A 125,569-nucleotide genomic window follows, 5' to 3' on the forward strand; every position below is an offset into this window, starting at 1 on the left:
ACACTGTAGGGAATCTAATCTAATCTAATCTAATCATGACTGCTCTATTCTTAAACTCCAACCTCCAAGCAATAAAGGCCAAAATTCCACTTACCTTCTTAAATACTTGCTGAGACAGCAAAGGGCTAGAGATATCTGAACTTCATGCAAATTCTTTGTTGCCAAAGACTTAGGAAGTTTAGGAATAATAAAAAATATATTTAGCATAATTTGTTCACTTGGAGATATGTAAATGACACCAGAACAGCAGTGTTTTTCCAACACATTATTCAGATTGATCTGCAGAATTGAAGACACAAGGTCACATTTTAATTCTTTTGGTAGTCTTTGTTGTATGACTGAAGCAATTCTTCTCAAATTTAAAGATTATTTCCATAAGACCATAAGACTTGGAGTGGAAGTAAGGCCATTCGGCCCATCGAGTCCACTCCGCCATTCAATCATGGCTGATGCGCATTTCAGCTCCACTTACCAGCGTTCTCCCCGTAGCCCTTAATTCCTCTAGACAACAAGAATCTATCAATCTCGGCCTTGAAGACATTTCGCGTCCCGGCCTCCACTGCACTCTGCGACAATGAATTCCACAGGCCCACCACTCTCTGGCTGAAGAAAAGTCTCCGCATTTCTGTTCTGAAATGACCCCCTTTAATTCTAAGGCTGTGTCCACGGGTCCTAGACTCCTCGTCTAACGGAAACAATTTCCTAGCATCCACCTTTTCCAAGCCATGTATTATTTTGTACGTCTCTATTAAGTCTCCCCTAATATCTTCTAAACTCCAACGAATACAATCCCAGTATCCTCAGCCGTTCCTCATATGTTAGACCTGTCATTCCAGGGATCATCCGTGTGAATCTCCGCTGGACACGTTCCAGTGCCAGTATGTCCTTCCTGAGGTGTGGGGACAAAAACTGGACACAGTACTCCAAATGGGGCCTAACCAGAGCTTTATAAAGTCTTAGTAGTACATCTCTGCTTTTATATTCCAACCCTCTTGAGATAAGAGACAACATTGCATTCGCTTTCTTAATCACGGACTCAACCTGCATGTTTACCTTTAGAGAATCCTCGACTAGCACTCCCAGATCCCTTTGTGCTTTGGCTTTATTAATTTTCTCACCATTTAGAAAGTAGTCTATGCTTTTATTCTTTTTGCCAAAGTGCAAGACCTCGCACTTGCTCACGTTAAATTCCATCAGCCATTTCCTGGACCACTCTCCCAACCTGTCTAGATCCTTCTGTAGCCTCCCCACTTCCTCAGTACTACCTGCTGTCCACCTAACTTCGTATCATCGGCAAACTTCGCTAGAATGCCCCTGGTTCCCTCATCCAAATCATTAATATATAATGCGAACAGCTGTGGCCCCAGCACCGAACCCTGCGGGACACCGCTCGTCACCGGCTGCCATTCTGAAAAAGAACCTTTTATCCCAACTCTCTGCCTTCTGTTAGGCAGCCAATCCTCAATCCATCCCAGCAGCTCACCTCAAACACCATGGGCCCTCACCTTGCTCAGCAGCCTCCCGTGTGGCACCTTATCAAAGGCCTTTTGAAAGTCTAGATAGACCACATCCACTGGGTTTCCCTGGTCTAACCTACTTGTTACCTCTTCAAAAAATTCCAACAGGTTTGTCAGGCATGACCTCCCTTTACTAAATCCATGTTGACTTGTTCTAATCAGACTCTGCTCTTCCAAGAATTTAGAAACCTCATCCTTAATGATGGATTCTAGAATTTTACCAACAACCGAGGTTAAGCTGATTGGCCTATAATTTTCCATCTTTTGCCTTGATCCTTTCTTGAACAAGGGGGTTACAACAGCCATCTTCCAATCATCCGGGACCTTTCCTGACTCTAGTGACTCTTGAAAGATCTCAACCAATGCCTCTGCTATTTCCTCAGCCACCTCTCTCAGAACTCTAGGGTGTATCCCATCGGGGCCAGGAGATTTATCAATTTTAAGACTTTTTAAACTTTTCTAGCACTATCTCTTTTGTAATGGCAACCATACTCAACTCAGCCCAGTGACACCCTTTAATTTTTGGGATATTGCTCATGTCTTCCACTGTGAAAACTGACGCAAAGTACTTGTTAAGTTCTCCTGCTATTTCCTTATCTCCCATCACTAGGCTTCCTGCATCAGTTTGAAGTGGCCCAATGTCTACTTTTGCCCGTCGTTTGTTTCTTATGTACTGAAAGAAACTTTTACTATTATTTCTAATATTACTGGCTAGCCTACCTTCATATTTGATCCTCTCATTTCTTATTACACTCTTTGTTATCCTCTGTTTGCTTTTGTATCCTTCCCAATCTTCTGATTTCCCACTGTTCTTAGCCACTTTATAGGATCTCTCTTTTTCTTTAATACATTTCCTGACTTCCTTTGTCAGCCAAGGTTGTCTAATCCCTCCCCGGTTAATCTTTCTTTTCTTGGGAATGAACCTCTGTACAGTGTCCTCAATTATACCTACAAACTCCTGCCATTTTTGCTCTGCTGTCTTCCCGGTTAGCCTCTGCTTCCAGTCTATTTTAGTCAGTTCCTCTCTCATGCCCTCATAATTACCTTTATTCAACTGTAACACCATTACATCCGATTTTGCCTTCTCCCTTTCAAACTCCAGACTGAACTCTACCATATTATGGTCGCTACTTCCTAAGGGTTCCCTTACTTTAAGATCTTTTATAGAGTCTGGTTCATTGCAAAGCACTAGGTCCAGAATAGCCTGCTCTTTTGTGGGCTCCATGACAAGCTGTTCCAAAAAGCCATCCTGTAAGCATTCCATGAATTCCCTTTCTTTAGATCCACTAGCAACATTATTTACCCAGTCCACCTGCATATTGAAGTCTCCCATGATCAATGTAACCTTACCTTTCTGACATGCCTTCTCTATTTCCCGGTACATGTTGCGTCCCTGGTCCTGACCACTGTTAGGTCTATACACAACTTCAATTATTTTTTTTTGCCTTTGTGGTTCCTCAATTGCACCCACACAGACTCCACATCATCCGACGCTATGTCATTCAATACCATAGATTTAATTTTGTTCTTAACTAACAAGGCAACCCCACCCCCTCTGCCCACCTCTCTGTCTTTTCGATAAGTTGAAAAACCATGGAGGTTTAACTGCCAGTCCTGACCCCCCTGTAACCAAGTCTCTGTGATGCCTACTACATCATAATCATTCACTATTATCTGTGCCATTAGTTCATCGGCTTTGTTATGAATGCTACGAGCATTCAGGTAAAGTGCCTTAATGCTAACTTCCTTATCATTAGAGATGTTGGAAGTCATATATCCTAAATTATCCTTGCTTTTTACTGTATTCTCAGTCTGCCTCAATTTTAAATCCTCCTGGAAACATGCTATCCTGCTGCTCATCTTGCCATTTACCTCCATACTCCCTGTCGCTTTCACTTTCCCTTCCCCCCAACTCAGAAGTTTAAAGTCCTACTGACCACCCTATTTATCCTCTTCGCTAGAACATTGGTACCTGATCGGTTCAGGTGGAGACCGTCCCAACGGTACAGATCCCCCCTGTTCCAAAACTGATGCCAATGCCCCATGAAGTGGAATCCCTCTTTCCCACACCAATCCCTTAGCCACGTGTTTACTTGCCTAATTTTCTTGTCCCTATGCCAATTGGCACGTGGCTCGGGCAGTAATCCGGAGATTATGACCCTTGAGGACCTGTGCTTCAATTTCCTGCCTAGTCCTTCGTAATGCCCAAACAGGTCCTCCACCCTAGTCTTGCCTATGTTGTTGGTACCAACGTGGACCACAACAACTGGATCCTCCCGCTCCCGCTCCAATATCCTTTCAAGCCGGTCGGAGATGTCTCGCACCCTGGCACCGGGCAGGCAACACACCATGCCTTCCCTGGCCTTCCCCATCCCCAAAATTTCCCAATGGAACTGGTTTATACTGAATTTCTGAGACCCTTGAAATCAAATCTGATCCAGTTGACTACAACTCCACCCCAGACCAGAGCTTCTTCCAATGATTTTAAATTCATCTTTGTTAAGCTCCGTAATTTCTCCACGGTAGATTTCAGCAACATTTGAAATGAAACGAAGAGAACATTAAATAGTGACCCAAAATATAACTTTCAGACATGAGAATTTAGAATCAAAAGTTATCATCCAGACTACATTAACTTGTAAAAAAAAAAAAAATTCAACTCCATTGACACTTACAAGTAACAAGTTCCCTTTGATAAATACCAATTCAGTTGTTTCTTGATCATTGACACAATGCAGTCACATCAGAAAGAAATTCACATTAGCTTTTCACTGTGGACATCTTATTTCTTCATTGGATGTTGGCTGCCAACATTAATTGCCCATCCCTAACAGCTCAGAGGCCATTTAAGAGTCAACCACATTGCTGTGGGTCTGGAGTCACATGTAGGCCAGATTTCATTGCCTGAAGGCCATTATGAACCAACTTGAATTTTACAACTTGGTTATCGAGTCATACATCACAGAAACAGATCCTTCAGTCCAACCTGTCCATGCCGACCACATTTCCAAACTAAACTAGCCCTGCCTGTCTATGCTTGGCCCGTATCCCTTTAAACCTTGCCCTATTCAGGAACTTACCTTGATGCCTTTTAAACCTTGTAACTGAACCTGCATCCACCACTTTCTCTGGCAGTTCATTCCACACACGAACCACCAAAAAGTTCCCCCTCAAGTCCTTTTTAAATCTTTCTCCTTAAAAAATGTTCCCCTTTCTTTTGAACTTCCCCACCCTCGGGAAAAGACCTGCCATTCACCTCAAGATTTTATAAACCTCTATGATGACCCAACCTCCTACAATCCAGTGGAAAAAGTACCAGCCTATTTTCATATCCCAAATCCTCCATTCCCAGCAAAATCCTGGTAAATCTTTTCTGCACCCTCTCTAGCTTAATATCCTTCTTATAACAGTTTAACACACAGTGCTCCAGAAAAGGCCTCACCAATGTCCTGTACAACCTGACCATGACTGCCCAACTCCCTTAATCCAATTGAATTCATATCCCACTATCTGGCATGATGGGATTTGAATTCCTGAACATTAGCCAGTGTTTCTGGATTACTACACCAATCATTGTAGTCTATTGTGATTGGTGAATATAGAGTGCAATATCTAAACAAGGAAAGAATACTGCTATCAATTCATATCAACTGCATACAATGCTTCAAACAGGGCAATAATTCTTTGAAAAGACATCTTTAAAAGGTGCTGGCTTACTTGGCAAGGCCACGTTTAGTGCCCATCCACAATGGCGGTGGGTAGTTTCATGAATATTACCAGTCTATACTGTGGAGGGCCATCAATAGGATACTCCAGGATTGCAATCCAGTAGTGAATGATATATACTCACGGTGGTATGACACATAACGTGGAGGAACTTGGAGATGCTGATACACAGGTACACTTTTTCAATGCTGGTTGAACAAGGATCACACTAAACCTCCCCTATTCAGAAACCAGTTGAAAACCATAAAGCAGCTAACTGGTTTTTGTTGTCTTTTGCAGAATCGCAAAATTTATACTAAAAGCAGCAAGTTCAATGGACACCGTTTGAAATAAAAGACATTACTTTTTTCCATAACTATTGGTATCATTCTGTGGTATGCATATATTTTTAAGGTATCTTCCATGGGATGTGGGCACCACTGGTGAGGCCAGTATTTATTGCCCATCCCTAACTGCCCTGGGAGGTGGTAGTAGCGAGTTGCCTTGATCCAGTGCATTCCTGGGGTGCAGGAACATCCATGCTGCTGTTAGAGAGGGAGTCCCAGGATTCTCACCTCATAGCAATGAAGGAACAATATCAGGATGTAATCAAATCTTAATCAGTTTAGCCCTTTCCATCAACTGGAAGGTGCTCTTTACAAAGGAACCATTTTCTCCCACAGCTTTTTCTGAACCAAGCAATCTAGTTAATCATTGCTTTCAAATCAACTCTTACTAAAATTTTACCAAGTTCAGTTGGACTCCTTTCTCATTGCCCAAAGCTGAGTAGTCTACTCCATCTGTGCCAAGGGGTTACTTTTCAGGTGAGAACACCAACATTGCAAAAGATAAGCAGCAGTTAATTTCTAACACTTTCCAAGGTTTAAACCGAAGTACAAAATTAGGACAAGACTAAGATGAGTTCAATTTATTAAATCAGTTTATTTAACAAGAAAGGCTACCAGGATCACATCAGTATTATAATAGATTTATTTTTTCTGTGTTTCACATTGTTTAATAAAATGGATTCTTCACCCCCAAATAAATACCACAATATACTAAAATCATTGCCCCCGCTTCCTTTGAATTAAAGTTATGATATACACCATGAGGAACAGCTCAAAATGCTGCTAATCTCTTCCCTGTGATGAATTTACAAACTCTTACACAAGTATGCCATATACAGAATTGCTTGCACCTTGCATTGCAAGGCTATACATAGTTTTTTTGTCTTTATTTCTTTTTTCCTATTTACACAGTATGGCAACTCAGAACAGAACTGCATTCCAGAACACAATCACACAAAACACTAGGTTTCCTCTGTATGCATCATCCCACTCATTGGAGGTGAAAGAAAGCCTACGAACCCCAGTAAGGTGAAAGGGGACTTGCTTCCACCTCTATGGAGTAGCACAAAATTTGTAGAGTAAGACCACATCAGCTATTCTGACTGTTGTGTTCCATGAAAATTTTAAAAGATTGGGAAATCAAAACAAATCTGGCAAAATTCACAAAGTGTAGCATTTGGAATTGTGACCAAGGGAAAGCTTATTCAAACACCATTAAACCAGACATGTCAAGGGAGTGAATGAAATCTGTCGCACGGTCACATTTTTCAAACTGGGGAATGCACACTACTTGGGGATCAGCAAAACAGCCTGCAGAAATCATAACTTTTCAAATAAAGGCAGAGCTGTCAGATAATTTTCAGGTTGAACCCAAGTAACTCAGCAGCTCAACGCCTAATGAAATACTTCTGAAAATGTTGGAAGGAGAGAACGTCCAGGGTGGAGTCAAAGACAGAATACGTTAGGACTCGGAAACAAAGGATTTGATCACATGACTTGGTAATCTGTAGGCCTTTAATTCACAAAACAGAACAACAGTTGCACGGAAAATCGCAGGCTTATGTGAGAACTATAAAGTGGCAATAATGGGGAATTTAAATTACTGAAACATTGAATGAAATCAGCCACATATAGAAGTGACAGGATCTGGAATGTGCAAATCACCCTTAAACACTGAAGAGGATAATGACAAAATGTCAACAGCAGTCGATGAAAGGGTAAGGGATGGGATGAAAATAAATATGCAGGATTAATTGAAAAGGCTGGCTCTTGCCTAGAATGGATACGTTTTATGTCCAGAAGGCTTGTGCCCCAGATTGCAAAAGGGAAGCATATGGGGAAATAGTGAAAGGGATTGTCACTATCTCCACAATCCAGCAATACAGGAAACATTAAACTTGCTCAAAATGTGAGCTGCAAGAACAGTAGGAAAGCAAAGAAAGGGAATGAGATTATGCTGGCAAATAAAAGCAAGGAAAATTCCAAAAGTTAGTAACACGAAGAGAAAGAGGGAAACTAAGGAAACAGGTACTTGTTCAAGACCAAGGAAGTAACGTGTATGCTGAGGTGAGAGACGTGAACAAAGAATGCTTTGCTTTTGTTGTCACAAAGGGTTCACAGCAGACTTCAGAAATAAAGGAGGAGGAGGCTGAAGTAGTACTTGGGATAAACATTGAAAGAGAAGATTAAGGACATTTATCGTGCTGGAAAGTGAATAAATCACCTGCCCGATATAAGATAGATCTCAGATCACTGAGGGACATAATAGTGGAGGCTCTGACAATCCTTACTGGGTAAGGATGCAGAAAACGTGGGACATGGAGAATCTGCTCACAAACAAAGCCATTTGAATGTCAAAAGAACTGAAGGATGGAGCCAATCTTTGCAATCTTTACTTTTAAAATAATTTATTTACATCATTATATATTATACATATACACCACCTAATTCACAAGCCAGTTACAGTCCACATCCACAGGGTACATGAACATCCAGTTAGTGGCACCACTTATATACAATGATACACAATTCATGTACAATTAACAGATGCACCATGTTTTCTTGCAGATGGGAAGACTATGAGGTTTACCTGTATGTAGGTAGGTCAACAGGCACACTTTTACATTCTGATAACGTACAGGTCAACTTCACACCCTCTCAATCAGTCTACATTCAGGTAACCATGACAACTTCACATTCTGACCACGTACAGGTAAACATAACATTTTCACTTTGACCATGTACAGGTAAACATGACGCCTTTACAATCTGTCCACATGCAGGCGTAGCACGCCTTCACATTCTGACCATATACAGGTAAGCTCAATAGCTTCACAATCTGTCCAGTTACAAGCAAAGGTAACCATGGCACATCTTCACAACCTGACCATGCACCAGGTAACTATAGCATTTCTTCACAACCTGACCATGCACCAGGTAACCATGGCACATCTTCACAACCTGACCATGCACCAGGTAACTATGGCACATCTTCACAACCTGACCATGCACCAGGTAACTATGGCACATCCTCACAATCTGACCATACGCAGGTAAACTCAACACCTTTGCAACTTGTCCAGGTAAATTTGACACCTTCACATTACTTCCCCCCCACCATGTACAGGTAACCACAGCACACTTTAAATCTGACTACAAAGGTAACCATGGTCCATCTTCACATTCTGCCCATTTGTAGGTAAAGACATACCTTCACAATCTTCCCATGTCCAGAGAAACTGGCACATATTTATGAATGGGGCTGGAGATAATCAAATAGCCTGATTTTCCAAATTCCGATACAGGTAGTGACAGAAGATTGTCGAGTGGCAAATGTTAACACTCTTGATCAAGGAAGGGTACGAGGACACAGCTAGTAATGGCGTGATATGTTTCACTGATGGGTACGGTTTTTGAAACAATAACCACAGAAAAATGTAATAGGCACTTTGAGATGTTTAAATTAACAAAGGAGAGCAGTATAAGTCACAAAGTAGCTTAACCTCAATGAGAGTATTACGTCCGAATCTGGGCGGCATATTTTGGGAAGAATCTGAAGCTCTGAAAGAGGATGCATCAAGGATTAGAGAATGGATTTAATAATATTGATTCATTGGTTGAAGGACTTCACCTTATAAAACAGGAAGTTACCAGGGTGTGTTCAAAATTACAAAAAAGGTACAGAAGAGATTCTCAAAATCGCTTATAGATTTTTTTTGGTCTGAGGAAACATTGGATAGGTCGGGTTTCCTTTCTTTTGAACAAACGAAGATAGATTTAATTGAAGTGTCTAAAACAGAGGTGCCTAAACAGGGACAGTTTGTCTTTTCCCAATGCTTTAAAAAGAACGATAGGCAGGTATCATGGAATTAAACCTTTAAATCAATTGGTGGCAGGATTAGAGGGAAGTCAAGAAATTCTTTCACGTGTAGGCTGCAGGAATCCAGAAATAATTGCTTGAAGAGTGGTACAAACACAACTCATCACTGCATTTTAAGAAACTCAAGTATGCACTCAAGGTGCTATAACTTAAAAGGGCTATAGACCAAAAGGGAGCAACTACTTAAACTGATCGTACTGAATGGCCCCTCTGTGCTGTTAATATCAAATCACCATGTAATTCTATAGTTTTGGACTACAAAACCTCTCTCGCAATCTAAGACACCATTTGCATCGCATTGCAGTTTCTGGTACATTTACGAGTCTGCACCGCCTGAAAAGAAGAGTGAGGGGAAATGGCAGGACAGCTTCCTTGAAGGGATCAACTCTTGCTGGGGTAATGTTTCAACAGGTACTGACAGCCCTCACAATCTTCCCAGATTGTCTTATTCTTCACATAAAAGCCCAGGAGAACAACAACAAAAGTCAACAGGACCTCAGGGCCAAGCCAGTTCCTTCGGTTTACATGGTTGAACATTATATGCATGGCTCTGCCTTTAAACGCTAGGCTATTTTCAGAGTTCTGTAATTGCATTTCAAAACTCAAAGGCTTTTTTTAAAAACAGCTTAAATAAACATTTTTGTTTTTTTAACACATGATATATAAAATGTGGGAAGAGTTTCTACAAGTATAAATTATTTTCACAATTCATTTTGGAGCAGAAATGTACTAAGTTGCCATACAGCTTTAAAGCAAGTGAGTAATCTACAAAAGCAGTCAAGTCAAATGGTTACTGATTGGGACAATCCTATCATTGTCATTTGAAAATAATAACCCATATCTTTGGGAAGGGAAAGGAGATGAATTTACCAGAGTAGGATTTTAAAAATCCATAATATAAATGATTATGTTTGTAAACTGTTTCAAAGCAGCTGTTAAAGGAACTATTTAGAATTATGGTAATCGTATTGATGAGGCATCATTAGAGGTCATGCTAGATTAACACTGGTATTTGGTACAACCATGGCTTCTCTAGTCTTAAGAGTCCCTTGTGGTGTACCAATGTTGCACATCGACTCACTTAACTGCTGAAAGCTGTAACTAAGTAACTTTTTACAACACTCTCCCATCCCCCAAAGAAATATCGCATTCCCTGTGCTTGACTGGATTAGATCTCTAGACAACCTCAATCTTCATTACCCTATTTTCAGCCAGTCTGTAGAAGAGTGGAACACAGTTGATAAAGGTCAGGGTCGAGCTTGGTAGAGCCTGTGGGTTTTGGATTTCTTCGGTAAGTTCTATGATCTTTTTTGTAGTGTAGTCCTCAGAGGGTAAGCCTGCTTTTGCGACAAAGCCTCTGCCGGAAGAGCGGGAATCGGGTGAAGAGCTTGCAGACTCAGCGTCATCCACCAAAGGGATATCTTCAAGATCTGGGGAGGAGGAAGAACGTAAAAACATCACTGTTGAGTTTCTCAGGCCGCGGATGAAGTGCTCTGGGCTCAGCGTGAAGCTCAAACTCAGTTTGAGGAACAATGGTTTGACATAACCCATTTCTCAGTTTGAGAAAATCCATCATTTTGCCACTCAAAGTGCTACATTCTGTAGAGAAAAAATACATTTCTTTATTCTAGAGACTTCTAATAGACCAAAACAGTGTATGCGAATGAGTTTAGATTGCGTCAACATTCCCCCCCTCCTCACTATTGAGTCAAGACTGTGCGGCTTAAAGCTGTGTTTTTTTGCATTTTACCCCAAGTCATCCCTAGCCAAGAGCTCGGGCAGCCCCTAGTGGCTGGAAAAATAAAACTGTAACTGACCAAGGAACAGGTTAGCTACGTGCCTTCTCTCTCCCTCTAAACTAGAGCCAATTCAGAACATGCAAACTGGGGACATCACATTTTTTGCTTCTCACCACATTAAAGGGCAATGAGGTGGGCCAAACCTATCTTCTAGATTCCATGAGCAAACTGGGGTTTCATGCCTCAGGCAGCATTTATTTCACACCTTGAGCGGTCCTCAAGGAGCTAACGATGAGCTGCCTTGTTCGAGTGTACATTGTTAAAGTGGAATTACCATTGGAAAGGATTTATTGGCTGGATGTTTTCACAGTGATCAGCCCAGTGTTTGGGGCAAATAAGCATCACTGAACCTGTGAAGGCAGCAGTGATGATTCTGCTAGAAGCAGAAATACACATTCATTCTCCCAGACAAAACCGACAGTGGCACAGAGTGATTCAGGAAACCCAAAGTAGTGGAGCCAAACGTTGCAGGGAAACTCCAAAACCTCACTATAAAATACTTATTTTTAAGGTCTTAATGCTTTTTTTTTAAAAAAGTAAAACACCTGGCAATTTTCCTGCTCCAATATTGTAAATGCTCTTCCTAAGACTTACTGCAATAGACCTTGCCATGTATTTGGTGCAGGTGCCGATACCTCCAGGTATTTGCCCTTCCAGATCTCGACATACCTCCAGCCGTAGAACGCTTTATGATGTCTCTGCGCTCCCCCAACTCCAGTCTCACCTCAAGTGCAGAGCCTGTTTTACCTGCTTTCCCAATAGTGGCTGCCTTGAAATGCTGCATCTGGAGCTCTGCAATTCATGTTAACTTCTTCATCTCTCTCCCTCTGCTCCTTTAATTAGATCTCAAGTTGATTTAATGTCGGAGCAGGTTTTGGCCAAGCGCACTACCACCTCAGGTGGCTTCGTGTGAAATGCAATGAAGCACTGAGAACATTTTATGTTAAAGGAACAATATGAATGAGCAATATGAATAGCTGGCTGTCCCCCAACTCCTTTCATCAGCTTGCCCAAGTCATGTGTGTTCAGTTGCCTTTGTTTCAATGTGGGCTAATTGAGGGCATCAGTACACCAGGAAATTTCCAATAGATCCAGGGAGAACAGTGTGGGATTTTCAACCTGCTACAGGTAGAGGAGCAGCTCAAACTAAAAAAGCATTCCACAGGCTATCAGCTCAGATCAAGCACATTATTGCTGGGGCATAGCTTGAATCCACTGACACCAGCCACGTGGTTGCTACCAAAAAAAGCTAAGCTGATAAATATACAGTAAAAGAAAGCCCTGGTGCATCATTGGTCAAACAGTGTACCTTGGGTGATGAAAACAAATGTGAGAAGAGGAGGAGGAGGAGGAGGAGCGACCTTGCTGCAGGGAACCTTTGTTGAAGTGATACTAACCTTCAATGCTCGAAACCAGATCTTCTTCCAGTACATCTTGTCGCATTTCAGGTGTTAATGGGATCTTCGACTGTTTGATGAAACGAACATATCTATCATACCACTTCTTTCTCTCAGCTGCCAATTCCAACGAAAGCTCCTGCAATTCTCCTAACTTTTTCTGCAAAGGTAATAACGGATCAACTTTAAAACATTATAAACTACTAGACACTCTTTTCTGTTTGCTTTTTGAAAATTCGGACGACAATAAATGCAGTGTCGGAAGGAAAACCACTCTAAGTGCTTTCTCCACGGACTGAAGGGTTTGTTTTCTTTATAAATGTAACTATTCTCAATCTAACAGATACAATACCAACTCATTCTGAATTTGCTACAGAGTTAAAACTCAGTACTCAATGTTAATGCTGGTTTCTACAATTTGGGCTACCTTAACTATCACTTGGGCTAGCTGTGAAAGTTCTGCACAGAAAACTATGGCACCTGAACTTTCTCGCACTCTTTCGAGTTGTCCTGCACCACACCTGAATTGCAACAGCAACTTTGCAATTTTTGAGTCTTCCTGGAAGCCACTGTCAATAAACAAAATGGGCAGAACACCAGAAAAGCTGCCCGAAATACTTTCAAACCGTTTTATAAAGTACAAAAGGCCATGATCCAATTACAGAGGAACCTCGATTGTCCAAACAACACGGGCAGGGAGTATTTTGTTCAGATAATCGAATGCTCGGATAACAAAGTTTAGCCAAGCATCAGGACCTTGAGATCTTGTCTGGATAATCGAGGTTCGGATAATCGAGGTTCCCCTGTACATTGTGGTTCTGGTCATTCGTGCCTGTACATTTCTTAAATAATGAGCCTGGAGATCCAACTTTCTCCCTCACTGCTCTGGCTCAGTTGATTTTAAAGCCATTACTGAAACAATCCACTAAATGCTCGAGGGTTCAAGTTATGTGGTGCACAAATAACTGGAGCGATCTTAAACCAGTGACTCTCGACACATTCAGCCTCAAGTCTCAGCTACGAGCGACAGCAACTAGAGGCATTGACAGCTCTCAGCAGCAGCTCTGCGTGTACCTAACCCACTGAATCAGAGCATAAACCCTGTCGCCAGCTGATCAGCCTGTATCACAGCTGGTGAACCATTTAATGCTGGGGGGGGAATAGCATGTAGGAAATCATTTTTCGACTCAATCTAAAAGCTGTTTAAACTTCCATGATACGGGTGCAGTGAGGAAGAGTTTTTTCCCCCACAGTGAGTAATGTGTGTATGGAATGCAATGTCTGGAAATGTGGAGGAGCTACGTTCAATTCAGACATTCAAAAGAGCACTGGATGATTATTTGAATAAAAATAAGAAGCAAGGGTATGGAGTAAAAGCGGGAGATTGGCATTAATAATGCTCTTTTAAATGAGTCTGTACATCCACAACAGGCTGAATTGCCTCTTTATGCACCATAACACTGCTGTGATTCTGTGAACATACAGCTGGCCAAACATGTAGCAATCAAACAGATGGCACCTTGAGCAATATTGATTTGTCAAAACTGACCATGGGGAGTACAGCAACAGGTCAAATACATCAACTTGGAACTACCCTGTTTTGAGTCAGGTATCAATATAAAAGACACCATCTCAGTTATAGAGGACAATTGGAGGGGAGCTGAATTAATGTGACCTCATTGCTGAAACAACTTTCCACAACCATCAGACGTCCACTGATACTAATTCAGAATCTTCACAAAATTGGGCTTAGCAATTCCTTCTGTTTATGATACTAGAGCATATTGCTGGAAAACCTCAGCAGGTGAAGTGGTTCAGGGCTAAAGCAGTTCTCAACCAAGCCTGCTGGATCCCGAAACATTAATTGCTACACTTTTGAGTTTTCTTTTGAGCAATTTTTGCTTTCCAGCATCCACAGCTGTTTGGCTTTCTGGTCTAGCGATCATGCTGTCCCCACAACAGATTCTGAAGCAGCATGGAGGGGTTTTACAACATTGCAGCAGGTTTTCAGCACTGAAGGCACCAAACTCACCCTTAACTTCTCCTTATCCTGAGCCAGCTTGCAGATATACTCCTCTTTCGCCATGTGCCTGTGTTTGAGGATCGCTCTCTGCTTTTGATAAAGTGCAATGTATTCACCTAGAGGGCAAAAAGGAAAATGAGAAACAGAAATAATAGTGTTTACAGGAAAGAGTCCTAGAGTCATAGAGATGTACAGCACGGACACAGACCCTTCGGTCTAATTCGTCCATGCTGACCAGAGATCCCAACCCAAACTAGTCCCAATTGCCAGCACTTTCCCTGTATCCTTCCAATTCTGTTACAACTGCAATCCTTTACGGAGTAGAACTTAGATTGTTTGATGAAACAAACACATCTAATCGGACCACTTCCTTTCTCAGCTGCAAAAAAAGGGGGGATGGAAAGTACGATAAGTAGAAAATATCTGAAGGACTGTGAGGGGTAAATGAATCAAAATGGATTGCTCTTCGAGGGCTGACACAGGAATAAAAGACTCAATGCTTTTTCTGTACTATACCTTTTTAATGATGTCAAAATGACAGCTGTATTATATGAACTAAAAATCTAAGCCACAGAATGTTTTAAAAGGTCAGTGAACTCTAACAGGGCTGCAGTTAAGTTCCAGGAGTTGTATTGGATTCACAACATTAACTCTATTTCTCTCTCCACAGATGCTGCCCAATCTGCTGAATTTCTTCCGCACCGTGAATTTTGGTTTCAGCACCTTCATCACCACCTTGGCCCATAGCCCAGTGATTTGCCACATGTTAAATGTTGTAGCTAATCACTTGCAAAATCACCTCTCTACAAGAGGAAAGGAAGAGACACTAACCATTCTTCGTAAATTCAACAGGTTTGCTATTTTATAACTTCCAATCTATTTCTAATTCTGTTCTGTGCAACCTGTTACCAGCATTCAATTAGTACTGGGCTGAAAAGGAACCAGAGCACTGAAAACCAGAAAGCCACTGTTTTGTGCTAAATATTGGAGTTTTCATCTACTTGATGCATTTTGGCAAAAGGAACTCGATGCTTCTCCAATGACTTAAAGCATTTGCATTCATATGTAAACTTTAGGGATTACGTGTGGCAGACTTTACAATGCAAACTTAGAAACACATTAAAGAGTAAACCCCTCAATGATAGAGTCAGTCAGTCTTTTTTTAATTCACGGGAGGAGGGTAGCACTGACTGGGCCAACATCCCTAATTGCCCAGGGGGCATTGAGAGCCATAGAGATGTACAGCATGGAAACAGACCCTTCGGTCCAACCAGTCCACGCCGACCAGATATCCCAACCTAATCTCGTCCCACATCCCTCCAAACCCTTCCGATTCATATACCCATCCAAATGCCTCTTAAATGTTGCAATTGTACCAGCCTCCACCATATCCTCTGGTAGCTCAGTCAACCACATTACTGTGGGTCTGGAGTCACATGCTGGCCAGACCAGGTAAAGTGAACCAGATGGGTTTTTCCAACAATCAATGGATTCACGGTCGTCATTGGATTCGTAATTCCAGAATTTTTATGAGATTTGAACCTGGTTCCTCAGAACATTACCTCCATCTAGCGATAATACCACTAGGCCATCGCCTCCTCTCGCTGGATGTAGCAGTGCGAGAGGGACGCAGAGAAAAGTCATCTAGAATTTCAATTCAGTTGCTACAGAGCAATTGCTGTTTTAGAAAAGAGAAGGTGCAGGCAATGGTCGGGGATCAAAAATGAATAAAGACATTCTTTTCCTTAAAACTGATAAACAAAAGTTGAAAAAGTGAACAGAATTACTCAAACGTTTAGAGCTTTAAGAGCAATCTCAGTGGTTGGGGTTAGAAAATGTAACTTGTTGTCGTCAGGAATACAATTCTTTCTAATAAGATCACATACCTATTGTATCTGTCTCTCCAGATAGCTGTGTACAGTAATGCTCCAGTTGCTCCAATTTCTTCTTAAGATCAACCTTCTCCTCTAAGAGGTTTGCTAATTGAACCTTTGTGACAGAAAATGAAGTGGCGTTAAATGTTGTGGTGTGACAAAACCAAAGTGACCAAAAGACCATTACCCGGTTGTTATTTCTTTTGATAGTTTCAAAATCCATTATCTGTCACTGTCCAAATCCTGCCATGGTTCTGTTCCAACTCTACAAACCAAGACCTAGAATAGTCAAAGGTCTTCTGGCTCCAGCCACTGCACGTGGTTGGTTTCTTTCATTCCTCCATTGACAGCTAAACCTTCAGCGCTTTAAACACTAAGCTCCCTCTCTAAAGCTCACTGCCTCTTTACTTCTCCCCTCCTGCACTAAATCCAGTGCGGAGTACTATGGAGGAAGCAGGAATGCCAGGATACACTAGCTGGGACTTATACCCAACTTCTGTGCTGTAAACTCTCTGCAAGTTATTTCTTTAAGCAGATATCTTTCACCAAGTTTTAGGTCACCGGCCTATTATATATCCACACGGCTCATTGTCGCGTTTTGTCTGATAATACTTCTGTGAGATGCCTTGACACGTTCACAACCTCGGTGTCACATTTGATCCTGAGGTAGCTTCTTATCTCAAATTCAGACTCACCTCTAACACCACTTGACTTCATCCCAATCTCAACTCTTCTATTACTGAAACTCTTGTGTCCCTTCATTACCTCCAAATTGGACTGAACTGCACCCTGGCTGGTCTCCCATATCCTACCCAATCTCCCATATCCTACCAAGCATAAATTGGAAGTTACTCAAACGCTGTTGTCAGTGTCTGATCCTACAGTGAATGCTATTCCCTCATCATCTTTGTTCTCAACGTTTGAGTCATGCAAGGTCTTAACTGTAAAACTCTCAGGCTGATTAAAAATACTTAAAGTACATTTTATGACATCAAAATTTTCTGATCCCTTTACACTTCAAAAAGGTATTTGATTAGCTGTTTTCGTTGTTATAGGAAATAAATAAGCTAATGAGTGCACAGATTCCACTTTATTATATCTACGACCACAATGTCTTTGTGATGTTAAGGGGTGAGTACTGACCAGAGTGCCAGAGGAAAAAAACTTGTCTATTACTCAAATATTTAATAAATAGGGTAAATTCACCAGTCCTACCCTCTCAAGTGGGAGTAAAACTCGAATGATATGCTCACGAGAGACAGAGGTTTACAACACTTGTCGTGCTGTTTCCACCTTGTATTACTTTCAAACAGGAATGAATTCATTATAATAGGATTATAGAAATGTTTTTGCAATTAGCCAAAGCAAAACATGAACAAGCGACCAAAGGTGACCATTTAATGCAGGACCGACAAGCTTCCAGCAGAATAAACTACCAGGTTCCATCTGTGTAATGCAGCAGCCTTGGGACCCTGCCTTAGCTGGACTGGAGATTTTGTCACACTGCTGGAGGCCATGTGAAAGCATCAACATGGGAGCTTTTAAATGTGATTTGGAACATGAAATGAAAATAAGTTATTCCAGAGAATTGCAATGATTCCTTTACCACCTAATACAATTCCAACTACTTTGTCAGTGTTACAGCTGATAAACTCTCTGAATTATGCCTGTACTGCAGATGCTAGATGGATTAGGGAGGATACTGCCTGGCCCCTTCATTACAACGTAGTCTTTAAAAATGCACAAATATAATACACTACATAGTTGAAGGTAAACATTCCTTTTAGAGTAAGCCTGTAAAAGGTTGGCCCAAAGGAAAATAAAATCTGCATTTACGAACCTGCAGTTTGTCCGTCGTAGTTTTTAAAGCTTCGTACAGATTTGTTGGTACTGTGTCTGCATCGCCTGAGAAGACGAAAATAAGGTCAGGAAAATCTTAGAAGGTAGCACTATTTGACTGCTAACTCCAAAACAATAAAGTTACATGAAAACTAAATATCAGAAGATGAGCATGATCATTTTATGCAGGAGTAACAAATGATTAATTACAGCAAACCAGAATCTGACTAGTGAATAATTGTATTCCAGAGGGGAAAGGATGAGGAGAAGGATGCCAGGGAATTGAAATGTTGATGACAGAATTCTGAGTGAAAATACAGGACTGAATGTTCCATAGGATGCTACGAATTTAGGTACCTCCCAATTCTTCTTGTTTGTCCTGCAGAGCTGACATTTCAGATAGTAGCAGCTCATGTTGCTGATATGCTTCCAAGCTTTGCAGTGTTAGCTGATCTTGATTTGGTGTTAAATTCTGTTAATAAACCAGAACAAAGAAAGGAAGAAACTTTCAGACAAAGGACATACAGGGCACTGCATCGATGATGACAAACATCTAATCAGTCAGTATCAGACAGTTCTTTTTAAACTATATACAAAATCAAAAGGATGTAGAACTCATTTTAATTACTGGCACAACACAAAATAGTAAAGGAATGTAAGATGGTATTTCACAGTCACTGGACACATCACTTTATCCAGATGGTTACTGCCCATATGACAGTTTAAGAGAATATTCGCTATTCAGGATGGTGTTTTGATCCATTTTTCCGGGTTAGAGCATCAACAGGAGCTACTTTGGGGTCAAAGAATACAGTAACTCCCCAATCTCAAACTATCCATCCTGAACTCACGAGGAATGACTGGTCATAGCTTTAGGATAAGAGTCACTGAATCAAATCGGAAATGAGGAGAAATTACTTTGCTTAAAGGCTGATGATTCTGTGGATTCACTACCCAGAATGAAGTGGATGTTGGGAGTAAATTTGAAGAGACAGACAGATCTTTAATGAGGTAATGGATAGCAGACAGGAAAGTGGTGTTAAGACAGAAGTGACATCAGCCACGATCGTATTAAATGGTGAAGCTGACTCAAGGGGCTGAATTGTCTACTCCTGCTCAGAGTTCTCATGTCCTTTTGTTGCAATGAGAATTCAAGCAGTATAACTGAAGAGTGTGAAGTTCAAATGCCCCAAAAGGATTCCATTTCCATTTTGCATTGGCCCATAGCTACTTAGACCGTCTGCTAATACTGAAAACTGAGGCTTCTAAACTGATCACTGACAAATTTCAATTCACTTTAATTTGCTTAAATTTTATGTCCACCCACTGATCAAAACAACTTTGTTGCTAGACTACTCCAATTACTTCACTTATTTGGGTTATTTTGAACCAAAAAGAGGCCTGCAGTAAATTGCAGGGTTGTAAATTCAAATCATTCTGAGCGCCCTGGGCGGGGGCTCAAGAATTGTTAACTTAAATTCTACCCGTGAATGTGCAAATCGCAACTTCACGGCTTGCTAGTGATGCCACTCAAACAATAAAATAGATAGCTTTAACTGTTACAGGTCATTAAAACTAAGCAGTAAGCTGTGATATAGACAGCTGCTGTTCCATTGCTTTCTGGTAATGCAGCACTGCAACACCACATTTCTGCATGGTCACTGCACCACCTAATGGTAGTGATGATTAATGCAACCAATTTACCTAGTTGAAAATTTGTGCCTCAGTAGAGAATCTAGACATGGTACAAACTAGAGTCTTTTAAATATTTTAACAATTCCCCTAGATCTAATAATGCAGCCTTCTGTTGAAAAAAAAAGTTACTATACAAATATTTTCTTTTTAAGTGCTCATCCACTTGTTGTGCATTTCCCTGTTCCATTCAATTAGTCAAGTCCTGTCACTAAAAGGCTCGGGAGATTTTATCGGGTTGCTCAGAGATAACTTATTCAGTGAAATCGTTTGGAACTCCTTCAGTATTAAGTCTCTTGAATCTTTGCTGGTCTGAGCTCACGTCCCACAACCTCAGCCAATGGACAGCAGGAGGCATTTTTTAAAAATCCCATGAGATAACTTACCTACCTGCGCCCCCCCCCCCCTCCTCAAAAAACATTTCTCCCCATTCAGTGTGGCTGATGACAACAGGAGAAAGTGAGGACTGCAGATGGTGGAGATCAGAATCGAAAAGTGTGGCGCTGGAAAAGCATAGCAGGTCAACATCCTGCTCTTTGGGGACTGCCTGACTTACTGTGCCTTTCTGGTACCACACTTCTCAACTCTGACAACACAACAGCATAGGAGAGAAACTGAACCAGCAACTTTTATTCCAAGTTATCTCCAGCTGATGCTCAAAGCGGATATCTCAAGATGCTCTTGAATTACCCCAAAGACATGCTCACCAGTTCCTCTTGACTTTCCAGATCTATTGGCGTTGTAACATGATGGGTCTCCTGATTTCCATGTATGGGAACAAGCTGACCTTCCAACTCATCATCTGCTGGCACAAGGTTTAATATTAGTCATCCTCATCAGGAACCTATCACAGCCCAGGAATTACAAAACCACCTAAACAACAAATCCATAACAGTAGCCACTCCTTATATTTGAAAAATTGCTTTTAAAATTTAAAGGAACAACGCATGATCAAAATAATTTAATGTGAAATAAAATCATGGAATAATAAATCAAAAATGATTTTTTGTTTCTTTCCTTGTACTGAGCGGCAGAGAACAGGTCATGTTCTGGTCTGGAAATGTGAGGTTTGAGCACAAAACAAATACACGCTATTGGCCCCATTATCCTATGGAATTGAACTGCAGGGTGCAACTTGACTGGAGTCGCCAAGCCTTGGGTGAATGTACCTCTTAGAATTACAAAAGGATCTGGGGACCAAGTTCATGAGACAGCAACTAAAAGGAGACTGAAAAATGGAAGCTCAGGTTCCCGCACCTTCTCCAAGCTGCGAACTGATCTTGCTCAGATCTGCGGACAGTCTGCTGATCATAGACTTCAAACTTTTGTTTTCATCATTCAACCGCTCCAGCTGCTCCTGTGGACAGACACATCTTGTCATCAAGAGTTAACAGCAGATACCAGTCTGAGTCTCCTATCTGCTTTCTATCTACAAATTTACAAGTATAAAATGGCAGAGATGTGCGATCAATTCCATTCTTCAATGAGTCAATGTCATTCATCGAATGTGGCAATGTTTTGTTTAAAATCGGTTGCATCAATTATGAAATGGAGCTTGGAAGACACGAGAGGCTAAGTGGACTATTCCTTGCTGCCTTGGCATATTCTTGACTATTTCCCTTTTCTTGCTTTTAAATCTCAAGCATTTGCTCATTTTACCATGATTTATTCTTTTTCGGTTTCCTGATAAAATGCCATTAAGTACTGAATGCAGCAGAATTGGTATTACAGGATCAATACAGCTAAATTGCAAGACTAAATCATGCTCTCAATGTTATGTACATGCAGGTGAGGCTTCCTGCCAGCAGTTACACATTCAGATAATTACATCTGCATTAAGATTCACCTAAGACCCCGAGACTCGCTAAGTATTTAGCCTCACCTTTGTCACCAGGTGATCCTGTGGTTCCAAATCATTTCGCACTCCGTCCTGTACCTCCTCGTGCTGCAACCTGTTTACGAATTGCGCCTGTTGTATCTGTTTGTGAAACTCCTCTCGCTCAGCCACCAGCTGCTGGTAACCCGCGATGTACTGCTGTAGGTGAGTACAGACCTCATTCCTCTCTCCCTGTAGGGCCTGAGCTTCCTGTGACTTTATCTCAAGCTGCAAACACACAAGTGGCATTAGGACCATCTGAAGAAACAATAAAACTGCTGTGTTTTAACAGTTTGTGTACCACTTTGCATGTTTCCAACAGATGAAAACAATGACTTCATCTCGATTACCCCTCCCAGCTAGAACTTTATATTTGGAGTCAGTTGAACAGAAACCAATCCTTTGGTCCAACTTGCCCATGCCAACCAGATATCCTACATTAATCTAGTTCCATTTGCCAGCACTTGGCCCATATCCCTCTAAACCTTTCCGATTCACATAACCAACCAGGTGCCTTTTAAATGTTGTAATTGTAGCAGCCTCCACCACTTCCTCTGGCAGCTCATTTCATACACTCATCACCCTCTGCCTGAAAAAGTTGCCCCTTAGGTCTCTTTTATATCTTTGTCCTCTCACCCTAAACCTATGCCCACTAGTTTTGGGCTCCCCCCACCCCATCCCTGGGAAAAGACCTTGGCTATTCACACTGTCCATGTCCCTCCTGATTTTATAAATCTCTACGAACAGCCTCCAACAATCTAGGGAAAACAGCCCAGCCTATTCAGCCTCTCCCTTTCGCTCTAACCCTCCACACCTGGCAACATCCTTCTAAATCATTTCTGAACCTTTTCAAGTTTTACAACATCTTTCCAATAGCAGGGAGACCAGAGTTGCGTACGGGGTATTCCAAAAGAGATCTAACCAATGACCTGTACAATTGCTACATACATCTCCTCTCCTAAAATCAATGCGCTGACAAAGGCAAGCGTACTAAACGTCTTCTTCACTACCCTGTCTACCTGTAACTCCACTTAAACGAACTACAAACCTGTACCCCAAGGTCTCTTGGCTTGGCAACACTCACCAGGACCCAACCATTTCTTTGTTAACAATACAGAAACGTTACTATTAAACTTGCGCCTCGGGAGATAATCACAATTTCTTATAACGGACTATTTCCCATCCCCCGCCCTGATCTGCTGGACTCAAAACCTCAGTCACATCGACTTGAGAAATAATTTGTTCTGTTGCATTATGCATGCTGGACTACTATAGCAGGAAATGTACAAGTTTCCACAAAGGGCGTGCTTCAGTTCCACCCAAAGGCAAGATGTAAATGCAAACTAAGCATACCCAAACACATACAAATACACGTGAGTAAAACCTGTATTGAAGCAGACTGTGATGTTAATGTAAGCTACCTGTAAAGCAGAGCTTTGGTATGATAACATTTCAAAAGAAACAGCAATTGGTTCAGGATGCACAGAAAAAAAAAAGTGTAAAATATTTTACACTTGCCCATTAAGAGGAATTTATACCTTTTCTTTCAAATCCGCCACGTCCTCATGCATTCGTCCTACTTTCTTAGCCAACTCCTTCTTTACATACTGTTCCGACTGCAATGCATTGGTGAGTTCCATGTTCTCGTTGGTCTGTGGAAAATTAATGCAGATTGCACACACGTTTAAAAAACAGCAAAATGCTTTTCCCCACCCCCCACCGGAACAATTTGTTGTAATCTCCACACCACATGGCAGAAGTATTGTGCAACTTTGTTTCATGATTTGTTAAAATGGTCAAATCATTGTGCCAAACAAAGGTTCAAAAAACTTAACATTTTGATTTAAAAGTGTCACTTAGAAGTACAAAACTTGAATATTGCTGAAAAGCAAAAAACATACTGAATACAACAATTTACACCACTGCAGAAAAAAGATACTGATTGGCAATTCAAATCCAATTGGCCAAGGCAATTTAGGAGGGAAATGGTGAGTAGTATCATGTCACTGGACTAGCAGGTTCAAATCCACGCTGCAGTACTTGGCAGAGTTTAAATTCAACTATAAAAAGGTCTCAACTATAGTTACCATGGTAACCATTTTCAATTAACATAAACACCCATCGGGTTCAATGAAGTCTTTTAGGGAAGGAAATCCTCTGTCCTTTCCTGGTCTGTCCTACAGGTGACTCCAGACCCACAGCAATGTGGATCGGGAGTCTTGACCGCCTGTGACATGGTCTGGCAAGCCAACTAGGAATGGGTGACAAATGCTGACCCTGACAGTGATGCACAGATCCCACAAAAGAATAAATAAATAATAGATGGAGGGGCGACAGCAATGGAAGCTAGGCAACAGTGCAGGCACAACTAGAGGCTAAAATATTTAAAATTGTTCATGGTCATGATTGCTCAGGTTGGAAGCCAGTTTGAAAATAGTGAAATCCAGTCTCAAGGGGAAGGTGAAGAGGAATAGGTATTGACGGAATGCGAGAAAGTAGGAGCAGAGGCAGAAGAACATGCTGCTGTTAACAGAGCTCTGGATTAAACAGTTTCAAAGCTTCTAATAGTCTGGGCAGAGAACACAGCTGATTCTGAGCCAGAAACACAAGTTCAGCAGCAGACAAGGAGGTAGCCTTTAGTTTTGCTGAGGATGTTTCGTGAAAGTTTTTAAACTAACTCTAATGTCAGATATCTAATTGAGGTGCGCAGCAATAAAACTGGAATTGATGGAGAAATCATGACAAGGTACTAAGTACCATACTATCAACATGTAAGGAATCAGATCTCTCACATTTTCAAAACTCACACCAAGGGATTGCAAGTGGATGGTTAAGTTGTGACTGGGGCAGATTCTTCAGGCAGGCCAGAGGGAACCATGCAGACAGGAAAAAGGATAAAAGGAGACATGGAGGTGCAGATGAATCCTTAACTGTAGAAAAAGTGGGAAGTCCACAGGGACCCAGATGCCCTCGTTCATGAGTCACTGACAGTTGTCACAGACTTAACAAACGATTATGATGATAAATGGTATGTTGGCCTTAATCGCAACAGGATTTCAGTGTAGGAGTAAAGAGGCCTTGCCTTAATGGTATAGAATCATAGTGAGACTACATCTGGAATACTGTGTGCAATTATGGTTCCTCAAGGAAGGATATACTTACCATTGAGGAAATGCAGCACAGGTTCACCAAATTAATTCAGGTTTGTCGGACTGTCCTATCAAGGAGTTGGACCTGCATTCGAGAGCTTAAAATAATGTGGGTGATCCCACTGACACTTCAAAAACTCTTCAAAGAGGTAGTTAGGTGCATGCAGAGAGGTTTGTCCTTTGCTGGAGTTGGGGGGGGGGGGGGGGGGAAAGAGAGGAGAGAGAGAGAAGATGGGGGGAGAATCTAGAGTCAGGTGACAGAGCAGAATAAGAGGTAAGGCATTTAGGATTGAGGGGAAAAAGTATGTCTTTGCTTAGACAGTAATGAATCTGTGCAATTCTCGACAGGAGGAAGCTGTGGAAGCTAACTCATGATGTTCAAGATGAAGTCAGATAGATTTCTTGATAGGAGTGAGATATGGGGATACTGCATGAAGATGGCATCGAGACAGATGAATGAGAAGAGTAGGCTTTAGGGGCTGGATGGCCTTCTCCTGCTCATTTAATCAACTCTCTGCCTGTTTCCCTACCTATCCTGGTTTCTCATTGCCCTTAAGATGTATTGATTTAAATCTTAATAAACTCACAACTAGCACAGATATTAAATTAACCATTCTCTAAATATTCAGATTAACTATGTCACCCTTTTTGAAGCTAGGCATTACATACCCACTGAATTCACAAGTTGAAAACACTACGCTGATTAAAAACAAAGTCTAAATACAATCAATCAAAACGCAAGATGGAACTTCAGCATTTTGAAAACAAGGGCATTTTAAGAGGATTCAGTTTGTCAACATCAGCAAGAATAGACGTAACAGCACATTTATGGCAAAAACAGTGTGTTTTGGGAAGAGGTGATAGTAACATACGCACAAGTTTAACAAATGCATTTTGAAGCTCTGCCAGCTGTTCCTTCAGCTCACGGTTCTGAGTCAGAGCCCTGCTTATTGTAGCCTTGTCACTCTGCATGTTTTCCAGTAGTTGCTTTCGATCTACAGAATTGTCATTGTAACGTTCCACTGTCCTCTCCAGTTCCTGCAGTCTCTCTTCCAACTCCAGGTTCAAATGACTCAGCTGCTCATTGTCATGAACCTGAAGAGTGATCATAAATGATTAAACATGAACCTTCTTGAAAAAGTCCGATATGGCTAGACAGAGATCACATTTGTCCCATGGTACTGTAAAAGGCCCATGCCATTCGGTCAACACCATTTGGAGATGTAACCATCGCAAAGCAAAATATTGAGGATATTGTAAACCTGAAAAAATAAATACAAAATGATAGAAATACTCAGCAGGTCTGGCAGCATTTGTGAAAAGAAAAACAAAATGAACATGTGGGAGGCACAGCATGACTTTTCATCACTACCTGAAACATTAATTGCCTCTAGAGCTGCTGCAAGACCTGTTGCATATCTCCAACATTGTATGTTTCACGCAGATTTCTCTCATCCAGGCATTTTGAGAGAGAATATCAAAGCTGGGGTTCAAATCCACACTTTGCCATTTGGTAGCACCATGTAGCCTTGCATTAATCACACAGGAATTTATTTTTAATTTTTCATTCTCTCCCCTCTGGTTATTGACTACTCACTGGAGCTGGCTGCTCTCTTGGACATTGTTCTTATGCAAGCTTGGAGATCCATTGTCAACGTGCTGTGTAACTATGGAGCACATCACAGGGCTGAGCTGAATCCTAACATGCTCAACATCCAAGCCCGTGCCCTTAACAGCAAGTTACAGAATGGGAATCCTGGCTAAGATGTTACCATTCTTAAATTGAGACAATGGGGCTGATTGGGGCACCCCAGCTCAGCACCAATCTGGGCAAATCTAACTTTGGCTTTGCAAGTTTCTAGGGGTCCATGTCCCCCTCCCCCCATCTGCGTGCCTTAAGCCTTTCAGGGAAGTGAAAGGATTTTGACCCTGCTCCAGGACTCACTTTGTCCACTACCATTTTTTGTTTCAGAGAACATTTTTGCCCAGAGTCCCAAGAGGATAGGAATATGAACAGTAGCTGCTGTAAATACTCAATACAGTTTGGTGCAGTTACAACTCCTAAGACTTTGGCCTGCTGAGAAAGCCATTTCTTGTGCACCTGAAATGAAAATGAAGCCCTGCTTACCTGTGCCTGGTACTGAGAATACAATTTCTCCTTCTCCTGTTGCAGGGATTGAATGCTCTCCTTTAGTAACCGCTCTTGCTCAGTGGGGCCTTCGGGCTCGGGAGTGGTGCGGATTTCACTGACCTCACTCTGTTGTGCTGTACAACACAGGGTATTACAAACTCAGTCTTCAGAATATATAATCACCACCCATACATTTAATTAAATTGATTTGACCTTTCTTTTAATGTAAAGTTCCCCTTGAGTTACAAAATATTATATTTCTTTAAAAGCAGACATCCTTACAAATCTATATATCAGAAATCCATTCCTCCAGTAAATCAACATCAGCTTTTAGGAATATCCAACGAAACCCACTTACACAGATTTTACAAAATATTAAGTGACTTCCCTTGTAAAACCATTTTGGATTTTATTTCCACAACTATTTCCAAAGGAAGAGCAGAGAGTGTTCCAACAGTCCTGTGCAATTCAAAATGCATTTCTAAGCTTTCCCTTGTTTATTGAATGCCTTAAGTTCATGGAAAAAAGTGAGGACTGCAGATGCTGGAGATCAGAGCTGAAAATGTGTTGTTGGAAAAGCGCAGCAGGTCAGGCAGCATCCAAGGAGCTGGAGAATCGACATTTCGGGCATGAGCCCTTCTTCAGGCTCATGCCCGAAACGTCGATTCTCCTGCTCCTTGGATGCTGCCTGACCTGCTGCGCTTTTCCAGCAACACATTTTCAGCTCTGCCTTAAGTTCATGGCCTCTATATGACTAAGAAAAAAAGAGCGGAATTAAGCTACTTAGTCAATGAGTCTGCTCCACCATTCAATCATGGCTGATAAGTTTCTCAATCCCATTCTCCTACATTTTCTCCGTACCCTTGATCTCCTTATTAATCATGAACATCTCTCTCTCTCTCTCTGGTCTTAAATACACACAAAGACTTGGCCTCTTCAGCCTCCTCCAACAATAAGTTCCACAGGTTCTCCACCCTTTGGCTGAAGAGGCTCCTCCACATCTCAGATCTAAAGGGTTGTCCCTTCACTCTGAGGCTGTCCCCTCAGGTCCTACTCTCTTCTCTGACAAAAATATCATCTCCACATTCACCATCCAGGGTTTTCAGTATTGTGTAAATTTCAAAGAGATCACACTTCATCCTTCTTAACTCCATACAGTACTGACCCAGAGTCTTCAACCGCTCCTCATACGACAAATTCTTCATCTCTGGTAAATTCTTGTAAAGCTCCTCTGAACCCCCTCCAACCCCAGCACATCCTCCTTTCTTAGATACGGGGCCCAAAACTGCGCACAATAATTCAATCACAGTCGGACCAGAGCCTGGGAGAACCTCAGCAGTACATCTGCGTTTGTATTCTAGCCCTCTTGAAACGAATGCTAATATTGCACTTTCCTTCCGAAATGCCAAATTAATCTACACGTTAACCTTGAGAGAGTCCTGGACTATAATTCCCAAGTCCCTTTGCACTTCAGATTTCCAAAACAATTCCCCATTTAGAAAATGGTCTATGCCTCGACTCCTCTACCAAAGTTCCTACAAAATCTCTCACTTCCCCATATTGTATTCCATCTTCCACTAGTCACTGGCCGCCATTCTGAAAACCCCTTTATCTCTGTCAATATCGCTTGCTCCAAACACCCCTGCTCTTATCTTACACAGCAAACTCCTTGTCAAAAGCCTTCTGGAAATCCAAGTAGATCATATCCACTGACTCTGTGTCTAACTTGTTCATTACCTACTCAAAGAATTCTAACAGATTTGTCAGGCATGACTGCTCCTTGACAAAGCTGTGCTGACTCAGCCCTATTTTACCAAGCACTCTGCAATCTCATCCTTAATAACAGACTCTAAAATCTTACCAATGACCAAAGTCAGGTTATTTAGCCTATAATTTCCTGCCTTCTGCATCCCTCCCTTCTGGTGTTACATGCCCTCCCTGATTCAAGTGATTACTGAAAGATCACCAATGTCTCGACAATCTCCTTCACTAACTCCTTCAGAACTCAGGGGTGTAGTCCATCTGGTCCGGGTGATTTATACACCTTCAGACATGCCAGTTTCCCCGAGTAGCTTCTCCTTAATGATGGCCAATAAGCTCACCTCTGCTCCTGACTCTAACCTCTGGTATGCTGCTGGCATTGCCCACCATGAAGACTGATGTAAAGTACCTATTCAGTTCCTCCACCATTTCATTGTTCCCTGTTGCTACTTCTCCAGCCTCATCTTTTGGCAGTCCAATGTCCACTCTTGCCTCTTTTACCTTATAGATATATTGAAGAAAACTCTTGCAATCTTACATATAGTTTACTCTCATATTTCATCCTTGTTCCCCCCACCCCCAACCTTTGATTTTCCCCTGCTGGCTTTTGAAGGCTTCCCAATCTTCTGGATTCTCATTAATCTTTATCACATTGTATGCTTCTTTGTTTAAGCTGAACCGGACTTCCCTTGTCAGCCATGGTTGCCTCATCCACCCCTTAATAAGTTTCTTCTTCCTCGGGATGAATTTCTGCAATGCCTCTCAAATTACTCAAAATCCTGCCATTGCTGCTTCACTGTCATCTGTGCTAAGCTCCCCAACAGTCAAAGCTCTATGATCTGTGTGTCTTTGTATTTTATGATTGCCTGTACTGCTCACAAAACCTTTCACTGTACTTATGCACATGTGACAACAATAAATCAAATCAAAACTTTGGTCAGTTCCTCCCTCATGTCCTTGTAGTACCATGACATCTGATTCCAGCTTCTCCCTCTCAAGCTGCAGGGTGAAGTCTATCGTATTGTGGTCATTCCTCCCTAGGGGTTCCTATACATTAAGCTCCCTAATCAAGTCTGCCTCATTACACATTAGCTAACCCAGAAATGCCTATTCCGTAGTGGGCTCCCAGTCCCACCAGCATATTGAAGCCCCCCAATGATTTTTGCAATAGTGCCTTTCTTCCATACCATTTCTATTCCCAACTTATTTTCTTCCCACATCCTCATGACTACTAGAACGTCTGTACATAACTCTCATCAGGCTCTTTTCTCCTTTGTAATTCCTCAAATCTACCCACAGAGTCAGAAGGCATAGAATTTATCACTTATTTTTGAAGTAATTTCATTTCTTAAGGCAACTTCATCCCTTCTGCCCATCCGCCCATTAGGACACATATCCTTGGATCTTTAGCTGCCAGCCCTGATCCCCTTGCTACCACATTTGTGACACACCGTGTGCCTGCCGATTTCAATCTGCACTACAAGATCATTTACCTAGTTTTGTGTAGCTGCCAAACTTTAGGAATGCATTCTGTAAAATCTGTAAACCCAAGAGCTTGACTATTGAGAAAAATCTAATCACATCTATATGCTAGGAGATTTGTAAAGTTTCAATACTGATCAATAACACAAGTTCTTAAGATTTCTAAGTGCAAATCTTAACTGTCACATCTTGACATGTAGACTCCAACAATTTATATCACTTGACATGAACTTAACTTTGAAAACTAACAACAGACCTTCAAGTCCACAGTTCTGATTGTTTTCTTATTATGGTTTGTGGGATCTTACTGTGCAATAGTAATTTTTGGGTTACTTACATTACAACAAAAGTTTGGTGTAAAACACTTTAGGATTTTCACATGTTATGCAAGGTACTACACAAAACCATATCTTGCTTCATTACATACTTGGAACAAAGTCACTTGTTGTTATCTCGATTTCACCATACTTTGCCACCACAACATGTACTTCTACAGCCGACTATTACAAGTTCCTGAGTCACTGTTCAGAATTCTCTCACTACCAATGCTCCCTGCTAAACATTCGAGTTACAACCTCTTAATGTTGTTGTGCCAGTAATTAGACGGGAATACTGGGAAAAGGCCATAATTGAGGCCGCGATAATGGGAAGTGGAATTTACAGCAGAACCTCGATTATCTGAACAAGATGGGATGGCACTATTTCATTCAGATAATTGATTCAATGCGTTTCCTCTGGGACTTGGGATTTTTCAATTAAGTCTGCGCCCCGTTCAAGAGACAAGGCAGCAGGACAGCACGTATGAGCCCCTGCCCACCCCCCAAACCCCGTCCACCACCGCGCCCCCCGCCAAACCCCGTCCAACACCGCCCCCTCTCCAGCAGCCAGACTGGACACCAACAAGACTGCTACTGCCGCTAGTGCCTTTTGGGGTGCAAGTCTTCAAATAGCGCGCGTTCACACACGCGCACACACACCTTTTTACTATAACATTTTGACAGGTTCCGCCTCTGCCCTGTACAGGACCATGGTAGATTATCTGGGGAAGGGGGCATTTAGGGTACATGCCTGTGTACGCCAGGGAAAAAGTGAGGGAATTAGTGTTATTTAGAGACGGTGCCTGTGCACCCATCAGTCCAGGACTGTTCTCATCAGCATTGAGTTCATTTTTAATCACTGTAAACAAAAGACACAATCAGTGTTCGACAGACGTCTTTGTAATGTTTCTGTCGGGACCTTGAGATCTCCTTCGGATAATCCGATTTTTGGATAATTGGTATTCGGATAATAGAGGTTCCTCTGTAGTACCAAGTTATTTCAGGCATCTCACAGCAGCAAACACTCCGAGACAGTTATAGACTGAAGTTCACACTCCAGGGAATCAGACCCAACTACAAAAGAGCACCAATCATTCTAGCAAGGTCAACTGAATTTCAGTTTCGGATGAGAAATTAAACAAAACCTCTTTAAATGAGTCCAACAGATCCTATCACACTATTTCTGAGAAGGAGCAACGCAGTTCTCCCAAGTGTCCACACCAAAATTTCATCTTCAGCCATAATTCCAGACTAGATTATCTGGTCATTGGCACAGTGCAGTTTGAGAGAGCTTGCTTCTGATTTACAAAACTGACTTTACTTCCAACAAAATATAGCCCTGGCAGCAAACATTTCAGCATATCCTGCATTTGAGGCTCTCAATGTAAATTTTCTTTTCTCTTCATTATCACAATTAACAAAATTGGAAGAATTTCAAGATTGATGTACCAGATTATGACTGCACGGAACAGGTAGAGGGGCTTGGATCTGCAACTCCATCTCACAGGAGAGAAAATAAATCGCCATTACGCCACCTTCTGTTGCAATCTACTGCTTGATTAGAATACACAAGCCGACCTTCAGAAATTACCAAATCAAACCATGAGAGGGAGCAAAATATCAAGACAATTTTGTAATCATTGATAATACAGAGGCTAAAGTTATGCAAATACTTCACAGTTAATAAAGATGCTTTTAACCAGTGGCAACTGCTTCATCATACAAATCTTTCCATCAACATATTCCTTTAACAGCATCTTTGAAAACTCTGAGCTCTACAAGAATACATGGGGACATCACCTCCAGTGCCACGCTTCAAGCCACACATCACTCTGGTGAGGAAATATACTGCCATTGCTTCACAGTCACTGGGTCAAAATCCTAGAATTTCTTTTCCAGATAGTACTATGGGTGCCCATAAACTCTCAAATTTTTGTGGTTCAAGAAGGCAACTCAGTACTACATTCTCAAATAAAAAAAATGAGAATTTTCAGAGAACAAGAGCTTCTTCTGTGTTATCTTCTTCCGTTATTCTTTTGTTCCTCCAATTTGAAGTTTTATTTTTAAAAAACACATGGACGGGATGAGGGCATCTCTGGTTAGGCCAGCATTTATTGCCCATTCCTAATTGCCCAGAAGACAGTTAACAGTCAATCACATTGCTGTGGCTCTGGAGTCATAAGGGCATAAGATACAGGAGCAGAATTAGGCCATTCGGCCAATCGAGTCTTCTCTAACGTTTGATCATGCTCCTCACCCCCATTTTTCTGCCTTCTCACCATATTCCTTCAACCCATTACCAATTTAAAAATCTGTCTAACTCCTCCTCACAATTTACTCACCGTCCCAGCATCCACCACACTTTAGGATAGCGAATTCCACAGATTCACAACCCTCTGGGAGACTAGTTTCTCCTCAACAGTTTTAAATTTGCTAACCCTTATCAGAAGACAGTGACTTTTCTTCCTGGAACAAATCCTCTCCATATCTATTTTATCCACATCATTTATCATCTTGAATACCGCAATTTGATCTTCCCTCATTCTAAAGAGTACAGGCTTAAACTGTTCAATCTCCTTATATGACAAACCTCTCCTCTCTGGGATCAATCTAGTGAATCTCCTCTGAACTGCTTCCAATGCCACTACATCGTTCCTCAAATAAGGGATGAAAACCACACACAGTACTCCAGGTGCAGTCTCACCAATGCCTTCGATCATTGCAACAATACTTCCTTACCTTTATATTCTATCCCTTTAGCAATAAAAGCCAACATTCCATTTGCTTTCTTTATTATCTGCTGTACCCATGTGCTCGTTTTCTGGGACTCATGAATAAATAGAGATCCCTCTGCACCAGAGCACCCCGAAGTCTCTCCCCATTAAGGTAATAGATGGCTTTCCCATTTTTCCAGCTCAAATGCACAACCTCACAACTTATCACTAAGGTTATTTCCTCATTGCAATTTAGTGTCCCACCTATTTTTAGTGCTTTCCGCAAATCTAGCCATAGAGCCTTCTATCCCTGTATCCAAGTCAAATGTAGATTGAAAATAGCTGGGTCCAAGGAACAAGCCCTGCGGCTCCCCACGAGTTACATCTTGCCATCTAGCCAAAACCCATTTATCCTGACCTTGTCGTCTGTCCATCAACTAGTCGTCTATCCAGGCTAATAAATTACTCCTAACCCCATATGATCCAACCTTGTGAAATAGCCTTTTGTGCGGCACATTATCAAACACCTTCTGGAAGTCCAGATAAATGACATCTGCAGCATTCCCATTATCCACTTTGCTTGTTACTTCCTCAAAGAATTCTAGCAAATTAGTCAAGCATGATCTGCCCTTCACAAAACCATGCTGATTCTGATGGATAGCGTTTTGACTTTCCAACTGGTAATTGATTCTAACACTTTCCCAACAACGGATGTTAATAAAACTGATCTGTAATTTCACACATTTTGCCTCCCTCCATTTTTTGAATAAGGGCGTTATATTAACCATTTTCCAATCCACTGGAACCTTTCCCATGTCTACAGAATTTTGGAATATTGTAACCAACAGATCTACTATTTATGCTGCCACTTCCTTTAATACTCTAAGATGTAGGCAATGAGGTCCAAGGAACTTGTCTACCCTCAATCCTGATAGTTTGCTTAGTATCTTTTCGCTGTCGTTGACCTTATCTAACAGGAATGGTACTGTGAAAACTGACGCAAAGTATTGATTCGGCCATCTCAGCATTCCCCACAATTAACTCTCTGGTTTTATCTTCCAAAGGGACCAACATTCATATGAGTGACTCTCTTCCCTTTTATATACCTGTAGATGCTTTTGTTATCCTTTTTGATATTTTGTACTCGTTTTCTTTTGTAATTTACCTTAGCTCTTTTTATTAATTTTTTAGCATCCCTTTGTTTATGCTTGAAGGTTTCCCAATCTTCCATTCTGCCACTGGCCTTTGCAATATGGTATACCTTAGTTTTTGGCTATACGTGGTCCATGACTTCCTTGTTTAGCCAAGCATGTTTTTTACCCATCCACTCCACCCCCTTACCATCTCTCTTTCTCACTGGGATATATTTTACATAGAACATAGAATAGTACAGCCCTTTGGCCCTCAATGTTGTGCCGACCTTTTATCCTACTCTAAGATCAGACTAATCTACATACCCTACATTTTAGTACCATCCATGTGCCTATCCAATGTTCCTGATGTATCTGACTCTACCACTGCTGGCAGTGCATTGCACACACCCATTATTATGTAACATTACCGCTGAACCTTCCTCCAATCACCTGAAATTATGCCTCCTTATGATTACCATTTCTGCCCTGGGAAACAGTCTCTGACTATTCACTATCTATGCCTTTCATCATCTTGTACAGCTTAGCTCTAATAAAGTTTAGTTGTGAGGCATCAAGTAGCTCCTTAAACATCTACCACTGCTCATCCTCTGTCTTACAATTTAGCCTTCCTGGCCAATCCACTCAGACCAAGTCTGTTCTTGTGCCGATGTAATTTCCTTTGTTTAATTCCAGAACACTACTGCTGGACTTCACTTTCTTAACCCCAAACTGAACTTTGAGATCGGTCATACTATGGTCACTATTATAATGTCATCAATTAATCTCTCCTCATTACAAAATACCAAAGGGTAGCCTGTTTCCTGGTTGGTTCCACAACATACTGCTCCAAGAAACAAACAAACAATCTCGCGTACATTCAATGAACTCTGCCTCCAGGCTACTCTTGCCAATTTAATTTTTCCCCAAGTTAATGTGCATGATCATTCACCATGACCAAAGTGTAGGCTAGACCAGGTAAGGATGTCAGTTTCCTTCCCTAAAGGCAGTAGTGAATCAATGTGTTTTTCGAAAAATTGAGAAAGGTTTCATGGTCATTAGACTCTTAATTCCAGATTTTTATTGAATTCAAATTCCATCATCTGCCATGGCAGGATTTGAATCTGGGTCCCAGAATTGTACTTGGGTTTCTGGATTAACAGTTCTGTAATAATACCATAGGCCATTGCCTCCCCATAAATTAATGGGTAGAACTCTTAAAAACATCCAACTGCAATGCTGTGGTTTAAGAATTTTAAGGAAATTACACATCAAGAACAAGTTCTATTGGATGGAGTATGAGAGACAATAAGCAGCCATTTAAGGGAGATAAACATATTGGAAAAAGGAAGAAATAAGAACAGACATGCTCGATGCGCCCCCTCATGTTTAGCTCATCCTCCACCAACAATGGGTATTCCTGTCAAAGGGCAGTATGGTGGCTCAAAGGTTAGCATTGCTGCCTCACTGCGTCGGGGACATGGGTTTGGGTGCACCCTCGGGCAACTGTCTATGTGGAGTTTGCAAATTTCTGTGACTGAACAGGTTTCCTCCAGACACTCCGGTTTCCTCCCTCAGTCCAAAGACATGTAGGCTAGGTGGATTAGCCATGGGAAATACAAAATTACTGACATAGATTAGGGGAGTTGGGTCTGGGTGGGATGCTCAGCAGAGGGTCGGTACGGACTCAGTGGTTCGATTGGCCTGCTTCCATACTGTAGTAACCCTATGATTTGTGAAATTAATTGAGGCTGGTGGATGTGGAAAATTGTCAATGATTTCAAAAGGAGATTGCAGCAGCACTTCTGGGAAATAAACTTGTCGCTCCTTCAATCATAGATAGTGTCTCTCCCCGCCCATTGTTCCAGCTGGTCCAGCCAGCAATTCTGTCTCTTCCATCCTAGTTGCTCCTCCAAAGACAGAGGATCTGTGGTTTATAAGCTGAGGGAGTTACTCTGGCAGATCCAGCACCATCACACAGTGGACAATTCAGAGAGAGATGCATACCATCAAAGTGGGCAGTGGAAGGAAAGAACAGAGAATAGCATCAGCTAGGCAGCCTGAGAAAACATCAGGGTTGAAGCTTTGACCTAACAAGTGGTGGTGAAACAGAATCCCCCCACTCAATGTCAGTTAGCTGGGAGAAAAGAGGGGCTAATTATAAACTCTGTATTTAACAATGCAGCATCTGATTTTTAAATGATCAAGCAGTAGACACCTTGGGCATGGCTTTGATACACATCCAGGCCTTGCATGTCTCACGTATTTTAAAGGACGCTGAGCTCAATTGTAGCTTTACCAAAGAAATCAAACTCCCTCCAAAGAATGGCTGTACAGTAGGAGACAAGGATATTGATGGTCACATTGTCAAATCAAAATACGCTGGCACTACACACAGGCTCAAACTAAAAGCTGACAAACTGCTCCAAAAAGGCACATAATATTGAACCATAGAGAACTGACCACATAACCATCTTAGATCAAGCAGTTCAAGAAAGAAAAATATTGGTGACCCCAAACTAAAGGGGCTTTTGATTATTCTGACAATTTTGATGACGTTATTGCAAAAGATCAGCTAACCATTCTGGAATGAGAAGTGGTCACTGTGTATGGCGAAAGAAGGGATTTATTGTGGTGGGTATATAATTTGGGAGCAAAGTGGGGGGGATGCTGGTTACAATGTGGGTGTGTGTATATTACACACACAATTTTTGCTATTGCACTGTTGTATTTTCCTACAGAAAACTAAAAAAAAATCAATACAAATACAGAAGGTAATACAACTCTTGACTGCATCATAAAAATTAAAGGAATTAATGAGAATAAAGTATATGAAAAAGTCATCATCCAAGCGAATTGGCCCTTGAACTCCAATCAGAGGTTCCCCTTCTTCCTGTCCTTGCTGCTCCCCATTGAGAGGTTCTCTCTCTGAGGGAGCAGCAAGAGTGGAAGGGAGGGAACTGGTCATTGGAGTTTTTGCTGCTTTTAACCTGCACTTTCCCCATTTATGCCATAGATGAACAGGGCTGTGAGAACATCCTTGAAATATTCACCCTTGGCTTTGTTTTTTTTTGCAAATGTACTTGTGAAGTTGAGTGGAATTTATCTGCTGGCCCTGCTCACTCTAAGCCCTGCTTGAGGGCCACTGGGAGACAGCAGGGCAACAGGACTTGGTAGATCTCACTAAGAATGGAGGTCCTATCAGTTTTGCTCATCAATTGACTTAAATGAATAAAAAACAAATTAAATGCACAAGGTGGTACAACATTTGGATGAACGGTTGATGCAGTATAAATTCCTTGGATCACAGATACCATATTTCCATAGTTCCACTGGAGGAAATCAATTCCGAGTGATAAGTGTTCAGAAATAAGGAAATAAAGCCAGGATTCCTTAGCGAGATTCGCTAATATGAACTAATTTCAATTCCTATTGCAAGCAGACAACTTCCAGCCATTGGTGCAAGAACCATAGAATTACCTGATCTGTTCTGAAGATCAGTCAACGAGGCCTCTAGTTCCTGAACATGGCAGAGATTTTGCTCCCTCTCCTCTGAAAGTGCATTTACCTGCAAAGACAAAACGATAAATGACTAACAGAGAGATCAAAGTTAATTTCCCCAGTGTGCTCCCAAAGCGAAGCTACATTAGTTAAAAGTGCACTTAGGTAAATTGTCCAAGTGCTTCCCAAGATTATCTACCCAATTAAATTCCTGAGTAAGGTAACTCAGCACTGCATGCAAGCCAACAATTAAAAATCAAATATGCATTACAAAAATGTGTACAGCAGGATGTTTGAAAGTGCTATTTTGTACTTGTACAAACTTGGTGCCTTTTTTCAAAATAAAAGAGTGGGATTTTGTATATTGTTTAATTTTAAACTACTGCAAATACAGTTGTTGCTACAAAGGGCCATCGCAGGTATAATGGATCGTATGGTCTTCTGTCTGTATGATTCCAAGAAATTTTGCAGTTACACTGTCTTCTGATCTGCCCTGGGTGATGCTGATCATGAAAATTGATCCATCAGTCTCCAGCTTCAGGTCAGTCATTGGCCTTTTGCCAATGTTAATCTGTACTGCCCTTCCACAAATATCAAAATGTCACAAACAGTATCACAATAAGAATCACAGAGCCAACATTCAAAAAAATGTGTAAAATAACCTTCAAAATAGTTGGGTGCAGGACAGTGGATGAGAGAGAAAAAAAGATAATCATCCACACCCCTACACACAGCAAACTATGGCAAATCCCTGAAAAATAAAAAGGGAAAACTTAATTTGTTTTCGAATACAAAAGTGGACATATAATTTAAAATGAAATACTCATCAGGCTTCAAGGAAGGCAGTCTTCTTTGAAACAATCCAAAGGGAAGATGCTCTCCCACAGTTCTGTGTGATTATATCCAACCTATGGTGCAGGCTTCTTTAAAACTTTATACTTCAACTTGAAAACTGAACACATGACCTATGTGGATTTTGTCTTTGAAACTGCAAAATTGGAATATATGATTGAGCAGGGATTGGAACAGCATTTTCAATGACAGACCCAATTCCTCACGTAGTCACTTACTTGTTCTGCCAGCTGCTGAACTTTCTGCTGCCAAACACTGCCCTCCTCCATCAGCTTGTGAGCATACTGATCTCGCTCAACAAGTAGCAGCTGCTGTGATTTTGATAGCTGCAAACAGAATGGCACTATATTGAAGATTCTGAGAACACTGATAGTTTTCAGCCCTCTGTCGAATTCACTTTCTATTTTTTATTGGGACAGACAACATTGAATTTGATTTAAACTTCGTTTTCTTTCCTCCCCAGTTTGATTCTCTTACTAATATAGCAATGAAAGAACATTGATTTTTAAATGTATTACACCATAAAGTCAGAAAAAAAAAAGGATCTTGAGAGTTAAAATATTTTGAATATTCAGCCATCCTTTAAGCAAGGTAACAAGTTATTGTCTTTTCAGCAAAATTTTGAGGCTCCATCTCTGGAGTACTGTGTGTAATTTAGGTCTTCTTACCCGAGAGAGAAATTTGCGACGGTTAACTAAGTTCATACCAGAGATGGCAGGTCTACTGTACGTGGGGAAATTAGTCCAACAGGGGCTGTATTCATGAGAGTTTAGAAGGAAGAGAGGGGACCCAATTGGAATTCTAACAGGACTAGATTAGAGTGGTGCTGGAAAAGCACAGCAGGTCAGGCAGCATCCCAGGAGCAGGAAAATCGCCGTTTCGGGCAAAAGTCCTTCATCCCAAAACGTCGATTTTCCTGCTTCTCGGATGCTGCCTGACCTGCTGTGTTTCCTAGCACCACTCTAATCTAGACTCTGGTTTCCAGCATCTGCAGTCCTCACTTTTGCCGAGTTGATTCTAACAGGACTAGACAGACTAGATACAGGGAGGAGTTTCCCTGGCTAGAACCAAGGTCAATGTCTCACAATACAGGATAAGTCATTTAGGAATGAAATGAGGAATCATTTCTTTACTCATAATTTGGAGATGCTGGTGTTGGATTGGATGCACAACGTTTAAAATCGCACAACACAAGGTTATAGTCCACCTGGTTTATTTGGAAGCACTAGCTTTCAGAGTACTGCTCCTTCATCCAGTGATTGTGAACACAACTACGTGATGATGGAGCAGCACTCCGAAAGCTAGTGCTTCCAAGTAAACCTCTTGGACTATAACCTGGTGTTGTGCGATTTTTAAACTTTCTTTACTCAGAGGGTGGTCAACCTGCACAATTCATTAACGTAGAAGGCTGTGGAAAGCAAGTAATTGAATATGTCTAAGAGAGAGATTGATGGATTTATAGATAATAAAGGCACCAGGGATATAGAGTCATAGAGATGTACAGCATGGAAATGGACCCTTCGGTCCAACTTGTCCATGCCGACCAGATATCCCAACCCAATCTAGTCCAGCGCCCGGTCCATATCCCTCCAAACCCTTCCTATTCGTATACCCATCCAAATGCCTCTTAAATGTTGCAATTGTACCAGCCTCCACCACTTCCTCTGGCAGCTCATTCCATACACGTACCACCCTCTGCTTGAATAAGTTGCCCCTTAGGGTTATTTTATATCTTTCCCCTCTCACCCTAAACCTATGCCCTCCCTAACCCCAGGGAAAAGACTTTGCCTATTTATCCTATCCGTGCCCCTCATAATTTTGTAAACCTCTATCAGGTCACCCCTCAGCCTCCGATGCTCCAGGGAAAACAGCCCCAGTCTGTTCAGCCTCTCCCTGTAGCTCAAATCCTCCAGCCCTGACAACAGCCTTGTAAATCTTTTCTGAACCCTTTCAAGTTTCACAACATCCTTCCAATTGGAAGATTAGCTATGATCACACTGAATGTTGCAACAAGCTCAATAAGCTGAATGGCCTACTCCTGCTCCTAGTTTCTAAGGTTCTACATTTTATCCAATTCTATGCAGACAATGGAATGTTTGGGCACTGAAGTAGTGAGCTTGACCAATTGTACACCAAGTACTGGGTGACTAAAATGAGCATTCCAAAATCTATGCAGAGTGTAACATCGTCCAACAAATTCCCTCACTTCAGGTTTTGGCCCTGGGCTGTATTTCATTTCACTTCACCTCTGGCAACATCCAGTGGCTCCCTTCCCTTACTTCTGTGTTAACAAACAGGGTTCCATACAAACCGGTTTCACTTGGCTGTTCTGGGATGAAGGGGTTATCGGATTAGGAAAGCTTGGACAGTTTGGGCGTGTATTCACTGGAGTTCAGTAGAACAAAAGATGACCTTATTGAAACAAAGAATATCCTGCGGGGAATACTAAATTAAAAACCAAAAGAAAGAACGAGGGATGCTGTAAATCAGAAGTTGCTGGAAAAGTTGAGCAGGTCTGGCAGCATCTGTGAAGAGGAATCAGAGTTAACGTTTCGGGTACTGAGGAAGGGTCACCGGATCCGAAATGTTAACTGATTTCTCTTCACGGATGCTGCCAGACCTGCTGAGCTTTTCCAGCAATTTCTGTTTTTGTTTTTAATATCCTGACAGGATTGGGAAGAGCGAATATCAAAAGTTTCCTCTTGTGGGAGTGGCTAGAACTAGAGGAGACACAGTTTAAGGATAAGAAGTTTCTCTAAAGGTGGAAGTTAGATTTTGTTTTGTAGCTAGTTGAATTCTCTCCCAGACAGCAGCGGAGGGCTAGGTCACTGAATATTTTTAAAGTGGAGTTAGATCGTGCTTGATTGACGAGGGAGTCAAAGGGTATGGCAGAAAATACAGGAAATTATTTGAGGTACATATGTCCCTCCTAAACCACTTCCAATTGCAAAACTACTTATTACAGGTGGAATCAATCTATCTGCAAGACATTTTCCTATAATTCTATGCTGTTGGTTACCACGGCACACAGGAAATTGACTGAACACACAAAAATGTGCACACAGATTGAAGTCAAGCTCAGCAATTTTTCAGCCAAATAATCCTTACTTCATTCATCTGTGCCATTAAATGAGCTTTTTCTTCAAGAACCAGTTGCAGCTGCTGATTAGCATCTGGAAGCTCCGATTGATTTGAGAACTGGAGAAAATGATAGAAGATAAAACATGAAATAAAGAAATGTTAAACATTGATCCACATATAACACACGCTGTGCAACATTTAACTTAAACAACAATAAACATCAATCTCTCTTTCCTCACACTCCAACCCAAAAACAGATCCTTCCCACTCAATATTCTTTCGAAGTCTTATCCTCGACAACTCCACTGAATATTCTCACTCTGGATATAGGTTTGCTCACCGAGCTGGAAGGTTTGTTTCAGATGTTTCGTCACCATACTAGGTAACATCTCCAGTGAGCCTCTAAATGAAACACCAGTGGTGTAGCCCACTTTCTATTTATATGTTTTAAGTTTTCTTTAGTTGGTGACACCATTTCCTTTGGTGACATCATTTCATATGGTGATGTCATTTCCTGTTCTTTTTCTCAAGGGGTGGTAAATGGGATCCAAGTCAATGTGTTTGTTGATAGAGTTCTGGTTGGAATGCCATGCTTCTAGGAATTCTTGTGCGTGTCACTGTTTGGCTTGTCCTAGGATGATGTGTTGTCCCAGTCGAAGTGGTGTCCTTACTCATCAGAGTGGGTCATGTTGTTTTATGGCTAGATGATGTTCATTTATCCTGCTGGCTAGTTTTCTGCCTGTTCGTCCAATGTAGTGTTTGCAAGTTCTTGCAAGGTATTTTGTAAATGACATTAGGACAAACAGGCAGAAAACTAGCCACTGGGATACATTCCTTAATTCTGCTTATTTATATTATGCATTTCTAAGTGCTCTGCTATTAGATTTTCCTCTTGATAGATGTTATGCTAAATACTCTAAAATGGTTTGTTTTTTGTCTTCTTTTACAATTCTCTGGGACTTTCTCAAGAATGAATCATTCTTGAAAGACTACTATGAATGCATTCACCACCTTGGTACCTACTTCCTTGAATATCCTCGCATGCAACCCATCAGGTCCAGGGGATCGAATGGCTTTTAGCCCCACTGAATTCATTCATCTCTCTCCTCTGGTGATAACTGTTGTACTTATTCTTTCCCACCTTTATGTTCCTTGATTATTTGGTATATTAATAGTGTCTTCAACCATGAAGACTGATGCAAAGTATTTATTCGTTTCCTCTATTTCCAGGTTCCCCATTATGTCCCAGTTGTCTTAGGGTCCATGTTCACTTTAGCCTCTCTTTTCCTTTTTATATATTGAAAGAGGTGCTTATAGTTTGCTTGATCTTACTTGTTTACACTCAGTTTATTTTCTTCTTTGTTACTATTTTTGGTTATCTTACCATGTGACAAAGATTAGTGGTAATTTGTTTTTGTCAATTTGATACTATCCTTAACTTGTTAACCATGGTTAGTTTATCTCCTCTTCCTTACCAGGATATAACTTTTGTTGCAAGTAATGAACATTTTTGAAAAATGTCTGCCATTGTTCATCAACTGCTTTTCCAGTTAAACTCTTTCCCTGTCCACTCCAACCAATTTTACCCCCACGCCTCTGTAACAGGGTTACTGTTACACTGGGGATCTTTTACTGTCTAGTCATTTATTAAATCTGCTTCATTACACATTACCAGATACTGTTCCATTAAAAACTATCCCAAGTTCATTACGAAGAATTCCTCATTGTGGGCTACTGCTAGCCAATTGATTTTTCAAATCAACATGAAGATTAGAGTTACCATGATCGATACACTGTCTTTGTTACACAACCTAATCACTTCATAATTATTCTGTCCCACTATATTGCTACTGTTAGGAGCCTATAGACAATTTCCAACAGTTGACTTCTTCTTCTTGTTATTTGTTACTTTGACCCATATGGATTCTACTACATCTTCCAATTCATGACCATTTGTTATTGTACTTATTCGATCTCATACTAACTAGCTCCCCCATCACCCTTCCCTTGCTGGCTGTCTTTTCAACAAGTCACACAGGGTTGGGTATTTAGTTTCCAGGTGTTTTTTAAATTTGCTCGTGGGACATGGGTGTCGCTAGCTGGTCTGCAATTGTCCGTCCGTAGTTGACCTTCCTTAAAACAATGTCTCCATAATGGTTGTAAGATCATATCCATTAACCTCTAAAATGTACTAATTCATTTATTTTGTTCCAAATGTAATATGCATTGAAGAAGAAAAGCTATAAATTTAGCCTTTTTACCATTTTTTTGTCCCTACTTGCTGCTTTTAAAAGACATTTATACACAGCCCCTTTCCTGGCCCAGTCTGGGTATTACCCAATTAGCTACCTCGCAATATTACCATTACATTTTGAACTAAGCCTAAATAAATCCTCTCCAAAAGAGGAAGGTGGTGTGGACGTGGAATTGAGGAGTAGAAGGTTAATGGAATTGCAATCACAGAAGTGCTAACATCCTCTATGGCTGTCAGATGGATCACTTTAACCAGGCCAAGCAAACAAAAAGTTGTTCTACCTGCTGAATTGTCAATTCTGCCATTTCCAGTCTCTTCTGAAGTTCTTGAATGTTCCTCCTCACCAAGTCATTTTCTGATACCTTGGAGCTCAACTGTTCCGAGAGCTCAGAGTTCTGTTGCCTCATCTCGTCACTCATCTTACTGTAAATTTAAAAAAGCCTGGTTTATCCCTCAGCTCAGCTTTTCTTCAGGAATACATTAATGACTTAAAAATGACATTACAAATTACTTTTTTTCCCCTCACTCACTTTAGTTTCTCCACCTCTTGTTTGAGATTCTCTCTCTCCTTTTCAAGTTCTTTGTAATTCTGTGAACAGAAGATGCTTTCAAAATATAACAGCAAAATTTTATTTCTATAACTAATTTGACTCTTGCAACAAAAAGAGATTTAGCCATTTACTTTATCAGACTGCTTCTGTTGGAATGAAATGCTGGATAGAGTTTGCTCCAGTTCTGCCACTCTCTGAGTGGAAGCACTCAGCTTGCTATGGAGTTCTCCTGTTTCATCTGGAGAAAGAGACAGAGGCAAAAATAAAAATTAGACCAGAACATCTTTCTTCAGACATGTTACGAAGTCGAAAGCATTTAAAATAGAGAACGTTTTCTGAATTTGGAAGTAAACTTAAAGTGCAGGCTCAGCTGCCCGAATAGAAAGACTGGGAGACGGGCTATTCCCAAATAGATACAAGTAACAACTGGCTGTTAGAAGGACACCCGAGTTTTGGTTGCTGTTTTGACAATTCGAATTTAACCAATTAATTTAAATTATGCCCAAGTTACTAAAACCCAATAGAGTTTGAATTTATTGTTTTGACAACATCGGACCAATTACAGGGAACGATGGGGGGTATAAAACCAGGGCACTTGCAAAATTTGGTCAGCGAGCAATTGCCACTGAACAGCACAGCAACTGCCATAGAGTTGGAGAGCCAACTGCCCATCTAATATCTTGCTCTCAAAGAAATTAGAAGGCACTCTGTATCAAAAGGTACTCTTTCTCGTAAAACATACAGTAAGAAGGAAGACAACCCAGGGAGATCAGCAGATGCAAGGCTGAGGACAGCGAAGACAGAGACTATGTGGATTTGAGATTAAGTTAACGTAAAGTTTAATAAGTGTGTTATTGGAACAGCATGTTAATAGGATTGTGTTCAGTTTATGTGCAGTTTGTTACTAGTTTTGTTTAGCTTTCTGTTAGGAAAATTGTCATTTTTCTTTAAATGATGGAAATTAAGAACTCTTTCATTCCCTCAAGAGTTTTAACAGATTACGAGGAGAGGTGTGCTTTTCTGGGTGTTTGGTTTTAATTAACAAAGAGGTTCGACCTCCATGTTGTAACATATACCTCAAAACTGCCACAGTGCAGGATGGCTGCTCTTTGACCCATTGGCTTTGCAATGGCAATGGCAAACTGTAACCACTTAGTGCTTGAACAAGTTTCTCACTTTGCTTTTGCAAAATAATTTAAAAACTGTGAACCCAGGTCCTTACCCACTTGAGTGGGAACCGTTTCTTCCCATCTCCATTCATGATTTTCATTTTAAAAATTCTCGAGTATCTCTCTTCACCGTCTCCAAAGAAAACAGTCCTAACTTTTCTAAGCTTTCCTCATAACTGACTCGCTGAAACCATTCTTGTAAACCTCTTCTGCACTTCCACCAATATATTGATACCATTCCTAGTGTAGCAGCTAGAATGATACACAATATTCCAGATGAGGTCTAATCTGTGTTTTATACAAGTTCATCATAACCTCCCTCCTCTTGAACGCTGCACCTTCATTTATGAAGCCTAAAATACTGTATCCTCAATTAATCTCTCTCATTATCAGCCCTGCCACTTCAATGAACACCCAGGTCTTTGCTTCTGCACACTTTAGAATAGTACCTTTTATTTTACTAAATTTTATCTGCCATCTGCCCTCCCCACCAATGTGTTAATGCCCTTCTGAAGTTCCATGCTGTTCTCCTCCCAGCTTACAATACTCTCAAAGTTGTGTATCTAAGGAGAAAGGGGTCTTTGGAAGCAAGCATCTGGGGGAAAAAAAAGGGCAAATTTAAAATTTAAAAATTAACTTGCTTATACAATATTTTTCATGTCTCATTTTATGCTCAAATATTTAACAGTACAACAATATATCATTATACAGCAATCAGAATTTGTACATAACCTTATTGCTGTTACTGAGTTAATTGTCAATTAACCCATGCTTAAGTCCAGGAAGACTATTGATCAGGATCCTGGCAGCACAAGCTGTTCACCCCAAAATACATACCTGGAGTATTTTACACCACCTGCCTGAATGATAGCACTTTCAACAATGAAACATTCCCTCAGTGTTGCAATCAAGTACAATTACCGTCAAATTCACAACACGCTATACAGTAATAAGCGGAATGCCAAGACAGCTCGGTTTTACTTGGTCATTTTTATTGTTACAATCCACATTGGAGAACTGTAAATCAAAGTACCAAACTTTACTGAATGCACCTTATACCTGAATGATGATAACCACAAGATTCTGCTTTTGCATCTTTTATGTCAACACAAATAAGAACAAATGCAAACTTAACATGAACAAACACGCAAGTGATACTTTCAATAAAAAGTCTGAATTAATTTTAAAGTAATTAATAGAGATTAATCTTACAATCAAACACACACATCATACTCTGTAGTTTATTGGCACCACATGCAGTTCCCAAGTTCTCTCATTCAGCTCTGGGGCATGGAATGGCTCACTTTTTTTTTAAAACTCAATTTGTCCCTCTAGTAACATTCACTGGCAGCTGGATTACATCTGTGGTCCACACAGACCGACACGCCAATTATCCAAAGAGTACATTCCTGTACAGTATCCCTGGCTTAGGTTCACAACAGCCTTGGGGCACAGATGCCCAAAAGACTCCTACACCTAACCCCTTCAACAAGCCTTGTTCAACAATCTGGTCACTCTCGCAAAACTGAAACAGCCATTACATTATCTGACTCACCAGTCTCTGTCCTTGGTGACTGCATTACACACACAGCTCCTTATACATGTGCCTCTTCTCTGTTCTTCCCCTGCTTCAGCTCTCCTTTGGGCCTGGCCATATGGCTTTTGATCTCAACTTTCTTCCTCGTGATACTGCTTCTAGGTCAAGGACTGCCAGGGTCAAGCGAACTGGTACTAATTATTATTCCAGAAAATTGTAAATTGATCCCTTGACAATTGATACAATTTTTAACAAAATTTTGCCCATGTTTTGAAGAAATTAGAAATGTTCCTCATTAGACTGCAGGAATTGTAACAGCCGATTTGTGTAAGATGTGTTTCCACAGGCAATGTGACACTGACCAGACCACTTCTTTTCATGAGACTGATTGAAGGTTAAACATTCCTTTTCAGAGATAATTTACTTCACAGTGCTTTCTCAAGTAGCTCCTCCTCCATCATCTGCTATTAGATAGTCACAAAAGGCAGCACAGTCAGTTCGAGACCAGAAATATCTCGAGCTACTTCAATGCCACTAACAACAGATTTCATGGAGGTGAATATTAGATTTCTAGAAGCACCAGAGAACAATGTCAAACTATGGCAATGTGAAAAATACACACTAATTAATTTGCAGAGTGAGAGATATACTGCATTTTGAGAAGGATAGGGAGACATAATGCTTAAATATTAATAGCTGACACAGAAGAGATACAGATATCTAAATCATGACAATAGTCCCCCAGTCTAATAAAGCCATTCAAGAAGTAAAAAGGCTCATTTCGAGAGGAATTCAACTGATTGGTGAAAACTGATAGAAAATTGCAAGGAACATTGTGCACAGTTCTCAAAAGTATATTGTGGCCAGTTTGGTGCCCATTTTATAAATAGCACAAACACATTGAAGAGAAAGATTGATAAGGACTGGAGGAAAGGGCAGAAGGGATTTGGAGGATAATGGTGGGAGGAGGTCGAGGAAGGCATTAACATGAGACACTAGACCATCTGTGTGCTACAAATCCTGTACAAATATAGGAGGATAGGAACATATTGCATGTCCGATGGCAGATAGCCATTAACGTGCATTAGTGAGTGCAGTGACATTATGTGAACGGTTTTGGACATCCAAATCCATCCATTCAAGGAAATGCAGCAGAAATCGAGCCACCATTTGTTTAGCATCGTCATGCACATTTTCTCTTTCTTTGGGAAATAGCAAGGAAGTGTTGGAAGGATTTACAAGCTGTTTATCGACTTGTCAATGAGCACCATGAACATTCCACCTCGGCCCAAAAGGTCTTGAGGCTGGATTGTCATGCATTCTTTGCAGGACAGAATATAATCGGGCAGGTGCCCAACACACCATGGTTTGCCACCCATTAAAGAGGCTCAATCATACAACTGAATCGTGTCAGAATTTTGCAGTACAGGAGGAGGTAATTCGACCCATCATGTCTGTATCAACTCCAAAAGAATTATGTAGCTAGTTCCACTTCTGGATTAGAGTGGTGCTGGAAAAGCACAGCAGGTCAGACATCATCCAAAGAGCAGGAAAATTGACGTTTCGGGCAAAAGCCCTTCATCAGGAATAGAGGCAGGGAGCCTGCAGGGTGGAGAGATAAAAGAGGGGGGTGGGGTTGGAGGTGGGGAGAAAGTAGCATAGAGTACAAGAGGTGAATGGGGGTGGGGATGGAGATGATAGGTCAGAGAGGACATCAAGTTACCATTTTCTGTTCTTTTTATCAGGGGGTGATAAATGGGGTCCCATTTACCACCCGCTGAGAAAAAGAACAGAAAATGACATCACCATGGGACATGACATCACCAACCCAAGAAAACCCAAACACATAAATAGAAAACAGGAAACACCAGCAGTGCTTCATCCAGAAGCTCACTGACGATATTACCTAGTATGGTGATGAAATGTCTGAAAATGAACCTTCCAGCTCAACGAGCAAACCTACATCCAAAACCAGCCCTCTTTTGAAACCTAAGGAATCCACTTCCACCTCTCTCCCAGACAGCACATTCCAAGTCCAAACAGCTCTCTGAATAAAGTAGTCTCTCCTCATCTCACTCCTAGCTCACTTGCTGACAATCTTGAATTTGTGACCCCCTAGTTACTGACATACTAGCTAGTGGGAAATAAAATATCCTTCTTTACCCGGTCAGAACTGCTCATAATTTTGAACACCTGAATAAGGTCACCGCTTAATCTTCTTTGCTCCAGGAGGACAAGCCCAATCTATTTTATCTTTCGTGGTGGCAAAAATCCTTCATTACTGGTATCATTAGATTAAATCCCCCCCGAACCCTCTCCAGATTTTTAACATCTGTCCTTAAATAAGGTGCCTAAAATTGAACACAATATTCCAAATGTGGTCTGACCAGTGATTTGTAAAGGAGAAAGTGAGGACTGCAGGTGCTGAAGATCAGAGTCGAGAGTGCATTGCTGGAAAAGCACAGATCAGGCAGCATCTGAGGAGGAGAATCGATGTTTCAGGCTGGAGCCCTTCAGTAGAATTGGGTGACGCGGGGTTCCTGAAAAATGTGGTTGGAAGCTGTGGGTGGGAGATCCCCTGAGGTGATGAGGTTCTGTATGGTCTGGGGGAGATGATGGTTTGGTGATGGGGGGGGGGGGGGGGGGTTAGGTCATGGTTGAGGTGGTAGTAAGAGGAGGTGTCTTCGAGTTGGCGTCTGGCTTCCATAGTGTAGAGGTCAGTGCACCAAATTACCACTGCAACCCCTTTGTCCGCTGGTTTGATGGTGAGGTTGGAATTGGAGTGGAGAGAATGGAGGGTTGCACGTTGTGAGGGTGAGAGGTTGGAGTGGGTGACAAGGTTGGACAGGTCGAGGCAGTCGATGTCATGGCGGCAGTTTGAAATGAAGAAGTCAAGGGCGGGTAGTAGGCCAGCACGGGGTGTCCAAGTGGATGGGGTGTGTTGGAGGCAGGAGAAGGGGTCCTCAGTGGGTGGGCGGGTGTCTTGGTTGTAAAAGTAGGCACAGAGGCAGAGGTGGCAGAAGTTCAAGGTCACAGCATGTGTCAAATTCATTAATCTGGGATTGTTGAGGGATAAAGGTGAGGCCTTTACTGAGGACTAAACGTTCATTCTCAGTGAGGGGGGAGGTCTGGGGGAAGGGTAAAGACACGGCTGGGATGGGAGCTGGGACCTGGAGTGGGACTGGAGACAACGGGTGAGTGGGCTTGGTTATGGGGTCAGTAATGACGTCCCGGAAGGAGGTGACGCTTACAAAGGGGGCAGAAGTGGTGCTGATGGTAGAGCTAGCGTGGTCGGAAGTGACGTCACAGACAGGAAGGGCAACGTGATTGTTGGGTACTCGGCTGCTGACATCAGTGGTGGCGGAAGTGACGTCACCGATGGGTCCTACCAGCGGGACAGAAGTGACTGTCGCGGCAGCAGCTATGGGGGTGGAAGCGATGTTCAAGGTAGGTACCACGTCTGTGACTGTAAATCCAGTGGCTCCGGTGTATCCTGCAGTGGTAGTCTTCTCTGCAGTCGTGGAAATAGTTGGGTGGACACTGATCTTGGAGGTGGTATAGTTGGCAACGGCTGCAAACCACGCAGTGGCATCACGGGCAGAAGTGATGTCACTAAATGCCCTGGCAGTCGTGAAAGGAATGGCCGCATGGCTAATGGTGTCTGGATGGTTCCAAAGACCAGGAGAAGGTTTGAGGAAACCCATGTATGGAGGGAAGTACATGAAAGTTTGTTTAGCTAATGTTCTTTTATGTCCGATGCAGTAGATAAATACTGTTTGTTGAGAGAATGTATCCTCCTGAGGATGTCGAAATACAGAGATCCGCTGCAGGTCTAGGAAAGTGAGGCACTGAGCTGGGGCAGGACTGACTGTAGGTAGAGCAGATGGCGACGCATGGCTGATAGTGTGGAGCAGAGGATCGGGAAAGTGAATAGTTGTTGAAGGTTTCAGATTTGTAGTGTGTACTGCGTATCCTGTTCAGGTCCAAACCGTGTTGGTCTGAATGTGGTCCAGAGTCTATGTGAGATCAGACAGTTCCGTAGACAGGCACTGAGGAAGGAGATGTGGCTGTGGCAGTGGGTCTGCTTGAGGATGTGACTGAAGAGCTTCAGGGCAGAGGAGAGGACTTGGGGAGTACGGTGACATAGGGACTCGTTGAGATCTTTGCAGAGAGAGGAGGAAAACTTCTTCAAGGTAGGCATCCTTGGAAAAGGCTTCGCAGTCAGGTTGAAATCAACTAGGAGACAGTGAGGACTGCAGATGCTAGAGATCAGAATCGAGTGTGTTGCTGGAAAAACACAGATCAGGCGGCATCCGAGCAGGAGAATCGACATTTCAGGCCAGAGGCCATCAAGGGCTCCTGCCCGAAACATCAATTCTCCTGCTCCTCAGATGCTGCCTGACCTGCTGTGTTTGTCCAGCAACACACTCTCGACATTGATTTGTAAAGGTGTAATATCACCTCCTTGCTTTTATACACTGTGTCTAGGATCCTACAAGCCTTCTTAACAATGGTTTCAACTTACCCGGCCACTTTCAATGTACATGAAACCCGAGGTCCCTCTGCTCCTGTACTCCTCAGTGTTGTATTATTGAGCCTGAACGGTCTGTCCACGTTTCTTCTACCAAAATGCATTATCTCCAATTTCCACCTACCAGGTGCCTGCCCATTTGCCTAACTTGTCAACGTCCTCTGAAGTCACTAGGCATTCTCTTGATATTTCATTATTCTCCATAGCATCACCTACCAATTTAAACTTTTTACCCTCAACACCCACCTCCAAATCATTTATATAAATCAGAAAAAGGGTCCCAACACCGATAAGAACATAACTAGGAGCAGGAGTAGGCCATCTGGCCCTGAAGAAGGGCTTATGCCCGAAACGTCGATTCTCCTGCTCCTTGGATGCTGCCTGACTTGCTGCGCTTTTCCAGCAACACATTTTTCAGCTCTGATCTCCAGCATCTGCAGTCCTCACTTTCTCCCATCCGGCCCTTCAAGCCCACTCCACCATTCAGTAGATCATGGCTGATCTTTTCGTAGACTTGGATCCACTTACCTGCCCTCTCACCGTATCTCTTCATTTCTTAAATTGTTCAAAAAATCTACCTTAGCTTTAAAAACATTTACTGAAGTAGTGTCAACTCCTTCACTGGGCAGGGAATTCCATAGACTTACAACCCTCTGGGTGAAGAAGTTCTTTCTCAACTCAGTCCTAAAACTGCTCCCTCTAATCTTGAGGCTATGCAGTCTTGTCCTAGCTTAACCTTTCTACTTCTATCTTATCTCTTCCTTTCAAGATTCCCCCCTCATTCTTCTGAATTCTAATGAATATAATCCCAGTCTACTCAGTCTCTCCTCATTAGCCAACACCAGAATCAACCCAGTGAATCTCCCTCTGCATCCCCCCCCTCTAGTGCCACTACATCCTTTCTCAAATAAGGCGACCAAAACTGCACACAGGCCTCACCAGCACCTTGTACTGCTGTAACATAACCTCTCTGCTTTTAAATGCAAACCCTTTCAGCAATGAAGGACAATATTCCATTTGCTTTCCTAATTAACTGTTGTACCTGCAGACCAACCTTCTGTGATTCATGCACAAGGACACCCAGGTCCCTCTGCATAGCAGCATGCTGCACTTTCCTTGGGGAACACCACTTTCAACTCATCACCAATCTGAGAAATGCCCATCTACACCTTCCCTTTGTTCCCAATCCTTTAGCCAACTTCTAATCCATGCTGCCAAGCACCCATCAAACCCAAACAATTCTAATTTGTTAGAGGCACAAAGTGTGGTGCTGATAAAGCACAGGTGGTCAGGCAGCATCTGAGGAGGTGTGTCGATGTTTCGGGCATAAGCCTTTCATCATGGACGTAACACTCCTGATAAAGGGCTTATGCCTGAAACGCTGACTCTCCTGCTGCTCGGATGCTGCCTGACTTGCTGTGCTTTTTCAGCACCACACTTTTTGACTCTGATCTCCAGCATCTGCAGTCCTCACTTTCTCCTAATTCTAACCAACGTGCCATGTTGCACCATATCAAACGTTTTCTGGAAGTCCAAATATACAACATCCATTACCCTCATATTTACTGCCTGTGTCACCTCGTCAAAGAACTTAATTGTCAGACATGACCTGCCGTTGACAAATGCCGTTCACTGTTAAGTATTCATTTATTTTTCTCTAAGTGTACGTCTACCTTATCCTGTACTACGGCCTCCATTAGATTTCCCACTACTGACATCAAGGTGACAGGTCTGTAGCTTCTTGGGTAATCCTTCATCTCCTTCTTAAAAGACAGGAGGAAACAGTAGGAAAATGGTATGAAACTTGCTTGATACCATGTGACCCTGCCCACGGCATAACAGAACATAGAACATTACAGTGCAGTATAGGCCTCGATGCTGCGCCCACCTGTGGAACCAATCTGCAGCCCATTTAACCAACACTATTGCATTTTCATCCATATGTCTATAATGCGGCTGGCTTAGGCAGCCATTTCTTTTAGAAAGTCTTTAAAAGAATGACAGGAAAGAGGATACTGGGTTTGGAGAGCTCCCACTGCGTACTGGATGCTTGCAAAATGTGATAATACATCCCTTTTTTGTCTCCTTGCAGAGACTTTTTTTTTAAAAAAAAAGCCAGCTTCCCAACTATTTATTACCTTATCTACAGTTGCTAAATGCTCCTGGAAAAGCACAGGTCAGGCAGCAGAGGAGCAGGAAAATCAACGTTTCGGGCAGGAGCCCTTCATCATTCCTGATTTTCGATTTTCCTGCTCCTTGACCTGCTGTGCTTTTCCAGAACCACTCTGATCTCCAGCATCTGCAGTACACACTTTCGCTTTGCTAAATTCTCTGCCTGCCCAATTCTCCTTACTTCCTTGTGTCTGGGGTACACTGGGCCCTTTCTTCCTGGGAGTGTTGACAATCTCGCTTACTTTGCTTACCATGAGGCAGTCATCGTCAGGACTGCTGGCTGTACCAGCAACTCCAGAGGGGAAGGGTCTCCCAGTGAGCACATGTCCTGCCCTGCACCATGTTATCCCATCTGCAGTGCTCTGTAGCTGCGAAGCAAGCTTTTCAAATTTTCTTTCCTTCTAGTAGGTGACAGGGTTTTCTTTTGGGTGAGGTGGTGGTGGCAGAACATAGAACTTCTGGATCAAAGTCATTTACTGAGCCACAAGATGTTTCAATGCCACAGATTCCCAATTTTAAATCCACAGGCCAACAAGCTCTGGAATCCTCGGTGCAATTTTGTTCAATCCCACGTACTGGAAACTAATCTATATCCCATTTACAAACAGACAATATGGATCCTAACTAATTTTTATCGGTGTATTACAACAAGACACACCCTGGTTTCAGGTTGCCATGCATATCGGGACCTTAAAAAACCTGTTCTGCCAGAATTGTTCATTCCGGCACTGCCCTACATGAATCTACAGTTCAGAGAATCATTCTCCGTGCTAACAAAAACCCACAGCAAATAGAGTCACAGATGTATAGCATGGAAGCAAACCCTTCGGACCACCCGTCCATGCCGACCAGATAGCCCAACTCAATCTAGTCCCACCTGCCAGCACCCGGCCCATATTCATTTCCCATCCAGATACCTTTTAAATGCTGTAATTGTACCAGCCTCCACCACTTCCTCTGGCAGCTCATTCCATACACGTACCACCCTCTGCATGAAAAAGTTGCCCCTTAGATCCCTTCTATATCTTTCCCCTCTCACCCTAAACCTATGCCCTCTAGTTCTAGACTCCCCCACCCCAAGGAAAAGACCTTGTCTGTTTACCCTACCCATGCCCCTCATGATTTTTATAAACTTCTATAAGGTCACCCCTCAGCCTCCAGCACTCCAGGGAAAACAGCCCTCACCTACTCAACCTCTCCCTATAGCTCAAATCCTCCAACCTTGGCAACAGCCTTGTAAATGAAGCAAAACATTACAATACTTGCAAATTTGGGTCTTCCGTTTTGAAGGAAACATGCTGAGGCCTCCATGTTACCCAGATTTCAGAAGGCATTGATTTTGTGGGTGGGGAAAGGGACAGAAAAAGGACGAAAAGCATTAATTTGAACGTTGCAGTTAAATCTTTCCTTTGTTCAAAGTCTGTGCCTAAAGCAGTTAGCAACAGGGATCACTTGCATGTGGATCAATTGATATTTAACTTAAGAAGCTTTACCTGTTTTACTCCGCAATATTTGTTTAGCATGAGCCAGCGCTGACTGCAGCTCCGATTTCTCAGAAACCAAAATCTCAATGGTGTCTACGTGAAGCTGCAAATCAAAATTATTCAGACCGCTGAAGAATCAACATGATATAATCATTGACTCAGTAACTATTACAATGAACAACTATTCAACATTTTTGACTGGAAGTCATGACTAACGTGCAAGTTACTCCTCACTTCTCTAAAAACAATGCAGTTGTACTGTACGTCTGGCTAATAGTAAACATTTTAGAAAACAGATAGGATTAAGACACAATGGCTAACACTGCTGCCTCTCAGCGGCAGGGTCCCAGGTTCGTTTCCAGCCTCGGGAGACTGTCTGTGAGGAGTTTGCACATTCTCCCCGTGTCTGTGGGGGTTTCCTCCCACGGTCCAAATAGGTGTAGGTCAGGTGAATTGGTCATGTTAAATTGCTGATAGTATTAGGTGCATTAGTCAGAGGGAAATGGGTCTGGGTAGGTTACTCTTCAGAGAGTCGGTGTGGACTGGTTGGGCCGATGGGCCTGTTTCCACACGGTAGGGAATCTAATCTAATCTAAAGACAAATAGGCTGTCTGATATTAGTAGTTTTGACAAAACAGAACATTACAGGGCAGTACAGGCTCTTCGGCCCTTGATATTGCGCCAACTGTGAAACCAATCTGAAACCCATGTAACCTATACTATTCCATGTGTTTATCCAATGAAGTTCGTTAAATAGCAGAATGCATCGAGTGTGAATCAAAGTGATGTTAGAGATGCATCTAATTATGTGCTGCCCTTTTGGTTAAAACATCTAACACAAGCACACTAGTCAGGAATTAAAAGCGAACTTTTGATATCCATGGATTACCATTTAATAAGAATTTCCTTTTAAAATTAAATTCTGGTTGAAATTCCCTCTTTTTCAGTCTGAATTTTGCCAATCAGAAATCCTGCCAATCTGTAGCTGAATTAACAGCTCTCTACTTGGATGGCAAGAAGGTCCTACAATTGGCACGGCACTGCTCGAGCTTTTGGAAGGAGAGTCAAGAGAAAGGAAAGGAATCTTCTATTCATGGGTCTTGATGGGAGTGGAAAGGAAGAAAGAAAACAATGAACAAACTCGGTGTTACAAAATACACTAAAGCGAAGGCGGTACTGGTTTGTGCACAGCATGGCCCCAGACTCCGTGATGATCAGAAATCTGCTTTATATTGATTAAAAAATAAATATTGGTGAGAATAGCATTCCCTTGCTATTAAGTGGACAGTGCCATGGGATCTTTTACAAGCATGCTATAAGACCAGGTGAGGCCCCAGTTTAACATCTCACCTGAAAGACGGCAATACTAGGGTATTCTGTTCAAACCTCTGGAGCAGGAATTGAATTCACAACCTCCTGACTTGCTTTGGACTCTAACCCCAAGGCAAAATCAACACGAGTACTAAAGAACACCCACAGAGAACTAGCTTAGCAAGAAATAGGTGTGCCTTTAAAGGTCTTTACAAGAGGATATGGGAAGTAGAGAGAAAAATCGTGGAGTATCAATTTCCCAACCAGTTCGACTTACTTTAAGCTGCTCTTTCATGGACTCACACTTTTGGTTGGACTTCTGGTCAAAAGCTTGCTTTTCCTGTGTAGAAAGAGAGATGCAGAACAAATCATTTCACCAACAGCACAAATCATGACTAAATTTTAAATGTAACTAATTTAACATTTTATTGTTTTATTTTAACATATTATTGAAGGCTGGATGATACTCTTACGACAGTTCAGCATAGTCACACTCAACCAAGTAGTTCACGAATTAAACAAGTGAAACAAGCATCTAAAATATTTTCAAAAGTATAACATATCACGCTCATCTAGGGAAGGGTCTCATTTAGGGAAGGAGACAGAGCCAGAGTCTTTACAGACCACAGCACAGCTCTTTCATTGGAGAGAGATAACTGGTGGTGGTTTAACCAGAGGGTCACCACACCTCAGGTGAGGGGAGAGATGGAGAAGGTGAGACCTTCATGGCAAACTCAGCTGGTGTGGGAATTAATCCCACGATGCTGGCATCACTCTGCATTACAAACCAGCCATCCAGCCAACTGAGCTAACCGCCCTTACATAAACATTCCAGACATCAGGATTGGATGGTATTCAGGAGCTTTAAAACTGGCTCACAGATACCCAGACGAAGTGAAATGACCCAGGTTGCCCAGTAAACCAACACTAACACCACCCCCGCAACAATTTCCCACCCCCTCTTTCACAAGTCAGTAGAGTGGCATGCCTTTCACAATTCCCCAAAACAATTCAACTCATTTGTTATCTGCCCAAAATTTGAGGGCTGATCAGTATGCTGTCAATGCTGGAGGGAATTTGTGGAGGAGGCCTAAGTTCAAGTCCCACCTGCTCCAGGGATATGTAGTAACATCTCTGAACAGGTTGGTTAAGAATATCGAAAATGCTTAGAAGTTCAAGCCTTAGCGCTGTGTGTTGTTCCATTACACTTCAGTGAAATTGCTTAAATCGGCTTTTGAAAGAATGCTCACTTCATGAGAATTGCTTCTGTGGGGGAATTATCATATTTAAAAATAAAATTGATGCCAGGATAATGTAAGAGGCTTCATCAAAATGCAAAAAGTGGCACTTTACAAGTGGGGTGGGGGGGGGGCACAGAGAAGAGGGGAATTGACCCAAAACCCCAATTTTAAAAGGGAATTGGGAGGAGGCAGGTAGAGAGTGTTATCTTACTAACTGGAGATAAGCTAACTACCAACAGAATCTGGCAAAACAGACAGCAGTGTGAACAGAAAAGTTGTTTTTTAATTTTTGTTTTACCTTCTCCAGCTGATTTTTAAGCTCTTGAATGTGTTTGTCCTGAGGGGTAAATAAAGACTAGAGGTGAAGGCTACTGTAAAATATCAAAACTAACTTATTGACAATTTACTCCTGTATTCCAATAAAACCGTGAAGCAGCAACTACCAGTGGATATAAAAATTCATTTCTAACAACAGACAAAATCAACAAAGTCACTGATGCTGTCAGTGTTGAAATTTTGAATGGAGACAGACAGAGAGAGAGACACACCAGACACAGACAGAGAGAGACACACCAGACACAGACAGAGAGAGACACAGACAGAGAGAGACACAGACAGAGAGAGACACAGACAGAGAGAGACACAGACAGAGAGACACACAGACAGAGAGAGACACACAGACAGAGAGAGACACACAGACAGAGAGAGACACACAGACAGAGAGAGACACACAGACAGAGACACACAGACAGAGACACACAGACAGAGACACACAGACAGAGACACACAGACAGAGACACACAGACAGAGACACACAGATGTATAGCCCGTCCATGCTGACTAGATATCCTAACCCAATCTCGTCCCACCTGCCAGCACTTGGCCCATATCCCTCCAAACCCTTCCTATTCATATACCCACCCAGATGCCTCTTAAATGTTGCAATTGTACCAGCCTCCACCACATCCTCTGGCAGCTCATTCCATACACCCACCACTCTGAGAAAACGTTGCCCCTTAGGTCTCTTTTATATCTTTCCCCTCTCACCCTAAACCTATGCCCCCTAGTTCTGGACTCCCCCACCACAGGGAAAAGACTTTGCCTATTTACCCTATCCATGCCCCTCATAATTTTGTAAACCTCTATAAGGTCACCTCTCAGCCTCCGACGCTCCAGGGTAAACAGCCCCAGCCTGTTCAGCCTCTGTCTATAGCTCAAATCCTCTAACCCTGGCAACATCCTTGTAAATCTTTTCTGAACCCTTTCAAGTTTCATAACATCTTTGATAGGAAGGAGACCAGAATTGCAAGCAATATTCCAACAGTGGCCTAACCAATGTCCTGTACAGCCGCAACATGACCTCAACTACTGTATTCAATACTCTGACCGATAAAGGAAAGCATACCAAACGCCTTCTTCATTATCCTATCTACCTGCGACTCCACGTACAAGGAGCTATGAACCTGCACTCCAAGGTCTCTTTGTTCAGCATCACTCCCTAGGACCTTACCATAAAGTGTATAAGTCCTGCTAAGATTTGCTTTCCCAAAATGCAGCGCCTCACATTTATCTGAATTAAACTCCATCTGCTACTTCTCAGCCCATTGGCCCATGTGGTCAACATCCTGTTGTAATCTGAGGTAACCTTCCTCACTGTCCACTACACCTCCAATTTTGGTGTCAACTGCAAACTTACTAACTGTACTTCTTATGCTTGCATCCAAATCATTTACGTAAATGACAAAACGTAGAGGACCTAGCACCGATCCTGGTGGCACTCCACTGGTCACAGATCTCCAGTCCGTAAAAACAACCCTCCACCACCACCCTCTATCTTCTACCTTTGAGCCAGTTCTGCATCTAAATGGCTAGTTCTCCCTGTATTCCGTGAGATCTAACCTTGCTAATCAGTCTCCCATGTCGAACGCCTTACTGAAGTCCATATAGATCACATCTACCGCTCTGCCCTCATCAATCCTCTTTGTTACTTCCTCAAAAATATTCAGAAAAGATTGCTACTTTTCAATGCAAAGTAAGTTTCAAGGCTGCTTTCTATGCACATTCAACAAGGGAGTCCTCAACAATTTAAGAATGTGCTTGAGAAAATTTCGTTTCCATCATCAACCTGACGCAACATTACAGTTTCAAAGTTTGGGGTGCAAGGGAAAACACAGCCATATACTTCCACAAACTGGCAGATCTCCTGTTATCGCTCACTGCAAGAGATGGAAAATGCTGTTGTCCAACAGCAATGGTGTTCTAAGCTTTGTACCCAGAAGCATGAGTACTATCTCCCATCCAGCAATCCTTCAGTGCAACACAATTTCCTTTCCCTCAAATCAGAATGCACAACTGACCAAATGCCTCATAGTCAGGTTTAGACTGACCTCACCAAAATTGTATTTTGCTCTCTTCAGCCATATCCAGACCACCTCAGAGTTAAAAAAAAACCAACTGCTCTTTTGCAGCGATCAACCACTTCCTCCAACCTTTCTTTCTCATCCCCTCCAGACGAAACACCAAGCGCCCAAATCACCATCAAGATAAAGATCATCAATGCAACAGTCATCTCGAACATGCCCATGCTTCGCTTACTCCCAATCTCATCCCAAATCACTATTTACCTACAGTTTCTTCACCAATGTATCAGACTATACAAGACCAGAAGCAATAGGGACAGGAGTAGGCCATTTGGTCCGGCAGCCTGCTCCAGCCACAATCCTATTGAATAGCGATCTGACATCACTCACATCCACTTTCCAGTCCTTTCCCCATAACCCTCGATTCCCCGACTTATCAAGAATCTTTCTCAGCCTTAACTATACACAAAAACCCTGCCCCCACAGTCCTCTTTGCAGCGAGTTCCAAAGAGTCTCTCAAGCCACAGAAGTAATTCCTCCACGTCTCGGTCTTAAATTGGCACTCCTTTAATTATGAGACTATGCCCGCTGGTCCCAGACTCTCCCAATGAGGAGAAACATCTTCTCAGCTCTTACCCTGTCAAGCCCCTTAAGAATCCCATGTGTCTCAATGAGATCACCTCTTGTTCTAAATTCCAATGAGTAAAAACCCAACCTGTTTAACCTCTCCTCAGTGTCTCTCGCTCTACCAGGGATCATCCTAGTGAACCTTCTCTGAACTGCCTCCAATGAAATTTTTTTTAAGTAAAGGATCCATTTTCATATAGAATATGGTATGCATTCCAGGTGAAAAACTGAAAAGTGCAGCCAGTTTACAGATCATAGTAAGGAATTAGTTTACAGGTGGAACAGTCATGCAGTGTATAACAGGCATGCACATAAGATAATAAAAACATGACATTACATGCAGCTTTTTCGTGGTCTGAAAATTCAAAGACAACAAGAAGTTGATCAGTTAATATCACAAACCAAAAAATAGGGCTCCATTTTCTAAAAGGTAGTTTTGATTCCAGACCTGCCATTGATATGAAATAAAGATCACAGGCTTCAACAGAGATGCTAACAAAAACAAAGTACCAACTTGGCCATGCAGTTTAACGATGCAGAAGAAAGACGGAGGGTCATCAAGATCTAAAACTACAAGACACAATCTTGTCCTGTTTCCTAGTAATGTAACTGCACATTACCAATAGTGCATTGCAAGAAATTTTATTCACTTGTTGTCTTAATTGATTGATGTTAGTTTGGAAAGTTCAGTTAGAAGAGCCTGAGATACTGCTGTGAACCTTGTAGATGGTACACGTTACTGCCACCTTCCATTTGAGCAAGAAAAATCCAGGCCAACATCAGGATTTTAAGGGTGGAAAGTCGATCAGATGAACGTAAGGAGAGGGTGGAATGAAAAGAATGGAGGTATAAACTGTCTCGGATTTGAGTAACTCGAGCGACAATTTGAGTTTGGTGCATGTGCAGCATACACTCATGCACTGGATTTCCCCAACTTCAGTCTCTGTAGGATCCCTGCCTCACAGTCAAGTCAGAGTGCTCCTTGCCTTTTCACTGAGTTGACTACTTTAAACTGACCATCCAGTGCAGTGCTGTGGGAGAGCTACACTGCTTGAGAGACAGACGTTCAGGTGAGACACTAAACTGAGGTCTATCTGACCTTGCAGGGAGGGGACTGTAAAAGCTCATTGATCCCAATTCCACAGGCAGTTGGAGAGTAATCCTCAATTATATTTTTCACTCAGTCAACATCAATTAAAATAGATCTTGATCACCACTTCACTGTGTGGAAATTGCATGTGTAAATTGGTTACTGTGTTTTCCACAATGCTGGACCCGCAGCGGATTATTACACACGCACAGTGTAACAGTCTAGCTTTTATTTTTAAAATTTGCTCATAGGATGTGCATGTTGCTGGTCAGGCCAGCATTTATTGCCCATCCCTAATTACCCTGATGGTAGTGGCGAGTGCTTTCTTGAACCGCGACTGCCCAGGTAGTGCAGAGACAGCCACAGCATTATGAGGAAAGGAGCTCCAGGACTTGGACTCGGTGACAATGAAGGAAACACAACATAACTCCAAGGAGACTGAAGGGGAATTACCAGATGGTCTTCCAAGCATCTGCTGCACTTGACCTTCTAGAGGTAAAAACTGCCGTTGGGATGATTTTGTCAAGGAGTCTTGGTGAGTAACTGCAGTGCATCTTCTAGATGGTACACTGCTGCCACTGCCCAGTGCTGAAAGGAACAAATGTTGAAGGTGGAGAATGGAGTGCTAATCAACTGGTCTGGCGTAAAGCATTTTGTGTTGTTTGGATGCGTGCAGCTCCGACACAGTAGAGAGCAATATTCCATCACATTTCTGACTTGTGCCTTGTAGGTGGTGAGTTACTCCCTGCTGAATTCCGAGCCTCTGACCATATGTGGCAGCCTCAGTATTTATACAGCTGCAAGGTTTATGTTTTTCTGCAACTTAATGATATACATCTGGATCGAGGAGGTAGGGTTGAAATTGATATTAAAATGTCATGCTGCTTGACAAGGTTTTACGGAATCAAGGAAAACAGGCAACTCAGGGCTTCCCAAAAAGGGGGTCATGACCTAAATGAAGTAGGCGGAGCCAAAACTATTCAAAATCGGGAGGCTTGGCTTTTGTGACACTGTAGCTTTACGTGCTTTGAAGAAAATGTGAAACCTCCTCTGTTCTTTTCGTTCCACACTCTCCTCACATCCATCTGGTTTACATTCGAGGCTTGAAATAGGCTGTCAGTTTTCTTTTTTTTGGGGGTGGGGGAAAGAGGTGGTGTTGGGAAATCCCACAACATTAGCCTGCTCAGACTGCAGGTTTTCTCTTCAAAAAAAATTCGGAACAGCACAGTTTGTCCCAGCACATGGAGAAAAAGCGGGATGTTCAGAAACTTGCACTCAGATAATTACCTACTGAACACTGCAACATTCAGGCAAGGGCCTAGTACTCTTCATAGATTCCCCACAGTATGGAAGCAGGCCATTCAGCTCATCCAGACCACAATGACCCTCTGAAGAGCATCCCTCCGAGACCCACCTCCCACTCCCCATTCCTGCATTTCCCATTGGCTAATCCACCTAACCTGTACATCCCTGGACAACTGAGCATTGCTAATTCACCTGGATTGTGGGAGAAAACCAAAGCAGCCAGAGGAATCCCACACAGACAAGGAAAGCATGTGCAAACTCCACACAGATAGTCGCCCGAGGGTTGAATTGAACTCGGGTACCTGGCACTGTGCGGTTATCGCTGGACTGTTAATCCAGAGATCCAGGAAATGTTCTGGGAATCCAGGTTCAAATCCTGGATAATGGAATTTGAATTCAATATCTGGAACTAAGAGTCCAACGATGGCTGTGGATCCATTGTCGATTGTTGGAAAAACTAATGTTCACTGATATCTTTTAGGGAAGGAAACCTGGTCTGGCCTACATGTGACACCAGACCCAAAGCAATGTGTTGACTTGTAAATGCCCTTAGGCAATTAGGGATGGGTAATAAATGTTGACCTTGCCAGCAATGCCCCCCTATCCCATGAATGAATAACAAAATTCAGTTATAGTGCACTTCACGTGGGATTTTCTAAAATACATTAAAAATCCTCTGCTGATTTTTATTTTCCAAGGCTTTATTAAGTCAACCTCCAGAGTATCATTGATTCACATCCACAGAGAGAGCCAGGAACCTGCAATTGTGTTAGCTGTCTCTCTCATTAGGGAAAAAAAAACACCATACTGACTGGAAGTGAAGGAACAACAGAAAGACAACATGGCCAATAAAACAGGGCTATTTCCCAATAGGACATTTAGTAAATCAGCTAATTGCAGAACATCCACTGGCAAACTTACTCATGCTACATTTCATCTTTGAGAATACAACTGTTCAAGAGGATATATCAAGCATATCAGACACACATGCCTCATTTACACCCCTTTTTCAATACCATTTGGAACCTGTGGTATTCGTAATACCAACCAAGCCTCGGCATATTTGAAGTGGTAATAACTGATCAACATCTTTTTTTCAGGCTGCCTAATATACAGTGATGATATGGTACACTGCTACATGAAACTCTACATTCCCTTACCAATTCTTCTATCTTTGCACTCTGTTCTCTATTTGTCAAATTGCTGGAGTCAAGTGCTACAGTCAACTCTTGGTTTCGCGCCTTTGTGCACATGTACAGAGTGAAGTAGAGGAACAAAAATGAAAGAGAACGTAAATTAATAAAAAGGTGAAATATGGTTGATTTTTAAATCAATGCATGCTTAAAAAGTAAATGAAATTGCACCCATCCTTCCATGGAATCTTTGGCTTTACGTTGCACTCCAATCTTTACTTCTGAATCACTATCCTAAAAAGTTTATTTACTTCATCAAAAGGGTTATGCTTTTCCTGTTTTGTTTAATTTATAGTCTCTGCTCCACTTAATCCAAAACAGCTTTTGAACATCTTTGACCTGAAAAATCCTTTGAATTAACCACAGGGTCAAATTAAACAGAAGTTTAAGACAAGTTTACGAATTATTTTAGGTTGCAGAATTCAAAAATGTTTAACCTAAATTGAGAAATCTCTGCTAAGAATTGATGGCAGTGCTGAGCCCAAGATTTCCACATGTTATTTATCTGCTTCCCAGTTCCCCGAGATTGAACATTACACTGGTGCAAGGCTTTAATCGCAACACAACATTGTGAAGGGCACTTGACAGGGTAGGTATTGATATTTCCACTAGTTTTTTTCTTTGGGGGGCGGGGGGTAGAATCTCCAGCTGGGGACATTGTCGCCTTATTCCATAACTTTAATTTAAAACTGAGATGTAAAGCTTTTTTTTCCCCCCTAAAAAAGATAAGTGTCTGGAATCTTTATCCTGGACAGTTGTAAAAGTTCATCCAGGCTCTTGCTCAGTGCTATTGGTTTAACGTTCATTTTTCTTGTTTTAGCAGCGCGCTGCTATCGGAAGCTTCACAATAAAGGTCAATGAAGTCAGTGGAAAGAATTTAAAAAAAAAGTCATGGTGTGTCAATCAGCTCCTCTTCATTCAAATTCAGAATAAATTTAGTTGGTGGACACAACCATTTATCTTCTGGTAGCAATGCATTATAATCAACATCTGGACAGATCTGTGGAGTGGCATTAATCAACCAGTAAAATAAAGATATTCCAGTAATTCATCACCAGGACAGCACTTGACTTTCATTAAGTTTTAAAGATTTCATATCAACAGAAGAGATCTGACAAAACTTTGCACGTCAGGGCTTAATCCTGAACAGACACCTAACGCAGCTGCTGTCTACATGTGCTGCATTAGTGAAGACAGGTGTAGAGGCCAGAAATAGCCAACCATTTGGTTCAGGGATATCTCGGCACTCCCAACAAATAATCACTTCTGGCATTTTTGATGTAACAAGAGGACTAATGGTGAACGTTATTAACACTGTTTGGCAACCAACTGCATTCTACACAATAAAAGTTGCTTTATACTAGATTGTAAAAGACGAACATATGAAATAAAAATTGACTTGTCTGAATATCCAGTGGGTTTGTCTACTTTTATACAAGTTTTGTCAGGATTGTACATCTAAGTGGCAAAAACAAATGCACTGCCTTAAAAATAAGAATTTAAGATTTTATCTTTTAGATTAAATCTTTACATCAGTCAACAAAAATTCTTTGAACTCAAACTGCCATCCGTTGAAATTTCTTTGCACTCTGGTGACATATGACAGGTAGAACCAAATTTAAAGAAATCGAAAAGTATGTTGCTGGAAAAGCACATCAGGTCAGGCAGCATCCGAGGAGCAGGAGTGTCGACATTTCGGGCATAAGCCCTTCATCAGGAATGTGGGCTGCTACAGCCAGAGTAGATGCTCTATCACCCTGTCCACCGAGCATTCCTGAAGAAGGGCTTATGCCTGAAATGTCCATTATCCTGCTCCTCAGATGTTGCCTGACCTACTGTGCTTTTCCAGCACCACACTGACTCTCCAGCATCTGCAGTCTGCACTTTTTCCAAATTTAAAGACGACTGGTTACAAACGGTGAAAGTATTTACAAACTTGCAGTAGATACAACTATCAAATATCATTTAACAGTCATTAGGACTATCTGGATTGATGCCCAATAGGAAAGCAGAACTTCTCCATTTCACTTGGCATGGGAGGAAATTTTTGAGCAGGGTTTATTTTGGTGGGGTGGGTGGGGTGGGGGGTGCAGAGCTAAGGTCTGAACTGGCATTGAAGTTCATGGTTATTAACTTCGAATGTAAATTAGCATGAGGGCATACACTACTCTACAGATGAAGTAATTAATCTAAAAACTTTTTAGATCTTAGATGTACAATAAGATACTAGTGAATGACCAAATGTGTTCAGCAACACATGACATTATCCAATAAAAACATACATGGAAGCACAAGCATTTAGACAATGTCAATAATGGCAGAAGCCAGGAGTGCACGTTTTAATGTTAACACACAAGATACAGTTTCATTTACCTTTTATTTAGATACAAGCCACACTCATGGGTCACATCAGTCACATGTAATCACAGACTAAAAATAATTTATCTAACGGATGCAGAGATGCTACAAAGTTAGAATTCATTTTCCCTCCCCAGCAAATATGGTCAATTAGCATTGCAGCAACTTCAAGAACAAAAATAGCAACAACTTGTTGAGTGCTACAATTCAGACCCAGAGAAATATTTTAATTTCAGCACCTGAGCCTCTTTCTAATAGCTTGCAACTTGGCTCAAATCAACTGGAAACAAAAAAATGGTTATGCCCACGTGCACAACCACTGAGCAAGTATCACAGACTGAAACACAAAATACTGCACAGTTGGTCTGCCAGCATATGGAGAGAGAAATTGAATTACCGTTCAGTCTGACATGAATGGAAGTTAGAAGAGCATTCTCCAGTGGAGTTATACTGGATTCAAAATGTTAAAACTGTTTCTCTCCATGATATTGCCAGACCTCGGAGTTTCTCCAGCACTTTTTTTTGTTATTATAATCTCTCAGACCGACTTCCCTTTTAAACTGAGTGACACAAACATAGATTCTGGAGGGTTTTTTTGGGTTCAAACTCAATTGGTTGAGTTGGTTGTTTGAGGGGGACAAGTAGCAGGTTCCTTGACACCATTAACCAACTGTTGTGGGTGTTGTACACGGACACCTCTTCAAAACAAAATCTCACTAATAATGGGGACAAACAGAACACCAGTTAAGAATGAAGGGCTTCAAGAACAGCAGCAAAAAAAAAAAAAATTATGCCAGGCTGGTGAGGGAGTTTAAGGAAAACAAAAATACATAAAACATTTGTCAGGCTCAAAGTGATTTATACTCATTGATAAGGCCACATTACTCAAGGCTGCAAGGATCTTACAAAACCAAAGAACTGCATAATTCTACCGTCAGGTTGCCTCTACGCAAGGAGATTGGTACTACTGATGAAAGCAAATTTGTAAAATGGATGATCAGTTTTACAGGAGTCTAACCTGGAGCAAAGCTAAGCTATTTTTCACCTCAATAATCACATTCTACACATGAGCAGAGTATTAAAAATGTACTTGGATTCAGAGAACCTTGACAAATATACAAAGATGCGAGAAAAGACCATGTTAAAAGTGCCACCCAATACAGGTAAAATGCAATAAGTTATTTAAAATAAACTGCAGTGTAACTTTTATTTCTTGCAGTAAAATCATTCTTGACACATTCTTCACCTGTCACCTTACCTCCAGTTCACTTGGACTTATGGTACAGGCTGCACTTTCACCATTCATGTAAGCGGTCTAAGTAAGGAAATTAGAAACAAAAAAATTTAACTGATGAGTCAATTGATACGTTACAGCAGCTTGCATTAATACAGCACTATAAAGATAGATAAACATCAAGGTGACAGCCACGATTTGGAGGTACCGGTGTTAGAGTAGGGTGGACAAAGTCAGAAGTCACACAACGCCAGGTGATGAAGCACTTAGAAAATTTGTGATTTCTAATAGGCCTGTTGGACTATAACTTGGTGTTTTGTGACTTCTGACAATCTTAAGGTGATTCGCAGTTTCATAGAACAAAATTTGACAGAGCCAAGTGCTCAAAATCTTGATCAAAGAAGTAAGCTCTGAAGAACATCTTAACAGGAGAAGAAGGAAGTTGAGGAAGAGAACTTTGATGAACAGAGGGTAATTTAAATACCTGAAATGCATCAGAGAAATTCTTTTGGTTGAACAGTACTCCCAATGACTGCATAATCTTCGGTTCATTTATTTAAAACTGGGATACATAAAGAATCATGGAGAGGAAAGAGTGGATTGCAATGTGAAAATCTAATTTAGAAGTTCAGGTGCCATATCAAATTGCAGGTCAAGTAGTCAGTCACTCAAAACCCACAAATTGATTACTGTCCATTGTTTTCCATGCTGGAAAACCAAAATGAAAACAGAACAATCTACAAACTGTTAAATCAAGAGTATAACTTGAAAACATCAAACTTTCTTTTACAAATGTTAATTGATAAAATTCTGCAGGTCCAATATTTTGTTGCATCTTATGTGGACAGGAACTTTGTTTTTTTTGAGATGAGATATGATTTACATTGCAGGGATGTTTATGTTATTGTATCATTCAATACAAGATTTCCACAATGTACAAATACCAACAGTGCGGAGGGGTTAACTCTGCTGAGGTTACATAAACTGCGTTTCTATGCAGCACGGCATTTTCATAGTTTTACAGATGTTGGAAAGACAAAAATAGAAAAAACAAAGCCATATGCCCAGACTTCAAAATAGTGAGGTTAAAGCAGTGAAGTGAGATCAATGAGAAGGACAGTGAGAAGAAACTCACAAGAAAATTCACGGACCAACAGTGGTTTAGGTGGCAGTGGGTGGTGAGTACAGACAGGCAGACTGCTCACCACAGAATCTCAAAAATATCATTGGAGGGGAAGACTGAAGTAGGAAAGAGCAATACACGAACAAGTCCTCGTGCATCTTTGTGGATGAACAGCTGGTTTGTGACGCAGAGTGATGCCAACAGCATGGGTTCAATTCCCACACCTGCTGAACTTTACCACAAAGGGTTTGCCTTCTCAACCTCTTCCCGGAGACACAGTGACCCTCAGGTTAAACCAACTGTTTAATGAGACAGCGGTGCTATGGTCGTCTGGGGACTATGGCGACTTTACCTGACCTTTAGTAGGTCCAGGAATCCAAAGGAAAATGAAACTCGAGATTTGACTGTTTTCATTCTGCCTTTATTCTTGATTTTAGCCACACCACTGTGGGTAAAGGGGTCAAAAGATCATACCAACTGAACTGAGAGTAGCATATTCAGACGAGTCCTCTGCATACTTAGTGTAGTACGTACGGTGCTCAACACCTTTGCAAAAGGTTAAATTAAGTGAAGCAAAGCCTGCTTTCACATTTTAGACATGCATTCTAACCGCTTTAGCGAACAGCCTTACCTGAGTCACCAGGCCATTTAACTGAGTGGACAATTGTCGAAGACTTTCTGTGGAGGAGACACCTCTGTAGAACAAAGCAAAATAAAACCATCTTCAATGGTTTAGCAATGTATTTTTTCAAGATTTTAACTATACTGGCCCCAGACTGAATGCCTGTTAGCTGGTCTAAAGCTATTATCTTTCTGGACACAAAGGAAGCCAGGACAAGAAAAATCAGATTAAATTCTTAATCCCAAGAGAAAATTTACACGTGTAAAGAGAACAGGAGTGGACTTGAATGAATTGGTTCTTGCTGACAATCGCAAGCCAAGTTACAGTGCACCTCTAAACAGTAGTAAGCAACAAGCAGAAGAGAGAGACAAGAAGGTTTCTTCTGAACTGCTTTTATATGAAGGTCAATTTTAAGTCTTCAAACAGCCAAAAACCCAGACAGTCAATGGATTAAACTAGCAAATCAGTTCTGATCATGTGACATGCATGCTACCCTGCTGTATTATATCTATCACAATCCATTAATTATAAATTGCCCCTCACCCCTTTCCTGTCTCAAATCCTCTCAGCAGACAAAACAAATTTGAAAAGGCCAAAACCCACAGCCTCATTGCTTAGTCCATTACACTTCACTGAAAGACTAGTGAACAAGAACATAGTCACTGTACAGTTGAGTACAATTGGATTTCATGCCCAGCATCAAACATAGAAGAGATACCCACTAATGGAACCCCAGGTGTTCTCCTACCTGTTTTCTTCGGGTTGATTTTCCTCTGTGGCCAGGATTATCTACAGAGGCAAAGTAGTTTTAAAAATTTAGGTTAAATGAAGTTAAGTTCTCCCTCAACATTAGCTTGCTCGAAGTTTTGAAATCTAGACTGCTGAATCAAGCTACACAACATCATTTAAAGCGTCAAGAGAAAACAAAAAGTGCTGAAGAGAAAAATCATTCCATTCAGAATTGCTCAAAGATGCAGTGAATGCAATGACCATGCCAAGGTTGCAGTTGTCTTCTGCATCTCCCAAACTAAAATCTTATTTGGAGGAGAAAACAAAGTGAGGACTGCAGATGCTGGAGATCGAGAGTCAAAAGGTGTGGCAATGCAAAAGTACAGGTCAGGCAGCTGAGAAGCAGAAGAATCGATGTTTCAGGCATAAGCCCTTCATCAAGAATGTGGGGAGGCTGAGAGATAAATGGGAGGGGTGGGAACTAGGTGGAAATGGGTAAGATGGCTCAGAAGAGCATAGGGAGATGAAGGGGGGGGGTGATAGTGATAGGTCAGAACAGAGGGTGGAGCGGATAGGTGGGAAAGATGATGGACAGGAAGGACAGTTCAAGCGGGTGGTGCCGAGTTGGAGGGCTGGATCTGGGACAAGGTGGGCAGAGGGGAGATGAGGAAACTGGTGAAACTGACATTGATGCCATGCAGTTGAAGGGTCCCAAGGTGGAAGAGGAGGTGTCCTTCCTCCAGGCATCAGATGGCTTGTATTTGGCAGTGGAGGTGGCCCAGGACTTGCATGTCATTGATGGAGTGGGCAAGTGAGTTAAAGTAGTTGGCCACAGTCCCACTTTCAGGTTGTGGAAAGGGTAAATCTTATTTGCGTTAAGCATACCAAAAAAAATGATCTAACTAGCACTCCAGCTTAGCATTATCTCTGAAGCAACAAGCAAAGTTGCCCAGACCCATAATATGATGGGATCTCAAATAACATCATATCTGAATGGAGGATAGGATCAAACCTCACTGCTTTTGTAACAGCAGACTGCTCAGAGGTTAGCCATTAATAAACACCTCTCTTAAAAATGTAGACCGAATTTGAATTCTTAGAAACACATGGACTGAAAAATGAAATCACCAACACCAAGTGAAATACTTTTTTAAAATAAAACTCTGAAACCACAGAGCAGCAAACTGCAAACAAAATGAGCACACTGATATCGTTACAAACGCTTAGAGCAGAGACCTGGGAGGAAGCTTCATTCTGTACTGTCAGATCAATGTGCTGTGTTACAGTCACAGTATTTGGCAAGCTGCTGTTGGAGATGTTGAAATGAGCAGACGTGGCATCATCAAGCCTCTGTCCTCTACCAAGATTGTCAACATCATTTTCTAGGGAAGCCTGCCAAAAAAAACAACACTGGAAGTCAGTAATTTGCTGGATTTGAAACAGCCGGAACACCAAAGATCTCACTACTCCTCGCAAAGTTATTTTACATTTCAATACAATGAATACCCTTGTAACCTAGTACAGGTTTGTCTATGTCCCTGATAATTCAAGAAACTACCTTCATGGAGGCATTGCTGAAATCAGCTGGCTGAACATAGGGGTTTTCATTTTGACTGTGGTCCGGTTGGCCCACTTTCAGGCTATGGAAGGGGTAAAAGAAAACCATTCTGGTAGAATTTAACAAAAGAGAAAAAGGTATCCATTACACCATATTATACACCAAGTACAGCATATGACTGTGGCTTTAAATGCAAGCCAAGCAGTATGATTGGGGCCTTTCAGCTTTACAATGAAGTCAGGTCAGTTTTCACACTTGTAACTTGAACTATTAATCAGATGCTACAAATTAAAGATTGCAGCAGTTAAACAAAAGCAATTGAATGCATCTAAAGTGGAAAAATAGGCCAATTCTGGCTGGGAAAATTTTGAGACACCAAGTAGCAATATCATTCATTGAGTCTTCTTCCTAACAATCCTTAAAAATGACCTGTTCCCTCACAACCTTTGAAACCACACATCCTCCTGACTAGATTAGACACAGTTGTACAATCAGCAAGGAACATTTATTGAACTAATGTGAAAAGATTCACATGGGTGGAAAGAATTTCAATGTGATAGGAACTTAGTTTTTTTTTAATTCACTCACTGCAGGCGTCGCTGACTGGACCAGCAATTATTGCTTGTCCCTAGCTGCTCTGGTGGCGAGTTGCCTTCTTGAACTGCTGGAATTCATGTGATGTAGATCGACCCACCATGCCATTTTGTGTGCGCGTGTTGTGGGAGGGGTGGTTTGCTAGAAAGACCAGGATTTTGACCAAACACCACACGAAAGAACGATGATACATTTCCAAGTAATGATGGTGAGTGGCTTGGAGAGCAACTTACACGGAGTGGTGCACCCATGGAACTGCTGACCTTGTTCTTCTAAGTGGAAGTGGTTGTGGGTTTGGAAGGTGCTATGTAACAATCTGGTGAATTTCAGCACTGCATTTTGTAAATAGTACACACTGCTGCTATTAAGCATTGGTGATGGAGGGGGTGGATATGATGCTGTGTTCTGGATGGTGACAGACTTGAGAGTTGTTGGAGCTGCACTTATTCAGGCAGATGGAGAGTGTTCCATCACGCTCCTAACTTGTGCCTTGGAGATAATACAAACGAGGCAGGTGGTGTGTTATTCATTGCAGGATTCATAGCCCCTGACCTTCTGTTGCAGCTGCTACATTTATACAGAGAGTCCAGTTGAGTGTCTGGTCAGTGGTAACCCCAAGGATGTCGATAGTGGGGAATTCAAGGATGGTAACACCATAGAATGTGAAAGGGCAGTGGTTAGATTGTCTCTTATTGGTGATGATCATAGCCTGGCATTTGTGGGCATCAATGTTACTTACCACTTAATAGACCAAGCCTGGATTCTATTGCATTTGAACATGGACCGCTTCAGTATCTTGGGGAGTTGCAAATGGTACAATCATTGGCAAACATTCGAACTTCTGACCTTTTAACAAAGGGAAGGTCATTGATGAAGCCATAGAAGATGGTTGGGTACAGGACAGTATAGAGGAACTTCTGTGGAGATGTCCTGGACCAGAGGTGACTGACTTCCAACAACCACAACCATCTTTCTATATGTCAGGTCGGATTCCAGCTGGTGGATAGTCTGTCCCCTGATTCCCACTGACACCAGTTTTGCTAAGACTCCTTGATGCCACACTCTGCTGAATGCAGCCTCGTCATGAAAGGCTATCACTCTCACTTCATCTCTGGAATTCAGTTCTTTTGTTTATGTCTGAACCAAGACTGTAATGAGATCAGGAAAGCTGAGTGGCTCTGGCAGAATCCAAACTGGGTGACAGTAAGCAAGTTACTATTCAGCTGGTGCTGCTTGACGGCAAGATTGACAATATCTTCCATCACTTTACTGATGATTGAGAACAGATTAATGTGGTGGGAATTGGCCGGTTTGGATTGTCCTGTGCGTACAGGAGGCATCCCGGGGCATTGCCAGGTAGATGCTGGTGTTATAACTGAACTGGAAGAGCTTGGCTAATTCTGGAGCACAAGTACTATTGTCAGGACCCCTAACCCTTGCACTACCCCGTGCCTCCAATCGTTTTTTGATATCACGTTATGTCAGGGAGTGAAGCAAATTGTCTGATGACTGGCAGTGATCTGGGGACCATAGAAGAGGCCGAAATGGATCACTCACTTGGCACTGCCACCTGAAACCTGCTGTGAAAACTTCAGCCTTATCTTTTGCATTGATGTATTGGGTTTTTCTATCATTGACTTTGGGGATATTTGTGAATCCTCCTCCTCCAATGAGCTGTTTAGTTGTCCACCACCATTCAACTGGATGTGGCAGGTCCGCAGAGCTTAGATCTGATTTGTTCATTGTGGGATCACATAGCTCTGTCTATCACCTGCTACTTATGCCGTTTAGCACTCAAGTAGTCCTGTGTGATAGTTTCATCAGGTTAACACCTCATGTTTAGATATGCCTGGTTCTGCTCCTGGCACATCCTCCAGCACTGTAAACAAGGATTGCTCTCTTGGTTTGATAGTACTGGTTGAGTGGGGGGATATGGCGATGTATGAGGTTGCAGATCGTGGAGTACAATTCTGCTGTTAATATTTAAAAAGCACTTCATGGGTGCCCAGTCCCAAGTTGCTCAAACTGTTCAAAGTTTGTATAATTTAACAGTATCCTCAGTATGGCTGCAGAATTTTTCTGCATCAGTATTAATATGCTAAGAATAAAAAAAGCACCACTGATAGCATTCCTAAGGATTTCATTACCTATCAGCTTTACACCCACACAGTCAAATATTGTAGACGCCAACATCCCAAATATGACACAACATTTGGTTTCTTGTTTGGTGTCATTTTCTAACCACATACACAAAGAAAACAGTTCTTAGTCATACAGTCATAGAGATGTACAGCACGGAAGCAGAACATTTTGGTCAAACTTGTCCTTATCAACCAGAGAGCCTAAATTAATCTAATCCCACTTGCCAGCACTTGGCCCAGATCCCTCTTAAACCCTTCCTATTCAAATACCCATCCCGATGCCTGTTAAATGTTGCAATTGTATCAGCCTCCACCACTTCCTCTGGCAGCTCATTCCACATACACACACACCACCGTCTGCATGAAAAAGTTGCCCCTTAGGTCCCTTTTATATCTTTCCCTTCTCACCCTAAACCTATGCCCTTTAGTTCAGGACTCCCCCCAACCCAGGGAAAAGACCTTCTCTATTTACTCTATCTTTATAAACATCTAAAAGGTCACCCCTCAGCCTCAGACGCTGCAGGGATAACAGTCCCAGTCGATTCAGCTCTTGATGACAGTCAGGACCAGGATTGGTTCAACAGTTTACAAAGCAAGTTCAAAGTAAAAGGGATTTGCTGGGTTAAGAAGTGTTAAGACCCAGTAGGGCAATGTTATTGCCTGATAGAGTGATGAAAGCAAAGTTAAAAATCAACTTTCAGTAATATGCAAGGCAATGGCGAAGAGGGGAAAGTAGGATAATTGAATCCCCCTCACCCCCTCAGACAGCAGGAAGCAGTAAAACAAATCAATGACACCCTTTTAAACTAAATTCCTTCCAAAATGCATGCATAATAGCTATTTGGCTTAGTCACTCCATGCCAGTTTATCATCTGCTCTCAGCGTGCACGATGCACACGAAATTAAAACTTGGTGCAGGAACAAAGGATCAGTGGTGGGCAGTTTGCAGCATGTTCCAATAGCATTCACACCACAGCACCAACCACTTGGGTTCTAATAACTGCCACCTCAAGAACAGTTCAATTATCTCAAAGTACAATAACTCGGTTGTGAAATTCTGTAGAGAAGTAAAGACAGTGATGAAACAAGAGCACGTCCTGAACTAGACTAAGGAAGGGTTGGGAATGTGGTATTTAAAGTAGCAGCTTTTTTTATACTTTGAAATGAACAGGTTTCTCTGGTGAAACGATTCTGATGCATTAGTGCTGTTGCATTGTTAAAATTTAGAATCTTTGATGGCTGCACTGGTCACAGAAAAATCAATTAAACCAATTTATAGAGTTTTCCTGGCTCATGCACCATATGCACTTCAAAAGGGCACTCTGGGTTATTTTGATGGCCCCAACACTTCAGCTAAACAATAAACAAAACCCTCTACATTCTTCTCCTACACCACCCCCCCATAACGTACACCATTCTAGACCTCAGGCAAGCTCATTTGGTGCTCTGAAAGAACAATGCACTGTTTCCTTGGCCCTAACATGATTTTCTATTCCAAATATTTTTTCAAAACCTACACAGATTCTGGTGCAACAATGCTTATACTAAGTAGCATCAACATGATGCATTGAAAGAGATATTTTGTAATGTCAATTCACTCTTTTCGCTGGCCTCAAGCTAATTAAGAACTGAATAACAAAAACTCAATCAGCCAAAGTAATGTTTACATTTCGTTAACACAACAAAATCTCAACCATTTTGAATGCTTCTACCAGATCTGATCATAATAGTCTCTGCACCAATGAAAATATGGGCATTTTTTTTTCCTCTAAACCTCCTTCAAAACTTAGTAATTAAATATCATCCTTGAGGCTCAGTATCACTTTGATTATGCTTTGTGCTAGGTTGGGATTTTTTGTGGTCACAAGTCTGCTTTATACTGTGGAGGTATGTGGGCAGCAGTGTAGTCTCAGCCTGTGTTTTCCATTCCTAACCGCTCTCAAATGGAGTGGCTTCCTCTACCATTTCAGAGGGCAGTTAAGAATCAACCATGGTGTCGATCTGCAATCACAGGCCGGCCAGACCAGGTCAGAACAGCTGATTTCCTTTCCTAAAATGGACTTTAGTGTACCAGGCGAATTTTTGCAACAGTTGATGACAGCTTGTTCGCTGTTACAGAGACTAGTTTCCAACTGCGGACTTAAATCATTGAATTTAAATTTCACCAGATGCCATTGCAGATTTGAGCCCTTGTTCGCAAAGGATTAGCCTGGGCCTTGACTTACTAATCCAAGATAGAGAACAAAGAACATAACAGCACAGTACGGGCCCTTCGGCCCTCGATGTTGTGCCGATCCGTGGAACCAATCTGACCTACACTATTCCATTATCATCCAAATGTTTACCCAATGACCATTTAAATGCCCTTAAAGTGGGCAAGTCTACTACTGTTGCAGGCAGGGTGTTCCATGCCCTTACTATGGAGTAAAGAACCCACCTCTGACATCTATCCAAAATCTAACACCCTACACTTTTATACTAAGCCCCCTTGTGCTGACATTACCACTAAACCACTATCTCCCCTACTTTGTTCCAATGTTTTAGGAGTTATTAAACTCATGGATCATGATGATGAAATTTGCTAACCTTTAAAATAGCTGAAAATGTGTTGCTAGAAAAGCACAGCAGGTCAGGCAGCATCCAAGAGCAGGAGAATCGACGTTTCGGGCATGAGCCCTTCTTCAGGAATGAGGAGAGTGTGCCAAGCAGGATAAGATAAAAGGTAGGGAGGAGGGACTTGGTGGAGGGGCGTTGGAAATGCGATAGGTGGAAGGAGGTCAAGGTGAGGGTGATAGGCCGGAGTGGGGGTGGGGGGGGGGGGGGGGAAAGAGTTCAGGAAGACGACTGCAGGTTAGGAAGGTGGTGCTGAGTTCGAGGGTTGGGACTGAGACAAGGTGGGGGGAGGGGAAATGAGGAAACTGGAGAAATCTGAATTCATCCCTTGTGGTTGGAGGATTCCGAGGCGGAAGATGAGGCGCTCTTCCTCCAGCCGTCGTGTTGCTGTGATCTGGCAATGGAGGAGTCCAAGGACCTGCATGTCCTTGGTGGAGTGGGAGGGGGAAGTTGAAGTGTTGGGCTACGGGGTGGTTGGGTTGGTTGGTCCGGGTATCCCAGAGGTGTTCTCTGAAACGTTCTGCAAGTAGACCGCCTGTCTCCCCAATATAGAGGCGTCCACATCGGGTGCAGCGGATGCAGTAAATGATGTGTGTGAAGGTGCAGGTGAATTTGTGGCGGATATGGAAGAATCCCTTGGCGGGAGGTGTGGGCAGGAGGTGTGGGCGCAAGTTTTGCATTTCTTGTGGTTGCAGGGGAAGGTGTTGGGAGTGGAGGTTGGGTTGGTGGGGGGGGGGGGGGGGGGGGGGTGTGTGTGGACCTGACAAGGGAGTCACGGACAGAGTGGTCTTTCCAGAACGCAGATAGGGGAGGGGAGGGGAGGGAAATATATCCCTGGTGGTGGGGCCCATTTGGTGGTGGCGGAAATGACGACGGATGATATGATGTATATGGAGGTTGGTAGGTGAGGACCAGTGGGGTTCTGTCCTGGTGGCGATTGGAGGGGCGGGTCGGGGCTCAAGGGCAGAGGAGCGGGAAGTGGAGGAGATGCAGTGGAGAGCATCGTCGATCACATCTGGGGGGAAATTGTGGTCTTTGAAGGAGGAGGCCATCTGGGTTGTTTGGTATTGGAACTGGTCCTCCTGGGAGCAGATGCGGCTGAGACGAAGGAATTGGGAATGTGGGATGGCGTTTTTACACGGGGCAGGGTGGGAGGAGGTGTAGTCTAGGTAGCTGTGGGAGTCGGTCGGTTTACAGTAAATGTCCGTGTTGATTCGGTCGCCCGAGATGGAAATGGAGAGGTCTAGGAAGGGGAGGGAGGAGTCTGAGATGGTCCAGGTAAATTTGAGGTCGGGGTGGAAGGTGTTGGTGAAGTGGATAAACTGTTCAACCTCCTCATGGGAGCACGAGGCAGCGCCGATACAGTCATCGATGTAGCAGAGGAAAAGGTGGGGGGTGGTGCCAGTGTAGCTGCGGAAGATGGACTGTTCCACTGACACCCTTACCTGACACCCTCCTTCGACTGATTGAACTGGCCCTCACTCTAAACAATTTCTCTTTCCAATCCTCCCACTTCCTCCAAACCAAAGGAGTAGCCATGGGCACCCGCATGGGCCCCAGCTATGCCTGCCTCTTCGTAGGATTTGTGGAACAGTCCATCTTCCGCAGTTACACTGGCACTCCCCCCACCTTTTCCTCTGCTACATCGATGACTGTATCGGCGCTGCCCCGTGCTCCCACGAGGAGGTTGAACAGTTTATCCACTTCACCAACACCTTCCACCCCGACCTCAAATTTACCTGGATCATCTCAGACTCCTCCCTCCCCTTCCTAGACCTCTCCATTTCTATCTCGGGCGACCGAATCAACACGGACATTTACTATAAACCGACCGACTCCCACAGCTACCTAGACTACACCTCCTCCCACCCTGCCCCGTGTAAAAACGACATCCCACATTCCCAATTCCTTCGTCTCAGCCGCATCTGCTCCCAGGAGGACCAGTTCCAATACCAAACAACCCAGATGGCCTCCTTCTTCAAAGACCGCAATATCCCCCCAGACGTGATCGACGATGCCCTCCACCGCATCTCCTCCACTTCCCGCTCCTCCGCCCGAGCCCCGCCCCTTCAATCGCCACCAGGACAGAACCCCACTGGTCCTCACCTACCACCACACCAACCTCCATATACATCATATCATACGTCGTCATTTCCGCCACCTCCAAACGGACCCCACCACCAGGGATATATTTCCCTCCCCTCCCCTATCAGCGTTCCGGAAAGACCACTCTGTCCGTGACTCCCTTGTCAGGTCCACACCCCCCCACCACCAACCCAACCTCCACTCCCGGCACCTTCCCCTGCAACTGCAAGAAATGCAAAACTTGCGCCCACACCTCCACCCTCACTTCCCTCCAAGGTCCCACGGGATCCTTCCATATCCGCCACAAATTCACCTGCACCTTCACACACATCATTTACTGCATCCGCTGCACCCGATGTGGACGCCTCTATATTGGGGAGACAGGCCGTCTACTTGCAGAACGTTTCAGAGAACGCTCTGGGATACCCGGACCAACCAACCCAACCACCCCGTAGCCCAACACTTCAACTTCCCCCTCCCACTCCACCAAGGACATGCAGGTCCTTGGACTCCTCCATTGCCAGATCACAGCAACACGACGGCTGGAGGAAGAGCGCCTCATCTTCCGCCTCGGAATCCTCCAACCACAAGGGATGAATTCAGATTTCTCCAGTTTCCTCATTTCCCCTCCCCCCACCTTGTCTCAGTCCCAACCCTCGAACTCAGCACCACCTTCCTAACCTGCAATCTTCTTCCTGACCTCTCTGGCCTATCACCCTCACCTTAACCTCCTTCCACCTATCGCATTCCCAACGCCCCTCCCCCAAGTCCCTCCCCCCTACCTTTTATCTTAGCCTGCTTGGCACACTCTTCATTCCTGAAGCAGGGCTCATGCCCGAAACGTCGATTCTCCTGCTCCTTGGATGCTGCCTGACCTGCTGCACTTTTCCAGCAACACATTTTCAGCTCTGATCTCCAGCATCTGCAGTCCTCACTTTCTCCTAACCTTTAAAATACGCAGTTAAACAGATGACAGAGTTTCAGGTAAAGAAAAATTATTTAAGTACAGTTAACAAACTGGGTTTGATTATTCCAAAAGGCAGAGATGCGCCAAATAGCCAAAAATATCTGGAGACAACAGGATCCAGTTCCTCAAACACTGACATATCCGCTCATTCCATTTTCAGTTCATTTGAAATGCATAGAAGCATTAATGACAACATTAAAGTGGCTACAGTTCTTTTTTTTAAAGAAAACTATTTTAAAAACACTGCCCACTTCCCAAACTGATAACTGTTGCTGAACAGAACTTCTAATCCGAACAGGTGAAAACAAATAGTATGGAAAGTCATATCGGACAGTTACATTGCAAAGAATGGGATGAATCCCAGTTATTATGCCTCAGTCTCCAAGTGCCAGGTAATGCAGAGATAATAAAAGATGTACAAAGAAAGAGGAAATTCCCAACAAATCCATGCAATTGCTTTTCTCAAGAAGCCAGCACAGCATGATGGGCTAAGTGGCCTCTTTCTGTACGGAGATTCCATAATTCATCAGTACCATTACCTTATTCCACCGTACATGACAAGCATCTACAGACAATTTGAACAAATGCCAGTCAAGCAAAATAGATGGTTCACAGGCAGAAGCAACATCAGCTCCTGAGCAAAGTTACAGTCACAACAACAGGATGTAAAGCCTTGCTTACAAAGTATGAAGAAAAGCAAGCAGGTGGAAGCAACAGCAAAACTTGCAAGATAAGCAGACTGTACCCATCTCCTGACTCTCCACTCAAATAGAACAGATACATGCAATGATAATAAGCCAGCCAAACAAATAGGTTACATCCATAGCTACCTCACCTTCAGCCTGTCCAATGAAGGCAGTTTTACCCCATTGGATTTACTGCGGTCTGCCACCAACACCTTCAGAATGTTCTGCAGAGGCATCTGAACGGTAGTAAAGAGACAGTGGTAACTCAGAGAAAGAGGATGAAACTGTGGAGTCCAGCAAACATACCGAAACCAAGATTAAACAGAAAAGGCATACTCTACAGTCTTACTTTCTTACAAGAAGAGCCAATTTTTACCACATTAAAAAAGATGTCAGATGGTAGTTTTTGTAAATCTGATTTTATAAAAAGGAGAGAAAGAATAGTAGCCACTTAATTCCCCATTTTCCAGCAAAACATAGAAGTCTTGTCACAAATTTACCAAACGTGTTAAAACCCTGAAGAATACCCCACTTCTTTAAATTAAGGAATTTCAACCATTCACAGTAACCATATAAATGAGATAGGGATATAGTACAGTTTAAAGTATTGAGAGGCACTTCTGTTCAAAATAAAAATGTTACGCCCTCTCCTTCCGCTTTGGATAAACATTTGACAATCTGGATGAGTTTTCAATTTTGATGGCCTTAACCTAGTGCAGGTGGTGTTTGCTCTCACAACAAAGTCATTTTAAAACAATCCAATTCAACTTCAAAACTCTTTACAGCTGCAATGTTTCACTTGGGCAAACACAGGAGAGAAAAAAACCGTCCTGAACAAGTGAAGCCCACTCTTGTTCATTAAGTACAGTACTGAAAGCAGTTATAACTTCCAAAGGGCAGAACTTCTGGCAGTTTTCAGCAAAAATAAGCTGTCATTTGGGTCACTGTCAAATTCTTCAGCTCCTTCACACTGTAGACTTTACAAGGTTCAATTAACTGAGCAAACTGTGCCAAAAATCAATTACATATTCCTTCCTTGTTTTAAGTCACTGTAGCTGCTTCGGCACTTAGCTTCACTCTACACAGAGCAAGAACCCTCAATACTTATTTACTGCCCATGTAAATTGAAAATACTTATAAATAAGCCGAAGAGCTAACTTCATTAACATTTCAGGCAAAATAATCATAATTATAATAATTATATTTAAATAAACACTCCCACAATAATTTCTTTTCACATTTCTGCAGGGCGGTTCCTTCCGACTGCATTCACTGAACAGAAGAGCAGGTCTCTTTTTAAACTGATCTCAAAATCTGACTGGGCTAAGATCTTTGTTTTGGTCAACTGAATGTCACTAATGTTGGTTGAGTCAGTCTTAAATAATGCCTGCAAGAAAATGAGATCTAAAGATGATATCAGATTCTGGATAGTAATTTTAAAGACATCATTGCCCCATCATCTGCACAACACACAACAATTTCAAAAAAAGGATGTCGGTTTGTTTGCTGAGCTGGAAGGTTCATTTTCAGACATTTCGTCACCACACTAGGTAACATCTTCAGTGAGCCTCTAGACGAAGCATTGTTGATGATTCCTGCTTTCTATTTATTTCTTTGGGTTTTATTGGGTTGGTGAAGTCATTTCCTGTGGTGATGTCATTTTCTGTTTTTTTTTCCTCTGAGGGTGGTAAATCGGGTCTAACTCAATGTGTTTGTTGATAAAGTTCCAGTTGGAATGCCATGCTTCTAGGAATTCTCATGCGTGTCTCTGTTTGGCTTGTCCTAGGATGGATCTGTTGTCCCAGTCGAAGAGGTGTCCTTCCTCATCTGTATGTAAGGATACTAGTGAGAGAGGGTCATGTCGTTTTGCGGCTAGTTGATATTCATGTATCCTGCTGGCTAGTTTTCTGTCTTTGGTCCAATGTAGTGTTTGTTACAGTCTTTGCATGGTATTTTGTAAATGACATTACAGACAAGCAAAACTAATGAAAAAGAACAGTAAGTGACATCACCAACCCAAAGAAACCCAAAACATAAATAGAAAGCAGGAATCATCAGCAGTGCTTTGTCCAGAGGTTCACTGAAGATGTTACCTAGCATGGTGATGAAACGTCTGAAAATGAACCTTCCAGCTCAGCGAGCAAACCTACACCCAGAACCGCAACCTGAAGTACAAATTTCTGCTAATTAAAAAAAAAGTGCAGTCACCAGCATGGCAGTATATATTTCACTCGGATTACATATGAAGTCTGAGCTAAAATAATTCTGAAAAATTAATTGTATCTCATACCAAACTAAAGCTTCAGAGGCACCATGCATATAGCCGTTTTCATAGGGTTTCTCCCCTGTGGAAATTAAATTTAAAAGACCAGAAGCTATGAATTCTACAGATTAGTACTGAGGGATGTTTCTTCCTAGACTTAGCATCAAGAGTTCATGGAGTTTGAGCAGTGAATAACTATGCTGAAGCAATTCACGCTTTCAAATCAGTAATCTTGCTTTGCCAGATGTCAACCACAGGATGATGCTCAGGTTTTAATGGGCAGGGAAGTTAGCCAGGCCTCCTGTAATAAAACCCAAAAGTCGAGAAACTCAGCAGGTCTGGCAACATCTGTGGAGAGAGAAAAAGAAAGAGTTAACATTTCAAGTCCAGTCATCTTCAGAAACGATTCGGTTTCAGGACTCCTATATGCATCGTATTTTTTGTTTTAGGTTTAACCAGGTCTCCTCCACCTTCAGACTATCCAGTTGTAACAAGCAGGTGAGAGTAGAATCAGGTTTGGCGACCACCCATTTCTCTCACATTCCCCCATCCACAGTCAAATAAGATGCCCCGAGTGACCATCAAGGTTCACAAATTGAAATGGAAAACGTCTTTAAACAAAATACCAGAGGCCAAATTGCACCTCAGCGAAATAAGACTAAGATAGAGAAGAAGTAGGATATTCAGTAGCCTATTAAGTCTGTTCTCCCATTCATTGAGATTATAAGCGATCTGATAATCCTCTACTCCAATTTCCTGCCTTTTCCGCAAACGTTGACTCCTTTACAGATTAAAAATATTTCTAACTTCAATATACCTAAATGATCCAACCTCAACAACCTTCTGCTGTTGAAGGTATCAACACATTCAGGCAGGTAGGGAAGAAATGCAGAAGTTAATAACAATTAAAAAGAGAGTGCTTCAGACCTGTAGATCTCAAATTTCTACAGAAGCAAGTTACTTTAGTTTATGCACAATGACTTAACTATGTCCAGGATCAATACTAATCAAGGATGGTATTACAGCTTTAACTCAAAACATATATGTAAGAGGAACCACATACACTTCGACTACAATCTACTTGTAACACTCTTGCCCTCGAGAGCTGTTCAGTAGTAAAGACAGATTTGTACATATTCAATATTGAAAAATCTCATTCCATTGTTACGACAGGGGGGTAAGCCCTCCTGCTTAATCTAAACCAGCAACACAAACGATTTATCCCGTGCAGTCAGCTGTGAAAATTAGAGGGCTCAAGGACTACTTAAAGTAAAAATTAACAATTTTATTTCTTAGAGTATAACAGAGAACAATTAACTAATAACTATTTACAAATCCTTCCCCTAACCTAATCTTTTCCTTTCCCTTCTACAACACAAGCCCGATAAAACCCCCGTTTAAGATTTACCAAAAATTAAAATTTTTAACAGAATTACCATTCTCAATAAAGGTGCAACAGCATTTAGTTATTAAATTAATGCACAGCAAACTCCAAAGTGTTTTACATTTTATGCAGATTCCCACAATTGCATTGAACTCAAGTGAGCTAAGAGGTTTCAGGCTTCAACATACTGTGTTCTGAATCAGGCAGTGGAAATATAATAAAGATAGCAGATTTACACAACAATAAACCAAATGGCACCAGCAACATGACTCAGAGCAGATTACAGCATCCAGTGCATAAATGATTCATTTTACAAAAAAAAACATTTTCTTAATGCATGCTTAATCAATCATTCATGAACCGATCCCACAATTGATTCTACCGGTCAGAAGTGTAACACAACTGAACCACACAGGGAAGTGGTTCCAGAGTCAAACACCACTCTGCACTGATTAAGCTGGCCATGGCTGCGCTGCTTTTTTTTTGGGGGGCGGGGGCGGGAAATGTCTCAATCCTACTTCCACCATTTTTCCACCTTGTCCAACCCAAAATGATGAGGATTATAATAATACCATACTTGAACAAAGATGTGTGCAGGACAACAGGTAGGCCAAAATTCTACAAAGGCAGGCAAACAACTCAAATTATTATAACAGGGCACATGTCCAAAACTAACTAAACCATACCACTGAGAAAAAAAGTTATGCCGTGGAACACCTGCCACCATTACAAGCATTTGTATTAAAAAAAAAGTGTTTTAAGAAACAGAAACTTCTTCACAAAACGAGAAAATAAACTCAAAACAGATTTCCCAAATCGCTTTCATTTTTAAATTAATGAAGATGTTGTTAATGAATGTGAAAACAAAGTTAAAGATTGAGATTTGTATTTTGTGAAATTAATTTGGGCTGAAACATGGAAGTTAATGTCGCTGTGTAGCATTTTTGAGGGAAAAATTGAATACTGTACAGGTATAACACTACAATATTATGAATCCACCAAAATTTACCTCACAAATTTCATCATTATTCCCTATTGGAGTTGTCGCTGTTTCAGATCGGTCATCTGCTATCTTCTTTTTGGTTCCTGAAGAGGCAGGTGGAGCCACCTTCTTCTGCTGGTATTCCTTCAACTTTTGAAAGGAGAAACATCATTAAGCATCATGAAGGTTTCATGAGACTCACTTGAGATAAACACAGTGAATTTTAAATATGTTAAAATAAACTACAAACTTAAATAATAAGTTTCATGTAGATTGGAAAAACTATTCTAAGATTTAAGTCCATAACTCAGCCACATTAGGGAGATTTAGCACATGGATGATTTTGGGATAGTGTAGGGGGATGAGCTAAGAATAGTTCACAGGTTGGCGCAACATCGAGGGCCGAAGTATTGTTGTATTGTTCCATGTTCTATTCCACCACAAGTTGTTTCAAGAATGCGTTCATTACAAGAAAAAAAGACTCAAATCTGGGTACAACGAATGGATCAAATTTTAAACCATCATGCTAAGAGTAGTTTAGATACATGTGCAATTTTGATATTCTGATACTTGTAACAGCTGCCATCACAGGATTATAAATCAATCTTCCATTGGCACAATGGCTACTCGTCCATTACAAAATGTAACCAGCTGCTGGAAATCTCATCTGCAGATCATCTCACCCTCTAGAAGAGCAGGCCACAGTATCTCTCAAAGGATACGTTAAAGTTATAATGAGTAATTATAATTGAAAATTTCAATTCCATGGCACATGACACAAAAATATCAGCACTTTACCATATTGACACTCACTCTTATGCTACTTCTAGCAAGCTGATGACTTTTGATAAATTGAACTTCTGAATCATGAATGGAGGCAACATTACCTTACTGATCAATTATTTGTTTAACTGACAAGCCCAAAACAAGCTTAACTTCCTACTTAAACAGACAATACACATATCAGCCTTCCAAAAGTAACTTATTAAGATCTGAAACATGGAAAGAAATGACAGTATTCCAACATGTCTGCACCAGCTATCATGAAAACAGATTATTTCAATATCAGCTTTGTCATCCAATCTGTCAGGAATTTATAATGCGCTAGTCGATAAAGATACTATTGTAGTGACCCAAATGTAAAGGCCAGAGGATAAAAGGAATGAATTAAAGAGGAGATGCGCTAACATTCAAGAAATCGGAAAGATTTTCTCTACAAAAGTTACTGGATTTCCTCATATCAGCAACTTAATTAATACGGACAGCATTGGTCTGACCATATGTACAGAAGCTAGAGGAAACCAGTCTTGACTGAGATACTTCGGATGACAAAAAAAAAGCAGTAACACACAGAAAAAAAACACTTTCTATAAAATGAACATACGTTTATATAGCATCCAACAAATCCTCAAAGTCTTCAACCCATAGAAAATGAAATCAGTTTGTCATCACCACATACATCCTGATCATGGGAACTTGTATGTAAAAGCGCCTGCCACATTTCCTACATCACAGTGACCACATTTCAGACATATTTCAGTGGCTGGAAAGCAACTTGAGACATTGAGGTCATGAAAAGTGCTACACAAATGCAAATATTTTAAGGAATTCTGAGGTGGATTTCTTTGTTATTTTACACATGAACCTACAGCCAACAATGTTACAAAAAAAAAGCGATAAGCAAAATGAATTTCCTTTTGATAATGTTTACTTAACATTGCGTATAACTAATCCATAACCTCAGTGGATTGCACATGCCAGATGTGCAGACACAACTCATAGAAGTATCCAAAATCAATCCGCATAGTTAATCATGTCTCTTGTATGGAACATACCACGGCCATAAAACATTGTCATAGATTGGTAACAGCCAGTTAAGAACAGAGCTACCCCTAGTGTTTAATTAAAACCAACAGCTTAATTGCCAAAAGCATGAGAAACATTCCCACGACCTGTCAGCATAGCAGCACTGACTTGAATGGTTATACAGTTAATAAGGGGACACCACCTCCACCAAGAGAACCAGGCTGGCGAATTTAATCAACAGCAACCAGAAAGGAATGCACATTGGCCTGGCTCGGAACTATACTACAGGAAGTGAACTTCATCACTGACTCCCCTTATTAGGTGGGTAATCTTTGAGCCAATTTGATCCACAGACACCCACACCTCCCAGGAGAACAGTCACTGGGATATCTATAGAACGTTGAGCAGAGGTTTTTGATCATGTTTGGAGCATCATTCTTCCATCTGATCTCAAATTGGTGACTTACACAAAGGGAAACTCGGTGACATGTACAGGACGGTCAGGAGAATAGGACGCAGGCAAGACTCCCTTCAGACTGACATTATGCCCAGAGATTAGGGGAATGCAAATTGGATCCCTCCCCCTCCAGTCTGGCAGAGTACGCTGGGATGATAAGGCAGGATGCCAACCAGGCTGGCATTGTGTCACTGGGGTGTGGGAAAGACGGTTAGGAAGGGGATAGAATTTCACCTCTCCTCCCCCAAAGAGCCTGGGGGTGCAAGGACAATAAGCTGGCATTGCATCCAATTCAGAAACAGGGTAAAGATTATCTCAAATAAGCTGGCACTGCATCCAGAGTGGGAGACAGGGTAGGGATCACACTCCGGGGGTGGGGGGGGGGGGGTACACAGTTGATGGGGGTGGGGAAGGAGATGGGGGTGGGGTTGGCAGGTGGAGGTGGGTGTGAAGGAGCAGGGGACAGGGAGAGGGAGTGGAGCAGGGGACGGGGCTGTCCTTTCTCTGTCTGCTCCCCTCTCCGGCGGGGCGGACAAAGCGGCGGCTGCAGGCCCGGGCAGCGGGTCACTCCTTTCGGGGTGGATAGGCCGTGGGACCCCGGACTCGCGTAAAGCCGCTTCGCCCCGCGGACAGGCGGCGGAACAGCCACCACCCCGAGTGGAGAGAGAGACAGTCGGTTACGGAGCTTTGGCTTCCACTCCCCTGGCCTCCCGCACTCCGCCGTGACCCCTCACTCTCTCCCTGTCCCTCACCTTCTTCTTGGCAGCCGCCAGCTTGGCCCGTCTGCTCCCGTCGGCCATGGTATTCAAGCCCGCACACGTCACCAAGCCACTGGCAGACTCCTCCAATATCCCGACCTGCACCGGGCCCCAGCGCCGGGGAACGGAAATACGTAACGACGGTGTTTGTGACGTGTGCACGCAATGCGTGGGTGGAGTGTGTGACATTAACGCTACTGATACGAGTCGCCATGGCAACCGATAAACAATGGGAAGCCACCAATCACAGTCAGAAGTAAATGCAGGGGCAGTCAGTCAGTAATAAAGGAATTAATAAACTCAGGGGCATCGATTATTGTCAGTAATATAGTCATTAATAAACTCAGGGGCATCGATTATTGTCAGTAATAAAGTCATTAATAAACTCAGGGGCATCGATTATTGTCAGTAATATAGTCATTAATAAACTCAGGGGCATCGATTATTGTCAGTAATATAGTCATTAATAAACTCAGGGGCATCGGTTATTGTCAGTAATATAGTAATTAATAAACTCAGGGGCATCGGTTATTGTCAGTAATATAGTAATTAATAAACTCAGGGGCATCAGTTATTGTCAGTAATATAGTAATTAATAAACTCAGGGGCATCGGTTATTGTCAGTAATATAGTAATTAATAAACTCAGGGGCATCGGTTATTGTCAGTAATATAGTCATTAATAAACTCAGGGGCATCGATTATTGTCAGTAATATAGTCATTAATAAACTCAGGGGCATCGGTTATTGTCAGTAATATAGTCATTAATAAACTCAGGGGCATCGATTATTGTCAGTAATATAGTCATTAATAAACTCAGGGGCATCGGTTATTGTCAGTAATATAGTCATTAATAAACTCAGGGGCATCGGTTATTGTCAGTAATATAGTCATTAATAAACTCAGGGGCATCGATTATTGTCAGTAATATAGTCATTAATAAACTCAGGGGCATCGGTTATTGTCAGTAATATAGTCATTAATAAACTCAGGGGCATCGGTTATTGTCAGTAATATAGTCATTAATAAACTCAGGGGCATCGATTATTGTCAGTAATATAGTAATTAATAAACTCAGGGGCATCGGTTATTGTCAGTAATATAGTCATTAATAAACTCAGGGGCATCGATTATTGTCAGTAATATAGTCATTAATAAACTCAGGGGCATCGATTATTGTCAGTAATATAGTAATTAATAAACTCAGGGGCATCGGTTATTGTCAGTAATATAGTCATTAATAAACTCAGGGGCATCGATTATTGTCAGTAATATAGTAATTAATAAACTCAGGGGCATCGGTTATTGTCAGTAATATAGTCATTAATAAACTCAGGGGCATCGGTTATTGTCAGTAATATAGTCATTAATAAACTCAGGGGCATCGATTATTGTCAGTAATATAGTCATTAATAAACTCAGGGGCATCGATTATTGTCAGTAATATAGTCATTAATAAACTCAGGGGCATCGATTATTGTCAGTAATATAGTCATTAATAAACTCAGGGGCATCGGTTATTGTCAGTAATATAGTCATTAATAAACTCAGGGGCATCGATTATTGTCAGTAATATAGTCATTAATAAACTCAGGGGCATCGGTTATTGTCAGTAATATAGTAATTAATAAACTCAGGGGCATCGGTTATTGTCAGTAATATAGTCATTAATAAACTCAGGGGCATCGGTTATTGTCAGTAATATAGTCATTAATAAACTCAGGGGCATCGATTATTGTCAGTAATATAGTAATTAATAAACTCAGGGGCATCGGTTATTGTCAGTAATATAGTAATTAATAAACTCAGGGGCATCGGTTATTGTCAGTAATATAGTCATTAATAAACTCAGGGGCATCGGTTATTGTCAGTAATATAGTCATTAATAAACTCAGGGGCATCGGTTATTGTCAGTAATATAGTCATTAATAAACTCAGGGGCATCGATTATTGTCAGTAATATAGTCATTAATAAACTCAGGGGCATCGGTTATTGTCAGTAATATAGTCATTAATAAACTCAGGGGCATCGGTTATTGTCAGTAATATAGTCATTAATAAACTCAGGGGCATCGATTATTGTCAGTAATATAGTCATTAATAAACTCAGGGGCATCGGTTATTGTCAGTAATATAGTAATTAATAAACTCAGGGGCATCGGTTATTGTCAGTAATATAGTCATTAATAAACTCAGGGGCATCGGTTATTGTCAGTAATATAGTCATTAATAAACTCAGGGGCATCGGTTATTGTCAGTAATATAGTCATTAATAAACTCAGGGGCATCGATTATTGTCAGTAATATAGTCATTAATAAACTCAGGGGCATCGGTTATTGTCAGTAATATAGTAATTAATAAACTCAGGGGCATCGGTTATTGTCAGTAATATAGTCATTAATAAACTCAGGGGCATCGATTATTGTCAGTAATATAGTAATTAATAAACTCAGGGGCATCGGTTATTGTCAGTAATATAGTAATTAATAAACTCAGGGGCATCGATTATTGTCAGTAATATAGTCATTAATAAACTCAGGGGCATCGGTTATTGTCAGTAATATAGTAATTAATAAACTCAGGGGCATCGATTATTGTCAGTAATATAGTCATTAATAAACTCAGGGGCATCGATTATTGTCAGTAATATAGTAATTAATAAACTCAGGGGCATCGGTTATTGTCAGTAATATAGTCATTAATAAACTCAGGGGCATCGATTATTGTCAGTAATATAGTAATTAATAAACTCAGGGGCATCGGTTATTGTCAGTAATATAGTAATTAATAAACTCAGGGGCATCGATTATTGTCAGTAATATAGTCATTAATAAACTCAGGGGCATCGGTTATTGTCAGTAATATAGTAATTAATAAACTCAGGGGCATCGATTATTGTCAGTAATATAGTCATTAATAAACTCAGGGGCATCGATTATTGTCAGTAATATAGTCATTAATAAACTCAGGGGCATCGGTTATTGTCAGTAATATAGTCATTAATAAACTCAGGGGCATCGATTATTGTCAGTAATATAGTCATTAATAAACTCAGGGGCATCGGTTATTGTCAGTAATATAGTCATTAATAAACTCAGGGGCATCGATTATTGTCAGTAATATAGTCATTAATAAACTCAGGGGCATCGGTTATTGTCAGTAATATAGTCATTAATAAACTCAGGGGCATCGATTATTGTCAGTAATATAGTCATTAATAAACTCAGGGGCATCGATTATTGTCAGTAATATAGTCATTAATAAACTCAGGGGCATCGATTATTGTCAGTAATATAGTCATTAATAAACTCAGGGGCATCGGTTATTGTCAGTAATATAGTAATTAATAAACTCAGGGGCATCGGTTATTGTCAGTAATATAGTAATTAATAAACTCAGGGGCATCGGTTATTGTCAGTAATATAGTCATTAATAAACTCAGGGGCATCGATTATTGTCAGTAATATAGTAATTAATAAACTCAGGGGCATCGATTATTGTCAGTAATATAGTCATTAATAAACTCAGGGGCATCGATTATTGTCAGTAATATAGTCATTAATAAACTCAGGGGCATCGATTATTGTCAGTAATATAGTCATTAATAAACTCGGGCATCGATTATTGTCAGTAATATAGTCATTAATAAACTCAGGGGCATCGATTATTGTCAGTAATATAGTCATTAATAAACTCAGGGGCATCGATTATTGTCAGTAATATAGTCATTAATAAACTCAGGGGCATCGATTATTGTCAGTAATATAGTCATTAATAAACTCAGGGGCATCGATTATTGTCAGTAATATAGTCATTAATAAACTCACGGGCATCGGTTATTGTCAGTAATATAGTCATTAATAAACTCAGGGGCATCGATTATTGTCAGTAATATAGTCATTAATAAACTCAGGGGCATCGGTTATTGTCAGTAATATAGTCATTAATAAACTCAGGGGCATCGATTATTGTCAGTAATATAGTCATTAAGAAACTCAGGGGCATCGATTATTGTCAGTAATATAGTCATTAAGAAACTCAGGGGCATCGATTATTGTCAGTAATATAGTCATTAATAAACTCAGGGGCATCGATTATTGTCAGTAATATAGTCATTAAGAAACTCAGGGGCATCGATTATTGTCAGTAATATAGTCATTAAGAAACTCAGGGGCATCGGTTATTGTCAGTAATATAGTCATTAATAAACTCAGGGGCATCGATTATTGTCAGTAATATAGTCATTAATAAACTCAGGGGCATCGGTTATTGTCAGTAATATAGTCATTAATAAACTCAGGGGCATCGATTATTGTCAGTAATATAGTCATTAATAAACTCAGGGGCATCGATTATTTTCAGTAATATAGTCATTAATAAACTCAAGGGCATCGGTTATTGTCAGTAATATAGTAATTAATAAATTCAGGGGCATCGGTTATTGTCAGTAATATAGTCATTACTAAACCCAGGGGCATCGATTATTGTCAGGAATATAGGCATTAATAAACTCAGGGGCACCGGTTACTGTCAGTAATATAGTAATTAATAAAATCAGGGGCATCGATTATTGTCAGTAATATAGTCATTAATAAACTCAGGGGCATCGGTTATTGTCAGTAATATAGTAATTAATAAACTCAGGGGCATCGATTATTGTCAGTAATATAGTCATTAATAAACTCAGGAGCATCGGTTATTGTCAGTAATATAGTCATTAATAAACTCAGGGGCATCGGTTATTGTCAGTAATATAGTAATTAATAAACTCAGGGGCATCGATTATTGTCAGTAATATAGTCATTAATAAACTCAGGGGCATCGATTATTGTCAGTAATATAGTCATTAATAAACTCAGGGGCATCGGTTATTGTCAGTAATATAGTAATTAATAAACTCAGGGGCATCGATTATTGTCAGTAATATAGTCATTAATAAACTCAGGGGCATCGGTTATTGTCAGTAATATAGTCATTAATAAACTCAGGGGCATCGGTTATTGTCAGTAATATAGTAATTAATAAACTCAGGGGCATCGATTATTGTCAGTAATATAGTCATTAATAAACTCAGGGGCATCGATTATTGTCAGTAATATAGTCATTAATAAACTCAGGGGCATCGGTTATTGTCAGTAATATAGTCATTAATAAACTCAGGGGCATCGATTATTGTCAGTAATATAGTCATTAATAAACTCAGGGGCATCGATTATTCAGTCAGTCAGTAATATAGTAATTAATAAACTCAGGGGCATCGATTATTGTCAGTAATATAGTCATTAATAAACTCAGGGGCATCGGTTATTGTCAGTAATATAGTAATTAATAAACTCAGGGGCATCGATTATTCAGTCAGTCAGTAATATAGTAATTAATAAACTCAGGGGCATCGATTATTCAGTCAGTCAGTAATAAAGGAATTAATAAACTCAGGGGCATCGATTATTCAGTCAGTCAGTAATATAGTAATTAATAAGCTCAGGGGCATCAATCAGTCAGTAATAAAGTGATTAATTAACATGAGGATTCAGCCATTTAGTAACAAAGTAATTAATATACTCGGGCATCAATCATTCAGTAAAGCAATAATATAGTAATTCAGTCAAACATTCAGTAAGAAAGTAATTAATAAACACAGGTGGATTAATCAATCAGTCAGGCAGTAATAAAGTGATTAATCAACGCAGCGGAATCACTCAGTCAGGCAGTAATAAATTCTGGATTAGTGGTGCTGGAAGAGCACAGCGGGTAAGGCAGCATCTGGGGAGCAGTAAAATCGACGTTTCGGGCAAAAGCCCTTCATCAGGACCAGTCAGTGATAAAATAATAAATAAACCTGGAGATCAATGAGTAATTCTGCAATAAAGTAATTAATAAACTCAGGGAATCAGTAAGGCAGCAATAAAGTAAATAATAAACTTAGGGGATCAGTCAGTCAGTCAGTCAGTATTAAAGTAATTCATAAACTCGGGGAGATCAATGAGTCAGTCAGTAATAAAGTAATTAATAAACTTGGGGAATCAGTCAGGCAGTAATAAAGTAATTAATAGACACGGGGCATCGATCAGTCAGTAATTAATTAATTAACTTGAGAAATCTGTCAGTCAATAATAAAGTAATGAGTAAACACAGGGATCAGTCAGTCAGTAATAAAGTGTTTAATAAACTCAGGGATCAGTCTGGCAGTAATAAAGAAATTATTGCTTTCAGGGGCATCAATCAGTCAGTAAGTAATAACATCATTAATAAACTCGGGTATAGATCAGTCAGTCAATAATAAAGTAATTAATAAATTCAAGGGGATCAATCAATCAATAACAAAGTGATTAATAAACTCGGGCATCAATCAGTCAGTCAGTAATAATGTAATTAATAAGCTCAGGATAAATCAGACAGTCAGTAATAAAGTAATTAATAAACTCAAGGTGATCAATCTGTCAGTCAGTAATAAAGTGGTTAATAAACTTGGGATTGGTGGGGTCAATCAGTCATTCAGTAATAAAGTAAGTAATAAACACAGGGGGATCAATCAATCAGTCAATCATTAATAAAATGATTAATCATGCAGCAGGATCAGTCAGTCAGTTAGTAATAAATTAATTAATAAACTTGGGGATCAATCAATCAGTCAGCAAAAAAGTAATTAGTGAACTCAGGATCAGTCAGTCAGTATTAAAGTAATTAATAAACTCAGGAGCGTTGATCAGTCAAGGAGGATCAGGAGGATCAATTGGTCCATCAGTAATAAAGTAATCAATAAACTCTGAGGAACCAAACAGTCAGCCAGTAATAAAGTAATGAATAAACTCAGGTGGATCGATCAGTCAGCAATAAAGTAATTAATACACTCCGGGGGACCAGTCAGCCAGTAATACAGTAATTAATAAACATGGGGATCAATCAGACATTCAATAATGAAGTGATTAATCAACACAGTGGGATCAGTTAGTCAGTAATTAAGTGATTTATACATTGAGGGGGACAATCAGTCAGTCAGTATTAAAGTAATTAATTAACTCGGGTGGGGGCTCAATCAGTCATTCAGTAAGAAAGTAATTAATAAATGCAGATGGATCAATCAACCAGTCAGTAATAAAGTAATTAATAAACTCAGGGGCAATGATCAGTCAGTCAGTAATAAAGTAATTAATAAACTCGGGGATTAATCAGTCATAGAGATGTACAGCATGGAAACAGACCCTTCGGTCCAACCTATCCATGCCGACCAGACATCCCAACCTAACCTAGTCCCACCTGACAGCACCCGGCCCATATCCCTCCAAACCTTTCCTATTCATATACCCATCCAAATGCCTCTTAAATGTTGCAATTGTACCAGACTCCACCACTTCCTCTGGCAGCTCATTCCATACACATACCACCCTCTGTGTGAAAAGTTGCCCCAAAGGTCTCTTTTATATCTTTCCCCTCTCACCCTAAACCTATGCCCTCTAGTTCTGGACTCCCCGACCCCAGGGAAAATACTTTGCCTATTTACCCTAGCCATGCCCCTCATAATTTTGTCTACCTCTAAAAGGTCACCCCTCAGCCTCTGACGCTCCAGGGAACACAGCCCCAGCCTATTCAGCCTCTCCCGAGAGCTCAAATCCTCCAACCCAGGCAACATCTTTGTAAATTTTTTCTGAACCCTTTCAAGTTTCACAACATCTTTCCGATAGGAAGGAGACCAGAATTGCACGGAATATTCCAACAGTGATCTAATCAATGTCCTGTACAGCCGCAACATGACCTCCCAACTCCTGTACTCAATACTCTGACCAATAAAAGAAAGCATATCAAACACCTTCTTCACTATCCTATCTACCTGTGACTCCACTTTCAAGGAGCTGTTAATCTGCATTCCAAGGTCTCTTTGTTCAACAACACTCCCTAGGACCTTACCATTAAGTGTAAAAGTCATGTTAAGATTTGCTTTCCCAAAATGCAGCACCTTGCATTTATCTGAACTAAACTGCATCTGCCAATTCTCTGCCCATTGGCCCATCTGGTCAAGATCCTGTTGTAATCTGAGGTAATTCTCTTCGCTGTCCACTACACCTCCAATTTTGGTGTCTTCTGCAAACTTACTAACTGTACCTCTTATGCTCGCATCCAAATCATTTATATAAATGACGAAAAGTAGAGGACCCAGCACCGATCCTTGTGGCACTCCACTGGTCACAGGCCTCCAGTCTGAAAAACAACCCTCCACCACCACCCTCTGTCTTCTATCTTTGAGCCAGTTCTGTATCCAAATGGTTAGTTCTCCCTGTATTCCATGAGATCTAACCTTTCTAATCAGTCTCCCATGGGGAACCTTGTTGAATGCCTTACTGAAGTCCATATAGATCACATCTACCGCTGTGCCCTCATCAATCTTCTTTGTTACTTCCTCAAAAAACTCAATCAAGTTTGTGAGACATGATTTCCCACGCACAAAGCGATATTGACTATCCCTAATCAGTCCTTGCCTTTCCAAATACATGTACATCCTGTCCCTCAGGATTCACTCCAACAACTTGCCCACCACTGAGGTCAGGCTCCCTGGTTTGTCTTTACCGCCCTTCTTAAACAGTGGCACGACATTAGCCAACTTCCAGTCTTCCGGCACCTCACCTGTGACTATCGATGATAGAAATATCTCAGCAAGAGGCCCAGCAATCACTTTTCTAGCTTCCCAGCTGATCAGGTCCTGGGGATTATCCATCTTTAACCATTTCAAGACATCCAGCATTTCCTCCTTTGTAATATGGACATTTTGCAAGATGTCAACATCTATTTCCCTACAGTCTACATCTTCTATATCCTTTTCCACAGTAAATACTGATGCAAAATACTCATTTAGTGTCTCCCCCATTTTCTGAGGCTCCACACAAAGGCCGCCTTGCTGATCTTTGAGGGGCCCTATTCTCTCCCTAATTACCCTTTTGTCCTTAATGTATTTGTAAAAACCCTTTGGATTCTCCTTAATTCTATTTGCCAACGCTATCTCATGTCCCCTTTTTGCCCTCCTGATTTCTCTCTTAAGTATACTTCTACTTCTGTTATACTCTTTTGAGGATTCACTCGATCTATCCTGCCTATACCTGACAAATGCTTCCTTCTTTTTCTTAACCAAACACTCAATTTCTTTAGTCATCCAGATTCCCTATACCTACCAGCCTTCCCTTTCACCCTAACAGGAATATACTTTCTCTGGATTCTCGTTATCTCATTTCTGAAGGCTTCCCATTTTCCAGCCGTCCCTTTCCCTGCGAACATCTGCCTCCAATCAGCTTTTGAAAGTTCTTGCCACAACCGTCAAAATTGGCCTTTCTCCAATTTAGAACTTCAACTTTTAGATCTGGTCTATCCTTTTCCATAATAATTTTAAATCTAATAGAATTATGGTCACTGGCCCCAAAGTGCTCCCCCACTGACACCTCAATCACCTGCCCTGCCTTATTTCCCAAGAGTAGGTCAGGTTTTGCACCTTCTCTAGTAGGTACATCCACATACTGAATCAGAAAACTGTCTTGTACACACTTAACAAATTCCTCTCCATCTGAACCCTTAACACTATGGCAGTCCCAGTCTATGTTTGGAAAGTTAAAATCCCCTACTATAACCACCCTATTATTCTTACAGATAGCTGAGATCACTTTACAAGTTTGTTTCTCAATTTCCCTCTGACTATTAGGGCGTCTATAATACAATCCCAATAAGGTGATCATCCCTTTCTTATTTCTCAGTTTCACCCAAATAACTTTCCTGGATGTATTTCCAGGAATATCTTCCCTCAGCACAGCTGTAATGTTATCCCTCATCAAAAATGCCACTCCCACTCCTCTCTTGACTCCCTTTCTATCATTCCTGTAGCATTTGTATCCTGGAACATTAAGCTGCCAGTCCTGCCCATCCCTGAGCTATGTTTCCGTAATTGCTATGATATCCCAGTCTCATGTTCCTCACCATGCCCTGAGCTCATCTGCCTTTCCTGTTAGACCCCTTGCATTGAAATAAATGCAGTTTAATTTATTAGTCCTCCCTTGTCCCTGCCTGCCCTGACTGTTTGACTCACTTCTGTTCTCAACTGTACCAGTCTCAGATTGATCTCTTTCCTCACTATCTCCCAGGGTCCCATCCCCTCCATCCCACCTTACTAGTTTAAATCCTCCCGAGCTGCTCTAGCAAATCTCTCTCCCAGTATATTAGTTCCCTTCCAATTTAGGTGCAACCCATCCTTCTTGTACAGGTCACTTCTACCCCAAAAGAGATTCCAATGATCCAAAAATGTGAATCCTTCTCCCATACACCAGCTCCTCAGCCATGCATTCATCTGCTCTATCCTCCTATTCCTGCCCTCACTAACTCGTAGCACCGGGAGTAACCCAGATATTACTACTCTCAAGGACCTCCTTTTAAACTTCTGCCTAACTTCCTGTAATCTCCCTTCAGAATCTCAACCTTTTCCCTTCCTATGTCATTGGTTCCAACCAGTCAGTAATAAAGTAATTAATAAACTCCGAGATTAATCAGTCAGTCAGTAATAGAGCAATTAATACACTCAGGAGCATTGATCAGTTAGTCAGTAATAAAGTAATTAATAAACTTGGGGATTGATCAGTGAGTCAGTAATAAAGTAATTAATAAACTCAGGGGCATTGATCAGTCAGTAATAAAATAATTAATAAACTGAGGATGATCAATTGGTCCGTCAGTAATAAAGTAATTAATAAACTCAGCGATTAATCAGTCAGTAATAAAATAATTAATAAACTCAGGAGGATCAATTGGTCCATCAGTAATAAAGTAATTAATAAACTCGGCGATTAATCAGTCAGGTAGTCATAAAGTAATTAATAAACTTGGGGCATCAATCAGTCAGTCAGTCATAAAGTAATTAAGAAACTCGGGAGATCAGTCAGTCAGTAATTAAGTAATTAATTAACTCGAGGAATCAATCAGTCAGTCAGTAATAAAGTAATTAACAAATTCAAAGAGATCAATCAGTCAGACAGTAATAAAGTAATTAATAAACTCTGAGGGACCAAACAGTCAGCCAGGAATAAAGTAATGAATGATCAGACAGTAGTAAAGTAATTAATAAACTCCGGGGGACCAATCAGCCAGCCATTAATAAAGTAGTTAATAACACGGGGATCAATCAGACAGTCAATAATGAAGTGATTAATCAACACAGTGGGATCAGTTAGTCAGTAATAAAGTGATTTAAAAAGTGAGGGGGACAATCAGTCAGTCAGTATTAAAGTAATTAATAAACTTGGGTGAGGGGTCAATCAGTCATTCAGTAAGAAAGTAATTAATAAACTTGGGTGAGGGGTCAATCAGTCATTCAGTAAGAAAGTAATTAATAAACGCAGGTGGATCAAACAATAAGTCAGTCAGTGATAAAGTTATTAACAAACTTGGGGATTAATCAGTCAGTTAGTAATAAAGTAATTACTAAACATGGGAATCAGTCAGTAATAAGGTAATTAATAAACACAGGATCAATTAATCAGTCAGTAATGAAGTAATTAATAAACTTAGGGATAAATCAGTCAGTCAGCAATAAAGTAATTAATAATCTCAGGAGGATCAATCGGTCAATCAGTAATAAAGTAATTAATAAACTCGGGCATCAATCAGTCAGTAATAAAATAATTACTAAACTCAGTGGCATCAATCAGTAATAAAGTAATTAATAAACTCAAAGGCATCAATCAATCAGTCAGTCAGTGATAAAGTAATTAATAAACTAGAGGCATCAATCAGTCAGTCAGTAATAAAGTAATTCATAAACTCATGTGGATCAATTAGTTCATCAGTAATAAAGTAATGAGTAAACACAGGGATCGATCAGTCAGTCAGTAATAAGTAATTTATAAACAAGGGGATCAATCAGTCTGTCAGTCATAAAGTGATTAATCAACGCAGCAGGATCAATCAGTTCATAAGTAATAAAGTAATTTATAAACTCAAGGGGACCAATCAGTCAGTCAGTAATAAAGTAATTTATAAACTCAGGAGGATCAGTCAGTCAGTAATAATATAATTTATAAACTCAAGGGGACCAATCAGTCAGTCAGTAATAAAGTAATTTATAAACTCAGGAGGATCAGTCAGTCAGTAATAATATAATTTATAAACTCAAGGGGACCAGTCAGTCAGTAATAAAGTAATTTATAAACTCAGGAGGATCAGTCAGTCAGTAATAATGTAATTAATAAACTCAGGTGGATCAATCAGTCAATAATAAAGTAATTAATAAACTGAGGAGGATCAGTCAGTCAGTGATAGAGTAATTAATAAACTCAATAGGATCAGTCAATCAGTAGTAAAGTAATTAACAAACTCAGGAGGATCAGTCAGTAATAAAGTAATTAATAAATGCAGCGGGATCGGTCAGTCAGTCAGTAATAAAGTAATTAATAAACACAGGGTCATCAATCAGTCAGTCAGTAATAAAGTAATTAATAAACACAGGGGGGTCAATCAGTTAGTCAGTAATAAAGTTAGTAATAAACTCATTGGGATCAGTCAGTAATAAATTCATTAATAAACTCAGAATCAATCAGTCAGAGATTAACTAGTTAATAAATTCAGTGGGATCCGTCCGTAATAAAATAATTCATAAACACAGGGGATCAATTAATCAGTCAGTAATAAAGTAATAAACTCAGGGTGATCAATCAGTCAGGCAGTAATAAAGTAATTAATGAACCCAGGGGATCAGTCAGTAATAAAGTAATTATTAAACATGGGAATCAATCAGTCAGTAATAAGGTAATTAATAAACTCAGGATCAATTAGTGTCATGAACAAACTCTTACTCTCGGCATCAATCTCAGTTACTAATAAACTCATTATAAAAATAGAATTGCTGAAATAAACTCAGTAGGTTGGCAGCATCTGTGGAGATAAAGTAACTTTAACATTTTGGATCCAGTGACCCTTCTTCAGAATAAAAGCCAAAAGAACTGTGGATGCTCTAAATCAGAGACTAAAATAGAAATTGCTGGAATTGAGTTCTGAGGAAGGGTCACTCAACATGAAACATTAACTCTGATTCCTCTCCACAGTTGCTGCCAGACCTGCCTAGCTTTTCCAGCCAGTTCAGTTAATGACCCTTCTTCAGAAACGTGTGACGGGATTACACACCCATGTTGAAGAGGAGACAGCTGGAGTACGCAAACTGGAAATTCTGATACTGATGTGAAACTTTGGAAGATTTGCGGCTGTAAGTGGGAAGGGACTGGACAAGGAGAGGAAACAAATCGTATTGAGGTAAGGAGAGATGCGTTCTGTGGAACAGGAGCAGGCAGAAACACTGGGATGTTGGGAAGGAGGTAGAAGCAGGCTGTGCGAGCTTGGGGGACTATGAGCTTGGAGGCAGTTGGGTGAATATTGTCAGATCAAGCAAGATTAGTGACTGTTGTGGACATAATGGCCTGGTGGGGTCATGGTCCAGGGAGATAGGTTAACAGGCTTAATATGCCAGATAACAATAGCACTGCCCTTGTCAGCAGGCTTGATTACCAAGTCAGGATTAGATCTCAGAGGACAGCGTGCAGTCAGTTTAGAGGGAAATAGTTTCAAATGGGTGTGGGGGTGCAGAGAAATTAATTAATAAACACAGGGGATCAATTAATCAGTCAGTAATAAAGTAAGTAATAAACTCAGGGCGATCAATCAGTCACTTCATCGAAATGTCACTTTGATCGTTCCTGATGAACAGGTTGAGTGCAGGTAAAAGGCCAGGGGGCCCGAAGAAATTCTGAACAAGGGTCACTGGATCTGAATCATTAATTCTGCTTTCTCTCCACAGATGCTGCCAGACATGCTGAGTTTCTCCAGCAATTTCTGTTTTTATTTCTGATTTCCAGATTCCAATATAAAGACCACTCCCAACCTGGTTATACTCTCTTCCACCCTTCCATTGGGTAGAAGATATAAAAGTTTGGGTATATGAATAGGAAGGGTTTGGAGGGATATGGGCCGGGTGCTGGCAGGTGGGATTAGATTGGGTTGGGATATCTGGTTGGCATGGACAAGTTGGACCGAAGGGTCTGTTTCCATGCTGTTCATGTCTATGACTCTATGACATAAATGAACAGATTCAAGAACAGCCTCTTCCACATCATTATCAGACTTTTGAATGGATCTCTTTTACATTAATGTTGACCTCTCTCTGCACCTTCTTGGCAGCTGTCACACTGTATCCTGCATTCTGATCTGTTATCCTGACGCACTTGTTCAGTATGATCTGCCTGTAAGGCACATCAGACACCACTTTTACCTGTACCATGGTAACGTGACAGTAATAAATCAAATGAACTGCAGTTCTTTGATTTTTTTTCTGGTTATTGAATAAACTCATTTATTAACTAATAAACTTAGAGTCAATCTCAGTCAATAATAAAATTGTATTAATAAATTAATAAATGTGGGCGTTGATCTCAATCACACAAAAATTATTAACAAACTAATAAATTTAGAGTATTAATATAAGGTAGTCACTAATAAATTCAGGGCATTCATATTAAGTTTGTCATTAATAAACTTGTTGATAAACTAAGGAATTCAGGGCAATATTATAAGTCAGTCATTGAGCAACTACATCTCCAGACACTGACTCTCTCACCTTCTTGTTGGTGGTCACCAGCTAGACCTGTCTGTTCAGATCAACCGTAGTTTCCACCTTGAGTTTCTTTGATCATTGTAATTTGTGGAGTTTCTCTTCAGTTAATGTACTTTTTTTCTTGTGGGATGCCTTTAAGAGACATGCTCATGATATTATTTTATTATAGCATGAGATCTGAGGATATCAATGTCTTGGTCTCCATCTTACCCTTGGATCACATGGTGCACCACATTGTACTGGATGCAGGCTTCCCCTGTTCAGCCTCCAATCATTGGATGAGCAACCTCCAAAGCAGCCTTCGAGATATACAACAATGCAGAATCGCTGAGTAGAAACTGCTAGCCAAGTTCCGTACCCATGAAGACGGCCTCAACTATGATCTTGGGTTCATGTCGTGCTACACGTGACCCCACTGTCCTATTTTGACACCATCACTTTGAAAAACTGTTATGATCTCTCTACCTTAATTAGTTTGTACAGTTTTGGATTACTTATTACTTTGGTTGCACCCTTGACGTGCAACTCTTATACTATCATGTTATTCCAGACAAATAAAAACTGAAAGACCTGCGAATGCTGTAAATCAAGAGCAGGGGGCCAGGGTTGCTGGGGGAGCTCAGTGGGTCTGGCAGCATCTGTGAAGGAAAATCAGAGTTAACGTTGCGAGTCTGGTGACCCTTCCCCTGGTTTCTCTTCACAGATGCTTTTCCAGCAGCTTCTGTTTGTGTTCCATATTATTCCAGTCATTTGGTTTGTCTCCAGCATTACCTTATTTTTAATTTTGTGTAATTATCTCTCTGCCTCATTTAATCGGATTATGGATCATCCCTTTGCTTGTTATTAAGCTATTGACACTTTACTCACACTGTCTTACACCCTTGGTCACCTGCATAGACTTATTATTTGACACTCCACTCGCACCATTTATATGATCTTTTGATCTCTCCCTGCCCTTGATCTCTCTCTGCCTATAAAATCTATGTGCTGTGTCCTTCCTCTTCACTCCACTGGACAACGGGGCTATGCTCTGAAAGCTTGTGATTTTAAATAAACCTGTTGGACTACAACCTGGTGTCGTGTGATTTCTGACCATTTCCACCAATAAATGAGATAATGGTTGGTCTGAATCATAACTCCCCAGACAAACAAAAATTCTTTGCTCTCCATGGATTAAATATATTAATGCACACTGTTATTGTCGGAGTGTGTTCTACATGTGTCCCACATGTTGCATGAAGTGCTATTTTCTTATTTCTCTCCTGAATGGCCTGGCTCTGATTTTCGCATTATGTCCACTCTATCCTGGGCCTGTAATATTCTCCACCACCCTACACCAAACTGGATGGGTTATTGAGCTCAAACTGAAACAGCTTGCTGGTAAGACTAGTGTAAGAACAGATTGTGGAAAACCCAATCATACATTTTCATGTTTACATGAATACTTCCACACTTTCAAAGTTCTAGATCAAAGATTACACCTTTGGGTCTTTACGATATGATGGTTAAGGGCATCTGTGTACTACCATCTCCACCACTCATTCAAAACTCATTGCCTCCCTAAACAGCAAGCAGATTAATATATATGTGTTCACCTGCAGAACTGGCGATGTTAACATTACAAAGCCGAAATGATTTAATCACAAGTACCTCAAACATTCATATTACTCTTAGTTTAGCAGTGCTATTAGTTAAGTAATACTAGCAATCTAAAAAAAACTTCTCTGCCTGCACTCATAGAGACCTACAGTACAGACAAAGGCCCTTTGGTCCATCACATCCATACCAGTCATAAACAACCATCTAACGATTCGAATCCCATTATCTAACATTTAGCCCATAGCTTTGTATGCCTTGGCATCACAAGTGTACCTCTAAATATTTCCTTAGTGCTATAAGGATTTCTGCCTCAATTACCTTTTCAATTCAAGTCAATATTTTTTCAATATTCCCATTTGCAATGTTAACAGGCAATTTATATGTAAATTTCATATTGCAGCCTCTGCAGTCCCTCCACTGCCAGGAGTTTATGTTATAACCAGGTGAGAAGGGGGAATCAGCATAATTTTTTTTAACACCCTTTGGGCTGGCTGTTCTTTTGCATGTAGCTGTTACACCTCAATTCAAACGCGATTGACTACATGAAAATTAAGATGCTAAATTGCAGGTTTTCTTGAGTGAAATAAAGAGGTATTTTATTACTGCTTACTGTGAAGAAAACTAACACACAAACAACACACACACAAACAGGTAATACTTTTTTTTAAAAAGTGGGGGGTGGTCTCGTATCTAGTACAAACAAGAAGATAAATAAGGCAATTGCAAAATGCTTTGAGTTGTGAGAATGACTTGAGTCCTGAGTCTATAGTTATTGTCTTGATTCTTAATCAGTGCCAAAGTTTGCAGAGGCTCAGAAATCACATTACACCAGGTTACAGTCAACAGGTTTATTTGAAATCACAAGCTTGTGGAGCACTGCTCCTTTGTCACCTGATGAAGTGCTCTGAAAGCTTGTGATTTCTAATAAACCTGTTGGATTCTAGCCTGGTGTTGTGTGACTTCTGACTTTGTCCACCCCAATCCAACACAAGCACCTCCACATCAAAATTTGCAGAGATCTATGAGCTCTCAGTGTAAGGTTGTCTCAAGTTGCTTTTTTTCACTTGGCACTTACATTTGAGATTGATGAGAGAGAGAAAGAGACATGCAAAGAGAAAGCGAGAGTGCAGATCTTTTAATTCTTGCTTACAGACTGCTTTTTCCTGTCTCTGGTCAAACAGCTGGTGAAATGCAGTTTAGATTAGATTAGATTAGATTAGATTAGATTAGATTACAGTGTGGAAACAGGCCCTTCGGCCCAACAAGTCCACACCGACCCGCCGAAGCGCACCCACCCATACCCCTACATTTACCCCTTACCTAACACTATGGGCAATTTAGTATGGCCAATTCACCTAACCTGCACATCTTTGGACTGTGGGAGGAAACCGGAGCACCCGGAGGAAACCCACGCAGACACGGGGAGAACGTGCAAACTCCACACAGTCAGTCGCCTGAGGCGGGAATTGAACCCGGGTCTCTGGCGCTGTGAGGCAGCAGTGCTAACCACTGTGCCACCGTGCTGCCCACTTCCTTTGTTGATTCTGGTGTCTGGCATCACTGTGCATTTCAGCTGGCAAATTGATGAGCAAGTCTTTCATCTCTCAATGTATAACTCATATGCATCAACTGAGAGAGATACAGACAGATCCTTAGTTTGATTCCTGAGCTTGGCTTAACCTGATCAGTTGATCACAGCCACCATTTTATCCTTCACTTATCAATTATTTATCTTTTTTGAAGGTCATCCTATGAACACTTGAAAAAAGGAGCAGAAGTAAGCCATTTGGCTCCTCCAAGAGAAAGTGAGGACTGCAAATGCTGGAGATCAGAGTTCACAGTGTGGTGCTGGAAAAGCATAGCAGGTCAGGCAGCATCCAAGGAGCAGGAGAATTGACGTTTCAGGTATAAGCCCTTCATCCTGGTGAAGAGCTTATGTCCAAAATGTTGATTCTCCTGCATTTGGCCCCTCTAGCCTCCTTCATCATTCAATACAATGACGGTCAATCTAATCAAATTCAAAATTCCCACTTACCTCCTGATAATCCTTGATTCTGTTACCTAACATCATCTCTATCTTGATCGATCGATTTATTGTGGTCACTTGTACCGAGATGCAGTGAAAAGTGTTGTTTTGTGTGCTATACAGGCGGATCATACCTCACAAAGTGCATCAGGGTAATAAAACAGAGTATAGAACACTGTGTTACAGCTGCTGAGAAGGTGCAGAGAGAGAGAGGTCAGATTTAACATTTGAGTTGTCTGTTAAAAAGCATGATAATGGCAGGGAGGATGCTGTTCTTGTATCTATTTGTACACGTATTCTACTGACCAACAGAAGAGAGTGGAACAGAGTATAAGGGAGTGGAAGATCTTTGATTGCTTGGTTGCTTTCCTGAGGCAGTGTGAAGTGTAGATGGAGTCAATGGATGGAAGGCTGGTTTGTGTGAGGGATTGGACTGTGTTCACGACTCTCTTGTAGTCTGAGAACTATTCAATGATGAATTCACCTCCACCACTTCCTGATACAGAGTGTTTCAAATTCACACAACGGTCTGAGAATACAAAATAATTCTCCCCATCTCTGTCCTGAAAAGGTGGTGTGTAATTTTAATACATTGCACCCTAGTTGTGGACTCACCCACAAGAGGAAACATCTTTTCACCCCAAATCTGGTAGCTGTCAGCTTGCCAAAGGAGATTTACAATGTTTCACAGTTTGCTGGTGATGTGTTTACAGGACTAGGGCGTCTCCCAGGAGAACATTATCTGAAGTAAACGCAAAAGCAAGGTCAATTCAGCAGCTGCTGGGGAAAGTTCCTCCTGCCCTTTGAGGCCAGCCTCAAAGACAAGATAATGGTATTGAAAAAGAAAGGCGTAAATCGAGAAATCGATAAATCCTACCGAACGGATTAGCTGCATGGTCACAGAAAAACAGTGTGTGTTTGCATTGATCCAAAGGATTTAACTGAAGCCCTGAAGTGATCTTATTACCTCATGTCAACTATCAATGTAATTTCGCCACAACGTGCAAAAGCAAAAATCCTCAGCACCCTCGGTATGTTGGTGGTTACCAACGGGTGAAACTGGTTGAAAAATAGCAATTTTCTAATTATATTCTGGGTGCTGTTCAGGACATGGTTGCACATGCCATTTGGCATTTCTGCTGCTCTAGATGAACTTCAACATGGAACTAGTTGGTGATCTTTCTGGGGTGGAGGTTATAGTGGATGATCTGCTAGCTTATAAACACAATCAAGCCATTGCTGACCACAATCAAGATTGCATTTGTATTCAGGATATTAAAACAAATGGGGTGCAATTATAGTCTCCCAGCTATAGGAAGGATGTTGTGAAACTTGAAAGGGTTCAGAAAAGACTTACAAGGACATTGTCAAGTTTGGAGGATTTGAGCTACAGGAAGAGGCTGAATAGGCTGGGGCTATTTTCCCTGGAGCGTCAGAGGCTGAGAGATGACCTTATAGAGGTTTATAAAGTCATGAGGGGCAGGGATAGGGTAAATAGACAAGGCCTTTTCCCTGGGGTGGGGGAGTCCAGAACTAGAGTTCAGGGGTTGAAGGTGAGAGGGGTAAGTTTTAATAGGGACCTATGGAGCAGTGTTTTCACACAGAGGGTGGTGCATGAACAGAATGAACTGCCAGAGGAAGTGGTGGAGAACTGGTACAATTACAACATTTAAAAGGCATCTGGATGTGTATATGAATAGGAAGAGTTTAGAGGGATATGGGCCAAGTACTGGCAAATGGGACTAGATTAGCTTAGGATATCTGGTTGGCATGGATAGGTTGGACCAAAGGATTTTATTCCATATGGTACATCTCGATGACTCTGAATGATGCTGTGCTCACATCGTGAAAGGAGACTCTCCATTATCCACTTGATGGGCCCAATGGTCTACTCCCACATGGTAAGGATTCTATGATCAGACCCAGAGGTTCCACAGCAACCCAACAGAAATGAAAATATTATAGATATTACCTCAACAACAAATGATGCAGAAACAACACTCTCCCGGGAAACAACACCCACTACGCAGCCAACATGGGTACCATTAAGAGGCCAGTTCGATTTAAAGACTATGTGTGGAATTCATATAAACAGGAGTAAGTGAGGACTGCAGATACTGGAAATCAGAGCTGAAAAATGTTACCCCCTGATTCCTGAAGAAGGGCTTATGCCCGAAACGTCGATTCTCCTGCTCCTTGGATGCTGCCTGACCTGCTGCGCTTTTCCAGCAACACATTTTTCAATTCATATAAACAGTCCATTGGGAGCTGTGAAGACATGAGAACAGTTGGTTATATGTTTGGTAACATGGGAAACTCAAAATGTACATGATTATACATGCATTCTTTAATTTAAAAAAAAAGGAGTGTTTGGATTGAAATTCAATCATGTAAGATGATCTCTCTCGTCTGCCATGAACACATGGCTTCTATTGTGAGACTACATAAAGTAGGTAGGCCTCTTAAGCTCACTTCAATAAGTTCACCTCATACTTATGTTGAATGTATTGCTGCCTTATGCAATCAAATTACTTAGGGCAGCATCGTGGCTCAGTGGTTAGCACTGCTGCCTCACAGTACCAGGATCCCAGGTTTGATTCCAGCCTCGGGTGACTGTTTGTGTGGCATTTGCACATTCTCCCTGTGTCTGTGTGGGTTTTCTCTGAGTGCTCTGGTTTCCATGGCCATGCTAAATTGCCCATAGGGTTAGGTGCATTAGTCAGAGAGAGCTGGGCCTGGGTAGGTTACTCTTCGGAGGATCGGTGTGGACTGGTTGGGCCGAAGGGCCTGTTTCCACACTGTAGGGAATCTAACATTGACACATCGAGCCTCGAGCCAGCCATCTATTTCTTCCTTTAATATATTCAGTGACTCAGTCTCCATCGCCTTCTGTGGTAAGAAATTGCTTAGGTTCCTTACCCTCTGAATTAAGAAATTTCTCCTCATCTCTGTCCAAAAAGACCTATCGTGTAACCGGAGACGGTGACTCCTTGTTCCTGAATCCATTCTGTCCAGCCCTGTTAGAATTTTACACACGATCTCCTCTCGTTCTTCGAAACTCCAGTGAATGCAGGCTCAGTCAACACAATCTCTCCTCAATCGACAAACCTGCCTTCTCAGGAATCAGTCTGGTGAACCTTCATTATACCCCTTCTATGGCAAGTAAATCATTGTTAGGTCCAGACACCAAAATGTCCACACACTACTCCAGTTGTGGCCTCTCCAAAGCCCTGTACAGCTACAGCATGACTTCCTTGCTCCTGTACATGAGGGTAGGATCAATCAACAAGGTCTTTTCCCTGGGGTGGGGGAGTCCAGAACTAGAGGTGAGAGGGGGAAAATTTAAAAAGGACCTAAGGGGCAACCTTTTCACGCAGAGGGTGGTGTGTGTATGGAATGAACTGCCAGAGTGTTGTGAAGTTGAAGGAGTGTCCTAACCTTTAAGAGAGAGTGAATGCTGTTTTACACCGAGACCTAACAAGCACCTGTCATATGATTACCTAGCAGTCTCAAAGTGTATGGAAAATTGAAAGTATGTAACATTTGCTTGTGAAATAGATACCCGAGTTGGTTGCCGTTTTGACAATAATTCGAATTTAACCAATCGGTTTAAATTATGCCCCAGGATACCAAAACCCAACCAAGTTTGAATTTATTGTTTTTGCCAACCTCGAACCAATGAGATGATCTGATGTTTGGGGTATAAAATAAAAAAAATCAGGCACTTTGAAAGTCAGACAGACCAACAGTCCAAAGATGTGCAGGTTAGAAGGATTAGCGATGCTATATTGCCCGTAGTGTTCAGGGATATGTAGGTTAGATGCATTAATCAGGGGTAAAGATAGGATGGGAGAATGGGTCTGGGGCGGTTACTCTTCAGAAGGTCAGTGTGAACTTGTTGAGCCAAATGGCCTGTTTCCACACTGTAGTAATTCTATGATTCTAACTGCCATCAAGAGAATAACTGCCATCGAGAAAGATTGCCATTCAAAAACACTCTCAATCAAAGGTACCTTTTACAGATGAAACATTTTCACAGTAGAAGACAGAAGACGACCCAGGGAAATCTTCAGCCGAAAGAAGACAGACACCAATGACGACAGCCGCTATATGATATTGAAATTAAGTTGATGTAATTTTAATATGTGATTTTTTTGAACCAGTATATTGTTTAGAGTTGTAACACAAAGGAAGTGGTGGAGGCTGGTACAACTGCAACATTTAAAAGGCATCTGGATGTGTATATGGATAGGAAAGGTTTACAGGGATATGGGCCAAGTACCTGCAAATGGGACTCGAATAGGTTGGGATATCTGGTCGGCATGGACGAGTTGGACCGAAGGGTCTGTTTCCGTGCTATACATCTCTGTGACTCTGACTCAAACCCTCTTTTAATGAAGACCAACACTCTTAATCAAAATTAAAGACTAATTTTTACATCAAAGACTGGACAGGAGAGCTACTCACTGTTCTGACTTCCCAATGCAGTCACTCAGAATGTGCTAGCCTCCAGTCCCACACAATACACTTTGTTTCTTGCCTCTGTGACATCACTCCTGAATGTTTCATAACCCACCCATATCGTGCAGTTTTTCAATGTGAGACTCCTTGTGGCTCTCCCCTCACCAGTGTACAGTCTTTCCGCTCTGTACCGGAGCAAGGATGACTTGACCGTAAGACCATTATAAGAGCAGAATTAGGCCATTCAGCCCATCAAGTCTGCTCCACCCTTTGATCATGGCTGATATGTTCTCAACCCTATTCTCTTGTCTTTTGCCTGTAACCTTTGATCCTCTTATCAATCAAGGACCTATCTATCTCTGTCCTGAATACGTTCAATGACTTGGACTCCACAGACTTCTTCCACAGTGAGTTCTGTAGATTCAACACCCTCTGGCTGAAGAAGTTCCTCCTCGACTCAGTTCTAAAGAGTTGACCCTTCACTCTCAGGTTGTGCCCTCGGGTCCTGGTTTCTGCTACTAGCGAAAACATCTTCTGCACCTCCACTCTACCTAGGCCTCTCAGTATTCTGTAAGCTACAATCCAAGGCCCACCTCAGTCTTCTAAACACCATCAATACAGACCCTGAGTCCTCAACCAATCCTCATACGACTTGCTTTGTGAATAGGTGCAAAGAATACAAAAGCAATTAACTAATTAGTGATAAACATTCATTATAAAACTGACTCACCAAAGCCCAACCCCAGCTGGAGTATTGTGTTCATTTCTGGGCACCTCACTTTAAGCCTTGGTGAGGGAATGGAGGACATGATTCGATTAAACTAAAGCTACTTTTCATGTTTCAAGCCTTGGTGAGGGTATGGAGGAGATTTCTCCATGTAGCACAAGTGATGTATGTAACCAGACATATGGACTGATGAAAGAAAATAGGATTGCTTTCCTCAGAGCAGAAATTACAGGGATATTGACAGAGATGCTGAGAATTTGGAAAGATGTTTACAAGAGGAATCAAGAAGAGATTTTTTTTTCCCAGTTAGCAGAAAGGTTGTTAACCAAACCAAAAGAGCTGAAGATGAAGGACAGAAATAGTTTTTGATCGTGAATTGTTGTGATCTTGAATGTGCTCCCTGAAAGAACAGTGGAAGCAGATTCAGCTATAACTTTCAACAGGGAATTGGATAGAAATCGAGAAAATAGGAGCAGGAGTAGGCCATTCGGCCTTCGAGCCTGCTTCCCATTCCATATGATCATCCAATTCAGTCCCCTGTTCCTGCTTCTCCTCATAACCTTTGATCCTTTTTAGCCCTGTGAACTATATCTAACTCCTTCATGAAAACATTCAATGTTTTTGCACCAGCCTCTTTCTGGGGCAGAGAATTCCACAGGCTCCCCACTCTTTGGGTGAAGACGTTTCTCCTCATCTCAGTCCTAAATGGCCGCCCTGTATCTTTAGGCTGTGACCCCTAGTCCTGGAGTCACTTGGTCTTTGGGAACATCTTTCCTGTGTTGACCCTGTCTAGTCCTGTTAAAAGTTTAGACCTGTGGGAAAAGAGGAGAGGAGTGGGACTAATTTCTCTTTCCACGGTTTGACAGAAGCTCAATGGGCTGAATAGTCTTCGGTGCTGGAGCAATCTGTGATTCGATTGAACTAAAGCCACTATTCACGTTTCAAACTGCAGGTGGAGTTAGAGTGCAGTCTCCAAAAAAAATGGGGCTGGGATAGTTGCCACTCTCTCCACTAGTCGTAGTCTATCAGGAAATAGCAACTGCTGTTAGTCAGGTGTTCCTGTTTCCATTTATTCCTTTTTTATCTTTCAAAGATGCCAACTCGTTAATACAGAAATGGCAGCAGGAACGCCAATACCGGCCACATGTCTCCTCTCAGCGAGAGAGACAGTTTACCTGAGGGGACAAAGTTTGGTGTTGAAACCATGGGAATGGCCCTGCATGAGTACGAGGTGAAATCGCACAAGGTCAGGCCCTGTGACATACAAAGTTCAGGTAGATGAGGCGATCCTGATCAAACGCGTGGATCACCTGAAAACTGTTACCTCACAAAACATACCTGGCCCCCTCAGAACAGCCAGAAGTCCTGTCAGAAACAGTGGGATCCCAACCCCATCCTCCATCTAGCGTCAAAGAAACCTCAGAGTCCAAGATGGATGCAGCCTCGATACCATAAAAAGAGGAGGAAACTCTCCTGAGATGCTCTGGGCTCAAGTGACAATCTATGGTCTGGTACACGCCATCCATGTCCGGGTCAGAGTCGGAGGAATCTGACATGGGGCAAAAACATCCCTGGAGAAGCTACAAGAGAAAGAATAGGCCTACATCCCTGGACTTAGGGTGGGGAGCGATGTAGTGATTGGAACCGGGGCCAGGTGGATCTCAATGACTATGAGATCCTTGATTGGGGTTATTAATCTGGGCCAATCAGTAAACGGGAGAATCTGGGACTGGCTCCAAGCCCATGTACTCTGCATATTTTCTTTTTTGGAGTTAGAATTCCTAGAGTGTGGAAACATCATCAGCCCATCAAATCCACACTGACCTTCTAAAGAGCATCCTACCCAGAACCAGTCCTCTACCCTTTCCCTGTAACCCAGCATCCCCATGGCTAACCCACCTAGCCTACACACCCCTGAACACTACAGGGCAATTTAGCATGGCTAAACCACCTGACACACATATATAAAAGCTAATTACTGCGGATGCTAGAATCTGAAAACAAAAGAGAAAATGCTGGAAAATCGCAGCAGGTCTGGCAGCATCTGTAAGGAGAGAAAAGAGCTGACGTTTTGAGTCTAACTGACCCTTTGTCAAAGCTGCCTTTGACAAAGAGTCAGTTTGACTCAAAACGCCAGCTCTTTTCTCTCCTTACAGATACTGCCAGACCTGCTGAGATTTTCCAGCATTTTCACTTTTGGTTCCACCTAACCCACACACTGTGGGAGGAAACCCGAGCATCCAGAGGAAACCCACGCAGACACAGGGAGAATGTGCAAACTCCACACAGACAGTCACCCAAGGCTGGGTTTGAACCTGGGTCCCAGACGCTGTGAGGTAGCAGTGCTAACCACTGAGCCACCGTACTGCCTATGTAAATAAAGGCTGACTTGGTGATGGGATACAAACCTCTGTGCCATTATTTCAAACACTTTGTGTTAAATATGATGGAAGGAGTTGATCGGGTTTTGAAGAGAGGTTAAGGAGATTAGGGGGAACAAATCTTAAAATTAGAGCTAATCAGCACAGGAGTAATGTCAGGAAGTTCTTCTTCATAGAAAGGCTAGTAGACATGCTGAGCTCATACTCCAGAAAAACAGCAGATGACAGACTCCCCAAGTGAAAATTTAAAAACTGAGATTATTAGGTTAGGGTATGAAAAGTTTATGGTAGCAAAGAAGATAAATCAAATGTAGATCAGTCACAAATTAATTGAGAGACACAATGCAAGTGAGGAGCTGAATGGCCCATTCCTGTTCCCATGTGCCTTAGCAACCTCACCTCCATCTGTGATTGGTCCTTACGCATAGTTCATCTTAGTAAGTAATCGGTTCTTACCCAAACATCATCTCCATTAGTGATTGGTCCATACCCAAACCAAATGCAGCCAATAGTTAGTACATATGAAGACAGCAAATCCATCAGTCAGTAACTGACCTTCAGACAAATATTAATGCACAGTTACTCAGCTGGAGAATTCCTTAATCAGTAACAGGCAAATCATTTTCCATTGGTTCAATTTACTTGCTTGTTGTTCTTCAATCATTTTCATTTGCTCATTGTCTCCAAGAATCAATATATTCTTAAATAAATTGTCAGGACTCCCTCATGAGATCCATAAAATATTGTTGACCTTTGTACAGAACACTCATTTGTGTTCCCCTTACATTTCCAGCCCCAGCTACACTTCCATAACTAATGTTATTAACAGACAAGTCAGATTCCACACAAGAACCTGGCTTGATAGATCTTATTTTGATTTGTTCTGGTTTTAATGAAGTAGTCTCTCACTGAAACTGAAGCACGCAATGCTGCAGACTTTGCTTTAGCAATAAAATGGAATTTTATTACAGCAGGAGCAAAGATAAAACAGAATAATCCAAACTATCTACTTATCAAACAAATTTAAAGATTTTAAACACCAGTTAAAAATATAATCCCATTAATCCCAAAACACTTCTTTATGAATTGAAAAGTAACAAAAAAACTTCTGTATAATACCTAAAACACAGCTGTAATACATTCTTAAAGTGAAATAATACGCACATTAGAATCCCTGTACTCAACACCTTTGTAGGTTTGTGACTTCACCTTTAAACTGAATTGGAATAGCTCCTTCCTGCAGCCTTCACACACCTGATCTTCACTATACCCACCCTAAGTCCCTTAAAGATCAGCAGAGCCGGCTCGATGTAGAACCGCAGGAGATGGGGGAGATACTAAACAAGCATTTTGCACCAGTGTTTATTATGCAGAAGGATATAGAAAGTAGGCAAATAAATAACGACATTTTGAAAAATGTCCATATAACAGAGGATGAGGTGCTGGATGTCTTAAAATGCATAAAGGTAGATAAATTCCTGAGACCTGATCAGGTGTACCCGAGAACTCTGTGAGAAGCTGGGCAAGTGATTGCTGAACCCCTTGCTGAGATATTTGTATCAACAATAGCTACAAATGAGGTGCTAGACGATTGGAGGTTGGCTAACGTGGTGCCACTATTTAAGAAAGGTGGTAAGGAAAAGCCAGGGAACTACAGACTGGTGAGCCTGATGTCAGTAGTGGGCAAGTTGTTGGAGGGAATCCTGAGGGACAGGATTTACATCAATTTGGAAAGGCAAGGACTGATTAGGGATAGTCAACATGGCTTTGTGCGTGGGAAATCATGTCTCACTAACTTGATTGAGTTTTTTGAAGAAGTAACAAAGAGGATTGATGAGGGCAGAGTGGTGGACGTGATCTATATGTTCTTCAGTAAGGCATTCGACGAGGTTCTTCATGGTAGACTGGATAGGAAGGTTAGATCACATGGAATACAGGGAGATCTAGCCGTTTGGATACGAAACTGGCTCAAATGTGGTGGTGGAGGAGGGTTGCTTATCGGACTGGCGGCCTGTGACCAGTGGAGTGCCACAAAGATCAGTGCTGAGGCCACTGCTTTTCGTCATTTATATAAATGATTTGGAATAGCACATGGGAGGTATAGTTAGTAAGTTTGCATATGACACCAAAATTGGAGGTGTAGTGGACAACGAAGAAGTCTACCTTAGAGTACAACAGAATCTTGATCAGATGAGCCAATGGGCTGAGGTGTCGCAGATGGAGTTTAATTTAGATAAATGTGATATGTTGCATTTTGGAAAGGCAAATCAGGGCAGGACTTTTACACTTCATGGTAAGTCCTGGGGAATGTTGCTGAACAAAGAGGCCTTGGAGTGCAAGTTTATAAGGTGGAGTCATAGAAAGATTGAGTAGTGAAGAAAGCGTTTGGTATGCTTTCCTTTATTGGTCATTATATTGAGTATAGGAGTTGGGAGGTCATGTTGCAGCTGTACAGGACATTGGTTAGGCCACTTTTGTTTGTAATACTGGTCTCCCTGCTATAGAAAGAAGATTGTGAAACTTGAAAAGGTTCAGAAAAGATTTGCAAGGATGTTGCCAGAGTTGGAGGGTTTGAGCTATAGGGAAAGGCTGAATAGGCTGGGACTGTTTTCCCTGGAGCATTAGAGGCTGAGTTATAGAAGTTATAGAAGTTTATAAAGTCATGAGGTATATGGATAGGGTAAATATATGATGTCTTTTCCCTGGAGTGGGGGAGTCCAAAACTAGAGGGCAGAGATTTAGGGTGAGAGGGGAAAGATATAAAAGGGATCTAAGGGCCACTTTTTCCTGCAGTGAGTGGTGCATGTATTGGAATAATCTGCCAGAGGAAGTGGTGAAGGAAGGTATAATTATAACATTTAAAAGGCATCTGGATGGTAATATGAATAGGAAGGGTTTGGAGGGATATGTGTCGGGTGTTGGCAGGTGGGACTAGATTGGGTTGGGATACCTGGTCGGCATGGACGGGTTGGACTGAAGGGTCTGTTGCCATGCTGTACCTCTCTATGACTCTATAAATGCTGGCAAAAGGGATTAGATGAATTTAGGATATCTGGTTGGCAAGGGCGAATTGGACTGAAATGTCTGTTTCCGTGCTGAACAACTCTGTGACTCTGTGCCTCTGAGTAACCTCTTCAGGGTTTCATGCCAACACTCTGGTCTGAAACTAACACCAACGTTCCACTCCCAGGTAATCTAATTCATTAAATCTACCATTTCCTTTTCGACAGCACTGCTCTAAATGGCCATCCTGTTCAAAGCACCTCACTGGACCATCCCACTCAATGTCAAAAGTGGATCTAAAAGTTTTGTGCTCTCAGCTATGGGTGTTTTCCGTAAGCTTAAAAATAAATCAAATTCCAGAATGTTCTAACAAACGTTTGAGGTCCAATTATTTACCATGCTGGCTGTCCAAACAATCTAAACCAATAAAAGTCCATTTCTGATGCAGATCCATTCACTCCAGAGCTAGTCTTCAAAAACTGTTCTTAAAAGAAATTGCTGTGGTTTCAGAAATACTTCAAAAGCAGTGTTGCCTCTAAGTTGCACAGAAGCGCACATGTGCAGCGCTCTGATGTACTGTGCACGACTATTGGCATCGGCAACTGGTCACAGCATTGATATCCGACTCCGGAAGACACTGCCAGCCACAGACCTTGTGGGATAAGCAAAGCCAGTGAAGAAATTAGAGTGAACTTGAATACAAGTTACTTACTAACTTCAGACACAGAGAAATAAAAATCTACAAGTTGCGAACTCAAAAACCAGAGCTAAAGTTACTCAAAATAACATGAAGAAATTACACATGTAAATCCTCCAGTTTGTCTTAGAGTGGGAAAATAAATATGCATAAATCTTAATCTGATCATTTCACATTTCTTGGTTCACCATTTTAAAAAATAAGCTGGATAAGTACATTCATACATTTCCATACATTAAGTTCTGCCAGAGGACAGAGTATACCAGCCCAAATCTGTCTATTTGGGCCAAATGGAAATATAATGAGGTAATGTCACAGGGTTAGTAATACAGAAATGCAGGCTAATGCTCACAGGACATGGGTTCAAATCCTACCATTCAGCTTGTGGAATTTAAGTCCAATTAATAAGGCTGGAGCTGAAAGCTAGTTTACATAATGGTGACTGTGAAATTAACATTGATTCTTGGAAAACCCCATTTGGTTCACAGATGTCCTTTAAGGAAGGAAATTTGTCAACAATACCCAGGCTGACACACATGTGACTCCAGACCCACAGCTATGTCATAGAGTCATAGATGTTTCACATTTAATTGTCCTCTGAAATGGACCAGTGAGCCATTCAGTGCAAGAGTGGCCAACAAAGGACAGCCTTGCAGAAATGCCCACATCTCATCGAGAAGCAGGAGAATCGACGTTTTGGGCATAAGCCCTTCATCAGGAAATTTATGCCCGAAACGTCGATCCTCCTGCTCCTCGGATGCTGTCTGATCTGCTGTGCCTTTCCAGCACCACATTCTCAACTCTGAATTCCAGTATCTGCAGTCCTCACTTTCTCCTTAAAGTTGCAGACCTTCTTAGTTTTAAGTAGAAAACAAAGCTGAACGTACAAACGTTAAAGTCTTATGTGGCCAAAGGCAACTCAATATGTAAATATGTTCGTTATTTATCCCAGCTCTCTGCTTCTCAATGGTCAATTAATGATTCTCCATACTGTGTAGTTTTGGTGTCTTTATTTGAGAAAGGGTGTACTAGCACTGGAGGGGGTGCAGAGGAGATTCACGAGGTTGATAGGGAGTTGAGAGGGTTGGCTTCTGAGGGGAGACTGAGTAGGCTGGGATTATATTCATTGGAATTTAGAAGAATGAGTGGGGATCTTATAGAAACATATAAAATTACGAATTGAATAGAAACAGTGGAGTTGTTTCCACTGGCGGGTGAAACTAGAACTGGGGGGATAACCTCAAAATAACGGGGAGCAGATTTAGGACTGAGTTTGTGGAGGAATTTCTTCACCCAAAGGGTTGAGAATCTGTGTAATTCCCTGCCCAGTGAAGCAGTTGAGGCTACCTTCTTGAACGTCTTTCAGGCAAAGACAGATTTTTGCGCAGTAAAGGAATTAAGGGTTATGGTGAGCAGGCGGGTAAGTGGAGCTGAGTCCACAAGAAGTTCATTATTGAATGGCAGAGCAGGCTCGAGGGGTCAGATGGCCTACTCCTACTCCTAGTTATGTTCCCACATCACCAATCATTACAACTGACCTAGTCATGTTCCCTTTCAGAATGGAACACGCCAGACACATACTGTAGCCAAGAATGCGGTTAAAAATCAAGAGGGGCATGAATACAATAAGTAGATAAAGTTTTTTTTCCGTGTGGTGGGGGAGTCCAGAACTAGAGGGCATAGGTTTAGGGTAAGAGGGAAAGATATAAAAGAGACCTAAGGGGCAAATTTTTCATGCAGTGGGTGGAATGATCTGCCAGAGGAAGTGGTGGAGGTGAGTACAATTGCAACATTTAAAAGACATCTGGACGGGTATATGAATAGGAAAGGTTTGGAGGGATATGGGCCAGGTGCTGGCATGTTGGACTAGATTGGGTTGGGATATCTGGTCAGCATGGACGAGTTGGACCGAAGGGTCTGTTTCTGTGCTGTACATCTCTATGACTCAAAAGTAACCCACTCATAGGTCTGTGGCACTGCTGTACAGCAACAAAACACAATTGTGAGAAGACCTGGATTTTCTTGCCCTCTGATCCCACCTTCCCAGTCAGTGGGGAAGAACATACCTGCCTTTTGCATTCGCCTAACCTCCAAGCAGAGATTAGTGACCTGCAATGTAAGGGTGTGGTGTGAGCATCCAGATACTGGACCCACACATTGTGCGTCGTTGCTGTTTCTCTGGTTTCTGACAGACATGTTTAAAATGTACAATGATATTCTTGACCTTCATTGCTTTTTTTTCAATTAAATTTAAATTAACATGTTCTGTCAGTGTGGAGCAATTTGAACTATAAAGAGCCTGGAAGCTGCATTAGTTCTGGAGCACACCAGTGTTCTGGCCCAGGATCCACACTGTCCCACAGATTTTATTTGACATTAGATAAGTTACAGCTCATCGGAAAATGATTGTGTTTGAACAGGGTCAAAATCTCTTGGCTGTAAGAGCCTTCATTCTGACAACAAAGAGAATGAAATATGATTCCAAAGTTTGGTGTGGGTGGAACTCACACCTAAAGAAATCATGTACAAAGTTCAAACCCATGATCCCAACCCAGAGATAAGCATTCCTCCAGGGAGTGTCCCTCTTACAAAGATGAGCAAAATTCTCATTCATTATATCACTCAGATCTGAAGTATTGCTGAGTCCACGTTTCAAAGTCTGGGTTAAACACGAACACTCTCCATTCTTGACTCAGCAAATCTGAATGAGTGTTGATTCATGTGAAGAAAATCTCAGTCATGTTGGAGGGCTTGTTTCCTTTGGGATTGAGCCCAAAGGCAGCCGTGAGACACAACACAGCACAGAAGACAAAATATGTTAGACACAGTGACAGACTTAGCACAATCTTAGACCAGCCTACACAATCAGGTATGTCAAACAATTACCTCCAAATATACAAGGACAGAAAATACAAGCTTTCAAACTGGGAACTACCAGGTTTGTAAACCAGCAAGGAACATTTAAAATAAAATGCTGGGTTAGAACTGATATTAGCTTGCGGTGACTGAGAGCATTATTTCAACCCAGTTAAGGTCAACAGACAAATGTTCTAATAATAAATGCACAGAATCTTGCCATTTTAAAATCAGCTGTGGTCGTTTCACAGTAAATTATGTTTGTACCTGAATCATGGAGAAAGCTTTGGTAAATCCACTAGTTTGGAGGCTGTATTGTTCAGGATCTGAAGTCAGAATATCCCAATGGCTTCCTGGCTGATTAATATTCATTGAAAAAAGTGAGGTTCCAGTTACACTAAATGAAGGGCATACAGTTGTATGGGCTTTGCCAGATCTCTGCGCTCTATCAGCTGTTACGTATGATGAAAGCTGCTGAAACTATCCTAGGTGATGGCCTGGACTATTAATCCAAAGAACCCAGGTCATGTTCAGGAACCTGGGCTTGAATCCTCTCATGGACAATGATGGAATTTGAAGTCAACAAGAATCTGGAAATAAGATACTAATGTGACCATTCAGCTATTGCTGAGAGCCGAGGGGAGAAGCCATCTGGCTCATGAATGTGTTTTAGGGAAGGAAATTTGCCAACCTGACTCAGTCTGACCAACACGTGACTCCAGATTCACATCAATGTGGTTGATTCTTGGGCCTTGACGTCTTAGTCTAGTGTCATAGAGGAAAGCCGCTTTCTGGTCCATAAAGAAGAGATTGTTATTGTTAGCAGCTAGTTATGGATTATATAAATCTGACAGACATTATTACAATGTCCTTTGTTCTACCCAAATGTCTGTTTGACATCACCTCAGTATTAACCCTCTCAGAACTATATACAAGATAGAGCACAGAATCAATAATATCCCTTGCAACTACCTATGATTCTTGCACATATGTTTTATAGAACAGGCCAGCTGAAGTGTCTTTGATAAACAAATAACAATTATTTTCATATTGCTGATTTACCCAGGTTAGTTCCGGTCCTCAGACCCAAACTGGAAAGAGGAGGTGAACGGTGGACAGAGATGTACACTCCTGTGATGCTGCTATTAGATGTTGCACATTATTAAAAATCATACAACACCAGGTTATAGTCCAACAGCTTTATTTGGAAGTACTGTCTTTCAGAGCGTTGCCCCTTCATCAGGTAACTAGTGGGGCGGTATCATAAACACAAAATTTATAGCAAAAGATCACAGTGTCATGCAATTAAAATTATATATTTAAAAAACTTAGATTGCTGTTAAGCCTTTCATCTTTCAGAATGGGTTGCAGATTTCAGTTCATTAATATGTAAATCCCAGAACATCTTTTAAGTCACATTCTCAAGATAACATAAGGTTTTATAAAAAGAGATGACATCTCAGACAATGCATTAAAGGTGTGAGTTTAGAATCTGTCTGTATCCCAATCTTGAGACAGACTGGTTCTATTTCCAAAGTAGGAATTTATAAAATATTACATGGATTGACTGTCTGCATTAACTGCCTACAGACTGTGTGCTTTTTGAACAAAAATAGAATGTATCTGCAAATACAATTCTGCAAATGCAAATTCACCCCACAGACTTCCATGGTAGTATGTGCATGTGAGGGGGGTGGGGGGTGGGTGGTGATGGGGGTGGAGAGAGAAAGAGTATGAGTGTGTATGTATGAATGTGAGTGCATGTGAGAGGGTGTGTGTTTGCGGGTGTGCATGTTTGGTAGAGTGTGTACGTGAGCATGACAGCGTATAAGCCTGTGAGAGGGTATGTGCATGGGTGTGAGTGTGGGGTGTATACATGTGTGTGTGTCTGAGAGAGAGCGTGTGTATGAGAGAGGGTCTGCATGAGTGTGTGAGTATATAAGAATGTGTGCTTGTGTGTATGTGTGTGAGAGTGTGTAGTGTAGTGGGGTCACCTGTAGCATGACATGAACCCATCCCGGGTTGAGGCCATCCTCATGGGTACCGAACTTGACTATTAACCCCTGCTTGGCCACTCTGCATTGTTGCACATCCCACAGTCTGCCTTGGAGGATGGTCCCGAAGATCCAAGGCTGAATATCCCTGACCACTGAAGTTTTCCCTGACTGGGAGAGAACATCCCTGTCTGGCAATTGTTGTGCGGTGTCCATTCATCCATTATCGCAGCGTCTGTTTGGTCTTGCGAATATACCATGCCTCGGGGCATCCTCGCTTGCAGCGTATGAGAAAGACAATGTTGGCCAAGTCACATAACTACCTGCAGTATAATGGTGGTATCCACCAGCTACCTGGTGAAGGAGCAGCACTCTGAAAGCTAGTACTTCCAATTAAACCTGTTGGACTATAACCGGTTGTTGTGTGATTTTTAACTTTGTCCGCCCCAGTCCAACACCAGCTCCTCCACATCATGTTGCACGTTGCCAGTGCATTGGTAACGACGAACCCTTTGTTGCGAATGTGAATATCTAATAGGTTAATGCTGATAGGTAAAAACAATGACTGCAGATGCTGGAAACCAGATTCTGGAGTAGTGGTGCTGGAAAAGCACAGCTGTTCAGGCAGCATCTGAGGAGCAGTAAAATCGACGTTTCAGGCAAAAGCCCTTCATCAGGAATATAGTGCCTGAAGTTTGGAGAGATAAATGAGAGGAAGGTGGGAGTGGGGAGAAAGTAGTACAGAGTACAATAGTTGAGTGGGGGAGGGGATGAAGGTGATAGGTCAGGGAGGAGGGTGGAGTGGATAGTTGGAAAAGAAGATAGGCAGGTAGGACAAGTCATGGGGACAGTGCTGAGCTGGAAGGTTGGAACTGGGGTGAGGACAGCTCAGCACTGTCCTCATGACTTGTCCTACCTGCCTATTTTCTTTTCCACTATCCACTCCACCCTCCTCTCTGACCTATCACCTTCATCCCCACCCCCACTCACCTATTGTACTCGATGGTACTTCCTCCCCACCCCCACCCTCCTCTCACTTATCTTTCCAATCTTCAGGCACTCTGCCTGTATTCCTGATGAAGGGCTATTGCCCGAAACATCGATTTTACTGCTCCTCGGATGCTGCCTGAACTGCTGTGCTTTTCCAGGTTAATGCTGATGACTGGTGCCATGTTCAGAAAGAGGAGGGAGAAACACTGATCTATGTTTGTTGTTGTAGATGGTAGCTGTTTTACATAGCACCTTACACGGGCAGATAAATGGATGCAAGGTGTTGCAGATGGTGTCACGCACAAAGAGTGGCTTCTTTCCTTCAAACTGACCAATTTTTAATTGATTTGAACAATAGAAGAAGCAGTTATAGATGGATATCAGGGAAAATGATCCATCCAATAGTTTCAGATGGTGCAATGGGAACAGCTGTGATACCAGGCTCATGCCTGAAACGTCGATTCTCCTGCTCCTTGGATGCTGCCTGACCTGCTGCGCTTTTCCAGCAACACATTTTGAGCTCTGATCTCCAGCATCTGCAGTCCTCACTTTCTCCTCGAGGTCTCTCTCAGGCAGGAATTCAGTGTGTGTGTGGATGCGGCTGACTTGGATGGCTATGGTCATGGGTCGAGTTGTATCCCATGCTCCAGCAAGTGGCCACATCTTCCTCAGCCCATCCTCAAGCAGCCGAGGGTCATCCAGATGATCCCAGACTTCATCACTCAACTTGGTCACCAGCTCTGGGTTGGCGATGTGAGCAGTCAACCAAGACTCCACCATCGGGAGGGCTGCCACCCCTTTGTAGAATGGGTTCCTGTAGACATAGAGTCATAGAGACATACAGCATGGAAATAGGCCCTTCGGTCCAACCCATCCATGCCGACCGACATCCCAACCCAATCTAGTCCCACCTGCCAGCACCCGGTCCATATCCCTCCAACCCTTCCTATTCATAT

General features: G+C 41.6%; 1 protein-coding gene across 3 annotated transcripts; it reads right to left on the minus strand.

Annotated features, from left to right (window-relative positions):
• Positions 1-6,144: 6,144 nt before the first annotated feature.
• Positions 6,145-89,342, minus strand: golga2 (golgin A2). 3 transcript variants are annotated; one of them, XM_087998284.1, is made up of 29 exons: positions 89,247-89,342; positions 86,259-86,381; positions 81,752-81,838; positions 72,195-72,350; positions 70,978-71,018; positions 70,239-70,302; positions 68,509-68,565; positions 64,860-64,940; positions 58,616-58,654; positions 57,354-57,416; positions 55,775-55,868; positions 45,004-45,110; positions 44,852-44,910; positions 44,603-44,744; positions 42,095-42,184; positions 39,205-39,312; positions 38,114-38,201; positions 27,227-27,363; positions 25,975-26,193; positions 23,488-23,601; positions 21,956-22,177; positions 21,331-21,430; positions 20,781-20,875; positions 18,739-18,853; positions 18,383-18,447; positions 16,555-16,657; positions 14,678-14,784; positions 12,646-12,805; positions 6,145-10,879 (listed from the first exon to the last, which is right to left on the minus strand). In XM_087998284.1, exons 1-29 carry the CDS (start codon positions 89,292-89,294, stop codon positions 10,626-10,628), a joined length of 3,138 nt encoding a protein of 1,045 aa, XP_087854410.1. In that variant the 5' UTR covers positions 89,295-89,342; the 3' UTR covers positions 6,145-10,625. The 3 variants fall into 3 exon arrangements, with proteins under 3 accessions (XP_087854410.1, XP_087854409.1, XP_087854412.1); XM_087998283.1 differs by having other exon boundaries at positions 72,186-72,350; XM_087998286.1 differs by lacking the exon at positions 81,752-81,838 and having other exon boundaries at positions 72,186-72,350.
• Positions 89,343-125,569: the final 36,227 nt, after the last annotated feature.

This window comes from Chiloscyllium plagiosum, unplaced genomic scaffold (assembly GCF_037043375.1).
Source record: "Chiloscyllium plagiosum isolate Xiang-an unplaced genomic scaffold, Cpla_swu_hap1 HiC_scaffold_21, whole genome shotgun sequence".
In the NCBI taxonomy this organism is placed as follows: Eukaryota; Metazoa; Chordata; class Chondrichthyes; order Orectolobiformes; family Hemiscylliidae; genus Chiloscyllium; species Chiloscyllium plagiosum.

What these genes read in the sequence shown, in the direction of transcription:
- golga2 (XM_087998283.1), bottom strand. Translation starts at nt 89,294, where the DNA reads ATGGCCGACGGGAGCAGACGGGCCAAGCTGGCGGCTGCCAAGAAGAAG. An exon ending in TAAATGGCCTGGTGACTCAG is followed by an intron (nt 68,566 to 70,238) that starts GTAAGGCTGTTC and finishes TTCCTTACTTAG; the next exon opens with ACCGCTTACATGAATGGTGA. An exon ending in CAGAATTGACAATTCAGCAG is followed by an intron (nt 42,185 to 44,602) that starts GTAGAACAACTT and finishes CATTTTCTCCAG; the next exon opens with TTCTCAAATCAATCGGAGCT.